The sequence below is a fragment of the Plecotus auritus genome, assembly GCF_963455305.1.
Source record: "Plecotus auritus genome assembly, chromosome: 4".
Classification (NCBI taxonomy): domain Eukaryota; kingdom Metazoa; phylum Chordata; class Mammalia; order Chiroptera; family Vespertilionidae; genus Plecotus; species Plecotus auritus.
This window is the reverse complement of record NC_137775.1, coordinates 102031358-102168609: the sequence shown is the minus strand read 5'-3', so window position 1 is coordinate 102168609 and position 137252 is coordinate 102031358. Positions and strand designations below refer to the sequence as shown.

Below are 137252 nucleotides of genomic sequence, written 5' to 3'. Positions count from 1 at the left end.
GGCTGATCCTCAGCCCTGCCCTAAGAGGCCCCTGGGTCTTAGTGTCCTGTGGTAATCACTGCAAGCACCTCTGAGAGAAAGCCGCCCTCGAGTTCCACCCGATGCCAGATAGTCCAGTTTCTCCCCGTATGAGTCTGGGTCCCCAGAGTCTCACCCGGAACTGGAGTTCAGAGCAGTCGGGAGCTTGTGTCTCCCTCCTGATTGAAAACGACAACAGCATACTCAGTTGCCAGCCCTTTCTGCATGTGCGCCTCCGTACCTCTGCACTTTACTTCCACAGCTCCTCTGAGTCTCAGTGTGCTTTTCTCTTTCCTTCTAGTTGTAGAATTTCCACTCAGCCAGCCTTCCTGTCGTTCTGGATGATGTCCGTTTCATCTTTTAGTTGTAGTTTTGAAGTGGATGTGCAAGGCAGCAATTTCAGGTGTTTACCTATGATTCCATCTTTGTTTTTTCTTTTTAAAGGCTAGATTTTTCTAGAACTAGAAGTTTCAGTTGACAGTGTTATTCTTTTGGCACTTTAAAGATGTTATCGCACTGCTTTCTTGCCTCAGTGGTTCCTTTCTTTGACATATAATTGACATATAATATCACATTAGTTTCAGTTGTACAATATAATAATTTGATATTTGTATATATTGAAAAATGATCACCACAATAATCCTAGTTACCATCACCACACATAGTTACAATTATTTTTCTCATGATGAGAACTTTTAAGATCTACTCTCTTAGTAAAATTTAAATATACAGTATAGTATTATTAACTATAGTCACTATTCTGCACGTTATATTCCCAGGACTTATTTCATAACTGGAATTTTGTGCCCTTTTACCAATTTACCAATTTTGCCCACCACCTCAATAGTTTCTGAAGAGAAATCAGCTATTAATCTTAAGGATAGTTTGATGTAGATGATGAGTTGTTTCCCACTTGCTGCTATCAAGATTCTGTCTTTCTCTTACAACAGTGTGAATATTATGTGTCTTGGTATAGATTTCTTTGAATGTATTCTTCTTGAAGTTTACTGTGCTTCCTCAATGTTTAGATTCATGTCTTTTATCAAATTTAGGAAGTTTGCACCCATTATTTCTCCAAATATTATTATTTCTCCTCTCCTTTGGTGATTCCTATTATACATATATTATTACTAGTGGCCCAGTGCACAAATTTGTGCACACTGAAAGTAATTAGAAGAAATATTTTAATATCGCTATTTGCCCTTTCTCTATAATAGAGGTGTCAACGAAATTCATGATCAACAATGACAGATGGAAACACACACGTGTGATTGGCACCAGTGAGAGCTTTATATATATAGATAAACTTGTTTAATTAGACCTGCTTTCTGATTTAGCTAAACTTTTTCCAGCCCAGTGAAGCACCCCAACTTCTCTTTCAGGTAATTGTCAGCAACAGAGCAGTAAATATCAACACAAAGCAGATTATTATTGTAGATCAGGCAGAGGGACAAAGGGTAAAATATTTAACTGCAGCAGTGTCTGACTATATTCTACGCAGTGAGAAAACCTGAAGTCATTTTCAAGGTCTACCATTTCTTACTTCTTTCAGTTGGATCAAATTTCTAAGCTTTCTAAATCTCCGTTTTCCAGCTAATGAAAAGAAAATAGGATTCCACTGAGTCTCCTATCTACCTACTCCAGGACTTCTGTGAGGATCAAATGAGATGAGGCACGGGGAGATGCTTCACAGACATTTGGTTAAAGTGTAAAATGTTTCCACCTGGCTATAAAGCAAATTGTGTTCCTGGGATGAAGAAACTCCAAGGAGGCTAGTTACTAGGGAGAGGAAGCCAAGCGTTGCTATGTGACATTATTACCTGGAGCCCACAGCAACCATTTCCAGGCTGGGCTGGGCTGTGGGCTGCATTTTGCACCATGGGGTCTCAGCAGCATCGGCTGTGATTTGATGGGGTGTCACTCTGGGGTGGTGGTGGGGCCTGTGTTCCACTTGGGGGAAGCCAAGTGTTGCTTTGTGGGCACCAGGTCTACGGTGCCATTTCTCAGTAAATGACCATTGAGCATCACGGCAGCTCCTGTGTTGAGCATTTGTCCCCTGGTGGTCAGTGCGCAACATAGTGACCGGTCAGATGGTTGGACACTTAGCATATTAGCCTTTTATATAGAGAGATATTTTATGGTGCCCAAAGGTTTCATAGGATTTGTCTCCATTCTTTTTTTTTAATTTATTTTTATTGTTGAAAGTATTACAGATGTTCCCCTCCCCCCCCCATTAATTCCCCCTCAATCCCATTGTCTCATCCCTTTTCATTTCTTATGCTCAGTGGAAAATTTTAATTGACCTATCTTTGATTCACTGATTCTTCTCCCTGATAAATTCTACCTATATGATGTGATGCCTTTGTGATGTCTCATATGTACCTTAGGTTTTGTTTACTACACCAGAGGATATTTTTTTCCATTGCTTTCAGAGAGAGTGGAAGGGAGAGAAGAGAGAAAAACATTAATGTGAGAAAGAAACATTGATCAGTTGCCTCCCGTATGCACCCCAACCTGGGATCAAAACCACAACCATTGGTGCACAGGATGACACTCCAACCAACTGAGCTATCAGAGAGGGCAGGTTCTGTTTACTTAAAATTTTTTCTTCTTTGCTTCTCAGACTTGGTAATTTAAATCACCCATCTTCTAGTTCACTGCATCTTTCTTCTGACTTTGAATATGTTGAACCCCTTTAGTGAGTTATAAATTTTATTTATTATACTTTTCAGCTCTAAAACTTCTATCAGTTTCCTACTGTAATTTGTATCTCGTTTGATAGTTTTTATTTGTTGAGATATTGCTCTCTTGGTTTCCTTTAGCTCTTTGAAATAGTTATGATTATTGATGTAAAGTCTTTGTCTAATACATCCAATGTCTTGACTTCCTCAGGGACAGAGTCTATTTTTTCCTGTTAAGAGATGCTCTCTTATTTCTTTGTAAACCTAATAATTTGTTGTTGTAAACTGGACACTTGGAATATTATAATGTGGTAACTGAAAATCTCATCGCTTCCTCTCCCAGAGTCTCTTCTTGCTGTTTGTTGTGGGTTATAGTTGTTTCTCTGCTTAGTGACCTATGTTAGCTAATATTTTAAAGACTGCTTTTGTCATGATTGGTAACTAAAATCTCTATTGCATTAGCTCAGTCGTTAGCTAGCAGTTTTACAGGTTTCCTTCAACAGCAGGTGCCAAAAAAATAAAGTGGCCCTCTCTGGAGTGGCTTCATTTGTTGGCGCATCATCCCGTTTGTTGGAGCATCTGTACATGGTTATGACATTTTTGCTATTAGTGGCTCTGTGGTAAAGCCCTGTGGTATAATAGAGAATATCGGGTCTTTGTCCGTTGCTGGCACAGAGCTCCTGAAACCCTGGGACTTCCCTGAGTGGAAGAGGGCCTTTGAGATGCTAATGAGATGGCTCTTGGCTGAGGGTCCTGGTTCCCTCTGGCTGGGGCTGGCACCAGAGGCCAAGCTTGACCAGAGGGCTGGAACCTTCAGCCTCATGCCCACCCTCCGGGAGAGCAGCAGAGTTCCTCCCCAATGGCCAGTGATTCATCAACCCTGCCTGCACCATGAACCTTCCATAGCAAACCCCCAGCAACCGGCTCAGAGGGCCTCTGAAGCAGAGCCCATACCCACACGCTGGGGGGTGGGACACACCCAACGCCACGCGACAGAGGCTCCTGCGCTCAGGGCCCTCCCCACCTCTCCCAGGTCCCTCTTCATCTGGCTGCGCAACTGCATCTTTTATGATAAACTGTAACAGAAAGTACAGCATTTTCCTGAGTTCTGCAAGTTGTTCCAGCAACTTAATGAACTTGGAAGAGGGGGAATCCCCAGCTCAGTACCAAAGTCAGATACAAGTGCTGGTACCATGGGGACCTGAAGCTGTGGCTTGTACCCTAAGTAGGATCCCTGACCCTGTGTTGCAGGACACCCAGCTGGTTGGGTGGTGGAAAGCATCCCTCACCATCCCACAGAGAAACTTGCTGGGGCTAACCAGCAGCCCCTGAACGACGGATGAACAGATTACTCAAACACAGTTTCACTGTGGGGGAGACAGCTAAGGGATGGCCTGGCTGATAGCAGCCAAGCAGCCTTGATTGCCTGCCTCGTTAGGCTTTTATTGGAATGTTTATCTTCAGATACAATCAGCAGGGTGAGTAATTTCGGGAGGACACGAGTTCACATTGTCCTCTAGACAAGGGCATCCAGGAATTGAGCATGAGGATTCCAGTAAACATGCAGGGGTCTGCACGTGCACAGACTTGTTTGGAAAGGTCCCCAACAGAAACCGAGAAAGAGTAAGCAAGTACTGCTCTACCTCATCTCATCCCAGAGCACAAGATCCAAATACAAGCATTTACACCATGTCCTTGGGTCTCCAAGCTGATCATGGTCCAGACGTTGAGTACAACTACGCTGAAACAAGGAACATGTTTTAGGTTTTGGTTTTTAGTCTTTGAGCCAGTCCAATAAGAAGTGATGTGAGAGATTCTCTCCCCAGAAACATTTACACATACTAGGAGATATAAATATGATGACATCGGTGCACACAGAGCCACTGCAGTCTCCCTGACCTGGGTGCTCTACCCCAGAAAGAGACAAAGGCAGGGAGAAGACGTTTGTGTAACCACTTCACGACCCCACCCTCTCACCTGAGAGTGGAAACTGGAGTAGAGAAAAGCTGGATTCAGGACACAGACGCAAGGAAATGAGCAGAAAGATGTCATTTATTACTCCGTTCTTCCCACCAAACCTGAGCGCCTGCCAAGTCCTGAGACAGCTCCACTCAGTCTGTTCTCCAAGAGCTGAAATTGGTCTTCTTTTCCATCCCTCACCACAGTACCCAACTCTCTTCCTACATGAGAATTCCATGTGTAGAGTCCTGGTGGGAGACCACGCCCCACCATAAAAGAGGGAAACCCACCTCCACCAACGTTCCTGCGTCTGCACACAGCATGCAGCTCCACCAGCCAGGAGACCACATGCCCAACTCTGGCTCAGGACGAGGTGACACAGAGGGGCTGGGGCCATGCAGAATGCACTGGCAGGGGAGACGGGAGTGGCAGGAACAGTGTCCAGGTGCCCAGAGTAGCAGAGGCACAGTCCTAGCCCCAGGCCCAGGTCAGAGGGCTCGGCAGTGTAGGCAGTGGCATCTGTGCCAGCATTCTAGTGGACCGGTGCATGAATTTGTGCACATTGAAAGGAAATTAGAAGGTGGCTGGTGGGGCAGGACTGGGAGAGATGGGAGGGACACACCCTGGAGCCAACCTCCCACAGTCCCTCCCAGGCCAGCCACACCTGGGATGGCACCGTGGCTCGAAAGGCAGCCGTGGAGTGAGTGAGGTCCCTCTGGCAGGTGAAATCCCTCGGCTTGCTCTGCGGGGATCAGGCTGAAACCAGCTCTCCAACATCCCCTGAGGAGTCCTGGATTGCAAGAGAGCACTCTGCAAAGTTGCGATCATATAGGGTGTGGAACGCAAACACAGTGTGCAGTAAACCAGATTCAGGCCGACAGTGCCCCAGCAACAACATAACCCACACCCCAAGGTGGAATCTCGCGGGCCCAGGAGGAATCTGGCTCCCTCCTCTCTGGTTTCAGGGTGCATCACCTGAGAACCGCCGCTGCCAAGTCACTGCAGCTCGGCAGCTCCTGCGTTGAGCGTCTGCTCCCTGGTGGTCAGTGCGCAGACAGTGGGAAGGACACTTAGCATATTAGCCTTTTATATATATATAGATTGATTTCAGACAGGAAGGGAGAGGGAGTTGAGATAGAAGCATCAATGATGAGAATCATTGATCTGCTGCCTCCTGCAGGCCCCCCACTGAGGATCGAGCCTGCAACCTGGGCATGTGCCCTGACCAGGAATCGAACCCTAACCTCCTGGTTCATAGGTTGATGCTCAACCACTGAGCCACACTGGCTGGGCCTAAGCAGAGGTTCTTTATATATCTACACTAATAAGAGAAAGATGCAAATTGACCGTACCTCCACCACACCCAACCAATCAGAAGTGAGTATGCAAATTAACCCAACAAAGATTGCGGGTTAATTTGCATATGCAGGTGCGGAGCAAAGACTGAAGGCTCCGGCCTGACTGAAGACCGAAGACAAATGAAGACTTAAGACTGAAGAGGCTTGGCTTCTCCGCTGTGGCCAGAGCGGAGAAGCCTCGAGGCTTGGCTTCTCCACCGTGGCCAGAGCGAAGGCCTGGGCCCCGGGTGCCAGAGAAAAACTGGTGCCGGCAGCCAGGGGAAGGAAGGCCTATTGCACAAATCTTATGCAATGGGCCTCTAATAAATATATATATATATATATATATATATATATATATATATATATACACACACACACATATACATATATATATATATATATATATATTTTTTTTTTTTTTTTTTTTTTTTTTTTAATTTCAGAGAGGAAGGAAAACGGGGGGGAGATAGAAACATCAATGATGAGAGAAAATCATTGACTGGCTGCCTCCTGCATGCCCCATACTGGGGATCGAGCCTGTAACCCAGGCATGTGCCCTTGACAGGAATGGAACCCAGAACTCTTCAGTTCGTAGGCCGACGCTCTATCCACTGAGCCAAACTGGCTAGGGCTAAGCAGAGGTTCTTTTTTTTTTAAATATATTTTATTGATTTTTTATATAGAGAGGAAGGGAGAGGGATAGAGTTAGAAACATCGATGAGCGAGAAACACTGATCAGCTGCTCCTTCATACACGCAACTGGGGATGTGCCCCCAACCAAGGCACATGCCCTTGATCAGAATGGAACCTGGGACCCTTCAGTCCACAGGCCAACAGTCTATCCACTGAGCCAAACCAGTTAGGGCTAAGCAGAGGTTCTTGAGGCAGGAAGTCAGGGCTTGAGCAAATCTTTCATCACTCAGTCCCCACAAGGCACATGCCTCAGGCTGTAGAAGAAAATAATCATGAACAAATTCAGGTCAGGCGCTGTAACTGGTGACATTCTCCAAAGTCTACTTCATGCTCAAAATGTCCCAGAGAAACTCCCATTACCCAGTCCCCCCCTCTGCCCAACCCCTCCCCACACCAGGGTCTCACCTTTAGAAGCCTTGAGAGACACATCAGAGTCCAGGGAACTGTCACTGCCTGGGGTAGAACAAGACAGGATGTGGTCAGAGCCCCCAGGACAGGAGACTAAAGGAGGAACTATGGGGTGAGGTCCCCCGCACCAGGCTCCCGTCTGCATTGTCACAGGGCCTCAGGGGTCACCCCTCCATACTCACTGGCAGCCTGAGCGTAGCTCCCTCCTTTTCCACCTGCAGGAAGCAAACACCTGTGAGACCAGGGAGGAGGCAGGGCCATGAGGTCCTAAAGGAAGCCCTAGTCCTGGGCCCCAGAAAAGTTTCCAGAACTGTGACCACAGACCCAGGGCAGGATCAGGAAAGTACACATGTGGGGACTGGACCAACTGCCCTCCTGGAGGTCTGTCCTCTGCAGGGACCTTCCACTCTGACCTGGTCTCCATCAATAGAATTACCAGGTGATAAATCTGTGCCTCATTTTCACACGTGCCTTACTAAGGAGTTAGTGTGAGCAAATAGGGCCCCACACTGGGCAAGCACAGTGTGGGGCTGGTGCTTCCCATGAATGAAGTGGGACACACTTCTTCCTGGGCTTGAACCCCTCACTGGGACAAGAGACTCAGACCCCACCCCTTCCCCACCTGAGCGCCTCCTCCCCCACTTCACAGCTCCAGCCACAGCTCCCAGCAGAACCAGGCCCCCAGTGATGCCCATGATGATGAAGATGAAGGTCTGAGAAGGCGGCTCTGGGAGGAGAAGGGAAGGGAGGGTGAGGGCCGTGACCCCAGGCCTCAGCCCCAACCCCACTGAAGTCCTCCAGGGCCCCTGCTCCCCTGAGAAGAGGCTCTGTGCCCACTCCCCTCCTCACCCCATCTCAGGGTCAGGGGCTCGGGCAGCCCCTCGTGCTGCACATGGCACGTGTATCTCTGCTCCTCTCCAGGGGGCACTACCAGGGCCGCCCACTTCTGGAAGGTCCCATCCCCTGCAGGCCTGGTCTCCACCAGTTCCATGTCCTGGGTCTGGTCCTCCCCGTCACGCTGCCAGGTCAGGGTGATGTCCGCAGGGTAGAAGCCCTGGGCCCAGCACCTCAGGGTGACCTCCCGGTCAGAGATGGGGTGATGGGTCACGTGTGTCTTTGGAGGGTCTGAGGGAAGGGTGAGGATATTCAGAAACTTGGCATCGATCATGGGCCACTCCAGCAGCGCCCGTGACCATCCTTGGACAGGACCCCTGTGGTAGGGGAGGGAGCACGCAGCCCACACACCAGCCTGGACTGAGGCAGCTGGAAGGACCTCCTAGTCTTCAGAAAGCTCTAGAATCAGAGTGACAGCCCAGGGCAGGAGGCAGGTCTCTGAGGGGAGAAAAGGGATTTCTGGTCCTGACCTGGGTGGAGGCCACATGACTCAGAAAAGCCGAGGTCAGATCTCAGACACAGTGGGCGAGAGGCAGAGAGCAAGGCCTGAGAGAGAAGGTCCCCGTGGGTCCCAGAACCACCGCAGGGCCCATACGAAGCCTGATCGATTATTTCAGGAGTGGTCCCCCCTCCGTTCCCGGAGAGACTGCACCCTAACTTTCCAGGAGAGAAAGCTGGGGTTCACTCTTTGCTACCGGATATTCGGTCTCCCCGCGCAAGGAGGGCCTTATTTTGAGGCTGACCCCATTTCCTCCTCTCCTCTTCGCAGGCCCCAGCCCGAGGGGAGATGGAGGCCCTTCGCCCCAGGTACCTGTGCGCTGCAGAATGTCCTTCCCTTTCTCCAGGTATCTGTGGAGCCACTCCATGCACACCCTCTCCAGGTAGTTCCTCTGCACCTCCGCCTCATCCACATCCTCATATCTGCGCCGGGAATGCTGAGCCGCCTCGTTGGCGGCGGTCCAGGAGCGCAGGTCCTCGTTCAGGGCGATGTAGTCGGCGCCGTCGTAAGCAAACTGGTCATAACCGCGGAGGAAGCTGCCGTCTGACCCCATTTCGCAGCCGTACATCCACTGGAAAGTGTGAGACTCTGGCCCCGCCCCCGCGGTCAGCACGCAGTCAGCCCCACCCCGCCTCCCCGCCTCCCCGCCTCCCCGCCCCGCCCCCGCAGTCAGCCCCGCCCAGCCGCCCCGCCCAGCCGCCCCGCCCCGCGAGGATTAAACCTAAACTGAAAGTGAAGTCGGGTCAAATTCCCCGCAGGCTCCTCCCGGGTGGGGGTGTGGGGAGGGGGGGGTAGGGAGTTGGGGGAGAGGGTCCCGCAGCCTCCGGGTGAAGCTCGGACCCGGATTCTCGGGGCGACCCCGGCCCGTCGGAGGGGATGGGTGGGGGCAGCCGCGTGGCTCACCGTCCTCGCTCTGGTTGTAGTAGCCGCGCAGGTTCTTCAGGTTCGCGCGGAAAGCCTGTGCGGTTTCCTTGATGTTCCCCGTCTCTACGTCCCAATACCGCGGGTCCTCCTGCTCCACCCACGGCTCCTGCATCCACGGCTCCCGCGGCTCCATCCTCGGGCTCGCTGCGTCGCTATCGAACCGCACGAACTGCGTGTCGTCCACGTAGCCGACGGCGATGAAGCGGGGCTCCCCGCGGCCGGGCCGGGACACAGCGGTGTAGAAATAGCTCAGGAAGTGCGGGCCTGCGGGCGGGGAATATCTCAGGGAGTGCGGGCCTGGGCTGGGGGCGAGGGGCCGGAGAGACGGAACGGGGCGGGGCAGAGAAGAGAGGGGGCGTGGGCGGGGCTCAAGTTGGGGCATCTGGGGTCTGGGCGGTGGCAGGGGGACAGGCGCCTTAGCCGGGGTCCTGCGTCCCAGCCGAGCCCCCTCGCTCCTCCCCGCAGAGGCGGCTTCCTCCCGACCCGCACTCACCGGCCCAGGTCTCTGTCAGGACGAGGGCCCCCGAGAGCAGCAGGAGGAGGGTTTGGGACCTCTGGATCCGCATTCTCCGGGTGCAGGGAGACTTGTCCGGGCGGGCCGGCGGGGCTCAGTAACCGGAATCGCGGTGAGGCTGCCTTCTTTAGAAACCGGACAGCCAATAGGAGTGAGAGCTGGGGACGCCTCATGAGTTTCCAGGAAGGAAGACGCGACACGGGTTGTGAGAGGAAGTGAAACACCAGGGACCTTTGGGGCCCCAGACTCCATCCTCGGACTGAGACGCCGAGAGCCAGGCCTGGGCACCTGGGACTGGGGCCTGACCCCTCTCCAGCACGGAGAGCTCTCTGTCGCCTTGTCTCCTGGAGTCGTGACCGCAGGGTTTGTCTGAGGAAGCCAGCCAGAGAGACTGCAGCTGGGCTCAACCCCTTTTCCTTCGCTTCCCCAGGTGGTTGGCGCACATTTAACACCAACAGGAAACCCCAATTTGGGGCACCGTGAAGAAAGAAACTTTCAGCACAAAACAGCTCAATTGTGACCATTCTACTCTGACCTGGGCAGTAGGCTTAGCTCTGCTCTAGTGAAACTTAGTCTCCATGGAGAGAGAACGTGAGCTGTCAGAGCTAAAGCAGAGCTGGCCTGTATGGACAAAAGTCCCCGTCCTTGGTCCCTGATTTGCATGAGGACTCCAAATCCTCCCATGTTGAATGATCAGGATAGAGCCACTCTGGTTGGTCGGAGTTGTGCACCTCCTATTGGATGAGGAAAGCTTCAGTCCTATTGGCTGAAAGGGGATTCCAGAGTTGGCTGGGTTGGCAGCAACAGTGCAAAATGAACTAACAAGCAAAAGAGAGATGGAGTCATAGATAGCTCCCTGACAGCTGTGGGTCAGGGGTTTGGGAGGGGGGTGATGTGGAGCGACTGAGCAAAAAAGGAAAAAGAGCGGGGTGGGGGGGGGGCAGAACTCGTGGACATGGACAACCATGTAGTGATTGCAGGTGGAGGAGGACGGGGGAAAGTGAAGGGTATAGCAGGGGTGGGCAAACTTTTTGACTCGAGGGCCACAATGGGTTCTTAAACTGGACCGGAGGGCCGGAACAAAAGCATGGATGGAGTGTTTGTGTGAACTAATATAAATTCAAAGTAAAGGAGCGGAGGGGAGAGCAAGAGAACCGGATAGAACAGCCGGATCCGGCCCGCGGGCCGTAGTTTGCCCAAGGCTGGTATAGGGGGATAAATGGTGATGGATGAGACTTGACTTGGGGCACTGAGGGAACTGGGCGGGGGGAGGGGCAGCCCCGATTGATCTCCCCGCAGATGGCAACCAGTGGCCAGCAGGCCCTGATCACCTGATTGGGGACAGACCCCAGGCTGGGATGGGGATCTGGGGGTGGGTGGCAGCGACTAACCTCCCCTGGCGCTCGGTCCAGGAGCTGCAACCTCTCACTGGCTACCTGGGGGCAGGGGTGACAGGGATGGAGGTGCGGTGAGAATGTGGGGTGTTTGCCGAGCTCGCTCTCACTCCCACTGCTACCCTCCCCCGGACACCAGGGCTCACGTGCTAGGGAAGCCCCCGCACTCAGGTGCCTGGCACCTGTGAGGAGCCCAACCTGCACCTGGGCGGCCTCTTCCAGGTGAGCCGGGCCACAGCCACTGGGACCACAGGGGCCGGCTGGGCTCCCCGTGGGTTCGCGCAGGAGCCAGTCTGTGAGGCCAGCCGGGTGAGAGCACAATGCACGCCCGGCTTCCGTGCGGTGCGGCTGGGTGGCCCAGAGGCCCACACTATGCCCCAGCCCATGGCGTCCAGCCGTGCTCACTGCATCTCTACGTGGGGACTCAGGCGCCATGACTCAGGCGGGGGTGGGGGGGCTGTGGGGGCCCGGGAGCCCAGGTGCTGCCCAGGGCCCAGAGGTCAGCTGGGACCTGCCCTTCCACACCAGACGATCCTGCTTCAATTGCCGGTCAGGCCCAGGGACTGCACTCGTGCACGAATTTTATGCACTGGGCCTCTAGTCTACATATATAAAAGCCAAGCAACCAGAATGATGGGATGACCAGAACGACCAGTCGCAATGACGCACACTGCAGTGGCCAACCAGCCTGATCAGGGCCCCGATAGCCCCCCACAACCTCCCCTGACCCCTCCCCCCCACTGCCCGACTTGATCGGCCCCCATTGGGGCAGGCCAGCCAGACCCCACCCATGCACAAATTCGTGCACCAGGCCTCCAGTAGATCTATAAAACACATATTTAAACCTGAGAGTGCCACTGTTTTAGAATGTCTACCTCTGCTGCTTTTCCTCACTGTCTGCTTCTCCAGTTCTCCATCGCTCAGGCCTCTTCTCCCCTTTGTCTCTATCACCCTCTCTGGTTATGGCACTAGTGCCACTACCTCACCTGTCACCCTGAGACTATTCTCCCCACAGGGGTCAGGAATCCTGCTAATTTGTCAGCTTGTGTCATTTATTCACTTATAAGACTCTAATGGCTCTCATGTCACTCATATAAAGGCTGAAGAATTCAAGACACATGACCACAGGGACTTCGGACTGTTTAGGTCAAAACTGTATCTCCAGCACATGAAGCTATTTCCTGGTACATTCTAGGGATTAAATTAATTATTATCAAATGAATGAATGAAAGATAATTGTGTTAAAATTTAATTACATTACATAAAAGCCATAAAAAAAAGTTAGGAAATATTTTATTACATGTAACTACTGTACATGTCAGTTCATAAATTTATTCCAGTGGGAAAAAATGTTGTGTGTGTGCTTGTTGCACAGTTGAGCCTGTGTATTAGTTTTCTATCCTATATAATAAAAGCCTAATATGCTAAGTGTCTGGTCAACCAGACGGCCATTTGATCAATCAAAGAGTAATATGCTAAGGCCACTCAACCACTCGCTATGATGTGAACTGATGACCAGGGGGCAGTCTACCAATAGCTATAACGTTCACTGACCACCAGGGGACAGACACTCCGACTGGTAGGTTAGCTTGCTGCTGGGGTCCAACCGATTGGGACTGAGCAAGATGGGCTGGACACACCCTGGAGCCCTCCTGCAGTCCCTCCCCAGCTGGCCAACCTCCTGCATCCCTCCCCGGCCCCAATCATGCACTGGTGGGGTCCCTTGGCCTGGCCTGCGCCCTCAGGGGATGTTGGAGAGCCGGTTTCAGCCCAATCCCACAGGCCAGACCGAGGGACCCCACTGGTGCATGAATTAGTGCACCAGGCCTCTAGTTACTATATAAAAATTACCGCAACTTAGTGGCTGAAAACAGCCCCCATTTATTTGCTCACAGTTGCTTAGTGAGAAATGCAGGTGCAGTGTGGTGGGTCCTCTGGTCAGGGCCACAAGCTGTGTCCTCATCCCAAGCTCAGGACCTCCTTGGAGCTTATAGAGAGACTAGAGGCCTGGTGCATGAAATTCGTGCACGGGGGCAGGTGTCCCTCAGCCCAGCCTGCACCCTCTCCAATGTGGGACCCCTCGAGGGATTCCCAACTGCCCGTTTAGGCCCTGGTAGGATCGGGCCTAAACAGGCAGCCAGACATCCCTCTCACAATCCAGGACTGCTGGCTCCCAACTGCTCACCTGCCTGCCTTCCTGATTGCCCCTAACCACTTCTGCCTGCCAGCCTGATAATTCCCTAACCACTCCCGTGCCAGCCTGATTGATGCCTAACTGCTCCCCTACCAGCCTAATTGCCCTAACTGCCCTCCCCTGCAGGCCTGGTACCCCCCAACTGCTCTCCCCTACAGACCTGGGTCCCTCCCAACTGCCCTTTCCTGCAGGCCTGGTTGCCCCCAACTTCCCTCCTCTGCCGGCCTGGTCACCCCTAACTGCCCTCCCCTGCAGGCTTGATCGCCCCCAACTGCCCTCCCTTGCAGGCCTGGTCCCTCCCAACTGCCCTCCCCTGCTGGCCATCTTGTGGCGCCCATCTTGTGTCCACATGGGGGCAGCCATCTTTGACCACATGGGGGCAGCCATCTTGTGTGTTGGAGTGATGGTCAATTTGCATATTACTTTTTTATTAGAAAGGATAGAGGCCTGGTGCACGGGTGGGGGCCAGCTGGTTTGCCCTGAAGGATGTCCTGGATCAGGGTGGGGGTTCCCTTGGGGCATGGGGTGGCCTGGGCGAAGGGCCTGTGGTGGTTTGCAGGCTGGCCACACCCCCCGGCGACCCAAGCGGAGGCCCTGGTATCTGGGATTTATTTATCTTCTATAATTGAAACTTTGTAGCCTTGAGCAGAGGCCTGGGCCAGCCAGAGTATGCAGGAAGCTTGTCTTCCTCCATTGCTGGGGAAACCCAAGCCTCCTGTTCGCTCTGTGGCTGCAGCCATCTTGGTTGGGTTAATTTGCATACTCGCTCCTGATTGGCTGGTGGGTGTGGCTGGTGGGTGTAGCGGAAGTGTGGTCAATTTGCATATTACTCTTTTATTAGATAGGATTGTTGGCAGAATTCAGCTTTATCCTGTTGTAGGTATGAGGTCCCTGTTTCCTTGACAAGTCAGCAAAGAAGAGCTGAAGGGTGGGAGAGCTGCTTCCAAGACCAAGTTCCCACCATAGTCTTTATGTGGCCCTCCATTCTCAAAGCCCTCAGTAGAGAAAATCCCTCACATTGAATTCCTCTCTCACTTGGAACCTCTTTGCCCAGGAGGAACCCCAGTCAGCACTAACCTGATTAGGACAGTCCCACCCAGAGTAGTCTTAAGGTCAACTGATTTGAGACTGTAGTAATGTCTATAAAATCCCTAACCTACATTAGTGTTTGCTTGAATAACTGGGGAAGATAAATAATTAGGGTGGTTATTTGGGGCCATCATAGAATCAGCCTAGTACCACCTGTTTTTCCTTTTATGTTTATTTGGGTCATGGTGTCAATTAAAATTCAAAGAAATAGATTTTTGTGAATGATAATAAAATACACATCCTGCCTATTAGCCCCCAAAATTCCTAAATCTCAAATTCAAATTACATGTTTAATACCATCAACAATTTAAAGCAAGTAAAAGTTAAATGCAATCATTCATTCTCTCTTTGGATACTGTATTAGTTATGTACTGCAGCCGAACAAATTACCCAAAACTTAGCAGCGCACAGCAGCAAACATGGGCTATCGCTTGCGGTTTCCCAGGGTCAGGAAGCCAGGGCAGGTTCCCGAGTGCTTCTGGCTCAGGCGTCTCTCAAGGTTGCAATCAAGTTGCCACCTGGGCTGCGTGGTCGGAAGGCTGGCTGGGCTGGAGGACTCGCATGAAACATGGCTCACCCACAGGGCTGTTGAAAGAGGCCCGATTTCCTTCCTGGCTGGTCCCAGGAGCCCTCAGTCCCTAACCATGTGGGCTTGCTATAAGGCAGTGAATACTAGAGCTTCTTCCCACAGAGCAAGTGATCAGAAAGAGAGCAACCAAGATAGAAGCTGCAGTGAATCTCTTGCCCTAGACTGAGTCACATATCATTACATCAGCCTTACTCTATCAACAGTGAGTCATCAAATCCAGCCCATACTCAAGAGGAGAAAATTACTCCATCTCTTAAAGGGAGGAGTATAAAATTTTACCTAAATGTAAAGACAAAAATGATAATTAAATATTGTTTCAGAATTTTGTAAATCAAATGCTTTTGTATCTGATTATTTTTCTTTAATGCTTTAAATTTCACCTTTGGGAAGAAATGAGTAAAGTTTGAGACAGGGCAAGAGGGGGCAGGGGTGGGCTGAAAGAGGTTAATGGGGAAAGGAGGACCTATGTAATACTTTCAACCATAAATATATATATTTTTATTGATTGCAGAGAAGAAGGGAGTGAGGGGAAAGATAGATAGAAATATCAATGATGAGAGAGAATCATTGATTGGCTGCCTCCTGCCTACTGGGGATCAAGCCCGCAACTCGGGCATGTGCCCTTGACTGGAATCGAACCCAGGACCCTTCCAACCACAGACCAATGCTCTATCCACTGAGCTAAACCATCTAGGGCAACAATAAATATTTTTTAAATAAAATAAAAATATATAAAGTATAGCTAAAAAAATTTTTTTAACATTTGAGACAGAACAAAAGACTCACCTCAGAATGAAAGGTACATACTGGCTGAAAGTAAAGGGATGGAAAAGATATTTCATGCAAATGGAAGCAGAAAAAAAAGCTGGGTAGCAATACTTATATCAGACAAAACTAGACTTTAAAACAGGGCTATAATAAGAGACAAAGGATGATATTATATGATGATAAAGGGATCAATCCAACAAGAGGATTGTAAACATTTATGCACCCAACATAGGAGCTCCTAAATATATAAAGCAAATTCTGTTGGACATAAAAGGAGAGATCAACAGTAATACAGCCCTATTAGGGAATTTTATCACCCCACTGACATCAATGTATAGATCTTCCAGACAGAAAATCAACAAGGAAATCATGGCCTTAAATGACACACTAGACAAGATGGATTTTATTGATATTTTCAGAGCATTTTACCCCAAAGCAGCAGAAATGCATTCTTTTTAAGTGTACATGTTAGGACACAAAACATTAGTGTCAATAAATTATAAAATACTAGAGGCTCAGTGCACAAATTCATGCATGGGTGGAGTCTGGCCGGCCTGCCTCAGTGGGGGCCCATTGGGCCAGGCCGGTGCGGGGAGAAGGGCCATAGGCAGTTGGCTGGCTGGCCCTGCCCCCAATTGGTGTTTTGGGGTCTGATCGGGGACTGGGCCAGCCAGGGGCAGTGGGGCCAATGGGGGCCCGGATCAGGCTGGTTGGCTGCTGCAGTGCGTGTTCTGGTCGTTCCACCGTTCTGGTCGCTGGGCTTTTATATATATATAGATTGAAATCATATCAAGCATCTTCTCTGACCACAGTGGTATGACACTAGAAATGAATTTTTAAAAAAATCAAGAAAACACAAACACATCAAGGCTAAATAACTTGTTACTGAACAAAAAATGGGTTAACAATGAGATCAAGGAAGAAATCAAAAGATACCTTGAGACAAATGAAAATAAACACAAAATCTATGGGCCAAGTTAGAGCAGTACATACCACCTCAAAAAACAAGAAAATTCTCAAATAAACAATTTAAACTTACACCTAAAGGAACTAGAAGAACAACAACAAACAAAGCCCAAAGTGAGTAGAAGGAAGGAAATAATAAAGATCAAAGATCAAAGCAACAATAAACACAATAGAGTCTTAAAAAATACAAAAGAGCAATGAAACCAGGAGCTGGTTCTTAATAAAGATAAACAAGATTGACAAACCTTTAATCAGACACATAAAAAAAAAACACAAATAAAATCAGAAATGAAAGGGGAAAAGTAACAACTAACACCACAGAAATACAAAGAATTATACGAATTTGTGCACAGGTGGGGTCCGGCTGGCCCGCCCCGATGGGGGCCAATCAGGGGCAGGGCCAGCCAGAGGGAAGGGCTGTGGGAGGCTGCAGGGGGCTGATCGGGGCCAATTGGGCCGGTTGGCCACCGCAGTGTGCATCATAATGACCGGTCATCCAGTCGTTCTCTTGTTCCGGTCGCTTGGCTTTTATATATATAGATATTATGGACATCTATATGCTAACAAATTGGATAATCTGGAAGTAATGGATATACTCCTAGAAACATACTATCTTCCAAAACTGAGTCAAGAAGAAAGAGAAAATCTGAACAGACCAATTACAACTAATGAAATCAAAGCAGTAATCAAAAACCTCCCATAGGTGGGCATAGTGCCAAGCGGGACAGCATGGAGCCCCGTGGCAGACCTGCAGCAGCTCCGGTGCAGGAGGCAGTGGACTCCGTGAAGAGTCTGGAGAGAGAGAGAGGACATCGGCAGGGCCCGTGTCCCAGTGCAGTGCGGCTGTTGTGAGGACAAACGGTGTACTGAACGCTGCCGCGCTCCTGGCTCAAGCCCAGGCCCTGGTGACTGGCGAGCTGGAGAAGTGGCAGGACCTCCCGACCTGGTGCATGGTGCACCGTGCGGCATCGACAAAGCCAAAGGTTCAATAGATGCCGGGAGTAGAGCCAGGGGAGGCAGCTGTGTGAACAAGTGTGTGGATGACCACATGACCAGAGATGAAGGTGGCTCCCCCTTCCTTTCAGAAACAGAAGCCTTTGCCATTGGCCATTGGGACTGCGGTCAGGAAACTTTAAAAAGAAGAATGAGAATTTTGGTCTTTTAAGTGGGGTTTATGAACGAGAAATAGAGGATGGCAGCACGTTTAAAGATGTCATTTGCCTCTGGACACTGGTTCCTGTGTTTTAATCCTAGGAAGTGAAACAGAAAAATATTGGTGCTAAAATTTGGATCAGAGACTTTTGAGAGCCTACATGTTATGTGGCAAGAGCTTGTTTTGGCAGCTGGCAGCTCCCTCAAACCCAGCCAGAGCCCTCTGAGGTCCTGGCAGGCTGGCTGGCTCCAACCCTGCCCGTGCCCTGGGGAGGGGGGAGAGAGGTTTGCATGTGCTGCCAGCTCCTGCTCACCAGAGGCAGAGTCACACCGGTTCCCATACGCTGTACAACAAAACCCACAAGGTCACTACTTAGAAGGGAAACCGGTTCCGGGTGTTTGTTTTGCTGGTTTTGTTCTACATGCAAGAGCGTGAATATGATTTAAGATGTGGAGTGGGGAGAGGTCGTTTGGGTAAGAACTTTGACAGTTTCCATTGGGGCGGGGATGTGCATTTCTTGAGTCTCACACATTACATCATTAAGCCCTGAGACCCTCCATCACAGGACAGGTGATGCCACACCAGGTACAGGAAGCAGGTGTCCTCGTGGCTGCACTGAGCCTGTGCACAGCAGAGTGACAGGACAGCCTTGCCTGGCGCCCTCCCTGAGCTCTGTGTGCCAGTATCCAGGAGTGAGCAGTGAAAAAGGAACTGGTGGCTGCATAACTGAGAGAGTGGGAAGCACCACGTTGGGGAAAACCTGGTTTTCAGGAATGAAACCTAAACCCAGTGCCACTCACTCAGCCCCTGAAATCACAGAGCCCTATGGAGACCATCCCATGGCAACAGAGGACGAGGGGGAAGTAAGCAACCTGGGGGAGCTCTGGCTTTTTTAGAGCAAAAGAGAGGCAGCCCAGGAGCAAATACCACTTTGCCTGAGGCCTTAGCAGCAGGCAGTGCCCGCCGCAGCTCTGGCTCCTCTGCTATTTATAAGACTTTGTCCTTTACCCACTTATTACTTGAATGACAAGATGGCCTGTCTGGCTGCTGTTCAGGACTGTCATGTATGTCCCTAATGGTCTGGTTTAAAAAAATAAGGTTTAATTTTTCCTTCAAAAAACTCCCAACAAACAAGAGTCCTGGACCAAATGACTTCACAAATGAATCTTACCAAACATTCAAAAAAGAACAAAACAAATACTTCTCAAACAGTTCCAAAAAATTCAAGCAGAGGGAAGACTCCCAAGCTCTTTTGAAGAGGCCAGCGTTAAACTAATTTCAAAACCACATAAAGATACTACAAAGAACATTATAAGCTAATATTCCTAATGAACATGGATGTAAAAATCCTCAACAAAATATTAGCACAGTGGCCCAGCCGTCGTGGCTCAGTGGTTGAGCATTGACCCATGAACCAGGAGGTCACAGTTCAATTCCTGATCATGGCACATGCCCCAGTTATGGGATTGATCCCCAGTGGGGGTCCTGCAGGAGGCAGCTGATCCATGATTCTCTTTCATCATTGATGTTTCTCACTCTCCCTCTCCCTTCCTCTCTGAAATCAATAAAAATATATTTTAAAAACAAATAAAATAAAAGAATCCTAAAGATTCCACCAGAAAACTACTAACACTGATAAGTAAATTCAGTAAAGTAGCAAGATACAAAATATTCAAAAATCAATTGCTTTTTTTTTTTTTAATCCTCACCCGAGGGTATTTTTCCATTGATTTTAAAGAGAGTGGAAGAGAGAGGGAAAGACAGAGAGAAATATCGATGTGAGAGAAACACATTGATTTGTTGCCTCCTGCACGAGCCCTGACCAGGGCTCGAGCCAGGGAGGAGCCTGCAACCGAGGTACATGCCCTCAATTGGAATCAAACCTGGGACCCTTCGGTCCACAGGCCGACGCTCTATCCACTGAGTCAAACTGGCTAGGGCATCAATTGCATTTTATACACCAATAAAGAACTATCACAAAGGGCAATTGAGAAAACATCCCATTTACAAAGGCATAAAAAAAATTACTTAGGAAAAAATTTAACCAAGAAGGTAAAAGACCCATAAAAAAAGTATAAGATACAAAAGAAAGAAATTGAAGATACAAATAAATGGAAGCATATAGTGTGCTCACAAATAGAATTAACATTATTAAGATATCCACACTACCTAAAGCAATGTGTGATTCAATGCAATTTCTTTCCAAATAAACAATGGTGTATTTCACAGAACTAGATAATCCAAAAATAATCCAAAATTTTATATGCAACCACAAAAGGCCTCAAACAACCACAGCCATCCTGAGAAAGAACAAAGTTGGAGGAATCATGCTACCTCATATCAAACTGTTATAGGCACCACACACCGACACCAGGGAGGTGTTATGGGACAGGACAGCCCACTGAGGCCGTGGGAGAGGCTGTCCCCAAACTGATCCTTGTGTTCTCATGTAGATGAATTCATACGGGAGACCTTGCCTGTGCTGTGAAAAGCCAATGTATTAAAGCAAGTAAAGCGTGCACCTATGCATCTGGCTTAGAAAGGCGGCCGGCACTCAGCTGATCTGAAGAGCGAGTTGGGTGGGGGCCCGGGGCGTTATACACCCTCCTGTCTATAGGTCTCAAAATTCCTCTACTGACTATACTGGTGCAGAGTAATTCTCAAGGTCCCTTTCTCTTTGTTGTGGCCTTCCCAGAATTCATGAGTAACACCTGGCAACTTTATCCTGACAAACCTGAGACTGCCGGCTTCTCTGAGTAGGGCTTCCCTCCCCTCCCTTTCCACACTCTCTCCACTCCGCAGGGAGCTTCTTAGCCATTTGCTTCTCGGCTGGTTAGTCACAAGGTGACTGCAAACTGCCCACACTGGTTGGCCTTAGTTTTTGGGGGGTTTTGTTTTTGCTTTTTTTAGTTTACATTTTTATTTATTTTATTTTATTTTTAAATATATTTTTTTATTGATTTCAGAGAGGAAGGGAGAGGGAGAGAGAGAAACATCAATGATGAGAGAGAATCATTGATCAGCTGCCTCTTGCAAGCCCCCTACTGGGGATCAAGCCCGCAACCCGGGCATGTGGCCTTGACCAGAATTGAACCTGGGACCCTTCAGTCCGCAGGCCTACGATCTATCCACTGAGCCAAACTGGCTAGGGCCCCGCTGGATTTTACAGTGCTTGGCTATGGGGACTTCTCTTCCCAGCTCTGGAACCCTGGGCTGGGGGTCTGGTGTGAGTCTGGGACCCCTTGCTCCTCCAGGTGGCCTCCACAGAGATGATCTCCCTCCTGATTAAAAAAGCGACACACGTGCGTGTTGGTATAGTCTGTTCCGTACTTTTGCCCCTCCTACCAGTCTCAGTGTGCTTTCTTCTTTACTTCTCTAATTGTAGGACTTCCATTCAGCCAGCTTTCAGGCATTTCTGAATGATAGTTGTTCTGTATTTTAGTTGTTCTGAAATTTTGATGTGGTTGTGGGAGGCGGCGAGTACAGGCATTTACCTATGCCACCATCTTGGTTCTCCCTCATTATAGTTTTAATTACACCTCTCTTATGATTAGCATTATTTACACCTCTCTTATGATGAGCATTATTTCATACTAGAAGCCTGATGCACAAAGATTCGTTCTAGAATGGGCTTTCCTTTCCCTGGCTGCCCGCACGCCTTTCCACTCCGGCCCAGCCCCTTTCTGCCCCAGAACCTCCTCTTTCCGCTCCGGCCCGCCTTCCCACGCTGCCAGAGGCCCTGAGAGACTGGGGTGGGGCAGAACGCCCGCGTCCTCCCCCAGCACTGCAGGTCCTCATGGTTGTTCTAGCCCAGCCGTGGGCAAACTACAGCCCGCGGGCCGGATCTGGCCCGTTTGGCTGTTCTATCCGGCCCGCGGAGCCGAAAGAGTAGAGGGTTCTCTTGCTCTCCCCTCCGCTCCTTCACCAGTAGCAGTGTTAACATGGCAACGTTGGGAAACACGGCTGCAGCTCCTTCTTCTGAGTGGGCGGATTTATATCCGCCCATTCAGTAGAAGGAACAACCTCTCAGTCTTCCAGAGGCTCCTTGTAATGCCCGCGGACACGTCCCCCGACATCACCCTGGGAATGCGTAGACACATTATCGTGGTGATGTAGGGAGACACGCCCCTGGAGAGCACAGTATCAGAGCATTAGCTAAAAAGGAGACCAACAACACTGTTCCCACTGAAGTTGATGTTTTAAAGACCAAAAACCTTTCAACCCAGTCTACATTGCCATCTACATCTACGTCCCGGGCATAATTTGGAAGTTGCACTAAGAAAATGTTTAATTTACTGTTTACACATTTTGTTCTTTTCTATTTGTTTTAGTTTTAAATTATTTTATTATATTTAAGTTTAATTTGAAAGGCTTTTGTACCTTTCCTTTGTTAGGCAATTTTATTTTGCCTTTGCCATCCTCAATATAAGGTATGTTATTGTGCTATGATTCCTCCATTTTTTGAAGTTTCAAATTATAATAATTAGTGTTTACATTCTTCTTGTTAAAATGTTTGAAATGAATAAAACTATTGAAATAAAAAAAAAAAAGACCGTACCCTTTTATGTAATGATGTTTACTTTGAATTTATATTAGTTCACACAAACACTCCATCCATGCTTCTGTTCCGGCCCTCCGGTCCAGTTTAAGAACCCATTGTGGCCCTCGAGTCAAAAAGTTTGCCCACCCCTGTTCTAGCCAGCCAGGGAGAGAAACTCAGCAGGTAAAAGGAGTGGAGATGACAGCGGCTCACCTTGACCCACTACATCAAACCCTCAGCTCTCCTGCCTCTGGAGCAGGGCCAAGAGAACATAAACGTAGCTCACCAGCCAGCTGTCAGTCTGCACCTCTCTGCCCTCCTTGGCTCTGTTTACATTTGCACCCCCTTGTGGAAAACGCACACAGGGAGAGTGTGGCATCTGTGGGGTGGCAAGAGAAGAATCAAGGGGGACCCCTCAAGTCTCGGAGCTATTATTTACAACCCAGAGGAAGTTTCTCCCTTAGGTTGCCTTACAGACATGGTCAGAAAAGGGCCCGGGGCAGCAGCTGTCCAGGGAGACGCTAATATGTGACGAAAGCGTTGATGAGCCGCTCTAGTTAGAAACATGGAGGCTAAGATCCTAAAACTGTTCAACAGGCTGATGAGGGCTCTTCACTAATTAGGGACTAGTTCCATGCCAGCTGTGGGCTGTGGAATAAAGGGACCTTCCTCACGCGTGCACTCTGGGCTTTGAGGCTCAAAACCAGTTTGTGATGCATCTTGAAAAAGCTGACAGACACAGCAGGGAATGCGATGCCAGTCAACTACCTGCTTAGACACAGACAAAGAAGGTATTCCCACGCTGATCAGCCCCTGTTCCGAATAGCTCCACAGGACCCACGAGGTAGGGGGTGTGGACAAGAGGAGCTGGTTTTTCCAGACACCCCGGAAGACAGATATGCTAAATAGCAAACTTTCCTAGGGAATGAAAACAGTACAGGAAGTTGGAGGAGTGCTATCTTTACGATGGCTGGCAGGGCTAGCGATACTGCAATTCTTACTCCAGCAGGGCCTCTGGCAGGAGAGCAGCGTCGGTAACTGGTGGCATTGCCGCCTGCATGGAATCGGAGTGCGCCCAGAGGTCTGAGGCCTCCCCCGGCACAGAAGGAGCGGTGGAGGCAGAGGAGGCTTTAGATCAATGAGAATACAGACACCAGGGCATACTACACCAGAAGCACTAGTTAAGCCTGGAAACCAAGGGGGGTACACAGTGGGGACTGGTTAAGCCTGGAAGACCAGGGGTTACACAGTGGGGACTGGTTAAGCCTGGAAGACCAGGGGGTTACACAGTGGGGACTGGTTAAGCCTGGAAGACCAGGGGTTACACAGTGGGGACTGGTTAAGCCTGGAAGACCAGGGGGTTACACAGTGGGGACTGGTTAAGCCTGGAAGAGCAGGGGGTTACACAGTGGGGACTGGTTAAGCCTGGAAGACCAGGGGGTTACACAGTGGGGACTGGTTAAGCCTGGAAGACCAGGGCGTTACACAGTGGGAACTGGTTAAGCCTGGAAGACCAGGGCGTTACACAGTGGGAACTGGTTAAGCCTGGAAGACCAGGGGGTTACACAGTGGGAACTGGTTAAGCCTGGAAGAGCAGGGGGTTACACAGTGGGGACTGGTTAAGCCTGGAAGACCAAGGGGTTACACAGTGGGGAATGGTTAAGCCTGGAAGAGCAGGTGGTTACACAGTGGGGACTGGTTAAGCCTGGAAGACCAAGGGGTTACACAGTGGGGAATGGGTAAGCCTGGAAGACCAGGTGGTTACACAGTGGGGACTGGTTAAGCCTGGAAGACCAGGGGGTACATAGTAAGGAATGGTTAAGCCTGGAAGACAAAGGGGTTAAACAGTGGGGACTGGTTAAGCCTGGAAGAGCAGGGGGTACATAGTAAGGACTGGTTAAGCCTGGAAGACCAAGGAGTTACACAGTGGGGACTGGTTAAGCCTGGAAGAGCAGGGGGTTACACAGTGGGAACTGGTTAAGCCTGGAAGACCAGGGCGTTACACAGTGAGGACTGGTTAAGCCTGGAAGACCAGGAGGGTACACAGTGGGGACTGGTTAAGCCTGGAAGACCAGGGGGTACATAGTAAGGACTGGTTAAGCCTAGAAGACCAAGGGGTTACACAGTGGGGACTGGTTAAGCCTGGAAGACCAGGGGGTACATAGTAAGGACTGGTTAAGCCTGGAAGACCAGGGGGTACATAGTAAGGACTGGTTAAGCCTGGAAGACCAGGGGGTACATAGTAAGGACTGGTTAAGCCTAGAAGACCAAGGGGTTACACAGTGGGGACTGGTTAAGCCTGGAAGACCAGGGGGTACATAGTAAGGACTGGTTAAGCCTGGAAGACCAGGGGGTTACACAGTGGGGACTGGTTAAGCCTGGAAGAGCAGGGGGTACATAGTAAGGACTGGTTAAGCCTAGAAGACCAAGGGGTTACACAGTGGGGACTGGTTAAGCCTGGAAGACCAAGGGGTTACACAGTGGGGACTGGTTAAGCCTGAAAGACCAGTGGGTTACACAGTGGGGACTGGTTAAGCCTGGAAGACCAGGGGGTTACACAGTGGGGACTGGTTAAGCCTGGAAGACCAGGGCGTTACACAGTGGGGACTGGTTAAGCCTGGAAGACCAGGGCGTTACACAGTGGGGACTTCTTAAGCCTGGAAGACCAGGGTGTACATAGTAAGGACGGGTTAAGGCTAGAAACTTGCACCTGAGAAGGGCCGCCTTCTCCAGGGTAACACCGGAGATGGAGCAGGGACGCCCTTCTCTCCTATGATCTCTTCCATTCTCTTCAGATGGGAAACAGCATTCAGCACCACAAGCCCCTCCTGTGGGTGCGGCCTAAAGAGCCAGGACAGCTTTGACCCTCAGACCTTAAGGAGAAGAAAAGTGATTTTCTTTTCAATACAGCATGGCCCCGGTATAAACGAGGAGATGAGGAAGTGTGGCCTGGGGATGGGAGCGTACATTATAACACAATCTTGCAATTAGATTTGCTCTGTCGAAGGCAGGGCAAGGGGACTGAAATACCTTATGTCCCGGTCCTTATGGCCCTGAGAAATAACTCCAACTTATACCAGAGCTGCAAGGTGTTAGAGAGTAGAAATTTTTGAGCATGCTTCCTCCTAGTCAACTTAGCCTTGAATTTCAGCTGCACCTCACAAAACAGCCTTGCAAGAGAGAACACTGTCAGCTTTCTGAAGAACAGGATGACCCTGTAAATAACATGGTCATCAATAATATGACCCTGACATTAAAAACTGTTTTGACCCTCGAGGATATGAAAAAGGACCAACTAGAAATTAAACATACACTGACTGAAATAAAAAATATTATACAGAGACCTAACAGCAGACTAGAGGAACTCAAGAATCAAGTCAAAGATTTGAAATACAAAGAAGCAAAAAACACTCAGCAGGAAAAGCAAAAAGAAAAAAGAATCCAAAAATTTGAAGATAGTATAAGAAACCTCTGGGACAACTTCAAGCGTACCAACATCAGAATTATGGGGGTGCCAGAAGAAGAGAGAAAGCAAGATACTGAAAACCTATTTGAAGAAATAATGACTGAAAACTTCCCCAACCTGGTGAAAGAAATAGACTTACAAGTCCAGGAAGCACACAGAACCCCAAACAAGAGGAATTCAAAGAGGACCACACCAAGACACATCATAATTAAAATGCCAAGGGCAAAAGACAAAGAGAGAATATTAAAAGCAGCAAGAGAAAAACAGTTAATTACCTACAAGGGAGCACCCATACGATTGTCAACTGATTTCTCAACAGAAACTATGCAGGCCACACGGGAGTGGCAAGAAATATTCAAAGTGATGAATAGCAAGAACCTACAACCAAGATTACTCTACCCAGCAAAGTTATCATTCAGAATGGAAGGTCAGATAAAGAGCTTCACAGACAAGAAAAAGCTAAAGGAGTTCATCACCACCAAACCAGTATTATATGAAATGCTGAAAGGTATTCTTTAAGAAGAGGAAGAAGAAGAAAAAAGTAAAGATAAAAATGATGAACAACAAATACATATCTATCAACAAGTGAATCTAAAATTCAAGTGAATTAAAAATCTGAGGAACAGAATAAACTGGTGAATATAATAAAATCAGGGGCATAGAATGGGAGTGGATTGATAATTCTCAGGGGGAAAGGGGTGTGGGGGGTACGGGAAGAGACTGGACAAAAATCATACACCTATGGATGAGGACAGTGGGAGGGAGGTAAGGGCAGAGTGTGGGGTGGGAACCAGGTGGAGGGGAGCTATGGGGGGGAAAGGAGAAACAATTGTAATAATCTGAACAATAAAGATTTATTAAATTAAAAAAAAATAAAATAAAAACAAATAAAAACTGTTTTGTCTCAAATTGCTTGCTCTGCAAAAATAAGATGTGGTAAATGTGCTTAAAAGCAGTCCCACACAAAGGGTGGGGGCTGCTCTCTGGACTCCCTGCTTGGAGAAAGGCAGAGCAGTCGCTAGCCGGCTAATAAAGGCTCCCTAAATTTTAATTTGGTCTGGACTCCAGTGGTCGTTCACTCACATTCGCTCCACAACATTTGGAGGCCCCAGCAAGATAACCAGCCTTTGACTGGTCCTGTGACTGGAGCCCACTGGGGTCCCCAGACTCTCAGACCCAGGGGGAGATCTCTGAGAGACGTTCCTCAGCCCCGGGGACTGGTAGAGGTCGGTGACCCCGCCTGCTAAATTTCCTGATTGACTGTGATCAGAGCCGCCTGGATCTGGTTCTTACCAGTAAGAAACTTATTTCTGGTTCTGTGGGCGCCCATCTAGGGTCTCTGGAAGGATGGACGCAGCGCTACTTCCGAGACCAGATTCCGGCGCATGACAGTGCCCAGCATCCTCAGTTGGTTGTCATTGTCTTTGTTATTCTGTGTTATTGTGGTCTAATTGTCTCTATCATTAGAATGGGTCAGTCTGCTTCATGTTCTGTCTGTACTGCCCTGCAATGTTTTTTGAAAAATTTTCAGGAATTCAAGCAGCAAGTGGATGACTATGGAGCCTCCGTTAACGCTTTTGATTTACAGAAATTTTGTGAGCGGGAATGGTCAACTTTCCCATATCCCAGTGAGTGGCCCCCGGAGCGATCCACCAATCTAGGGCTGGCATATAACGTCCAACATGCCATTTTTGACAATCCCAGCCACCCGGACCAAATTCCTTCTATCCAAATTTGAATAGACATCTTGACTGACAATCCCAAGTGGCTCCAGGACTGCCAAAAACCTCCCCAGAAATCAAGGACTTCCTCAGGCAATTAATCAGGAATCAGGTGAACTGTTTAAACTCTGAGTAAATATCTGGTAGAGATCAAAAACTCAGACTGTCTGGTGTATAAATGTAAGTGTGAGAGTCTGTGTGAAAGATAGTGCAAACCCTGCTTTAGGGGGAAGACAGTAGAGAACTTTTAATTGCTTTTCCTTGATTTATAATTTGCTGTTAGTTTAAAATTTTGGAATTCTAGGGTTAATTTGGGAAGGTTGCCAATCCAGAGAGGTTTAAACAAAGGCTTGTTGGGTTAAGATTAGTCATAATTAACTGCTTTGTAGACTCCCTTTTTCAGTCCTCCTAGCAAACAGAGAATCATGTGGTCCCAAGAACTGCGACCTGCCTGCCCTTCCTGATAGATTTACAGTGGGTCTCTCTCTGGGGGAGAAGGAAAGAGCCAAAAACTGCTCTGGAACAGGTGTGAGAAAGGGTAGAGGTGGTGGAATTCACTCTCAGCCTGCTGAGATAGAGAAGCCCTAGGCTGGGGGACAGGGGATGGTTGGAGATATCAGAAGTGGTGAAGGTTGAGATCTTTTGGGGGCCTTGGAATAAAGAAGGAAAATCTGGGAGGGAGAGCAGCTGTTTCTTAAGTGTAAAAAGCCTGATTATACAGGATCTCAGATCGCTTGCCTTATTTCCCCTGCTAAGGACAGAGTAAATGGTTAATGCAGAAAAGGGGGGACGTCGGTGGGGAGAGCAGGGAGAGATAGGTTTTTGTTGATTTTTCTGGCTACAACCCGCTCTGCTGGCATCCTTGGTTTCTTGCTTATCTGAATTATGCTGGCAGAACACAGTGGATCTTCTTTTTAACCCTTCCAATACACATAAAGAAAATCTCATTGTCCGAGCCTGGCAGGGTGGGGTTACTGGGTACTTCTTGGGTGGTGGTGGAATATTCAGCAGAAGAACTTGAAGATATAATATATTTAATGTTACAACTAGTTTAAGTTTTAAAAATCTCTGTCTCTCAAAAAGAAATATTTTTACCTACTCTTAGTTTTATCACAGAAGGTCTAAGTCATAAATGTTAATCTAAGAAATTCTATCTGTTTACTTTTTAGGAATCATTAAAGAATTGAGGTTTCAAAGAATAAGGAATACTGAGTAGAAGGTCTGAGGCATGGTTATGCATTTTTAAAGGACATAGAAAGAAGGTTTGAAGGCTAATTTGGAAGTGTAAAATTTATAAAGGTTGTGTATGTAATAAGAAGGAGAAGAGAAATGTTGAAAGGAAATCAAATAATACAGGCCAGTAAGCCAGGAAGAGTAAATAATTTACATTCTGCCTCCCTAAACAGAGGATAAATAGCTATGCCAAAATACTTGGGCGGGGGGACTGATAAAAGAAATCTAACAGTTACTGTTTGTTCAGAAAATATTACTTTGGAAAGTGTCCATAAAAAGGATTGGCAAGGAAAATTCTATCTTAAAGCAGGTCAGTATATTTTTCTCCTTATACAATTCCTCCGAAATTTGGCAATACTTAATAAATCATGGCAATACATTTCTTTGCATAAATTCAATAAGACCGGTTTCCAATAGTAGTTTTATTAACCAGAAACTTTGACTGGAATATCATGTTTTAAAGAGCCCTGCTCGAACTCTGAAGACTTGAAGCCAGTAAGAGTGCCATGGAGAAAGCCTGGTATCCTGCTTGGTAGCCCTGAAAATAGCTGGTTCTGGAGCATCAGGCCCATACCCTACCATCACTGGCAGTTGGTCAGAGTACAAGGGGAGCAATAAGGACACCTCTGTGTCCCTGCGGGACCCCCACACACTCTGAGCCACAACGAGTAGAAGGGCTGAGATGGGCCTTGAAGCCTAGGGCATGGGCCCGGGTAGAGCCACTACAGGTGAGGACTTCACCTAACTCAGCAGATACTACAGGCAGGCCTGATGGCAGCTGGATGGCTTGCCTTCCTGGCCCTACGGGGACATTAAGATTCAATCATGAAATTCCGGCAAAGGTAGTCAGTTACCATTCTTGTTATGTTTATGCAAAACATCAGGCCAAATTAAATACAATAGATAAATTAGTCTTGATTTGGCTCTTTTGATAAACATGGGGCTAATTTTGAGGAGAAAAATTCTATTTCAATAGAAGTTATTAAAACTGAAAGGTTTTCTTTCCCTTTCACCAGACCATTTGTTACAGTTTGTCTCCGCCAGGTCACAAGCCCACCTCCTTCTGTGCCCAGGCCTCATTGTCCCTCTGACAGACAGCAAGGATCTCTTGACTCTGAGAGAAACCTCTGACCCACTTCAGCAGGAAGTAGCTAGAAGAGCCCACTGACGTCCATTTTCCCTAAAAGAATTCAGAGCCAGGATCCTTGAGGTAATATATTAGGCAGTTAGACAGATATGAGCAGAGCAAGGATGATGGGCCAACTAGCACTACCAGATGTAATTAAGTCTTTCCATCTCTACCTATGTGAGATAAGGGGACTTCCCAGAAGCAAGAGGAAACGAGGCTGCAAATGAAGCAGCCCGGGAGGCTGCCCTAAAACCAGTGGGGCCTCTACAGATTCTAGTGACTCTTCCAGACCCTGATCTACCCACCTCACCAGCTTACATGGAAACCCAATCTAGAAAAGCTGAAATCCATAACCAATCTTTACTCAAGTTCTTATAGGCTTTACAGTCTGCCCAGAAAGCAGTCCAGAAGCATGTCCAAGGTACTCTGCCTATACCAACTTCTGATCCAGTCTATCCTTCCACCCTGGTGACTCTGTTTGGGTAAAGAAATTTGCCACACAAGGATTGACTCCTACCTGGAAAGGACCACCTCCACAGCAGTCAAGGTCAACAGGATCCCGATGTGGCTTCATCACACCTGGCTTAAGACAGCCCAGACAAAACAGAGACTCTTCGGACCCTCTAAAGATTAGTCCTGGCCCTCATTCCGGGCCCTTATCTTATAAACAGGCCCACTGACTTTATTCAGCAGAGAATTAATTCTATCAAGCTTATAATCCTCATGGGTCAATATAACTCCCTCACCAACAATGACCCAAAAGAGTCAATGATTTGACTCGTACATAAAACCAGTGGGGAATGTTAGAGAGTAGAAATTTTTGAGCATGCTTCCTCCTAGTCAACTTAGCCTTGAATCCCAGCTGCACCTCACAAAATAGCCTTGCAAGAGAGAACACTGTCAGCTTTCTGAAGAACAGGATGACCCTGTAAATAACATGGTCATCAATAATATGACCCTGACATTAAAAACTGTTTTATCTCAAATTGCTTGCTCTGCAAAAACAAGATGTGGTAAATGTGCTTAAAAGCGGTCCCGCACAAAGGGTCGGGGCTGCTCTCTGGACTCCCTGCGTGGAGAAAGGCAGAGCAGTCACTGGCTGGCTAATAAAGGCTCCCTAAATTTTAATTTGGTCTGGGCTCCGGTGGTCGTTCACTCGCGTTTGCTCCACAACACAAGGCAGATCCTGACTCCAGCAGCCATCGCGAAGAAGGACTACATCTTGAGAGTGAATGCCCGATTCCACCCATGGAGCCCCAACAACCAGCCACCCAAGAACTAGCGCCACCCTATACTGAACCAACTGATTGGGAGGAGGATAAAGCAGGAAATACAAAATGAAAACAAAAATACCACTTTGACTTTTCCCTTGAGGGCAGCCCCAGGACAGGGGGGATAACAAGAATTCAGGTTCCATTTAGCATAGAAGACTTCATGGGCACACAGGACAGGCTGGGAGTTTCACAGATGACCCTGGCACATTTGCCCAGGAATGGAGGAAGCTCACCATAAGGTGTGACTTGTCTCGGAGGGGTATTCATCTAATCCTCCAAGAAGCCCTGGCCACCTCAGGAAGCGGTAGTATTCAGGGGAGGCATTAGCCAATGCAAATGAACCCCACAAGCAGAATGGTAACTACCCACGGGGAGCAGAGGCCGCCCCCTCTGATCCTAATTGGGACTACGACTCAGACGGTGGAGATGGGGCTGGATCACATGCTTTTCGTCTCCTGCAGGGAGTGAACCCTCCCGGGAGATCTGCTAGTTGCAAGAGGCTAGCAGCCATTGACCAAGGTCCCCAAGAAAACCCCACTCCTTCATGGAAAAACTAAGCTCAATTAGATCCCATCTAGACCCTGATGACCCCGCTGGCGCGATGGTCCTGAGAGGTAAGTGCATGGCCCAGTGGCCCCAGGTATGAGGAGGAAGCTACAGAAATCAGGGGCGGGGAGCGCTGCCCCGTGGGAGAGATGCTAAGAGCAGCATCGTCAGTACCTTACCGCAAGGATGGAGAGGAGGAGGAAGAGGAGAACCGTGGAGCAGAGGCAGGCCCAGCTCACTGCTGCTGGCGGGGGCAGAAGCCACGAGCCACAGAGAGGGAGCCTCCAAGCGCTCCTCCCCCACGGGCGATAGTGCGGGCAGCCGGACCCTGGAAGAATGACCGCCCAGGAGGGGCCGCCTCGGGACCCAAAAACCGAAAACCGTGCCTTCTGCAACAGGCCTGAACCTGCGCACAGTGGCTCCAGCCGGTCGCTCAGAGCTCAGAACACCGTCACTGAGGGGATGGAGCCCAGGGTGACCCCTCAAGTGGCAGGAAGGCCCGTGACTTTCTTTCAGACACGGAGCCGCCTGCTCGGTGCTAACCTCCCAACCTCCGCCCAGGACCTCTCTTCCGCCAGCAGCTTCGCACAAGGGGGGAGGGAAACCCCAGGCACAGCGTTACCCCACCTTTCCCTTCCTGTGGGGGGCGGGCACTGGCCCCCCATCGTCAGGGAGAGATATTCTAAGCAAAGTCAAACCTCATGGAGTTTTTCTTTTTTTCTTTTTTTTTTAAATATATTTTATTGATATTTTACAGAGAGGAAGGGAAAGCGATAGAGAGTTAGAAACATCGATGAGAGAAACATCGCTCAGCTGCCTCCTGCACACCCCCTACTGGGAATGTGCCCACAACCAAGGTACGTGCCCTTGACCGGAATCGAACCTGGGACCCTTCAGTCCGCAGGCGGATGCTCTATCCACTGAGCCAAACCAGTCAGGGCCTCACAGAGTTTTTCAATAGACACCGAGCGTCCCATCCCAGTGATGACTTGACTTGTAGCAAGAGGGCAGCTGAGATAGATGGAGACAGAAGCCAGGGCTCAGCCTCCGGGTCTGGGCGCGGGAACGCCAGGACGAGCCCACAGAGCACACCAGCCACGATCCAACTACAGGACCCAAACCCTGTCCAGCAAGCGCCATGCCCTAGGGCTCCAGAGGCCGGGGGGCCTGCAGCGGTTATGGCATGGTTCCTTGGTCATGGCTGCTGGTTCCTTGATTCCCCTGGAACACCCGCTTACCCGCCAGGAAAAAGGACGGAACATATAGATCAGTCCAAGATTTACAGGCCATCAGCGAGGATGTAAATCCTATACACCCTGTTGTACCAAATCCATGTACAATTTTAGGGGAAACTCCATCTCAGACTCCATGGTTTTCAGTATTAGACTTGAAAGATGCTTTCTTTTGTATCCGATTAGACCCAGAGGGGTCCCAGATTGCAAAAGGGCCCAGGCCAGGCCGAGGGACCCCACCTGTGCATGATCAGGGCCGGGGAGGGATACAGGAGGTTGGCCAGCTGGGGTGGAACCACAGGAGGGCTTTAGGGCGCGTCAGGCTGTCTTGCCCAGTCCTGATAGACCAGACCCCAGCAGCAAGCTAACCTACCAGTTGGAGCATCTGCCCCCTGGTGGTCAGTGCATGTCATAGCCAGCCGTTGAGTAGCCTTAGCATATCATTAGTATATCACGCTTTGATTGGTTGAACAGCTGACCAGATGACCAGACGACCAGACACTTACCTTATTAGGCTTTTATTATATAGGATACACACACAGAGAGAACTTAAAAACTCAACAGTAAGGGGAAAAAACCTGATTAAAAATGGGCCAAGCCCTGGTCAGTGTGGCTCAGTTGATTGGAGCATCATCCTGTACACAAGGGTGTGGTGGGTTCCATTCCTGGTCAGGGTACATGCCTGGGTTGCGGGTTCAATTTCCAGTTGAGCTGTGTGGGGGAGGCATCTGATGTTTATATGTTTCTCTCTCACATCCATATTTCTCTCTCTCTCTACCTCTCTCTAAAATCAGTGGGGGATGGGGGGGATGGGCCAAAGACCTTAACAGACACCTCAGTAAAGATGATATACAGATGGCAAATAAGCATATGAGAGGATGCTCCACCTCCGGTGTCAGGAGAGAAAAGCAAATTAAAACAACAAGGAGCTACCACAGCTTCCCTATCAGAATGGCCAAAACCCAGAACACTGACACACTGAGCCCCATGAGGCTGTGGGGCGGGCGGCAGGCCTCTCACTCACTGTGGGGGAGGGGGGTGCCACGTGGTGCAGCCACCCGGAGGACACCATAGTGGTTTCTTGCAAAACGAAACATACTCGTACCATTCAATCCAGCCGTTGTGCTCCTTGCTCTTTGCCTAAAGGAGTTGAAAACTTACTTTCACACAAAAATCTGCACACGGATCGCATTCGTTCCTCCATAGCTCATTCAACACAAGAGGACTAGAAGATTGTTATGGTTTGTAGAACTTCCTTTTAGCTTGTAATTTAGGAGTTCAAGATTGGCATTTACTTTTTATTGATAGTCTCTAAGATTCATTGTGCACGGCTTCTGGCAGACAGGTTACACATAATTGAGTGTTCAACTGCTCACATTAATATTTGAACATTATATTTTATCAGAAACTAGAGTGAATCATTTAAAAAATAAAACAAAAATTACAAGAACTTTGTCAATCTAACATATGATCTCAAATTGTAATACTTAAATTAGAAACCAGTCGGCCACTTTCAAAACGTGTTTTTTTGGGAGGTGGGGGGGCGGGGGTCTGCCAGCCCATGACCTCCGGGGCCGACTTTCCCTGGAGCTGTGGTCCCCAAGAGGGACTCGGAGGAGGACCAAGGGCGGACCGGCCTTGGACGCCCGGGGCCTCTGGGCAGGAAGCACCGGGCGGGCCTCCTCAGGAGGGCCAGCGACGGCTGCAGTGGACGCGGACTGCACACTCAGGCCTGCAGGGCTGCTGAGGGCTGTCGGTCTCCTCCACCACCATGGACAAGCGGAGGCGTTTGCTGTCCCACCTCTGCATGGGCGCGGCCACCCTGGTGTGGACAGAAACGCTGTTTAAGGACAAGAGTCCTTGAGTGAGTTCTTGCAATGTTGCCTTACAGTGAGCTCCAAATCGATGTGGTTGCCTGCCAGCCTGTACATGAGGAAGCCACCCCCAGCTAGACCACAGTCCTCGTTGTGGTCTGTGGAGCAGTGACGTTTGAAGGCAACGAACAGCGGGACCTCAACCAGAATTTCCTTCTGACTGTCCAGGCCTCGACTAGCAACACAGTGTGGAAGATAGCAAGCGAGTGCTCGGTTCCGGTTCGGGCCTGGGCCGGCTAGCAGAGCAGGGGAGGGAAACACAGATCTCAAAATGTGGGGACACAAGTTCCTTTCCGTGATGGGCTACGCTGCCCAGAGTGGACTCTGCATTTGCTCGAGGCCAAGGAGCCCCTCTGTGAGTACATGTGTCTGTCATAGTTGCCTTTTCATAGGAGTACAATTTTCTGTTTCTACTTGTCCAGTAGAGAACCTGGTTCTGGAAATTCTGACGAATAAAACAACACTACAAATGTTTTTTAAAACTGTGTTTTTCTAAATATAATCATTTTTTAAACAACTTTATTGAGGTTTCAAAAACTGCATGTGTTGAATGTGTACAGTGTGCACAATGTTGTGGGCAGGACACGTGGGCAGGGCTGGGCCAGCCTCCTCACTCCTCAGTTATGCTGATAGGAACGCAGACACGCCATGCCCTTTGCAGAAAGGGGAGTCGGGAGATCCTCGTCACAAAGCAGGGCGCCAGCACATCTTGTATCGCTCAGTTCCACATCAGGCAGGTCTCACTGGGAAAGAATGCCAAGAACAAATTTAGGCCAGTCGCTGTAAGTGGTGACATTCTGAACGGCCCTTCACTAACTCAAAACATCCAAATCCAGAGAAACTCCATTACCCAGTCCCCCCCTCTGCCCAACCCCTCCCCACACCAGGGTCTCACCTTTAGAAGCTTGAGAGACATATCAGAGCCCAGGGAACTGTCATTGCCTGGGGTAGAACAAGACAGGATGTGGTCAGAGCCCCCAGGACAGGAGACTAAAGGAGGAACTATGGGGTGAGGTCCCCCTCCCCCCCCCCCCCCGCACCGGGGCTCCCGTCTGCATTGTCACAGGGCCTCAGGGGTCACCCCTCCATACTCACTGGCAGCCTGAGCGTAGCTCCCTCCTTTTCCACCTGCAGGAAGCAAACACCTGTGAGACCAGGGAGGAGGCAGGGCCATGAGGTCCTAAAGGAAGCCCTAGTCCTGGGCCCCAGAGAAGTTTCCAGAACTGTGACCACAGACCCAGGGCAGCATCAGGAAACCTGAGGAAAGTACACATGTGGGGACTGGGCCAACTGCCCTCCTGGAGGTCTGTCTTCCGCAGGGACCTTCCACTCTGACCTCCTGGGAATCACCAGATGAGGAACCACCAGATTCACCAAGGTGACAAAGTTTCCTTTTTCAAAGGAGTATTAGCAAAAAGGACCCCAGACTGGTAAGCACATGTGCATGGGTGGTAGCTCTCAGCATCATAGAAAGAGATTGGAAAATTTCTACCTATGACTTGAAAATCCCAAATTGGAACAAGAAAACTCAGACCCCACCCCCTTCCTACCTGAGCCCTTTCTCCCCCACTCACAGCTCCAGTGACCACAGCTCCAAGGAGAACCAAGACAGCTATGATGCCCTTGATGGGGATGGAGGCCTGAAGACGTGGCTCTGGGAAGAAGAGGGGCGGGCAGGGCAGGGCAGGGCAGGGGAGGGCAGGGGAGGGCCCTGACCCCAGGCCTGAGCCCCGACCCCACTGAAGTCCTCCAGGGCCCCTGCTGCCCTGAAAAGAGGCTCTGTGCCCACAGCCCCTCCTCACCCCATCTCAGGGTCAGGGGCTCGGGCAGCCCCTCGTGCTGCACATGGCACGTGTATCTCTGCTCCTCTTCAGGGGGCACCCCACAGCCACCCACTTCTGGAAGGTCCCGTCCCCTGCCGGCCTAGTCTCTACCAGCTCCATGTCCTGGGTCTGGTCCTCCCCATCATGCTGCCAGGTCAGGGTGATGTCCGCAGGGTAGAAGCCCCGGGCCTCAGGGTGACCTCCCCGTCAGAGAGGGGGTGGTAGGTCACGTGTGCCTTCTGGGGATCTGAGGAGGGTGTGAAAAGTTAGGAACTCTGAATTATCCCCCCCCCCCCCCGGGCCACTGAGGCAGCACTGCTGGGACCATCCCGAGGACGGACAGGACAGCAGGGGTGAAGGCAGGGAAGGGCAAAGCTCCAGCCTGACCCGGATGTCTGAGACCCTCCTGTTCCCTGGAAAGTCATAGAATGAGGGTAAGAACCCCGGGGGGGGGGGGGGGGGAGGCCCCAGGCCTCTGCATGGGACACAGGGGCCTCTGGCCCCGCCTAGGTGTAGACTGGTACTGCAAACACGGAGTGAGGTCCCCAGGGAAGCTGGCATGGAGCAGACAACAGGCCTGAAAGTGTAAGTCACTCAGTGCTGCCAGGGTCCAAAAAATCCATTAAGCGATTTCAGAGATTTTCCTTTCCATCTCTAGAAAGACTGAATCTCTTAAATGTCTTGAGAGGAAATTGGGCCCTTTGGGTGAGTCATTCGAGGTACAGGATCTGAAACCAACCGAAATGCGCACCCTCGGGACCTAGGGGATGAGGGAAGAATTCCGGTGTCAATTCGATGTTTCTCCCCTTGTCTCTGGGCCGCTGGAGCCACCGTCCCGGCCCCAGGGGAGATTCGGATCCCCCGGTGGTCCCTGCGCGCTGCAGCGTGTCCTTCCCCGTCTCCGGTGAATGCGGAGCCACCCACGCACCGCCCTCCGGGTAGTCCCGGTGGCGCTCCGCTGCCTCGGCCGCCTCCCACTGGCGCCGGGTGATCCGGGCCACCTGGCCGCGGCGGTCCCGGAGCGCAGGCCTCGTTCGGCGCCGTCGTAGGCGAACTGCTCAGAACCGCGGAGGACGCGCGGGTCTGGTCCAGGTCGCAGCCAGACGCCCCCTGGAAAGTGTAGGGCCTGGCCCCGCCGCCGCGGTCAGCCCCGCCCCCGCGGTCAGCCCTACCTACGTGGTCTAACTCTGCGCGATCGACGGACGGTGATTGGTCAGAGCCCGCCCAAATAGAAAACAAAACCCAGTGATTCCGAGCGGGCTCTCGGGTTTCGGCTGCGACGGTCTCCTGACCTGGGGGCACCTCGGGGCCGCCCTGTCGTAGCTACCGCGGCTGCTCCAGGGGACGCGGTCGCTCACCGGAGTCGCTCTGGTTGCCGTAGCCGAGGGCCGGCTGCGGGCTCACCCGGGAAGTCTGGGCATGGACCCGGGCGATCTCAGTTTGCGCTTCCCAAAACTGCGGCCCTTCCTGCTGCATGCACCGCGCCCGCGGCTCCACCCTCGGGCTCGCGGCGTCGCTGTTGAACCGCAGGAACTGCGTGTACTCGACGTAACCCACCGAGATGTAGAGAGCCTCCCCGCGGCTGGGCCGGGACACCGCGGTGTGGGAATATCTCAGGGAGTGCGGGCCTGCGGGGGGGATATCTCAGGGAGTGCGGGCCTGGGGGGTGGGAATATCTCGGGGAGTGCGGGCCTGGGGGGAGGAGGGCCTGAGACCTGGTGGAAGGGATGGGGGGAGGGGCGGGAGACGGAAAGGCCCCGTGGTGGTGGGGGGGCAGGGGGGCAGGGGCGTCTTCTGTGGTCTGGACCCAGGGAGAGGCACCTTCCCGGGGTCCCGCGCCCCCACCCCCAGGTTCCCTCCCGACCCTGCACTTACCTGCCTAGGGTCAGTTAGGACCAGGGCCCCCCACAGCAGCAGGAGGGCTGGGGGTCCCATGACCCAGGTCCTGAGGGTCTAGGGAGAATGAGTTCCAGTACTTGGTGAGGACTTGACCACACGGAACCTGGCCTTGGAAAAGTCAGTGAAGTAACAGTAAAGTGTGTGGGGGGGGAGGGGGCGGGGGGGCACCACTAGAAACTCCTGTTGGGACCAGTCTCCTTGTCTGTGGACTGCAGTGGGGAGCACAAGCTCGAAACCCCTGAACATCAGGAAGCTAATCTGTAAAGCTGTGGTTTTACCCTTCGCATATAAACGTGTCTAAATAGCCCTGCAATAACTAAACAAAGCTCTTAAGTTTCACTTTCCCAAACCAAGACTCCAGGTTTTTGTATTTTAAAACTATTCATTCGGAGCCCTGAGTTTGTGTGAGTCTTAGACACCTTCAGTCCAAAGAAGCACATACGAGTATAATTTGTTACCATGTATGATCTGTGCAGGGCCTTTATTTATAAAGCTGATTGAGTGATGCTGGGAGAGGTGAATGCTATGGGCAGAAGATTGTCTTACCACATTTCCCGAGAGGAGGGGGCCAGCACACCACACAGGGCCACATGGGGAGGCACCAAGGTTGGTCGGAAGGCAGAAGGAGAGGAAGACAGCATGGCTCTCACGGTGTCCCACAGGTCCCTTAGGCTCTGTTCATCTGTCTTTAATTTTTTTTCTCTTTCTCAGACTTGATCATTTCAATTGTGCTATCTTCAAGTTCACCAATTCTTTCTTCTATTCAAAGCTGATTTTAAAACTCTCTAATGAATTTTTCATTTCAGCACCAGAATTTCTTTTTGTTTTTGATTTCTTTGTATGTTTTATCTCTTTATTGATATTTTAATTTAATTTTGTTCATATATTATTTTCTTGATTTTCTCCATTTGTTTTTTAACTCTTTGAGCATCTCTTGGAGAGTTGTTTTAAATGTCACCTAGTAAGTCAATCACCTGCTCTTTCACAGGAAGAGTTTCTATTTTCCCCCCTATGAATGGGCCATATATTCCTGTTCCTCTGTACATCTTGTAATTTTTATTGAAAACTGGACATTTGCATTTTTATTGTTGTAGGCTATGTGCTAGGAATCAGCCTGAAGTATAAACCTGCTCCTTCTCATATCTTTGCTGAACTTAGGCCTTCCCCTACGTTCTGAATGTGGGTGATGACTTTCCATATTCCGCCATGTATGCATTTGCTTTTTAATGTTCCAGTCCTTAAATGTCTGGCTCCCAAAGGGGACAATTTCTGACCTTTTCATTTTCCTGAAAATTGCTAGAGAGGATGGACTTGAACAACATCAGTGAGGGTTGCAATAGTAGTAGCCCACCTCAGTGTCTACACCTCTGCAATCAAATCAGTAATCATATGGCAGCACATAGAGCCCTCATTTTGGAAGATAGGGTCCTTATGGCCTCCCTTAGCTCCTGCATCTGCAAGCTGCTCCAAGAACTTGAGCATGGCTGCCTGCCATAGGCTGGTGGATGGTGGTTGGTGGGTGGTACCTTCTGCCACACAAAGAGCTGGAATTGACCATGAGATATTGTTCAAACCTTTCCATGGAAGTTACATGCTTTCTCATAGACTCCACAGTCCCAAAATAGTTACACCAGGCCTAGCCGGTTTGGCTCAGTGGATAGAGCAGGGGTGGGCAAACTTTTTGACTCGAGGGCCACAATGGGTTCTTAAACTGGACCGGAGGGCCGGAACAAAAGCATGGATGGAGTGTTTGTGTGAACTAATGTAAATTCAAAGTAAAGGAGCGGAGGGGAGAGCAAGAGAACCCTCCGCTCTTTCGGCTCCGTGGGCTGGATAGAACAGCCGAACAGGCCGGATCCGGCCCGCGGGCCGTAGTTTGCCCACGGCTGGACTAGCTCCTACTTGATGTCCACTCGCTCCTTCCTTTCTTAATACGCCAGCCAAGTTCAGGAGGAGCAGATTGAGGTGGAGGAGACCATTAAGGCTGCAAAAGCCGAGGAAGCTAAGGATGAACCCCCCCTCTGAAGGAGAAGCTGAAGAGGAGGAGAAGGAGAAGGAAGTGGCTGAGGAAGAGGAAGGAGAGGAAGAGGAAGAAGGTGCCAAGGAAGTATTTGAGGACGCAAAGGAGGAAGAAGGAGGTGAAGGTGAAAGAGAAGATGCCCAAGAAGCTGAGGATGAGAAGAAAGATGAAGGTGCTGGGGAGGAGCAAGCAACCAAGAAGAAAGATTGAGCCCCCCTTTCCTTAATTATTTCAGGAATAATCCTCCTGAAACCAGGTCAACCCCATCACCAACCAAGCAGCTGAGTTCCCGATACTATATGAATTAAGAAGTCAATATATATAACATTCTGAGGTGACTCAGGTTGGACATTAAATGTTGTGCTATGACTTTTCTCCTTATGTAGAGTATCTGTTTGCTTGCAGAGTGGCTTCCTAGCTTGCTGCCAGCCTGTGCATGGTCCATGCTTATGAGTTCAGGATCTATGACAATGTGAATAATTCAGATGTTTACAATAAAAACACATGAATACATGAATTCACTAATGTTAATGTTAAACTTCATGGAAAAAATAGTCCTTTTGAATCTTCGGTGGTTAGAAATTAAAGACCTCAAATCATGTGCAATAAACAGTAAATAAAGTTACACTGAATGACAAAAAAAAAAAATACATTAGGGGCCAGGAAACGTTCAAAGAACTGGGGAACCATTCCCAAATCAGGAAGGGAAGTCACAGTGTGTATATTATTGCTACAAATACAGTATTTCCTACTACTTACAACATATACAATGTAATGTATTAGATACCTTCCTATCACATGAAGTACATACTCTCATAGAGTAATACTGGTAGATATGTTACAGTTATGGCAGTATGTCATATCTATATAAATAAAAGGTTAATATGCTAATTAGACGATGAGACCTTCCAGACGTCCTTCCGAACAAAGCCATGGTGGCGGGCCGAGGCAGAGGCGGTTAGGGGTGATCAGGCCAGGAGGGGAGGGCAGTTGGGGGTGATCAGGCTGGCGGGGGGTGGGCATGGGGGCGAGCAGGCCAGCAGAGGGGACCAGTTGGGGATGAGCAGGCCAGCAGGGGTTGCAGTTGGGGGCAAGCAGGTCAGCAGGCAGAGTGGTTAGGGGCGATCAAGCAGGCAGGCAGGTGAGCGGTTAGGAGCCAGCAGTCCCGGATTACAAGGGTGTTGTCTGACTGCCAGTTTAGGCCTGAATCCACAGGGGTCCCAGATTGGAAAGGATGCAGGCTGGGATGAGGGAAACCCCCCCCCACCATGCACTAATTTCGTGCACCAGGCCACTAGTAAAATATATTTTTTTAAAAAGTTATACCAGACAAATTCTGCCAGTACAATTGCTGTCTAGATGTGTAGACAGGATTCCTGGTATACCCTACTCTGCCATCTTCCAAAACTCCTCTCCTGCACCCTGAATCTTTGCCAGCTTTACATTCCACTGGAGGCCCAGTGCACGAAATTTGTGCACGGGGGGCAGGGGTGTCCCTCAACCCAGCCTGAACCATCTCCAATATGGGACCCCTCAAGGGATGTCTGACTGCCCATTTAGGCCCGATCCCACCTGGCAGTCAGACATCCCTCTCACAGTTCAGGACTGCTGGCTCCCAACTGCTCTACTGCCTGCCTGCCTAATTGCCCCTAACTGCTTCTGCCTGCCAGCCTGATCACCCACTAACCACTCCCTGCCAGCCTGATCGATGCCTAACTGCTCCCCTACCAGCCCAACTGCCCTCCCCTGCCAGCCTGTTCACCCCTAACTGCCCTCCCCTGCAATCCTGATTGCCCCCAACTGCCCTCCCCTGCAGGCCTGGGTCCCCCCCCAACTGTCCTCCCCTGCAGGCCTGGTCACTTTAACTGCCCTCCCCTGCTGGATTGGTAACCCCCAACTGCCCTTCCCTGCTGGCCCAGTAACCCCCAACTTCCCTCCCCTGCAGACCTGGTCCCCCCCCAACTGCCCTCCCCTGCAGGCCTGATCGCCCCCAACTGCCCTCCCTTGCAGGCCTGGTCCCTCCCAACTGCCGTCCCCTGCAGGCCATCTTGTGGCGGCCATCTTGTGTCCACATGGGGGCAACCATCTTGTGTGTTGGAGTGATGGTTAATTTGCATATTACTCTTTTATTAGATAGGATGTTCTGGCAAGAGTGTTTTGTTTATCGGGGCCTCCACCATACTTTCCACCTCTTGCTCACCCAATTCAATCAATGTGATGTTGTCAATGTAATGAACTGATGTAATATTCTGCAGGTTTTCAGTGGACCCATTCTCCAGGGACTGTGTTTTAGAAGTAAGGAGAGTTAAATGACACTGAGATAAACTATAAATAAATACTGTGGTTTGTCCCACATGAATATAATCACCCCACATCCACTTTGCTAATTGGAATGTAAAAGAATATATTCACCAACTGTAAAGCTGCTCACTGCATGCCATGGCCTTCTCAATCTGCTCCAGCTTGTGGTAACACACCCAGCACAGCAGCTATAATCGGTACCTCTGCTTGGTTAAGTCTAAAGTGATCTCATTAATTGTTAGGATCCACCAGGATTCTACAGAGACAGATTGCTTAATGAAATGGCGATAACTGTCAAACCAACACCACCCTGCATCATGTCTCCAACGTTGAGCCTAGTTTTCATAAGATCCACCTCCTGAAACACTGTTGTTTCTGAGTTGAACAGGGTGAGGCCAGTTTCAAAGCTTCCCCTTAGCCCTTCCATTTGTTAGAGTCCTTACTCCACAGACCAGGAACCCAATATGAAGGTTGCTCAAACTGCCAAGTATATCAATGCAATTATCTACTCAGGAAATGGAGAGATGACTCGGGGTATTTAATATACCTAATTATGTACTAGGACAGTGGTCAGAAAACTCATTAGTCAACAGAGCCAAATATCAACAGTACAACTATTGAAATTTCTTTTGAGAGCCAAATTTTTTAAACTTATATAGGTAGGTACATTGTTATTAACTTAATTAGGGTACGTGGTATTTTGTGGAAGAGCCACACTCAAGGGGCCAAAGAGCCGCATGTGGCTTGTGAGCTGCGGTTTGCCAACCACTGTACTAGGAGGTTCTGAAACATGGTCCGTTTTTGAGCTGGACTTTGATCGGGACTCCATTATTACTTGACCTCTGAAGTCCCCCATTATAATAGTGGGACTTGATTGATGCTATGGATGTCAATGTCAACTTAAACATAACGTCTTATAGGCCTTGAAGTTTATGGTTATTCTTTCACCTGAGTAAATGATATTAGGCTCTTTCCCACAAGGACTGGGGAAACTGTCATAATATATACTTTCATGGTGCTCCAATTCCTTCCCCTTGGGAATATGAATATCTCTTCAATCAATGGACTTTGAATATGAAATTTGGCTCAGTTCTGGCAACTGAGAAAGGGATCATGATATTTTATGGATGCAACAATCTGCAGCCTCCTTTTCCTCAATTCTTGATTTTTAAAATCATAGCTGTTAAGCAGCAACCATGTTGACTATCCCTCAACATCAGCTCTCCTAGGGTTTGGGCCCTTGAGACACCATGCTCAACAAGCCTCCTCCACAAGTGCGTGCAAGCCAAGCTCTCGAGGCTACTCCTCCAGAATTATTATACTGACTGTGGCCTCCTGAATTCTAGGGATTAATGGAGATAATAGGCAAAACCAACCCACCACTCAGCCTTGAATTCTTCAGGGTCATACCTTTCCCACAAATAATGAGTCCAACTCTATGACCACTTTCCTACCATCACCCCTGGCCTTCAGAGCACAACACTACCAACCTTCCTGGTGATGCCAGTGCCTCTCACCAGCACATTCCTGATACCTTTAGTGAAAAGGTGCCCTCTGGGTCCTCTTGTGGAGCATGACCCGATGGCCCACTTCATATGCAAGCTTCCCTCAGGCTCTGTCCTCTTCTCTACCAGCTATCAGGGCAATTAAGTCATGTCTACACTATTGAGAGCTGGACATTGTTTTTTCTAGTCTACATAGAGCACCCCAGCCTCATACCCTGCAGTACTTGATAAACCCATGCCTTGAGAAAGCCAATCAAATTTTGCTTCTCTACCTGGCATACTGGCCTTTCAAAATCCAACCTCGAAGTGTTCCTTGGGCTCTTACATGTACATGCTGGCTAAGTTCTTGCAATTAGTTGTAGGTAAATCCTCTCCCCTCTCCCTTACTTACCCTACTATGTCTCCCCTGCTGGATGATGCTGGGGTTTTAGCCCTAGTTATTGAGCTAAGGAGAGGAGGTGCGGGCAACTAGTGAGTGGGCTATCCATAGAAGGGAGGCTGCTGCAGCATCTGCCTGCAGAGTGGAAGAGCTAAGCATTCCTAGAGAAGGGCAAGCCTCCTCAAAAAGCCCAGAAGGTCCAGAAAGCATCCATCAGAATCACCTGTTCCAATTTGCAGAATCTAAGGCCCTGACTTTTACCTGACGGACCTGACTTGGCTGAGTGTCCAAACATCTAGAGTGCTATGAATTATGTATTCAGTTGCCATTCAACTCTATCTGCTGCCTTGTACATGCGATAAAGACCTCTCTATAAACTGCTGCAGAGGCTCTCACACTCACCAGTGATGGTTTGTTAACAATTTTCAGATTCTCATCATCCTTCCTAGGGCATCAACACAGCTCGCAGTAACCAGCCAACTCTGCTGTCTTTGCAGGCATGCCCCTGCCTCACTCTCATGATTGACAAACCCTTCTATCATCACACTTTCCAGAGCATTCCCCTGAACCAAGACATTTTCTCAGCTCACCACCAGTGACATCTAGCTGTTCAGCTGCCATCATGTGCCCCACCTATCAACCTGGACGACGCCTTCTTGGTCTGCAGGCAGTGGGAGAAATAAGCCCAAATCCCCGTCTTTGGCCTGTGTTATTGGACCACTCCTGACACCACTGTGTTAGTACTAAGAGCAGACACTAATACAGTATTAAATATGCAAGATATTATTAGAGAAAACACCTGCAAGAGAAAATGTGGAGAGCCAGAAAGCTTGGGGGAACCATCAGATCTCAATACAAGTCTGCATCCGAGTGGAGGAGAGAAAGGAGGAAGCTGGGCTGGAGGCGTCCCAGACCCAGGGCAGAGTAAGGAGAGTTCAGGGAGCCTGGAGCCCAACTCAACCTTCAGAGGAGCAATGGTCCTGCCTTAGCTTCCCTGCTGTTCTCAGTCACTGGCCAGATCAGCCAACGGAAGTGTGGCCTCAGCACAAATATGGCAATAGAATTCAGATGGTCCCAGCTGGAACCATCAGTCAATTATGCTTCCTCCTCCTAAGGACTGAGGTGTGCATTCTCATGGTGTCCACATGCATATAGTTGAGAACAAAAAAATAATGATAGCCCTGGCCGGTGTGGCTCAGTGGATAGAGCATCGGCCTGCCGACCAAAGGGTCCCGGGTTCGATTCTGGTCAAGGGCACATACCTTGGTTGCAGGCTCTTCCCCGGCCCAGACTCTGGTCCGGGCCTATGCAGGTGTGTTTCTCTCACATTGATGCTTCTCTCTGTCTTTCCCTCTCTCTTCCACTCTCCCTAAAAATCAATGGGAAAATATCCTCAGGTGAGGATTAACAAAACGAACAAAAAGTAATGATAAAGGACAGCAAAGAGGACGAACTGCTGGACCAACACCTCTAAGTATACCAGAGGGATGAGGCCTGAGCACCAGCAGGGACTGGCTCGGGCTAGGACTGTGGACAGCTGGCCTGTGGGGAAGGTTCCCAAATAGACGGTGTTGGAGATTTCTGTAATAACTGTCTTCTAATGTGCTTAGTTTTGCCAGTGAAGCAGGAAACAAGGGCACCAGCAGTAAGAGATGGGGAAGGAGGGTGGATGTCTAGCAGAGGATGGGGGAGACTGAGGGAGCCGTGCAGGGCCAGGATGACTGTGGGCAGCGGTGTGGCCCCCGGGTGGTCTGGGTCATGATGTTAATATGGCAGCATCGCGTGGCTGTGTGGTTCTCCGCCTCCTGTAGCTTGTGGGGCAGGTGCAGGCCAGGCAGAGGTAGAAGTCACCGGCTGTGTAGTTTTCCAAGCAGGTGACAAAACACGGGAGAGCCAAGGGAGGGACTGAAATGGTACATCATGGAATTTAAGGAATGAAGAGAGGACATCGAGGGGTGCGGGCAGAGAATGGATGGCAGGATAATAAATAGGGATCCCTGTGGGGTCAAAGGATTGTTGGGGTTGGTGTAGCACATGATGGACTCTGGCCTGGGAAGCAGGCACATTTGTGATGAATGGGTTGCTGATGCTACATTACAAGACCCGATCCAGTAATCACACCAGTTTCCAGAGCTTAGGCCACCCTGCCCTGCGGGGATGATGGGGAGGTGGTGGCAGAGCGTGGGAGCAGGAAATGCCGCTGTGGAAGGACGGGGCTGTTGACAATGACAAGGTCGAGGGGACGACAAGGGAGTGGGGGCCCGGGAGAGCCGAGTGGGAGGTCAGGGAGGAGAGGAGCTCAGGGGCGTGAGCAGCAGGCTGAGAACCCCCTTTCCGCGGGGCGTGGTCTGTCCCTGTTGTACAATCACCACAAACCAGTGGCTTTACACACGGCCCTTCATTATCTCACGGCTGTGTAGGCTGCACAGCCCATGTCCTCACAGGGCCAGAAACAGGCGTGGGCAGGTCTCTGCTCCTCACGGGGGCTCTGGAGGCACCCACTGCCCAGCCCGTCCGCTTGGTTGTCTGAATGCAGATTCCTGCGGAGTAGGACTGAGGTCCCCATTTCCTAGCTGGCTGTCAGCTGGAGCCCCCCTGAGCTCCTAGAGTTCGACTTGGGCCCTGGAACGTGGCCCCTGCAGCACCGATCCTCCCCCCCGCCTCCCCCATGGAACCTCTCTGACCTGCGCCTCATCTCTCCTGCAGCATCTCCTACTCCAGCCGGAGAAACTGCTCCGCTTCCCGGTTTCCAGTGGTGATTGGCCGGCCCACTAACCCAGTGTCTCCCTGTCCAAGGTCCTGAACCGCAATGCAGCACCCAAGTCTCTGCATGTAAGGACACTGCCCACAGGCTCTAAGGATTGGCCTAGACATCTTTGGGGACCGCTGTTCAGCCTTCCACGTCTGATTGTGCTGAAAGCATCGAGCATCAAGGAGGGAGCACTCTGGGGAGAGCGACAGCGAGCTGGGAGTTAAAAGGAATGGGGGTACCTGCAATGAGGGGGTGGGGGCTCTGACAATGGATTAGGGGGTGTTAGGGAAGCGGGAGGGTCAAAGTAGCTGAGGAGCAAGGACCCCACCCACCACAGGCCCCGAGGCACAAGGTCAGAGGGAGAGGAGACCCCATGGGAGGACCTCAGAGGAAGGGTGCCCTCAGGGAGGCTCGGTCTGTCAGAGCTGCGAGTTCAGGGACCTCCTGGGGAGGGCTGCGCAGGTTTGGCTGATCCTGGGCTGAGAAGTCTGGGGGTGCAGTGTGAGGGGGCAGGAGAGAAGACAGAGGAGGGGTGTGCGGGCCTGTGGAGAGAAGCGTGCAGGGTGTTTAGGGGCCAGGGATGACAGACAAACAGGGAAAAGGACAGAATGAGGTTAGTCCTGCTGGATTCAGAGCAGATCGTGGTGTGTGAGGGAGATGGGAGGAGCAGGGGGCTGGGGCTCTCACTAGGCTCTGGCAATGGGAATGAGGTTTGGGGTGGTTATCTTAGTTCCTGTGTGTGGAGCCTTTCTTGACCTCTGGTTATGGGGTGCAGTGCCTGGGGCGGAGGGGTCTTAGCGGATGTGCATGGCCCTCTCTTACCCCCGAGGTGGGGGACTGTGCTCACACCAGGTCAGTGTGGCATCTGCTGTGGGAGGTTTGACCTTGGGGCACCAGGCGTGACCCTTCACCAGTCCCTCTTGTCCTGCTGCGGGGCCAGAGGTCGGGGAGCCCAGTGCCTGCCCACACTGTGGGAGATTGTGTGCACAGGGAGATGCTGTTTCCAAATAAGAGGATTTTATTTCAAAGCCTGAGTTAAGTCACAGAAATAGGGAGCGGAAGAAAGTGTTTCTACTCTTCAGTTCCCCGTGGTGTTGCCATGAGGGGATAGAGGGAGGGCTTGCCGGGAGGGCTGGGACCCTGAGCGGAAAGGGCTCCTGAGTGCTGCTCTGCTGCAAACGAATGGCGTCGCAGGATGACACAGACAGTCTATGTCACTGGAATTTCATAACACTAGGGAATTGCCGCTATCTTCTTCACTCTAATAATAATAGTGTTTGAAGAAAAAAGGTTATTTTAAAAGAGACAAATACTGAAATGTGTAGGGGTGAGGGTCATGAAGTTGGCAGGCGATTTTCAAATATTTTAGCCAAAATTATAGAAATCCTATATAATAAAAACCCCCAAACACCCTGCACGCTCCTCTCCACAGGCCTGCACACCCCTCCTCTGTCTTCTCTCCTGCTAAGTGCCTGGTTGTCCGTTCAACCAAAGGGTAATATGCTAATGATATGCTAAGGCCGCTCAACCACTTGCTATGATGTGCACTGACCACCAAGGGGCAGACGCTCCAACCGGTAGGTTAGCTTGCTGCTGGGGTCCAGCTTATCGGGACTGAGATGGACTGGACACACCCTGGAGCCCTCCAGCAGCGGTCCCTCCCCAGCTGGCCAAACTCCCACATCCCTCCCCAGCCCCCTTCATGCACTGGTGGGGTCCCTCGGCCTGGCCTGTGCCCTCTCACAATCCAGGACCCCTTGGGAGATGTTAGAGAGCCAGTTTTGGCACAATCCCACAGGCCAGACTGAGGAACCCCACTGGTGCATGAATTTGTGCACCGGGCCTCTAATAATTACATAAAGAAAATATGGCAAAATATTAAAATGATTAAACCTGGGTGACCATTGTGTTCTTCTTTCAAACTTTCAGTATCTTTGAAATTTTTCACGATAATTTGGAGAAAAATTTTTAAATAATAATGCATAATGACATGGGAAACATTCACAACATAATGTTCAATGAAAAGTAGGCTTTAATTATGCGTGTGTGTGTGTGTGTGTGTGTATCTAAATATGTGTCAGTGTGAGAATGTGTATTAGTGTGAGTGTATGAGAATGTAAGTGTCAGAATGTGTATTAGTGTGAGCGTATGAGAATGTGTGTGTGAGAATGTCAGTGTGTGTACGTATGTGTCCCCATGGGTATGGTATCTGTGTATTGGTGTGTAACAGTGTGTGTGTGAGAATGTGTGTCAGTATGTCAGTGTGTATACATGGATGTGTCCCTGTGGGCACAGTGTCTGTGTTGGTGGGGCAGTCTGAGGATGCCTTCACTCATTCATTCACTCAACAGATGCTTTAAAATCAACAACCAGGCCCTTTGGGGGCAATGGAAATGCAGCTGTGAAAATCAAGTCCCTGTCCTTGGCCACAAAGCTTATAATCTCAAGGAGGGACCGACAGTAAACACAGAAATATATTAAAAATGTGTTAGTAACCCAGCTGGTGTGGCTCAGGGGTTGAGTGTCAACCTATGAACCAGGTCACGGTTCGATTCCCAATCAGGGCACATGCCTGGGTTGTGGGCTCAATCCACAGTAGGGGGCATGCAGTAGGCAGCCGATCAACGATTCCCATCATTGATGTTTCTATCTCTCCCTCTCCCTTCCTCTCTCTGAAATCAATAAAAACTTTTTTTTTTAAGTGGTAACCACAGTGCCGAGACCTACCAAAGGCAAACCCCCACAACATCATATGCAACAGGGACAGGAAAGGTCATGCTGGGCCAGCAAGAGGAAAGGGAAATTAAGACTAGAGCCAAGCCGAAACCGGTTTGGCTCAGTGGATAGACCGTCAGCCTGTGGACTGAAGGGTCCCAGGTTCGATTCCGGTCAAGGGCATGTACCTTGGTTGTGGGCACATCCCCAGTGGGAGGTGTGCGGGAGGCGGCTGATTGATGTTTCTCTCTCATCGATGTTTCTAACTCTCTATCCCTCTCCCTTCCTCTCTGTAAAAAATCAATAAAATATATTTAAAAAAAAAAAGACTAGAGCCAGGCCAATGGGTAGTTTTCAAGTCAAGTAGACCTGGGTATGAACCCTCCAGCTGTGGGGCCTGGAGCACACCACAGACACCTGCCGGATGCATGAGTGCTGAATGAAACTCTTGAAGCCAGCTTCCTCCTCTGCAAAACCAGACACAGTGGAACCTCGGTTCTCCAACTTAATTCGTTCCGGAAGGCTGTTCAAGAAGTGATCTGTTTGAAAACTATTTCCTTTAGAAATAATGTAAAATGAATTCATTCCAGACCCCCAAATGATTCCATGTTAATCTTTCTTGTGTATAGTGCTGCCAAATGTGCTGTCTAATCTATAAACAAACACTTCTTAAATGTACCAATCCACCCCTACTAGCCTCAAGAGCAGGGGTGGGCAAACTTTTTGACTCAAGGGCCACAATGGGTTCTTAAACTGGACCGGAGGGCCGGAACAAAAGCATGGATGGAGTGTTTGTGTGAACTAATATAAATTCAAAGTAAAGGAGCGGAGGGGAGAGCAAGAGAACCCTCTGCTCTTTCGGCTCCGCGGGCCAGATAAAACAGCCGAACAGGCCGGATCCGGCCCACGGGCCGTAGTTTGCCCACGGCTGCTCAAGAGTCACTTTCAGCATTTGGTCCAGGGTGTCTTTCTGCTCAGCGTGGGGCATCTTCACTTGCTGTCACCAGCTAACCAAACCGCCTATGATCAGTTTCTTTCACAGGTTAGCAACATTAGCACTCTTGATGGCCTCTTTGTTTTAAAATTGTGCTAACCATCCATTTTGCCAGCAATAAACGCAAAAAATATATATATATATCCACAGCACAATTTCCTGAGATGTTAGCACAGTAAACTGACTCACACTGGTATATTTTCTGTGGCCTGAGATTTTTGTCATCCTGACATCCTATATAATAAAAGCCTAGGTGGCATCGCGTGACACCTTCACACGACGTCATCACAATATGGCCACCACAAGATGGCCGGCAGGGGAGGGCAGTTGGGGATGACCAGGCCTGCAGGGGAGGGCAGTTGGGGGCCATCAGGCCGGCAGGGGAGGGCAGTTGGCTGCAACCGGGCTGGCAGGAGAGGGCAGTTGGGGGCCATCAGGCTGGCAGGAGAGGCCAATTAGGGGCCATCAGGCCAGCAGGGAAGGGCAGTTGGGAGCCATCAGGCTGGCAGGGGAGGGCAGTTGGGGGCAACCAGGCTGGCAGGGGAGGGCAGTTGGGGTCGACCAGGCCGGCAGGGGAGGGCAGTTGGGGGGCCATCAGGGGAGAGCAGTTGGGGGGGACCAGGCTGGCAGGGGAGGGCAGTTGGGGGCCATCAGGCTGTCAGGGGACAGCAGTTGGGGGCCATCAGGCCGGCAAGGGAGGGCAGTTGGGGGCTATCGGGCCGGCAAGGGAACAGTTAGGTGTCAATTGGGCTGGCAGCAGAGCAGTTAGGGGGTGATCAGGCTGGCAGGCAGGTGAGCAATTAGGAGCCAGCAGTCCCAGATTGAGTTGGACATCCCCCAAGGGTCCCAGATTGGAGAGAGTGCAGGCTGGGCTGAGGGACACTTCCCCCACTCCCACACTCCCACCCCTGTGCACGAATTCCATGCACCAGGCCTCTAGTATCAGTATAAAAGGGTTGTCAGGTTGAAAACCAAAGTTTGTTCCGTGACCTGGTCTAGATGGGTGACAGAGAACCGAGGTTGGTCTGTACTTCCTTACTTAGGGAATGGAGAGGAATAAGAAAAGCCAGAGCTAAGGAAACAGGCACGAGATGTGGTGGGCTGGGCATGTGCTCTAAAGCCAGCTCTGCCTAAGCTGGCAGTATTTTCACATCAGCAACAGGAGTCTCTCTAGGGCCAGGTTGGGAGGGGAGTGCAGGGGCAGGGCCAGGCACTGAAGCAAGACGAAGGCCAAGGCCCGGTAGAAGCCAGTTCCTGGTGGCAGTTGGGCAGCTAACAGCTCCCTGCCTCACCCGCCATGGTCCTCTTTCTGCCCTGGCTCTCGCGGTGTTGCAGCCATCGCCTCCTCCTGCCTTCCAGGCCACTGGCCCCTGGTGGCTCACAGAGATGCTGCTCCCAGAGCCCCAAGACAAGCACAAAGGAGCAGGCCAGCTCCACGGGCAGCGGGAAGATGAGGTCCCCCACCCAGGTAAGTGGCACCAAGAGAGAGGGTAGGTGTGAGGGGAGATTCGTGCTGGGGGCGGGGATCCCCAATCTCATCCTGTACCACAGGCCTAGAGCAGATATCAACCCAGACCCCTGGAGTCTGTTACCTAGTTCCAATTCTCAGCTTCCTAGCCGGTTCCCCACCTCCACCCCTCCAAACCTCAGGGCTTACTCCCTGCTTGCAGTCCACTGTCCTTGAGCAGACATTTCCCCTCATTAAGTTAATGATTTCTGGGGGATGGGGGAGGGGGCAGGCAGTCCTTCCTCCGGAGTCCTTACAGCCCCTGAACCAGTGATCTCTTATCTGCCCTAGCCAGTGCTTCCCAAAAGGCCTGTGCCCTAAGAGAGGGAAGCTACCCTTAAACAAATGGTGTCAAAAACTGGAGGCAGAATTTCTGACACCTAGACAGCCTCAGCCCCCTGCTGTGGCTGATGCTCCCTCCTCACACCTCTCCCCCAGGGTCCTGGGCTCCCTGCTGAGCTAGCCCAGGCAGAGGAGCTGCTGGAGCAGCAGCTGGAGCTAGCCCAGGCCCTGCAGGAAGGGCAGGAGGGGGCCTGGGAGGCCCAGGCCCTGGTGCTCAAGACCCAGAAGCTGAAGGAGCAGATGAGGAGACTCCGAGAGAGCCTGGGAGGAGGAACCTAGGCTGCTCTGGTGCCCACTTCACCTCCAACATGGGAAACACGGCACACCACCTGCCGAGACGTCAGGAACACAGCAGCCTCTCTCAGGCCACTAAGAAAAACAGAAGACACCTCCAGAGAGCCTGATTGGAAAGCAGCGGGAACCATGACCTCTGCAGTCTTCTTAGCCACGTGCCCCACTGTGACCCCTCTCGCTGACAACCTTGGCCTCACATAAATAACCTAGAACCACCTCACCCCAAATCCAATAAAAGGAGCACTTAGACACCACAGACGCATGTTTTTTGTTTTGTTAAAAAAAAGTTCTCACAAATAAGGAAGCGGGGATTTAGAAGTGGTGATGCAAAAGAGGGAAGGCCTGGGGTGGGGCTGGGCTGTCAGGGGTAGGGGCAGTAGTGTCTCCTTCACCCCCACGCCTGGTGTCATCTCCTGAAGAGGGACAGACGGTCACATTCCAGAACAGGCGATGTGTCCTCTACCGTGTCTGTTCAACTGAAAAGAAAATGTGGCGGTTAGAATAAGACATGAGAGCCCGGCCGGTGTGGCTCAATGGTTGAGCATAGACATATGAACCAGGAGATCACGGTTCGATTTCCAGTCAGGGCAATGGGATTGCAGGATCGATCCCCAGTGTGTGTGTGTGTGTGGGGGGGGGGGGGGGTGGTGCAGGAGGCAGCCGATGAATGATTCTCTCTTATCACTGATGTTTCTCTCTCTCTCCCTCCCTCCCTTCCTTTCTGAAATCAATACATATTTTAAAAAAAGAAAAGAAAAAGAGTAAGACAATGGAAAGAAAAGGTGCGGTTGGCAGAAACACATGCTCTTGCATGCAGATGTCTATGTAGTGTCTGGTCTAAAGAGCAGACTTGGGGGAGTGAAGAGATCCCAAGTAGACGTGAACTAAACATTACAACAGGGTGTCGAGTTCAGGGGGCATGAGCTAGTCAGGTGCCCATTATGTACTAGGGGCTTTACCCACATAATGAGATTTAAGCCAAACACAGTAAGAAACAAGAATTTCACGAGGTGGGGCAGCTGGTTCACGTGATCAATACTCACTGTAGGAGGAGATGTCTATCTCATCAGGCAGCTCACTAATATTGACCTCAAAGCGATCCTGCACATCATTGAGGATCTTGGCATCATTCTCATCTGACACAAACGTGATGGCCAAACCCTTGGTACCAAACCGGCCTGCTCTGGCCACCTGGAAGGAGACAGAAGGTAGGACAGGAAGACCCAAAAGAAGACAACACCCAAAAGGAGGAATGAAGATGTATGCTATGAAGACATAGAAAATAAGGGGCAGGCGAGGTCACTGAATGGCCCGTGGGTGCGGGGCTTACCCGATGCAGGTAGGTGTCAGAGTCCTCAGGCATGTCGTAATTAAAGGCAATGTTCACCCTCTCGATGTCCATGCCTCGGCCAAACAGGTTGGTAGCCACAAGAATTCGTCGTTGAAAATCTTTAAATTGCTGATACCGAGAAAGCCTTTGTGAGAAAGGAAATTAGAAAATGATGAGTCCTTTCTCTTAAGTCTCTTCCTCCCAAGAACACAAAATATCTTGCCCATTTCCAACTCACCTCTCCTCCTGGGGCATCCCGCGGTGGATGGCGATGGCTGGGAAGTTCTGCTCCACTAGGAGCTGGGCCAGGGCGATGCAGCGCTGCACAGACTTCACAAAGATCACCACCTGTGTATATGTGTGTGTGGTGATGTGGGTCCATGTAATTGTGAGGTTATATGAAAAAGGAGTTTTTAGTAATTACTCTTTAAAAGCAGTGGTCGGCAAACTCATTAGTCGGCAGAGCGAAATATCAACAGTACAACGATTGAAATTTCTTTGGAGAGCCAAATTTTTTAAACTTAAACTTCTTCTAACACCACTTCTTCAAAATAGACTCGCCCAGGCCGTGGTATTTTGTGCAAGAGCCACACTCAAGGGGCCAAAGAGCCGCATATGGCTCGCGAGCCGCAGTTTGCCGACCACTGTTCTAAAGGAATTCCTCAGTCCCTATCACGTTTCCTCTTCTGCTCTAAATGTAACCTTACCCCAAGTCTAGATAAATTTTATTACAAATAAACTAATAGCCCTGGCTGGTTTGGCTCAGTGGATAGAGCATCGGCCTGTGGACTGAAGGGTCTTGGGTTCGATCCCGGTCAAGGGCACATGCCTGGGTTGCAGGCTCGATCCCCAGTGTGGGGTGTGCAGGAGGCAGCCAATCAATGATTCTCTCTCATCATTGATTTATCTATCTCCCTCTCCAAAAAAAACACACACACAAAAATCCTACCTAACAGGTAAAGTGATTAAACACATCTCCTCAGTAAACAGTACATGAGAACCAAATTTAAAAACCTAAACGGATGATCAACACATTTCAGAACCGTTACAACCTTATTAAAACGCTTTTAAGGATTTTATTTTGAGGTTTGCTTTTATTTACTGAGTACCTGTCTGTGCCAGCAACGGAACAGAACAGCAGTTCCCACCTTGCTCATGCTCAGCTCCAAGACATTTATATTCTTCTTTAAAAGAATTTCATGGCCCTCACTGGTTTGGCTCAGTGGATAGAGCGTCGGTCTGCGGACTGAAGGGCCCCAGGTTCGCTTCCAGTCAAGGGCATGTACCTTGGTTGCGGGTACATCCCCAGTAAGGGGTGTGCAGGAGGCAGCTGATCGATGTTTCTCTCTCATTGATGTTTCTAACTCTCCATCCCTCTCCCTTCCTCTCTGTAAAAAATCAATTAAAAAAAAAAAAAAAAAATTTCATGTCCTGCCAGCGTGGTTCAGTGGTTGAGCATTGACCTATGAACCAGGAGGTCATGGTTTGATTCCTGGTCAGGGCACATGCCCAGGTTGCGGGCTCAATCCTCAGTGTTGGGGGTGCAGGAGACAGCCCATCCATGATTCTCTCATGATGTTTCTCTCTCCCCCTTCCTCTCTGAAATCAATAAAAACATATTTTAAAAAAATTTTTTTCACTTAAGCCCTGGCCTGGAGGCTCAGTCGGGTGGAGCATTGTCCAGTACACCAAAAGTTGTGATTCGATTCCCAGAGTACATGGGGAGGTTACAGGTACGATCCCTGGTTGCAGCGCACACAGCGAGGCAACAAATTGATGTCTCTCTAAAGTCAACAAAAATATTCTCAGGTAAAGATTTAAAGAAAAGAAAAACATTTCACGCCCTGACTGGTTTGGCTCAGTGGATAAAGCTTCGGCCTGCGGACCGAGGGGTCCCGGGTTCGATTCCGGTCAAGGGCATGTACCTTGGTTGAGGGCACATCGCCAGAGGGTGTTGCAGGAGGCAGCTGATCGATGATTCCTTCTCATTGATGTTTCTAACTATCCCTCTCCCTTCCTCTCTGTAAAAAATCAATGAAATATATTTTAAAAAAAAGAAAAAAATTTCACTTGAGAGACTTGTCTCCACCATCCTCTCACATCACCTATGTGGTGTCCTCTACAACAGGGTATTGAACACAGATCTCTGCTACAGTTGGAGACGTGCTCATTCTCCCACTGGACCTGGAACAACTGACCTGGTTGAACTCAAGGACATCCAAAAGGTCAAAGAGCTTCCGGTTCTTCTCGTTGTCCTTCAGTTTCACGTAGTACTGCTGCAACCCATGCAGCGTCAGCTTCGTCTCATCATCCACGAAGATCTCCATTGGCTGAGGGGGAGGGGGGAAGTAGGGGTGGGGAACGGGAGGAGGGCAGAGTGGGGGGGTTAAACCTGGGGGGGTGGAGGAAGTTGATCTCCAATACACCCCATGGGGGGAATGGGGAGAAGAGAAGACTGAAAACTTCACCCCACTCCCAAAAGCATGCCCATTTTCACATGGTCTCTTCCACCTTTGACCTAATTTCCTATCAATGGAGTTCTAAGAATGCCCAACTGAAAACTGTCAGAGGAAGGAACTTGCAGGGAGGGACAGGAGCAGAGAAACCACCCCATGGCAAGATGCCATTACCTCAAATGGAGGCGGGGAAAGAACGTCAGTAGAAGATTCTCAAAGGGAAACACGATTCAAACACCTGGGAAAGCATGGAAAATACTGCCTGGACGTCAGAATAATTCCATCCAAGCAAGTGTAAGAATGTGGGGAGGACGAGGACTGCTCCATCTGAGTGCTCTCTCCGCTGGGAGCCACATTCCTCGTAAAGAGGATGGGAACCCCTCGATGGACATGATCAACATGCCATGAAAGGAGAAGCAAAAACAATTCAAAATGAGAAACAACTTGCCCTCAACCACAAGGGCATAGCTCTAGATGACACTGGTCTCTGAGCTAAGACTCAAGCCACGGCAGTGTCACGTGGAAGGCATCAGTAAGTGGTGCTAAGAAATCAGAGTTGCCTGGCTCAGGGGTTGAGTGTCGACCTACAAAGAGGAGGTCGCGGTTCGATTCCCAGTCAGGGCACGTGCCTGGGGTTGCAGGCTCAATCCCCAGACAGCTGATCAATGATTCTCTCTCATCATTAATGTTTCTATCTCTCTTTCTCTCTGAAATCAGTAAAATATTTTTTAAAAGAAATTCAGAGCTGCAGATATGCACTTATGTTTTTACCCTTGAAGGGGAGGAAGGTAGCATCAAAAAAGACAAATTACATTTTTTTAATAAAATAAAAAAATTTTAAAGATAGAAATTGAGACAAAACCCAACTCCAGAGCCCAAATTTCCTAGCACTCTTCACTACCTTGGGAGCATAGTTAACATTAAGACCCAGGGGAAAGGCTGTGTGTTACACGAGACAGCCAGAAGCCGGGCGCAGAGGCAGGCTTTCCAAAAAGAAGTTCTGTGGCCTCCAAAACTCACGGCAGCCCAAGTCCAGCTACAGACAAGGAGCTATCAACCCATGGGAGGAGCAGAGCAGGGAGGCAAAGGACACTCCACTGCTTACACAGGGGCGCCTAGCCCAATCCTAACCCACCTGGTCACAGCAAGTGGAGCGCTTCCCTTTCCCTGTCCCCTCTCCCGAGCATTACATAGAAAGGGAAAATCTACCATCCCGTTCAGGACACTCCTCCCCACCCCACACATATGGTGGAAACAAGGAGCACGGCACGCCTTGGTTCAGGAAAAAAACCGGGAACAGAAAAAGAGGCTGGTTTGGTCCTCATCTTCCTGGTCAGGTTTCCCCGCGGCCTCCGCTGCCGCCATCCACGCCGGTGCCGTCTGAATTCCCCCGCTGCGCCACAGTGCTTCTCTCTGCTGCTGGCTCATGGCTCACATCAACCGAGGTTCCACGTGGGTGCAAGGAGGTTCGGGTGGGAAGGCGTAGGGGATCGGGGATTGAGGTGCCAAAGGCCCCTACCCCTGGAGGTGGGGAGGGAGCGGATTCATTTGTGCTGTTTGCTCTTCGTTTGCACATGCCTTGCCATCTGTCTGTCCCTCTCTTGCTCTCCTGCCACCGGGAGGTTACGAGTTTTGGGGAGCAGAAGGCTCCAGTTGTATGCTTGATGCCACCTTGAGGGTGCGTGGCTGTAGGGGATGTGTAGGAGACGACGGGTGGGTGGTAGGGCAGAAAACCATGCCCTCCCCCAAAAGGGAGAAGAGGTTCAAAAATGCTGTGATTAAAAAAAAAAAAGTCGAACACTACCCGCTCTCACGTTAACCCGACCAAGTCTTCCGGAATTTCCCTGGCACCCGCGCAGACCCTAACGCTAGCTGTCTCTGCCTCTGTGGTCTCTTCAAGGAGTCATCACTCCCAGATGGGCTCGTGCCCTTCTTGGTGCTTGAAGGACAGGGAGTCTGGAGGGAGCGGGCCCGCAGGGGAGGAGGCAGTGGGCGGGAGTGGAGGGAGAGAAGGGAGAAGGTATTTACGTCTTGCATGAACTTGCGGCAGACGGGGCGGATCTCTTTGCTCAAGGTGGCACTGAACATCATGACCTGCTTCTCGTGGGGGGTCATGCGAAAAATTTCCTGGACATCCCGACGCATGTCTACAAGGAAAGGGAAAAAGCAGCATGTCATAAAGACCTCCCAATGAGGTCGAGACCATTGGAAACGGGCAAGCAGAGTCCATTCAAGGCAAGATTTGCCTCAGGTCTCTCTCTACTCTATTTCCTCTAACCCTCACGAAATCACAACCATAGTAATACTAGTACGTTAAAAAAAGCAATGAATTTGGAATCAGAATCCAGTTGTGTGTTTTAAACAGGCAAGAAATATGAGGAAGCCCCAAAGCCTATAACAACGAAACAGGGAGAGAGCCCACCACGGAGGCCCCAAGAATAAGACCTTTGAAAACACTTTACAAGACCCTTCTCCCTACCCTCCCCAAGCCCCGGCTACCTACAAGTACGGCACACCTGTGATATTCCAGCTGCCAGAGTCTGCTCCCTGCTTCCTCTGGATCACTTCCCTACCAGCCAGGAAATATGACATCTATACCTGAAGCCCACCTCATAGCTTGCCATCTAGAACAGCCAAAGATCATTTGGAATGACTTACCCCTAAGGCTACATCCACCCCTATTCTCTCCTTCACCAAATTTGAGTTCTTAGAGAATATTTTCTGTGACCCCACTTAGCACACTAGAATACCAAGCCACACAAACGCCCAGCAACACTCTCATTAATCCTAGAACTTAAGTCTACAGATCTATTCAGCTAGAAATTCTCATGATATATGCTGTGCGAGGATGTCAGAGGGTAGACCGTCCCCTCCTCCAGTTTGGCATCTCCCCTAAGACATCCAGTAGAGGGATCTGTAAAGGAAAAGGTGATGTGACGGAGGTCACCGCCAGCGAAGTCCCTCCTCTTGAAGATAAACACCCAGCACAGAATGGAAGAACAGAACGCCCTTCTCCCTGAGCACGACAGCTGCTTAAAGAGCACGATCAAGACCAACCAAGGGAGCCAGAGCCCTTGTGAGGGTGGCAAATGAAGGGTCGTCCTGCACGACAGTGCTCCTGTATCAACCGAACAGCACTTGGTTCCAAAGGCCCAGTCCCAGCACTGCCACTCACCGAGTTGTTCAAGCATCTTATCACATTCATCCAAGATAAAGTGTTTAATGTGTTTGAGGTTGAGGCTCTTATTTCGAGCTAAGGCTAGGATGCGGCCAGGGGTCCCCACGACGATATGCGGGCAGTTCTTCTTCAGCACCTCTTCATCCTTCTTGATAGACAGACCTCCAAAAAACACTGCCACCTGCCAGCAGGGAGAAGAGTGTCTCACAATGAAACGACGATTCCAGTCTCTCCACAGTCCCCAATCTTCCAGTTTCATCTAAACCACTTCTTGAACATTTCAGAGCTGAAAGGAACATTAAGGGCCATCTAACCTAAAATTACTATATCCCCAACACTGAGGGAGAAACCAGTGACTTGCCTGAGGCTACAGGGCTGACCTGAGCACTCAGGACAAGCCTCCAGGCCCTCCGCCTTAACCTAACCACTTCCTTCCCAGGACTCTTAAGACCAGGCTTTGCTCTAAGAACGAGAACAGCAGGAATCACCAGGTCAAGGACCACCACAAAGCTCAGGGAACATCAAGTTTTCCTAACTCAACCCGGATTTTTAAACTCCTTTGTACAAGCCCTATGAAATTACTGATTCAGGCTAACCATATTACTCCATATTAAAACCATTAGGGGAATGGTTGTTGAGGATCTGGGCCTTAGTACAATATAACACCAAAAACTGCTTTCTAGTTTCAAGAGGGGAAGATCAAGGAATCAGGCTATCATAACCCTCGTCCTATAGTAAATCTAAAAATCACTAAATGTGGGATACCTAGGTTTACAGCAAAACAGGAGATACACAGGATACCCATGAAGAATTCTTGCCAAAAAATTTGTTTACAGGAAGTATTGGGAGGAAAGTACAAGCTAACTACCATAAAGGAGTAACGAGACAAGCCCTGGCAGAGTGGCTCAGTTGGTTGGAGCATCGTCCTATACACCAAAAAGGTTGCAGGCTCAATTACAGCCAGGGTCAGGGCGCCTACAGGAGACAACGGATGGCTCTCTCCCCACTTCCTCTCAAAAAAATAAAACTAAAAACATCAATGAAAAACATAACCTCGGGTAAGGATTTCAAAGAGTTAACTAGAGGAATCCAGAGGTAGGGCATTCTGTAGAACGGGCCCAGCCTCTTCAAGTCACTGTAGCATAATTTTGGGCAAAAGAAAGTATCATGACAATTTGTATTTGATCTTGACACCAAGAATATAGGCACAAAGGTGATGAGTTGGACCTATACACCTAGTCAAATGGCTAGGAGGAAGTGCAATCCTAGCTCATCACAGAGCTCAACGATAAATGTTTCCATAGATTTAACAATGGAAGCTTGTTCCTGGTTTCCAAGTTTTAGAATCAACCCAGACAAGACTGCTTGGAGAAAGGACAGAAGTCAATGCTATTGACACAGACAGTGTAAAAACAGAGGTGTACACAATGTGGACACCTACATATATATACAGCATTCAGAACATACTTAGAGAATTAGAATTAATGTTGCAAAAAAATGTAAATGAGCTGAGTAAAAAAGGCCTGTAACTGGTCAACTGAGGAAATAGTGCCTAATACTTCCATTTTACAGAACCAGCAGAATTTTCAAAGAAGGGTAACAGTGACTCGCTTCTGTGAAGCAGGGCTAGAGATGGGAGAACACGAACCCTTTCACTGTGAGGCCTTGCAGAGTTCTGAGGCCTTCTTACCAGGCAGCTACCACCAGCACCACACTTAAGTTGTTAACATTATTTCTAAATCACAGTAACAGGGTTGCAGGCTCTATCCCTGGTAAAGGGCATGTAAGAGGCAGCTGATCAATGTTTCATCCTCACATCCATGTTTCTCTCTCTAAAAAAAATCAATTAAAAACGTGAATATATAACAGGAAAAATTATAACAATCTGAGCAAAAGTTTTCTTTTTTGTTTGTTTTGTGTTTTGTTTTTGTTGATTTCAAAGAGAGGAAGGGAGAGGGGGAGAGAGATAGGAAGATCAATGAGACAGAATCGTTCATCAGCTGCCTCCTGCACACCCCCTACTGGGGATCCAGCCTGCAACCCAGACCAGGAATCAAACTGTGACCTCCACAGGTTGATGCTCAACCACTGGGCCACACCGGCAGGGTTGTGTTTTGTTTTGAAATAAAGCTTTGGTTAGTAAAGCCATAACCTGGAGGTAGCTTTCATTTTCAACCATAAAGAGTTTTTTCTCTTTTTAAGCTTCACTCAGTATGTTATTAGTACTGATACAATTTTTAAAATAATTCTTTATTGTTACATACGTCCCCCTCCCCCCACACCCCCCACCCCAGTCTTTCATCACCCTATTGTCTGCCCCTTCCCCCCCGAGATTCCGCACTCTGTTCCATGCTTCCATGTCTCTGGATCCACTCCGTTCATCAGTTTATTTTGTTACTTAGATTCCACATATGAGTGTGATCATGTGAGACTGGTCTTTCTCTTACTGACTTCTTCCTTTTTTCTTTTTAAAAAAATATATTTTGTTGATTTTCACAGAGAGGAAGGGAGAGGGATAAAGAGACAGAAACATCGATGAGAGAGAAACATTGATCAGCTGCCTCCTGCACGCCCCTACCTGGGGATGTGCCCGCAACCAAGGTACATGCCCTTGACCGGAATCGAACCCGGAACCCTTCAGTCCCCAGGCCGACGCTCTATCCACTGAGCCAAACAGGCCAGGGCTTACTGACTTCTTTCACTTAGCATGATACTCTCCAGGTCCCTCCATGCTGTCTCACAGGGTAAGAGATTCTTTTTTACTGCTGCATAGTATTCCATGGTATAAATGTACCACAGATTTTATCCACTCATCTACTGATGGGCACTTGGGCTGTTTCCAGATCTTAGCTATTGTAAATTGTGCTGCTGTGAACATAAGAGTGCATACATTCTTTCAGATTGGTGTTTCGGGTTTCTTAGGATATATTCCTAGAAGGGGGATCACTGGGTAAATGGCAGATCCATATTTAATTTTTTGAGGAAAATATACTATTCTTCACACCATCCTAACCAGGAAGATTGGAAGTTATAAATATCAAGGTTATACCATGGAGAACAACTTAAGCCAACTTTGTTATGGCTCCCAGACATTTTTAATCTTCTGCCACTTTTAAATAATTCTCAAAATTCACATCAAACTAGAGCAATTTTGGAGTTTCAGCATTCTCTTGCCATACACCCCCAAATTCTCAAACTGTCACCCAAAGCACACTGAAATGATTCTAAGTGTCAGCTTAAGAAAGCAGTAAGCAAAAGGGTGGTCCTGCGGAAACTTCCTCCACAGTCCAACCACCCAGTCTCCTAATGCACAAGCATATTTACACACTGTGTTAAAAAATAAGACAGGAGGAACCCAGCTGGTGTTGCTCAGTGATTGAAAGTTGACCCATAAACTAGGAGGTCACAGTTCAATTCATCAGGGCACATGCCTGGGTTGAGAGCTCGATCCCCAGTACGGGGTGTGCAGGGGGCAGCCGATCAATGATTCTCTCTCCCCCCTTCCTTCCTCTCTGAAATCAATAAAAATAAAAGTTTGAAGGAACTTACTATTAGATGTAATTGAGGTTCACATACAGGTATTGGAATTTAACATCTGTGGGACATGAAGACTGCTGGTCTGTAAGTCCCAAATGCCTCCAATTATCCACACCCTCATTCTCCCCGGGCTCCTTACCCTGGCTTACCTTGACATTGGGCATGTACTTAGAGAAGCGCTCATACTCCTTGCTAATCTGAAAAGCCAGCTCCCGGGTGTGACACATCACCAGCACAGACACCTTGAGGGGTAAGTAGAAAGAAAGTGTCTCCCTTCACTATCCCTCTGGGGAAGTGACTATCACAAAAACATACCTGGCAGATCATAAATGACTTCAATTCTGAGATCTAAATCATTAACCCCATGACTACTACAAAATATTCCCCAGGGCCTCAAGGGCGACAGAGGTCATCTGAGCAACAAGCACCCATGGTTGTGAATACATCACGTAGCTGAGCTAAAAACACTCTGCCCCAACATTTCTAACCCAAACGCCCTCCCCAATACTTTCCCCAACTGTACCTGCCCAGTAACTGGCTCCAGCTGCTGCAGTGTGGCCAGCACAAACACTGCCGTCTTTCCCATGCCCGACTTGGCCTGGCATAAGACGTCCATTCCCAGAATGGCCTGAGGGATGCACTCATGCTGAACTAAATATAGAAAAAAGATAAATTGGGCTTCAGTCTCCAGATAACATTTTTCACCAGCCACACCCATTTCATGCCGCCGAATTAAGTGGTTTTTGTCACTTTCTACCTCTGTGCTCCTTCAAATTCATCTCCAAATCAGACTCTCCTAGTCCTTTCTAGCTTTAGCTTCCTCCAGCACCCACCAAACCCCCTCCCATGCCACCCCCCAACCACCCATTTGCATCTACCAACAGCCCACCTTTGGTGCTTCTGGCTGCCCTTATTTTCCTTCATCTTAACCCATGGCATTTGCACGCCTGCTACAGGCCATATCTCCTGCTTAGACTGCCATCCTTTGGATCATGGGACCCTGCAACCTTGCACTAAATGAAGGACTTGGTACCTGACCCAGAAGCCAACCACCTTTAGAACAGCCATAAAGGTTTCCAGAGACCAGAGTTGGCCTGGCCCAAAAGAGAACTAAAAGTGCAACCAACTCCTCTCTGGAATTTAAAATTACAAGTTAAAGTGACAAAATTCAAAACGAGAAGACAAGGGGAAAAACCAGTCACAAAAATGAACAGCAGACCTGTAAGTTGCTTTTGTTTCATGCTACCCTGTCCTATATAATAAAAGGGCAATATGCAAATTGACCAAATGGTGGAACAACCAGTCGCTATGATGTGCACTGACTACCAGAGGGAGCGCTGCTCAGCCAGAAGCCGGGCTCCACCAGTGAACGAATTTCGTGCACCATGAATAAAGGACAACCTATATAAACCTCTTCTAATGCTAAAACAGTTTCTGGGACTCCTGGTACTTCCTTACTTCCTGGTCTATCCTAAATGCAGGTCTGTATCACTGAGGGACCATGAACACATCTGTTTCAGGATCATTAAAGTGCCTTACAAGTACTCTATGCCCAAGAGAAAATTTACCTTCTGATGGATGCTCAAAACCACAGTCAACAATGGCCCGGAGCAACTCTGGCTTGAGCAGGAAGTCCCGAAAGCCAGAGCTATGGATGGAGACGTAGGAGCCCTTCACATCCTTCTTGGCAGGGGCCTCAGCCCCATCTCCCCCAGCTGCGGTCTCCACCTCGTCATCTTCATAGTCCAAGAGCTCATTGTCCACATCGTTCTCCGCCATAACTGGGCCGGCAGGGGGAGGAGGGAGGGTCTCTGAATGGGTTCACGCAGATTAAGTGAAAACAAAGGAGGAAAGTGGGGCTTAAGGAATAGAAGATACACTAGTTTCTGACAGAAGAGCTAGGGAAGAAAAAAAAAAAAAAAACAGGAAAAAAAGGACATCAGTCATGAGCAGAACCTTCGCCACTTCTTTTCCATCTCCACGCCCTTCCCACTTTCCCTAAACTATGAAACCTTTACCTGGGTGAAACAGTAACAAAGAAACACAAAACACAAAGGGCAAGAGTAATAGGGACTGGGAAAGGGGTTCCAGGGGAGGTGGTCAGGTCACAGGCTCCAGCAAGACTAGGATCAGATGGTGGGAGAGCAGCTTAGGAACTCGTCCCTAACGGCGGGGAAAACGAACAGGTGAGGAAAAGCAGATGGCAGGAGTGGAGAGGAGAGAAGGGAGGCAGTTCCGAAACCCTCCACGGAAGACCCGCGCTTCCCTGGCCTCAAGCTGTCAAGCCCCCGCGTAGCAGCCATCAGTCCAGGGTGATAGATGAAGGTCATCACTGCGCAGAGCGCTCACCTCTCAACATGAAAACATCATGTGGCTGCCGTTCACCCCCACAGCCCACCAACCTCCCACTCAGTAACCCCACCTGCGGCTTAAAACTCCGTGTAATTAGTCAATGGCGGGGGTGGCTCCGCCGAAAGCAATATCCACCTCTCCATCACACAATGTGTCAGAGGCAGAGAGGACGGCCTCGGCCTGCAGGCGAGCCTTTACCGAGCGCCTCCACCACCGCTGCGTCACTCCTCAGCTGAGACTCTCCGAAAACACACATCTCCCGAAAGCACTTGCAAAGCGCTCCCAATAAACGTGGGCCAGTCGAGGTAGGAAGTCCAACTAGGCCTAGAAGCGGGCTCCTCCGAGTCCCACGCCGGCCGAGAGAACCCAGAAACCAGCGGAGGGGAGGAGAGCCCCGCCCAGCGCCGCCTCTCCCCGTCGCTAGGGCCTTTAGGAAACGAGGCCGCCGGAGGAGCGGAGAGCTAAGGGGACACAATGGCGCGAGGCCACCATCTTGGATTGAGCCTTTTTAGCTTCCCTACCTCCCCCCAGGTGCTCTTTGCTCTCGAAAGGGATGCAAGTGATGAAAATAACGACCCAACGAGGCCCCAGCGACCAGGCCATCGCCTGTGGAAGGGGTATCAGGACTCCATACGGTAGGATGGCTGCAGGGAAACGCAGATGGAAATGGATGGTACCGAAGGCCAAATCTTACCTGAGCAAGGCGAACGCGTATGGCGGCAGCAACAGCGACGAAGGAGGCAATCTGCTTCCACTTCCGGTTCCCAGTTTCCCTCTACCCCGGCCTCCCGCCTTCTCGGCTGCTAGCGTCAGGCTCAAGGGACCGGAAGAAGGACCTTCCGTGGTTCTGTAGTTCCGGGGGCTCTGGGGTTGCCTTTAGAAACTGCCTGTCTGAAGTTTTTTTAAAAAGCCACTTCTAACTCCTTCGCTATTGCCCGTAACAAAAGACATAAAGGAAACTAGCATCCCCTTTCTCTTGTTCCACTTTTCTCCACGCCCCTCGCTTCCTCGTTTAGGTTCTTGCCACGCAGGTCTTCTCTCTGGGCACCCCTCTGTGGCGAGCGAGGCTGGCGAGGCTGGCGAGGCTGCGGGTTCCCACGGGGTCCTCGGCCCGGTAGTCAAGGTGACCTGGGGCGTCCGCGTTGGAGATAGGCAGCCGTGGGGACCATGGCCTGACATTTGCCCAAAAGTAGTGTTGGCCCATATAGCACATGTCCCAAGGGCCCTAAGCTGGTGGGCAGGGGCTGCGAGTCAAGGCGTTCTGAACTCAGAGTGGGAAGGGGGTCTAGACTGGGCCCCAAGTTAAATGATAGGGCTTGAGGGTTATGCAACATTCCCTAAGTACTGTTAATGCCACTAGAATGTTCTTAGCCCCACCCCAATAGCCCCATTGTTCAGCCTGGATTTTTTCGTGAATGAAGCATCTGATACCCTGTCTTTGATATGCTATAGAAACCGGACTTGATGTCTGCTGCTTGACAAAAATGACAAACGTTTGGCCCTGTCATTGTTATTAAACAATCATTTAACAGTGAGGAGTGGAGACCATTATTCCCATTCCATTAACAAGCACAGACTGGCTGAAACCGGTTTGGCTCAGTGGATAGAGCGTCGGCCTGCGGACTGAAGGGTCCCGGGTTCGATTCCAGTCAAGGGCATGTACCTTGGTTGCAGGCACATCCCCACTGGGGGGTGTGCAGGAGGCAGCTGATCGATGTTTCTAACTCTCTCTCTCTCTTCCTCTCTGTAAAAAATCAATAAAATATATTTTTTTAAAAATAGAAGAAATGACTATGTTCCCAAATAGATAAAAAAATATATAAAATAAAATAAAAAAACAACAAGCACAGACTGAAGAGAATAAAGCAACATGTGGGAAGTAATGCAGCTAGTAAGGTGACAGAGCCAGGATATAAACAAACACCTCTTATTCTCTACTGGAGGCCTTGTGCATGAAATTCCTGCTCTTGCGGGGGGGGGGGGGGGGGGGTGTCCCTCAGCCCATCCTGCGCCCTCTGGCAGTTGGGGAGCCCTCGGGGGGATAAGGTGGCAGTCTGACATCCTTAGTGCTCCCCGCCATCACTGCTGCGCTCGCCAGCTGTGAGCCTGGCTCAGGGCTTCTGGCTGAGCAGCGCTCCCACTATGGGAGCGCACTGACCACCAGGGAGCAGCTTTTGCATTGAGCGTCTGCCCCCTGGTGGTCAGTGCGCATCATAGTGACCAGTCGTTCCACCATTCAGTCCATTTGCATATTAGCCTTTTATTATATAGGAGGATGTATCCTGCCTCCCTGCTTAGAGTCTGGTTAAGAGGCTTGTTTTCTGTGGCCAAGAAAAATGCAGTAAGTGATCCATTCAAGGATCCCAGGATGGTGTCATAGAAGGGCAGTTTTTCCAACCCTATGTATCAATTTATTCAACAGTATTTATCTTGCGTACTCTGTCCCAAGTTCTATTCTAGGATCTGGGGACATAGCAGTGAATGGCCCTCTCATTACAGAGTTCACCAACAGGACAACACACAAACATAAATATGTCAAGTAGTAGTAAGTGCTATGAAGAAAAATAAAGCCAGGTGATAATGGAAAAAATAAAATGGAACAGGCACTGCTAAGAGAGTCACCTAACATAGAGTCAGAGGCCACTGAGGAAGCAGCAGTTCTCAGAGCTGCTATGAAGTTGCTAACAACTCAGTTCAAGTCTGAGTCATAAACATTTTGGAACAACTGCTTCAGGGACACATGGACTTTACCTGCTCCTCATAGTTTTTGCCTCCCTCATTTGCATGTTAGAACCAACCAATCCCTAGCCAGCAATCCTTCATTTACATGAAAGAATTGTACTTTGTGGTTTTTGCTTTTATAAATCCTGCCTTTCTTTGTTCTCTCAGAGAGCAGTTTGAGTAGTTACCTGGATCTGCATCATGGTAGTGCAGTGTTTTTGTTCAAATAAATGCCTTTTGTTCTCATTGCAGCCTGAGCCTCTTTGGTTACTGAAGGGGCAAAATGCTTGTTCCTACACCCCAGCTTTTCTCTACAGTCGCCATCTAAAGCCTTCAATTTCCCAAACTAGGAATCACTTATGTTTCTCACTTTAGAGAAATATGATTTTTAAGATTTTCTTTTTAAAAAATGTTTATTGATTTCAGGGAGAGGAAGGGAGGAGAGAAATAGAAATATCGGTGATGAGAGAGAATCATTGATCAGCTGCCTCCTGCTTGCCCCCTATTTGGGAACAAGCCAGCAACTCAGGCATGTGCCCTGATAGGGAATCAAACTGTGACCTCAACACTCAACCACTGAGCCACATCGGCCAGGCAATAATAATATATTATTTGCTATGTTTCTACAACAAGTTTCAAAGGGCAGCTCTTTTGGGTGTTTGGAGAATACAGAAACAAGACACAAGAGAGGGGCTAACTGAGAAATGATGAAACAAAAGGATTTTTCCCATAATAATTTTATTGACAGTTTTTATTGTTACAAAGGAAGTCCATGCATACACGGTGACAAGCTTCACTTCATATCTCAGGAAGCAGCGATCATCTGCTAGGTCTTTGGGGTAATAAGAAATGGGAGAAAACCAGTAAAGAGAAAGACCAACTTAAGAGAGATGAAGGGCCCTCAGTGGATAGAGCATCAGCCTGCGGACTCAAGGGTCCCAGGTTCGGTTCCGGTCAAGGGCATGTACCTTGGTTGCGGGCACATCCCCAGTAGGAGGTGTGCAGGAGGCAGCTGATTGATGTTTCTCTCTCATCAATGTTTCTAACTTTCTCTACCTATCCCTTCTTCTCTGTAAAAAATCAATAAAAAATATATTTTTTTTTAAAAGAGATGAAGGAGAGGCTAAAAAATGCACCTTCTGGAACTACAGTAAAGGGGCTAAATGAAATCATCATTTTATCCTTTCAGGGATCATAAGGCCTGGGAAAAGAGAGGTGGAAAGAACCAATTCTTCAGAGAATTACTAGGGTCACAGAATGAATGAGTAGAGTTAGAGTCACAGACAGAAGGGAGGAAACAGCTGTGTTTAGGTTTTGGTAGGTGGACATGGGGTGGTAATAATATCACGGGGTTGCCATTAATCGAATCATAACTACTACATGCCAGAAACCATGCTAGGCTCTGTACAGAATGATTCCTAATTACTGCAGCAACACTGAAAGGTGGGCATTGTTGTTCCGGGGGAGGCACTGAGGCTACAGGTTAAGTAGGTTGTTCTGGTTGCCTGTCAACTAGTAGCAGGGTCAGGAGAGGGATCCAAGCCTGCCGGGCTCTGGAGTTAGGATGTTTTCTACATCCCTGCTTTTTCATGCTACAAATTTCAAAGGGGGATTGGGTGACGGTGACTTGGGAGTTTATAAGGTCTCAGTGAAGGTTAAAAAACAATAAGGAGATTCAGGTCTGAGCAGGATATCTATATTTCACAGGAGAATTATTGGGTCTTGCCTCCTAGAATTTCTAGGGAATGGAAAATAGAGTAGGATTAGGATGAGAGGTGATTCTGATTTGGGGATTTCTTTTGAAGAGGAGTCAGGTACTAGGGTTTGTCCTAGGCAGCAATCCGGTAGTTGGGGTGGACCTGGGGCCTGACATCGCAGACCATGCCAAGGAGCTGGGCCAGGACGCGTTCTCGATTTTTCTGCTGGGAGCTCTGCATGCCCTGCACCTGGCGCCTGGTAGCCTGCTCCACTTCTGCAGACAGGTTTCCCTGGGAGCCCATGGCCTGGAAGATGAGGAAGGGGTAGAAGAGAAAAAGGAAGAGACAGAGAAAGAGGGTCCAGGCATGTGGAGGAAAAGATCCTAGAGCAAGGCCAGAGAGAAAGGCCCTCTCCAAACCGCCCATCCCACGGAAACAGCCAGACACCAGGACAGCAACACAACCCCTTTCCTCCAAGACCTGGCATGCAACGTCAGACTGTACAATCCCCACCCTCACCACCCATGACCACTGCACTCTGCCCCCACCCAAATGTCATCATACTCCCCACAGACTGTGGCAATTCCCCCACAAGCTGCTCAAGTCCTTCAGATGCCCAGGCTCTTAAATATCACAAAGCTTGACCAATGTCACATGGTCCCCACCAGGATCCCCTTCTGTTCTTGACCATCTTATTTTATCGTAGAATCACCCTCACCAGATGCATCCACCAACTTGCACTCTGGGGTGCCATCCCCAATTCTCCCCAGACTCACCGCCTGCTGTTTGCTCTGGAATTCCAGCTCTCGCTCCCGCCGGTATTGTTCCACTTCCATCTGTGCCTCTTCCTTTGCCTGTTTCAGACGCCGGGCCTTCCCTGGAAGCAAAGGATGGGGGTGGGTGAACCCGACATAAAATGTGATAGTGGGGGTCAGTCCTTCCCAGAAAGTTATTCTGCGCTCAGCCAACCAGGTGCTAGATTCTAACACTCCCCCATTTCTTCCCTTCTAACCAGCCCCCCAGCCCTCAGCTCTCTCCCCATCAGGCTTGGGTATTCCTCAGGACTCAAATGTTTGCTGTCCTCCCACCCCCAATTTTCTTTCCAGACTTCTAATGGAGGAAAGGGGAGACTCACTCTTTCTGGCATCTGCCACCTTCTCAGCCGCTCGTTTCTCTGCTTGCAGGAGCTGCTGGATACCCTGGGATTGACTGGCCATTTCTGTCGTTATGGCAGATTCTGTTTCGGATGCTACCAAGGTACCAAATGGCTCCCAGCCCCCCACCCCACCGCCTACGTCTCCTCTTCCAGCTCGTTGCTGCAGTCCTCCACTATCCCTGGGTCTTAGTGCTCCCCTTTTCGCTTAGCCTGCACCGGGTGTCTCCCCCAAACTGATCCTCCCGATGGTAGCTGGTCCTCCTCGCCCACCTCTCACTCTGGCAGTACCGAGAAGGACCTCTCGGGGGCAGCGGAGACCAGGCCCAAAGCTGCCCGCTAGAGTTGGGCGCAAGGCTGGCCCAGTCCGGAGATCTAGGAATGGGGGCCGGGGCTGAAAGGAGCGTATTTGGGAGAGAAGGAGGCATGGAGGGGTTGAGACTGGGTGAGAAAGTAAGGAAGTCACCATCCGTGGTGCGTTGTGAAGAGGTCGTTGGACTTCTGAATTCGGCCAACATCTCCTCCCTTTTCTCTCCCACCCGTTTCCATTTCTTCTCTATCTTTCCCAAGTCCAAACTTCGGCATCCATCTCACTTGCCTTTTTCTCTTTTCATGCCTGTTTTTCTCTTTTTGATCTGCCTCTGTTCTTGGCCTCAATGTGGTTTTTTTTCTTTTTCACTATGATTTTTTTCCCCTTATCTCTCCTGTTTTCTCTCTTTTCTCATCTTTTCATCCATCTCGGAACCACTACTCTCTCTTCCCAGCTGGGGAGTTGGGGGTAAACCTCCAGGCCGCCCTCTTTTTTCTGCGCCTACCCTCCACTTTCCCGGTTCCAGGTAGACCTTTTATCTTATGTTCCCTTGTTTCCCCCCCGGAGGCCACACCGCGGAAACACACCTCCCCACCCCCACCACCGCGCGTCCTCGGGGAGGAACGACATCCGGTAATGCTCCTTAGGTCATTTCCGCCCTTTACCTGCGTCTCAGTTGCGCCGTTTCCGCCAGCCTAGAGTGTCTCCGCCTTCCGGCCTCGCTCCGAGCAACTGAACCCCGGCCTTGGGCCGGCAGCTCTGAGGGTACTTCGGGGGGCGGGGGCAGGTCTGATGAATAACCCCACCCACTCAGGTCCAGTGGGAGAAGCCTTTATTTTACATCATTCGACCGGGTGCATTCAATTTCTAGATCATTATTTGAAATTGTCCATGACTTTAAAATTCTAACTTGTTGATAAAAATTTCCCCTATCAGTCCCTATTCCCCCTTTCCAAAGTTCTTTATTTAAAATTTAGCTCGGCTTATGGGCCGAAAAGTGATAATTTGTCCTTTTCTCAATTTTACATTAAAAATTAAATGTGTGACGCCAGCTCCCCCCCCCCCCCTTAAAATGTTTTCAAACCGATCATCTGGTAAGGGGGAGGGGGAGAACAGGCCTCATCTCTTGCTGAGGATGTGAGAACCCAGGCCGAAGGGAGGGACGGAATGGCCGGGGTGGCGGGGAGGGGCTGGCCAAGGCTGGGTCCCCTCTGATGCCTCTTTTTCTTCTTCAGCCCAGGAGTTCCATGGCCTCCACTTCCCGCCGCCAGCGCCGAGAGCGTCGCTTCCGGCGGTACTTGTCTGCAGGTCGGCTGGCCCGGGCCCAGGCCCTCCTCCAGCGACACCCCGGCCTTGATGTAGATGCTGGGCAGCCCCCGCCACTGCACCGGGCCTGTGCCCGCCACGATGCCCCTGCCCTGTGCCTGCTTCTTCGGCTCGGGGCTGACCCTGCCCACCAGGACCGCCACGGAAACACGGCGCTGCACGCTGCCGCCCACCAGGGTCCTGACGGTGAGTGTGCCTGCGGGGACAGGTCCTGAGCTACTGACCGGGTCTGAGATGGAGGCCAGCATCCTGGGACCTAGGGAGTAGATGCCCAAGTTGGCATTGGCTATCACTTGTGCCATTACAATACTAAACTACCATTGTCTGAAGAACCCAACACTCAGATTTCACGTCTTTCTAGATTAGTAGCTACTTTGTCTCGAGTGGTGGTTTGCCTATAGTGCAAAAAGTAGCATAGAGGGTAGGCTTAGAGATAGGTTGCCTGGGTTCATATCTCAGCTGCACTATTAATAGCTGGAACTTCTTGGGCAAGGTACCAAACTTCCCTGAGGCTTAGTTTACCCACGTGCAAAATTACATAATAACAACCCTTGCTATGTGCCAGGCACTTCTCACAACAACCATGTAAGTACTAACAGAGAAGTAATTTGCCAAAATGGTGCAGCAGTGACTGTAACCAGGCAGCCCAGCGAGGGCGCTGTCCTGTGATTCGGTACAGAGTTGTTATGGAAATATACAGTGATGGTGCCTGTGCTCCACCCCATGCTGGGGTGAGTGCTAAGAATCTACGGAAACAGTACACATGGTAAGCACTCAGTAGGTACTAACCGTTGTTCTGCCTGTTATCAGCACATCCGTACTCCCTTACCAATGATTCTGAAACAAAAACGCTCTGAGAGGCAAGCATTTATATCAGCCTGCCACCAAACTCAGGGCAAAACCTAACCTGACTAGAGTGAGGCCATCTACGATGTGTTTTTGTCATGCTGATGTCAACATTCAGAAGCATTTGTGTGTCTGGCCCCGGGGCTGCCCAGGTCCTCCCGGGCTACCCAGTACACAGTGTGTACTTTCAGGTCAGCTCTCAGATCCCAGAACATTTGCAAAGCCTCCGCCCCTGTGCTTCCCAGGTCCAGATTTGCCCTCAGGAGGTTTTCCTTAGAGAGTAAGAACATCTGAGGAGAACCTCTAGGTTGGGATGAGCAACCTTCACTCAGTTTGATTGCTCCCCCGGCATCCCAAGCATAGGAACCCATCTCCACCCCCACACCTTCCCCTAATAGTAAAGAAAAATTCCCCCTTTCTTTAATGTTTCCTAACATAAGTGAGATAGGCCAGCACATGGGGAGGTTTTAAACTTAAAAACAAAGGAGGTTTGCAAAGTGCAGGTGGCTGACTGAACAACCGGCATTGCAGGTGGCAAAAGCTGAGTCCTCACCCAGGTTCCAGCCTGGGCCCTGGGATCCTGCGCTGGGCTGAGTGAGGGACCCGCAGCTCACCCTCTGTGAGCCTGATTTGCCTCCAAAATGCAGGTTGTGAGAGTAAGAGGCAGGCGCTTGGTACAGTTTAGCACTAACTAAATGAGAAGTAGTGTTATATTCTGATATCCCAAGAAGCCTGCAAGATTGATATTATTATCTCACAGGTGAGGAAAGCAGGGCCTAGAAAGTTCAGGAACTTTCTTTTTTTTAAATATATTTTTATTGATTTCAGAGAGGGGGAGAGAGATAGAAACATCAATGATGAGAAAGAATCATTGATCTACTGCCTCCTGCACACCCCTCACGGGATCGAGCCCACAACCTGGACATGTGTCCTGACTGGGAATTGAACCGGGACGTCCTGGTTCATAGGTGGACCCTTAATCGCTGAAACGCATCTGCCCCGCGGTTCAGGAACTTTCTTCCCAAGGGGGATTCACACTCAGGTCACACCCAAGCCCTTCCTTCCCCCCAGTCCCTGCCAGTCCTGCCACCAGGGGGCCTTCTAACTCCTAGGTAGAAAGGCCTGTCTCCTTCCCTTTCCAGCTGCTTAGAAACCACTGTTGGTTAAATGCAAGTGTTCTCTTTGAACACATGAAATGACCTTGGATCTCTGAGGAGGGGCATTCCCCTCAGCTCCCAGGCAGGCCCAGGCCGGATGGACTTGCCTGTTCTGCTGGGTTGGCTGGGCTGGGTTGTCACACCAGTGAGATGCTGGTAAATGGCCCCCACCTTGGGCTTTTGGTAACTTCTCTTTGGACCCATCACCTAATGGGGAAGTTATCTCAGCTGTCAGAGACCCCTGTGTACACAAACCTTAGTCTGATAATAACCATTCTCTGCATTCAGCAAGAATTATCGAACACAGAAATAGGGTTGTTTTTCTCACAATCCTTGCAAAAAGAATAAAATCCAGAGCCAACCTGATTTTTTTTCCGGATGTATTATTTTTAATATGGCATTCACTGCACTTCTGCTGTGTGCCAGATATTCACTGTCCATTACCACTCGATCTGCACAGCAGAAGTAGCCTGTGGCCCTGTGTACAGGTGGCTGAGTCATCAGTCCACGTTTCATTTGCCTTTCCAGCCTGACTTCCCACAGCACGCCTGAAAGCTGCAGCTCCCCTGCATGGCTCTGTCTTCAGGACCCCCAGCATGTTTTTCACGAGCCTGCCTCTCTCTTACCTGTGGCTTTCCCGTCTGCCTGATTTCTGCTTTGCTCAATTACTCTCCCTTTCCAGACCAACGTAAGCCACCTCCGCCGGGAGGCCCTCTTGGAGCACCCTGCCCACGACTACCTTTTCTTCCTCTGTGCCTCCCTTAGTCAGCTGTCCTCATGATAAGCTTCTGATATTGGGTGTTTTTTTTTTTTTTTGAGTGAGTTGTACCAGTTAGTGTGAACTTTGCTTTAAGGTAGATATCATCTTATGGGGAGGAGAAAAGCAGTGCTGTCATCACTAAGACAAAGTCTATTTTTACTCCAAATGTTTTTTTCATATATATTCTTCCCAATAGAAAAGCACACTGGGAAAAGTTGATCTGTACTGCTAAACTGATGATAAAGCTGGCATTGCAAGTCACCGGAGGAAGGTGAGCTATTTAACAAATGATATTGGAGCATTTGCTTCATCCAGGAAAAATAGAGTCCTCCCTCATTCCTGACTTAAAAGTAAGTTATTGAGGGACCCGCAGCTCACCTAAATATGACAGGAAGGGCACATACCAAATTTATGGGAGGGGTTCCCTTGGGGGAATAAAACTTAGAAGGTAACATCGAAGAAAATTTTACTTTATCCATGGTGGAGTTGTACCAGTAAAATGAAATGATGTTGCAAAAATGACAATATATTAACATACCCTGTGATAGGAATAGAGGTGTTTATTGTACTATACTTTCTACTTATTTTGAATTTTTTAGGTTTCTAAAAATAAAAGTAAGTATAGTAGAAAAACACAGCGGAATTGTTTTATAATCTTGGAGTGAAGAAAATCTTCCTAAGAATGAAATAAAGTCAAAAGCTATTGATACAGATTTAACTACATCAAACTTTTTTTACAAATATATTTTTATTGATTTCAGAGAGAAGGGAGAGGGAAAGAGAGATAGAAACATCAATAATGAGAATCATCTATCAGCTGCCTCCTGCACATCTCCCCCTACCCCTTGCCACTGGAGATCAAGCCCACAACCCAGGCATGTGCCCTGACCAGGAATCGAACCTTGACCTCCTGGTTCATAGGTCAATGATGAGAGAGAATCGGCACCCAACCACTGAGCACTCTGGCATAAACTTGTGGGAATGGGAGAAAATACCTACAATGCATGTAGCACAGACACAGGGTTGATCTCTACCACATAAAGGCTGCATCTCTACATTATCGTTTCCAAGGGAAAGGCAGATGAATAAGAGCAGGTCATTCACAACAGAAACACAAAGAGCCAAAAAGCATATGAAAAAGAAAATTTCATAATTAAAATCTTTTTTTAATCTGTCAGATGGGCCAAATGAAAAGGTTGATGAGATGCAATTTTGGTAAGGGACGACACAGATTTCCATAGGGGTGTGTGTTGGCGCGAACGAGAGCTGTTTGTCAAAACCTCACATGTTCTTGACTCAGAAATTCCACTTCTGAGAAACAGCCCCGCAGAAACACCACAGGAGCCCGCAGAGACATGCAGGAAGCCAGACAGTTTGGAAACAAAGTCTGTTGCCTGGGGGCGGGGGGGTGGTTTGTTCCGTGCACAGTGAAACACCACGCAGTCATGAAAAAGGAGGCCAGCCACGTGTACTCCTGTGGAAAACATAAACGAGATGCTAAGCGAAAAGAGCAAGTTGCCAAATAAAACATATAGTGAGGTCATGTATCGCTGACAGAAATTGTCAGCTGTGTGATTTATGTCACCCAGATAGGACTGGGAAAGACAGCAGCCAAGTGGGCAGAGTGATTACATGTATTCTTCATTCTTTACGAGGAAAGGGCATTTAACATTCGTTATATCAGTTCACTTCAAAATGTTGAGTAAGAGTGGGGAAGCCACCCACTGTCCTACCACCAGAGACCAGAGCCTTATCTATTGCTATGCCTTTTTTCAGCCAGAGCACTTGCTCTTTTTTTACACAGTTGCAGTCAGATCCCATGAACAGTTTTGTAGCCAGCTTTTTCCATACACACACATAATTTTTAGTTACTATTTAATATCCTGTGTCATATTTTACTTATATTTTATGGTTGGAAGCCTTACTCCTTAAAACCTATGAACTTAAAACCTTCCCGTCCTAGCCTAAGCACCTACCACCCTCACCCCTGCCATGAACCCTGGTCAGGAGAGCATTGCCCCTCCCTCGTCCTGATGGGGTCTGGATCCGGTGCTACTCAAGTATGCCAGGAGATGCGTGGGGGCCGTGGGCCTTGGCCGGCCAAGGCTGGGCCCGTTCTGTCCCCCTGCCTCCCCGGCAATGGGAACACCCCTTCTGTCCCGTGCTTTTCCTAGATAGCCAGTGCCACAGAGTAAAGATGGAAGGGCCGCCAGCCCCCCTCCTCCTGCCCTGGTGAGAGGAAGCAGGCCCACAGCAAGAGAGCCTCACGCACCCTCCTGGTCCCAGGAGTGAGGTGCTGGGTGGCCTGGGTAGCCAGTGAAGTGAGCACACATGGTCACTTGGGAGCCAATGCAGGGAAGTCAGGACTCGGAGGGGAGTTCCTGGGCGGAACCCCCTCTCCATCCCTCTCCCCTCCCCTGGGCCAGCAGTTGTTGGAAAGAGCTTGCTGGTTGCTTGGAGCATTTCTCTGCTTCAAACTCTGCTGATCTGGCCCTCTACCTCCACCCTCCCAGCATGCCCTGGGGAAGGCTGGCTGAGGGAAATTCCCCTAAAAACATTTATTTTATGCAGTTTATTGAAAAGTAAAAAGATACCTATTCGATATTTGCATATTTATAATGGTAGAGTAGAATGTTCAAATATTTTTCCAATCTGAAGTATAATGTGGGGTGAGAGGTATAAGGTGACAATATTGTCTTTTCTCTTTTTTTTTTTAATCTCAGAGAGAGAGAGAAACATCAATGATGAGAGAGAATCGTTGATTGGCTGCCTCCTGCATGCCTCACACTGCGAATGGAGCCCATAACCTGGGCATGTGCCCTGACTGGGAATCAAACTTACTGGTTCATAGGTCGACGCTCAACCACTGAACCACGCTGGCTGGGCTAAAGTGGCCAGATTATTATGATCTCTGAACGCATAATAATCTGGCCACTCAGTGTGTGTGTGGCCTCTAATATATATATAATATATATATATATATTAGAGGCCCGGTGCATGAATTCATGCATGGGTGGGGTCTGGCCAGGGAGAGGGGACATGGGCAGTTGGCCAGCCTGCCTGCTGGTTGAACTCCTGGTCGAGGGGACAATTTGCATATTAGCCTTTTATTATATAGCATATACACTGAGGGGCCAGATTATTATGCGTTCAGAGATCATAACAATTTGGCCACTCAGTGTATTTTCCAGCCAAAACTGGAATACAGAGTCAGAGGTTTCTGACATTGCCCTGGGTGGCTAGAGGCAGACCGGAAAACATAAAATAGTTGATGGGGACACAGGCCAGAATAGTTAAACTGTGATAAACTGTCAGTGACTATGTGTCAGGTCCAGGTGGGCAGACAAGGGCGTGCGTGGCCGGCAGGACCCCAGAGGCGCCCTGCCAAGGAGGCCCAGCTAACTCCCCACTGCTCTCCCACCAACAGCCTACACGAACTTCTTCCTGCCGCTGCTGCGTCGCTGTCCCTCTGCCATGGGAATAAAGAATAAGGATGGGGAGACCCCAGGGCAAATTCTGGGCTGGGGACCCCCCTGGGATTCTGCTGAAGAGGAGGAGGAAGACGAGGCATCCAAGGAGCACCAGTGGAGGCAGAAGCTGCAGGGAGAGCTGGAGGACGAGTGGCAGGAGGTCACTGGGTGGCTTGAAGGTGAGGAGTCCGTTCCCACCCACAGCTGCCCTTCCCAGCTGCCGCTTTGCCTGCACCCCCTCCTGCACCCTTCCCCTGTGCCGCCCACTTCTCTTGCCCTGTGACCTTCTCATGGCCTCTCCCTGACCACCCCTGTCCCACCCTCCCAAACAGACTATGCTTCCCATGAGGCCCAGGAACCTGAGTCCTTCTCAGCCTGGTCAGATCGCCTGGCCCGGGAGCATGCCCAGAAGTGCCAGCAGCAGCATGAGGCAAAGGGAGCCTGCCGGCCCACCCGGGTTGAGGACTCCAGTCTCAGCTGGCGGCGGCAGGAGGAGGAGCGGAGGCTCTTCCAAGAGCGGGCCAGGGCCAAGGAGGAGGAACTGCAGGAGAGCAGAGCCAGGTGGGCGCAGGAGCAGGCGCAGGAGGCTCACAGGGACCCGGGGCCCAGGGCCCAGCAACCCAGGGGAGTTGGGAGGGGTAATCTCTGGCGCTTCAGTGATGTGCCCTGGCCCTTCCCTGGGGGAGGGGACCCAGAGGCCATGGCAGCAGCCCTGGTGGCCAGGGGTCCCCCCTTGGAGGAGCAAGAGGCTCTGAGGAGGTACTTGAGGGTCCAGCAGGTTCGCTGGCACCCGGACCGCTTCCTACAGCGATTCCGGAGCCAGATTGAGGCCTGGGAGCTGGGCCGCGTGATGGGAGCTGTGACAGCCCTTTCTCAGGCCCTGAATCGCCGTGCAGAGGCCCTCAAGTGACCTCCGGGAGACCAGGCGGGACTGCAGGGAACGCAGCCTTGGAGACAGGCCAGCAGGAAGGGCATGATCAGAGGTGGGGTGACGAGGACGAGGCAGGACCGCACTGTGCAGCAGAGGATGTGGGGTGGGAGTGAAACTTGTGACGAGCGGGGGTGGGAGGGCAGCCACCAGCACTGCTCCTCAACTCCGCCACTTCCTAATAAGACCTGGTTCCACGTCTCACTCCCAGGGCTCTGCCTTTTTCCACTGCGGTGGTTTTATTTGCCCATGACATCTTTCCCGCCGTCTGCCGAACTCACAGCTCTACACACCTGTGACCCGCACGCACATGGCTGCCTGCACTGGACGCTAGAGGCCCGCCGCCGGCCCACTCGCAGGCGGCCCTGAGCAGGCCAGTGTGCCCTCCAGCCTCTCTCCTCACCCTCTGCCGTGCTCCCCTCGGTAATCCGGGGCCCAAGAGATGAATGTGAACACTGGCCAAAAAAGGAAACAAAACTAGTTTCTCTCCCTCCCCAGCCCCCCACCAGAACCACATCCTCCTCCCCACTCACTGCCTCCCCAGCAGACAGGGCTTTCCCTTTGCTGAGTCACTGAATGGTCCAAGTGGGGGGCAGCAGAGTTGGGGACCATGAGGAGGTTGTGAGAGGTCGGGACAGGAGCAGGATGGAGGAGGAGCCCTGTGGGGGAGTGGAATTTCGGTTGCTAAAATTAGGACCAGGGGAAGTAGGCGGAAAGAGCCAAATTATGTAACCTGGGTTGTCTGTTCTTGGGCAACCAGGGACCCACACCCGTGGAGAGTGAGGAGTAACATGGACTCAGTCACTAAAGCCAGGTCGGTTGAGGCCTGAGGAAACGACTCTGTGCTCGTTTTAACCAGCCTGGGAACTTAAACTTCTCCATTTTCCCGGCCCATGTCAGTGCCTGGGCGTACACAGGCCTTCTAATAGCCCCTCATTACCCCTGAAGGCCTCACTAAGCCTTGACCTGGTATCCATTACCCAGACACTGGGTGTGACCAGACCTGGTGTGCATCTTCCAGACCTCCTGGGTCTGACTGGCCGCCACCCTGGACGGGTGGTCCTGGCTAAGCCTGCAGGACCGACGTTCTCGAGATGCACTCACACCAGGAGAGCTCAGCTTTTCCTCTTATTCGGAAACACTGCTGCGTTTTCACCTCGTGCTTCCAGTTTGCAAACCTGCGAATAAATCATTATCATTATTTCTAGCCAAAGCCTCCAAACACGTTGAGTTTGTTCAACAGCTCAATCCTCAGCTCCCTCCATAGCTTCTGCCCCCATGAAGCCTGGATTTCATCTCTGGCAGCCAGGCCTGGCCCTCCAGATAAATGTCCTGAGGGTGGAGGGAGAAGGCCTGGGGTTCCGTGGAAGACGGGGCACCATCCCTCCTGCTGTTCATGCTCAGCTCTCAGCACCCTGGACTGGTGTAGGACTAGACAGCACCAGACCCCAGGGCACAGCAGTGGAATGAAAAGAAAGGCAGGCCTGGCAGCACCGGCAGGAGTGGTGAGTGCGGTGGGCGCTTGTCTGCTTCAAGACGCTCATGAATCAAGCTAATCTTTCAGGTTGGGAGCCCCAGTCTCCGCGGACAGGAGAAGCCGGGAGTGGAAGGGGAGGCCTTGGAGGAGGGAAGGGGCAGCCTCAGAACGTGGCATGGCGATGTGGGGTGAGCAGGAGACCCCGGGGAGACAGCCAAGAGGCCCAAGGCCTGGAGGCATCACCAGATGTTGGGGCAGGAGAAGGAAGGGCTGAGAGGAAGCTGCTGTGATTCAGAGAAGAGACGGGCTGTGAGCAACCCAGGCATCCGGTTCCGCTCACAGCTGGGGGTTTCGGAAGTGGCATGCAAAGAGCTCAGGTTTGGGGGGACAGGGCGGGGTGGGGGGTGGTTAGGGTCCGACTGGGAGTTGACAGGTAAGTATCAGAAAACTTTGGTGTCCAAATTTGCTCCTCCATCCAGATTTTTCTCTGGTTTTTTATGCACATCGCTTGCCCTTTGCAAGAGTTACATAAACCACAGCACAATAAGGCCTGTTCCTGGCCCCCAGACCTCCCTCTTTCCAGTGTCCCTCCCTGGTGTCTGGCCCCCAGCCCTGTTGGGGGTTCCCCTGAGATGAGGGCTGTTCACTTTCTCTGACCACATGGTTTCCGCTTCAATGTCTTTTTTTCCTAGGCTGATAAAAATACTGAGCCTCAGAGGCCCTGGCTTCCTCTGACCCCTTGGGCCAGGCAGCAGGCTTCCTGTCCACCACGGTGGGGGCAGGGAGGGGCCCAGGGATCCTGGGGTGACCCTGCTTCCCATGAGCGAGAGAGCGCATGTCCTCCGGAGATGGGGCCAGGAATCGGTTCTTGGGGGAGGGGTCTGGGTTTGAGTTAGAGAAACAGGGTTGGGAACGAGACTGGTGAGGTGGAAGAAGGTCTGTTTGGGGTTTGGGGTAGAGTCAGGTCTGGGTTGGTTAGGAAAAGGGCCAGAAGGCACTCTACCCAGCCACGCAGCAAGTGGCCTAAGAGAGCCCCAGTGGGTCAGTGTGCAGCCCGGGAGCAGCTCCTTGGAGGAAGGAGGTGGTGGGTGCAGAAGAGCGCCCTGAGCAGGCGAGGGCATTTGAGCTTGGCTGGCCAATGGGTAGCATTTCTGTGTGCATTGGGGGGGGCGGGGGCAGAGGTCACGGAATGGCTTGAGCAGAGGCAGGGAGTCCAAAGCAGAGTATGTTGAGGAAAAGAGCGTGTGGGTTAGGAAGCCCAGGAGCAAGTGAGCAGGTGTTGGCGGCGGGCGTGGCTCTGGCATGCTGAGATGCCAGCAGAGGGCTCGGGCTGCGCCCAGTGCAGTGGCACTGCGGCTATGGGGCAGGAGCGCTGCCGGGCACACGCCATGGGAAGAAGAAAGTGGTGTTTTGAACACCTACTATGTATGACCTGGTCCCTTTCCTAACTCCAGTAACCCTGCCAACGGCCATCCAGGAGGGGGTCCATTGTACAGATGAGGAGACCGAGGCTCATAAACGTCCTGTGTCTTGCTTGAGGCCACACAGCTAAAGAATAAGGGAATCATCATAGACTCGCTTGCGGTAATAAGACTCGTATACTTACTCCGTAGGTCCCAATAACTGCAGATGGTATTAAAAGAGGGAGCAGAGTTTATATACTTCAAGAGGCTGTCAAGGCAAGACAACTGATGGGGTGGTACCAGTGAGGGAAGAGGAGTCTTAGATGACTCCAAGTTTTAAGCCTAGGGGATCGGAAAGGTGATGATGCTCTGAACAAAGGAGATGCGTGGCCGCGGGGAAAGGTGAGTCCGTTTCAGACACAATCAGTACCTTTTCCAGCTGCCGACAGGAGCCAGGTGCTCAGCCAGACAGTGGGCATAGAGAGAGGAAGCCACTGCCCTCAGCGCTTGCCATCTACCGAAACACACTACCCCGTGTGCACGTAACAACCACACAATAATGGGAGGTGCCCCTGCGGGGACTGGGGAGTGCTGGGAGGAGGTCCTGGGAGCTGGAGGTGCTGGCCCAGCAGGTGGGGGTTTCCAGCCAGCAGGGATGCAGCCCCAGGGGTGTTGGGCCGGAGGGGTCAATTTGGGTGTCACTCCTTTCCCGTGGAGGTTGAACCTGAGTGGACAGGATCCCCAAAAGAGGGCGCACGGCAGAGCATGAGGACTACCAGAGAGGCACCGAGGAGAGAGCACCTCTGATGCTTCAAAGAGGTCGGGTTGGGAGGGTTGGAAAGAGTGTTGAGGTTCAGGAACTGGGTGATTACAAATTTTGAGAAGATAGTTTCCACTTACCAGAGGGCAGAAGTCACCTTACACAGACCGAGGAGCGAGTAGGAGGTAGGGAAAGGGAGGTGGTGAGTACAAAGTCAGAGAATGGTGAATACGGAAGAAACTAAGAATTGTCTCTAGTTCAACCCACAGATTTTACAGAGGAGGAAATTCTACCAGTTCCCGAAAAAGTGGTTGGTTAGGGTGGTTAGATGTCTCTTGAGACATCACACAGAAAAGGAAAGTGAGAGATGGAAGGGAGAAAGAGAGTCGGGGAAGGATTTTTTTATTTTCAAGAAAAAAAACTTGAATTTGTAAAATGAAGAGGAGCAAGAAAAGAGAAAACATAAGAGGGAGAAAGGGTCCAGTGAGAGGAAGTGGGAGACAGAGGACAAAGGGTCCGCCTGCCAGGAGGCGTGCTTCCCTGAGTAGGAAGAAAGGGAAGGTCAAACACAGTGAAGGGAAAAGAAGCCAGGAGCCCCGCCCTGGGTGGCCTTCGCTCAGCAAAATGGATGACAGCACGCCCTAGCCGCTCTGGCTCAGTGGATAGAGCGTCAGCCTCCGGACCAAAGGGTCCCAGGTTCGATCCCATCAAGGGCACGTACTCGGTTGCAGGCTCCTCCCCTGCCCAGGCCCTGGTTGGGGCTCATGCAGGAGGCAGCCAATCAATGCGTCCCTCTCACACAGATGTTTATCTCTGTCTCTCCCTCTCTCTTCCACTCTCTCTAAACATAAATGGGAAAACATCCTCAGGCGAGGATTAAAAACAAAAACAGGTGACGGCATCACAAGTGAGAGCAAAGCAGCGGTGGGGAGCACGGGGACCACATCCCTGCAGCGGACGGGACCAACCGACCAACCGAGACGGCGAGAAGGGCCTCTGGGGGCAGTGGGCAGGTGGCACAACTCCTGCATGCTTGGCTGCACGGGAGAAAGACGGGAGGGAGACCGTTACATTTCCCAAATGACGTCAGGGTCTTCTTAGAGCATCAGGGAGGGAGGGATTCCAGAGCTGAAGCACTGAGGCTGAGTGCAAGCCTCCTCTTTGTGGCTTTAAAGTCTAGAGATGGTGGGGGGGGGTGAGATGGAGGAAAACAGCTAGGCATACCAGTTGTTAGGAGCATGGTGGAGATGTTGGTGAGGAAGACTGGTGTGTGGACAGGAAGAGTGTGGCAAAGGCAAAGGCCTCCGGAGGAGGAGGAGGTTCCCAGGCCCCAACCCCTGATCCTGCCCCTGCCCCAGACCCTGCCCCTGCCCCGGACCCTGCCCTGGCCCCTGCCCCTGAACCTGCCCAGACCCTGACCTGGCCCCTGCCCCTGGTGACGGGGTAGAAGAAAGGGCAGGCTTCACCAATGAGAGAAGGAGCATTGGTAAGAGAAGTCCAGGTTTCAGGTGCCAAAGAAGGATGCTTTCAGAAATGAAATAGAGGGTTGGAATAGGAGGCGTCCACAGAACACCATGAAATGGGGCGGTGGACGTGTCCTTGTGGAGTAGGATGGCTTTGTCTCTGGAAGCAGGAGGTGCTGCTTGTGAAAGTGAGCGTGGAGCCCTGACCGGTTTGGCTCAGTGGATAGAGCATCGGCCTGTGGACTGAAGGGTCCCAGGTTCGATTCCGGTCAAGGGCATGTACCTTGGTTGCGGGCACATCCCCAGTAGGGGCTGTGCAGGAGGCAGCTGATCAATGTTTCTCTCTCATCGATATTTCTAGCTCTCTATCCCGCTCCCTTCCTCTCTGTAAAAAAATCATTAAAATATATTAAAAAGAAAGTGAGCGTGGAAGGCACACAGCTGTCGTGGTGAGAAACACCTCCGATGGGCCTCGGGATGCACAGGCGGCACACCTGCTAATGCTGACAGTGTCCAGGGTTGCCTCCAACCTCTGACCTGGCCTGTGCACCCAGACTCATCCAACTGCCAAGTGACATCTCCATTTGGACGTCTGTCCAATAGAGTCAGACAGCAAATCCAACCTCAAACTTCCAGTTCTCCCACCTCAGGACCCTGCAGCTCTCCCAGTCTCCCCATCTTCACCCCCACCTGGCCATCCATCTGATCCATCATCTAGTCCTGTCAATTCTACCCCTTCATGGCTGCCCCCATCTTCTCTCCAGGATTACAGCAACTGCCTCCTAACCAGTGTTCCTGCTCTCAGTGCTGCCTCCTGTAAGCCAGTCTAAACGGAGGAGCCCCAGGGATCTTTTAAAAACAAGTCTAATCACCTCCACCTCACATCTCTCTCTGCTCCTTTCTCTCTGTCTCACACACGCACACGCAAACGCTCACTAAATCCTCCAAAGCGTCCCACGGTTGATGAAACCCAGACGCTTTACCCTGCTCGCCTGGCCCCGTGCGTGCGTGGTCTGGGCCCGCTCTCCCCTCTCCCTCCGACTGCATCTCCCACCCTCCCCTTCCTCTGCTCTAGCCACACCAGCTCCCTTCTGCTCCCCTGCACCCCTGGGGCGCCCACCTCCTGGACTTTGCAGAAGCTGGCCCTTTGCCTGGAATGCTTTTCCTCCAAACTTCACCTGGTCACTCTTGTCATTTGGGCCTCAGCCTAATGCCACCTACTCAGAGAGGCCCTTCCCAACCCTGCCCCTCTTATCAGGCCGGTCCCTCCTCGGCCCTGATCCTCCTGGGCGCGCTGCCTCCGCCTCGCCTTGCCTGACCTCACTGGGCTGTGCGCTCCAGGAGCCCAGCCCTGGCTGACTGGCCGCCACTGCGCCCCTCTGCCCACAGCAGCACCCGGACTCCATGGAGGGAGGGAGGAGCACCAGGCAAAGCGGGCTAGATCTCGCTCCAGCTTGGTGGCGCAGGCTGGGTCTGCACTTAGGGTCAGGCTTAACCATAGGGTTGGGCATGGTGATAGTTGGTTTCAAGATTAGCTCTAGAGACAAGTTGGGTTAGTTTAGAGAATCAGTTTGTTTGGGGTTCATTTATTGAGATGTGTTTAGATGTGACATTAGGGTTGGGTTTGAGCTGTGATTTGGGTTGAGGTTAAATTTGGGTTAGAGTCAAAGTCGGTATTAAATCCCAATTTCGATTTTGAGGCCAAGCTTAGGTTTGAGGCAAGTGCTGTCTCAGCCAGGTTGGAAGCCTCGGAGAGTCCCCTGGCCTCTGCCGAGACCACAGTGAGACCAGCCCCCAGCTGGGGCGCAGGCTCCAGGCACCAGCACTCCCCTCGGGAAAGCCCCGAGCCAGCTGCTGGCCACCCCAAGAAAGAAACCAAATTTCACACAACCTCCTTCGAAACTGAGATCGAAACCAAGATTGGCCCATCTGAAGAGGCGCCCTCAGCACAGCGCCCCCATGACGGCCTCGCAGCAGCCCTCGCCTCCTCCTTTCAGCCTCCCTCGCCTCCCCACCACGCCTCACCTTCCCCTTTCTGTCCATCAGTGCTCCGTCCTTCTCTCTGACCTCACGGTTTCTCTTTCTCGCTGTAATTGCAAGGCCCTTTTATACTTTTCTAGAGCGGCGGTCTCTGTCCATCAGTCCCTACCTTAGGGAGGCAGAGAGAGACAACAGGAAGAAGAAAGGACCCCGGAGAAAAAGGGGCACAGAGAAAAGGAAAGGGCAGGAACCCGAGGGAACCAACGGCAACTGAGACAGTGAGGTTCAAAGAGCAGAACCCGAGAGGCAGACCACGATATTTAAAGACGCATCTGTGACCACGGTTCTTCCTCCGTCACACCTGCTCGGTCACTGGGGCCTGTAGTCTCTGCCTAGAAACTCTTCTCCTTTCCATTCTCCTGCTGCGGCTCCCGTGGAAATGCAGGCTCCTGTCACCTACTTGCTGGGTCACTGCGAACCCTCCTGACTGGTCTGCACACTTCTGGGTTCCCCTCCAGCCCTCCAGCTCCCTCACCCAATCCACTTCCTAGTAGCTGCCAGACTCATTTTTCTAACACCAATCTGGGCGGGCCCTGCTCACTTAACAGTTTTGGTGGCTCCCCATCACAATCAGTGAAGTGCAGGCTCCTTTCGGTGGTCTCAGACCTTCAGGAGGAGTTCTTAGCCACATGCCAAGCCCCTTTCCCCTGCGCCGGCACCCAATCGCACCGCTCAACACACGCCTGCCATCTGTGCACACAGGACTCCCTCCGTCTGAACTCCTCACCATCCTTGCCTCGATGCCTAGTGCCTGAAGCACCTCTCCCCAAGCACCATGCTTTTCCGCGGGCTGCCGTGAACATCCCATCATGGATCTTGTCACACTTACTGTCATGTCCCGGTAACTTCCCTGTCTCCTACTCTGGGTTTGAGGTCCAGGAGGTCAGGAGCCTGTCCTTCGCCATCTGCATTCTCAAGGTCTTGTACAAGGTGCTCAATAAATGTTAGTGGAACAGAGAAAACACTAAGGATATGGAATGAGAATGAAAAGAAATCATAGATAAGACTATAAGGCAGGAAAGGCAGCGCTGCAGGGCTGAGGCGGGAGCGGAGAGCACCCGTGCACACCCTGGAGGTCACTGTGAGCACAGGACACCCACCCCGGGGCTTGCTGCCAGAGGAGAGGGCCCAGCGCCCAGGGAGGAGGGTTGGGCCACCATCACCACCACCCTCAGCACCAGCCCCTCCAAAACTCTGAGAATGGAAGCTTACGACATTAGTGAGAGTAATGATTATGTTCTCAGTCTCATGAAACATAAATAAAATCATCTTTAGAAACCTCGCTTTGTTTTTAACCTGCAACTTACAAGCTAAGTGAAAACTGGCTCGTGTTCAAGAATGTTCACGTCAATGTTTTTCAAACTGGCCCAATTCCAGGAAGAGCCCAAAGGCCCCTCAGCAGAAGAATGGATAAATCAATTAGAGTCTCTTCACACAATAGAAATCTCATCACAGCCGTCCTGGCGGCTCTCACGCAGCTGTGCCGGAAGAAGTCACCTGCCAATGAGTGCGCTCTGTGTGGTTTCATGTATCTGCCGCTCACAAGCAGGAAGAGCTCATCGATGTGAGAGGCCAGAGTGGCTGGCTGGCCTTGAGGGTACTAACTGGGAGGGACCTGAGAATATGCTGCCGTGGCGGCTGCGTGGCTGCCACCAGGCGGGAAACCTGCCAGGCTGCTGTCTGAGAGGGGGAACCCCTCACATAGCTAACATCAAGCCGGGGCCTTCACGCTGAAACCGCGCTGGCTCCAAATGCGGCGCCAGGCCAGCGGCGCGCTGCCACCCCTCCTCCAGGGAGGTGCTTGTGTGGGGCTATGGAACCTGATCTGTGGGGGCCATGAAGGGAAGGCCAGGTGAGGAGGGCACCCTCCAGCGTGCCGGCGTGCGATGCAGCTTCACAGTAGTGAGCCCCGGCATCGTGTCTGGGTCGGGACCATGCATGTCTCCCAGGACAGCAGCCATAACGAAGGGCCCCAGGCAAGGCGCGCGTCCCAGGCTCCTTGATGTGAACCTTGACATGAAGGTGCGCACTGGGCACCGAGGCTGGGCCGCTGGGACAGGACAGGGTGCCAGAGCAGGGTGGGCCCAGAGAGAAGCCTGCAGTCGGAGGGATGCCGAGCTGTTCCACATAACCGCCCTCCAGGGAGCCAGGCCTCCAGCCCACACCCAGCTGCTGCCCTGGGCTCCCCGAATTCACCGTCCTTCTCTGGAACTCCTAAGCCTGACCCCACTCCCTGGCCCTCCCGGCCCACAATTCCCCTGACCCCCCACCCTTTCCCAGAACCCAGTCGTCCGCGCAGCCTGCGGTTGGTTCTCTCGGGGCCTCAGCCTTCCTGCCTTCGGCTGAAAGGCAGCACCTCCTAAGCCCTGGGGGCTTCCCCAGCCAGCCAGCCTAGAACCGCCTGCCGCTGCCGCTTCCTCTATAAAGGGCCCCGGGGCGACAGCAGGTGAGCCTCTGCCACCCCATCTCCCCGCGCCCCTCGGTGGCTCTCCCCAGCGCCTCCTGCGCCTCCTGCCTGGGCCTGGGCCTGGGCGGCTTGGCTTTGGTTTGTTCCTCTCTCTCACTCCCCGGCTTGGGTGGGCCTCTTTCTCTCTGTCTCTGTCACACAGCCTCTGTGTCTGCCTCCATCCCGCTCTGCTCCCCTCCCCTCCGTGTCTCTCTGTCTCCCCTGCTCGCTCACCTCGGTTCCTCTTCCCCGACTGCATCTTGTCCCGTCTCTGCCTGTCACCCTGTCTCTGTCTCGTGGTGGCTGTCGCCTGGGGAGGAGGACGGCTTGGCAGTGCGCCTGCCCCGCCCGCTCACGTCTCCCCCCTGCAGGTCTCCCATGCCACCACCTGGACACCTCTGCCTGCGGAGGGGGTGTGGCGCCCCCCTCCTCCTCCTGGGGCTGCTGCTGGCCCTGCCACCGGCGGCCCAGGTGAGACAGCAGGAGAAGGGGGTGCAGGGGTGGCCCAGCCGAACCTTGGGCCCCAGAGCCCCCAACTCTGCTCTCCCCTAGGGGCTCCCCAATGTTGGCCTCTCAGCCGCGCAGACTGCCCATCAGCACCCCCAGAAGCACTTCGCACAAGGCACCTTCAAACCTGCCGCTCACCTTGTTGGTAAACACCCTCCTGTCTCCCCAGACACAACCCCTCGCCCTCCTGCTACCCCCTTCAGGGCCCAAACAGCTGTCTACTCCACCTCCCCCAACCCCCCCAAACAGGCTCCCACTCCTGTCCTCCCAACCACCCCCGGAACTTGGGCCAGCACCTGCTTCTTCAGGGATTGAGACCTCTGAGGCTAGGGCCCAGACACCCACCTCTGGCTCTTCCTAGGAGATCCCAGCGCCCGGGATGCGCTGCGCTGGAGAGCGAGCACCGACCACGCCTTCCTCCGCCACGGCTTCTCCCTGCGCAACAACTCGCTGCTGGTGCCCGCCAGTGGCCTCTACTTCATCTACTCGCAGGTGGTCTTCTCCGGGCAGGGCTGCTGCCCCGCGGCCGCGCCGGCCCCCATCCACCTGGCGCACGAGGTGCAGCTCTCCTCCGCCCAGTACCCCTCCCATGTGTCGCTGCTCAGTGCTCAGAAGTCCGTGTGCCCCGGGCCGCAGGGGCCCTGGGTGCGCTCGGTGTACCAGGGGGCGGTGTTCCTGCTCACCCAGGGTGACCAGCTCTCCACCAGCACGGACGGCATTGACCACCTGCTCCTCGGGCCCAGTACTGTCTTCTTTGGAGCTTTCGCTCTGTAGAAAATTCCAGAAAGAAAAAAAAATTGGTTTCAAGGCCTTCTCCCCATCTTGCCTCCACCCTGACCATTTCAAAGGCCGCCTTGCCTGTGACCTTTCCAGCAGCCTCAAGTCTCCCCGCGCACGTCACCTGGGGCTTCCAGGAGGCTCTCTGGGCACCCAGGGTTCGCGCCGAGCTTGCCTGGACCGCCCCCCCCCCCCCCCCACCTGCCACCTCTGCTCTGTGCTGCCGCGGCCCACGGGGCAGGGAGGGCCAGGACACGCTGGGAGCAGGTGGCTGTCTGGAGGCAGGGAGGGGGGTTATTTATGAGGAGAAGAAAATAAGTTATTTATTTATGGAGGATGGAGCGAAGGGAGAAATAGGGGACAGAGATAAGTGTGCCCACCCGATGGGCTGGGGAACATCTTGGCCGCCCTGGAGGGGCCAGTGCTGGTGGCCAGGCCCCAGGAGAAGAGCCCCCGCCGACACCTCACCAGCCCACACCTCACCAGGAGACATCGGCACCTCCCTGAGGCCAATAAAGCTTTTTCTGTGAGATGCGCCTGGCTCTGTCCGTCTGTCTGGGAGGGAAGAATGTCTCGGGGCTGTTTAAGGAATGGAGGGAGGATAGAGGCCTTGGAGGGGGAGCTGGGGGCACACAGATGTGCAGGGGCCTGCTGTGGGGAAGGGGCAGCGAGGCCCTGCAGGGAACCGAAGGGTTAGCTAAGAAGGCGAAGGAAGAGTGTGGATTCAGGTCTGGAGCGGGTAGGTCAGGGGAGCCCTGGCAGATATGGCCACAGGTAAAGGCTGTGGGGAGTGGGGTTACAGGAAGCTTCCAGAGAGAAGTGACCCCACCGAAGGGTCTTCAGGACTATGGGGTGGAGCATGTGGATCCCCTGAAAGCCTCCAAGATGAGGGACTGGGAAACACAGGGGACACTTGAGGGAGCGTGGTCACGCCCAGGGGCTCTGGGACTAGGCCCTTTCCAGGGATCTGAGGGAGCAGAAGTTCTTTAGGGTCACGGGGCCACACACGGGGCTTCATACAAAAATCAGAGCCTCGGGTGCCTTTGCAGCCAAGACTGAAACAGCACTGTTGAGTCGTCAGAAAAAAAGGGAAGGCCTGCCCCGTGGGGTTCGGGATTCCCAGGCTGCCTCGCTCCCTCTGGGTTGTCCCAGGCTTGTCCCTGCTCTTGCCCCAGGCCTCCAGGGGCCCCATCCCCTTCTCTCCCAGGGACCCCAGCCCCAGCTCAGGACCCAGCAGGTTTCCCCCTTTTTCTTCCCGTCAAGGACTCAGCTCTCTGAAACCCCTCCCATTTCCAGTGCTGCCCCTATGTGAATCCTGCCTGGAAATTCGAGGGAAACAGGCCACAGCCCTGGTCCCCAAAAGGAATGGAGACAATGGGAATTGGAGGGCAGAGGGGAACAGGGGTCCAGCCTTTAAGGTCCTACATTCACAACACTGACTGGCCCAGCAAGGCCACCTCCAAATCCAGATGGGGAGGGTGGCCAGTATCCTTGATGCCTGGGTGTCCCCAACTTTCCAAATCCCCACCCCCGCAATGGAGAAGAAACCAAACCGAGACAGAAGGTGCAGGGCCCACTACCGCTTCCTCCAGATGAGCTCATGGGTTTCTCCACCAAGGAAGTTTTCCGCTGGCTGAATGAGAGCTCTCCCCGCCCTCCTCTCCCCAGGCTATAAAGGCAGCTGCTTGCACAGCCAGCCAGCAGAAGCTCCTCAGCAAGGACGCAGGAGAGAGACCAGCTCAGACCCCTGGAAGTGATCTCTCAGCCACTCAGCCCCCAGAGAAGCAGCAGGCAGCGCTCTCCCGCCGACACCCTCCCGCAGCCGCCCTGAGCCTCTGGGAGACACAGCATGAGCACTGAAAGCATGATCCGCGACGTGGAGCTGGCGGAGGAGGCGATCCCCAAGAAGGCAGGGGGCCCCCAGGGCTCCAGACGGTGCTTGTGCCTCAGCCTCTTCTCCTTCCTCCTCGTGGCAGGAGCCACCACACTCTTCTGCCTGCTGCACTTGGGGGTGATCGGCCCCCAGAGGGAAGAGGTGAGTGCCTCACCAGCCTCGGCCCCCTCCCCCACTGCCACCAGGAGAGAAATGGGGGAGAAATAGGGGGAGAGGTGGAGAGGGAACACTGGAGAAAGACGGGGAGGCAGAAAGAGAAGTGGAGAGATCAGTGCTAGAGAAGGTTGGAGAGAGAGGACCTGTTCCCTAGAAGGTGCTCACTAAACACGTGCTGAGTGAATGGATGAGCAAGCAGACCAACACATATCAAGAGGGATGTGTAGAGGGATGTGGGGCATGAGTAGAGAGCAAGGGAGCAAACAAGTGATAAGAATAAAGATGCGGAGATCAACAGAGATGGAAGGCATGAAAGAGATGAGGTGAAGGAAGGAGAAATAAGGAAAGATGAAGATAGGGTGTCTGCCTCATGGAAAGCACTCAACAAAAGATTGTCGAATGGATGGGTGAGTGAATGAATAGATGGATGAGAGAAAACTAGACACATCAGGCAGGGAGTACACACTAGCTAAGCAGCCACTGTTTCTCCCTGGGAGTGGCCTACTCTGATGCTAATCCTCCTCCTTCTCCCCAGCAGTTCCCCATGGGCGGCCTCCCGCTGGCCCAGACCCTCGGTGAGTGTCGCCTAGCCTCTCTCCTACTTCTGGGTTTGGGTGGAGTTGGTGTTAGTCCTCGGATGGTAGCAGCGGGAAAATTTACACCTGGGGGTGGAGGGATGAGGAATGGAAGTCAAAGTAGCAGGCTATTTTTGGGGAAACTTAAGGGTTTCACCTTTTTCTTTCCTCTTTCCTCCTCAGGATTATCTTCTCGAACCCCAGGTGACAAGCCTGTGGCCCATGTTGTAGGTAAGAGTTCTGAGGATGGTCTGGGGGATGTAGAAGCAGGTGGGCTGTGGAGGGCTAGGGTTTGAGAGCTGAGCCCAGGCTGAGGGTAAACAGTCCTTGGAGACCCTGTGAGAAGAACTCACTGAATTCAATGTGTGGGAGGAGAAGCACCACAGGCTTCAGGGGAATACTCAGAACCTCATGGGCAGATGGGATAAGGGAAGACAGAGGGGACAGGAACAGGATGTGGGGGGTGGGCAGGACTCGAGGGCCAGGATGTGGGAGTGGAACTGACAGGGTCACCCTGACTCCCCTCTCCCTCCCTCCAGCAAACCAGCAAACTGTGGGGCAGCTGCAGTGGCAGAGCAAGGTGGCCAATGCACTCTTGGCCAATGGTGTCAACCTGACAGACAACCAGCTGGTGGTGCCATTGAATGGGCTGTACCTGATCTACTCCCAAGTCCTCTTCAAGGGCAAAGGCTGCCCTCACACCCCCCTCCTGCTCACCCACACCGTCAGCCGCTTTGCCGTCTCCTACAAGGTGAAGATCAACCTCCTCTATGCCATCAAGAGCCCCTGCCAGCGGGAGACCCCAGAGGGGACTGAGGCCATGCCCTGGTACGAGCCCATCTACCTGGGAGGGGTCTTCCAGCTGGACAAGGGTGATCGGCTCAGTGCCGAGATCAACCTGCCTGACTATCTCGATTTTTCAGAGTCCGGGCAGGTCTACTTTGGGATCGCTGCCCTGTGAAGGAGCAGGCTGTCCATTCTTGTCCACCTCAATCCCTGTGTTACCCACTCCTTCAGACCACTCCATCCCCTTCTGGGTTAGAAAGGGGATTAGGGGCTCAGGGCTGGGCTCCGAGCTTAAAACTTTAAACTACACTCAGAAACCTAGGATGCACTGTGGTGTGGCCTGGACAATGGGGCACCGGCCACTTCCAAGCATTCAAAATGCAAGTTTGGATGCCTGAATGCAGCCTGGGACACCTGGGCTGGGGTCTGGGAAGCTTTCATTCTGGCCAGACACTTCAGAGCACGCTTGAGAAGATCTTACCTACAAATTGACGTAAGGGCCTCAGGCCCTCCTTTCTTCAAATGTTCCTGGAAGCTTCCCTGAGACAGAGCGCCCAGAGGGCCAGCTCCTCTATTTATGTTTGCACTTGTGATTATTTATTATTTATTTATTATTTATTTATTTGCTAATAAAAGTATTTATTCGGGAGGTCAGGTGTCCAGGGAGACCCAATGCAAGGGCTGCCTGGGCTCAGACATGTTTTCCGTGAAAATGGAGCTGAACTCTAGGCTCTTCATACTTGGCCTCCTGGTCTCGGTGTCTCCCTTAGCTTGTGTTTTTAAAAAAGATTGATCTGATCAAGGTGTCTAAATAATGTTGATTTAGTGACTGAATGTCGCTACATCGCCGAACCTCTGCTCCCCAGGGGAGCTGTGCCTGTAACCGCCCTACTGGTCAGTGGCGAGAAATAAAGTGTGCTTAGAAAAGCTACTCGGTCTCTTTCTTGGAATTAACTCTGCATTGGGCGTGCAGCCTGCTCCCTGAAGTCCTTTCTGCACAGGGCTTGGGGTACCTGGACCCAGTCCTAATTCCCTGGTCTGCTGGGGCTCAGGAGACCCCACATAACACAGAGCTCAGCCAGACAGCCCCACCCATAGGAACCTGCAGCCCAACCTAATCGCCTCCGCCTCAGGCCTGGGAATTTCCAGCCCTGGGAATTCCAGTGGGAGAGGGGAAGTCCTGAGCTCAGGTGCTCAGGAGAGGCTTCTGGCTGTTGTGAGAGAACCGGGAGGAGCCACACTCTCAGGCACCTGAGTCACAGCCAAGGGCTTCCAGCCATTCAGGCATCAGGACTCCACATCCCCCTGGGGGCTCCAGCCCACCTGGCCCACCTGGCCACCTGAACCAGTCACTGACCTCATCCGTCAAATGGAGAGAGGAATGCCCACCACGGACGCAGCCACCGGAGAATAGCTGCCTCGATGCCCAGCACAGCACTTGACCAGGAGCACACGGTGAATCCTGGCTTTTCCCTTTTATTCAGCCCCAGCCATTCTATCCCCTCCACCTCTCAGTGGATAGGACTGAAGAGAAAAAAGAAAGTAAAAAGCTAGCAATAAGATGTGGGTGACGGGTCCACACGCCAGCTTAGTCTCCCTGATTTTTTTTGGCAAATGATGAGGGGACAGCTGTGAGGTGGGGTACTTGGAAATAGAAAAGCACCTTCCACCCCCAGGAGGCTCTTCTGGACCCAGAGTCACAAACACATGTGAAGTCAGAAATGGAGGCCCAGAGAACAGGAGCTCTCACTGGGCTCTGAAGTTGGGTTTCCTCCCTGCCACTGAGGAATAGCACAAATAAATAAAATGTCACTATAGTCAAGCAGCTAAATTATTAAAATCAAGTAGGTTGAGGCCGGAGGAAACAATTTTATTCTTGCTTTAACCAGTCTTGGAACTTAAACTTTTGAATTTCCCAGTCCTGTGTCAATATCTAGATGTACATCAGACCATCTGTTGAGCCCCTGAAGGACGAAGGAGCGAATGTCCATGTAGCCAGACCACCTGGCATCCAGCGGACAGACTGCCGGTCATCTTGAGAATTACTATCTGGGACCAATCCTGAGGCTGAGCATGCGGAGCTGTTTCTTCTCAAGAAAGTACTGTTTCCGATAAAAGCCCTCAGCTTGCTTTCTTCCTCTGAACACTCTGCGTCTTGCCTGCGGTGTTTCCAGTTTGTAAGCCTAGGACCTTCTGATAAACCTTCACTGGTTATTACCAGCCAAAGCCTCGTGATGCAACTGCGCTCAGTCTGCGTTTGTGGTGGCAGCCGGGGACCCGAAGAACGCTTTGCTTTAACCTGTGCTGCCCTGGGTTGAACAAGGCGTGTGCTTGCCCTTTGTGCTGTGTCATCTCCATGTCAGCTCTGGGAGTCCAGTGGTGAGTCCTCGAGGTTGTGACTCTCCTTCTGTTACCAGAGAGTCAAATTCCTTCCGCACGGTGGTAGTGGGGTTCTTACAATGTCTCTAGAACTTTCTAAGATTTGCATGGGAGAATGAGTGTTTTTACTGGCGTGGAGTTACATTCCTCAGGTTGTGAAGTCCCCTGCCCTTAACCCAGTCCTGAAAGAGGTGCGCTGGGGATCCAGCAGAGCCGAGAGGAGGGCCAGTGTCCAGAGCTTCCGCCCATGTTGGGTCCAGTTCAGCCTCAAGCTAATTAAAGTCCGTTCCTCAGTTCCTCCGTTGTGCAGAGTCCACACGGCTGTAGGCCATGCGGGTGAATGCAGGCGTCCCAAGAGGGCCTGAGGGCCAAAGACCAAGAGCCATGAGGGAGAATGCCCTTTGTTCAGAAGTTTAAATATTCAGACTTCTCACCCTTGCAGTGGCCATGCCTGTTCTGGCCAATTACCTGTTCCCTGGTGTGGCTGACAGACAAGTCAGCACCTTCCCACAACACTCAGGCCTTACTGGGCACGTGTCCAGTTCCTTCCCCCATCATCAGTGGGAACACACTTGGAGAGCGTTAAACTACAGCTTCCTGGCAAAACTGTCTACATGGATGTCTGGTCTTCCCTTTCCTCCGTTCAGGTTAAATAATAACCAGATTGTTGTAACAGTGTCACGCCCTCTGGTTGAGGTTCAGAACTTTTAATCTTGGGTCCCCTGACACTGGTGTTTGTGATGGGATGTCCTCTGTCTCAATCTGCAAAAGAAGGACAACCCCATCTGGAACACCAGCTATATACATGTTCAAAACTTAGGATTTATTCTCTATTAAATCATTATCCCAATGGACCTCAAATACAACTTAGAACTGCAGTGGCCACTTTAGAGATCTTTTGAAATTCCAAAATTAATTACATCTTAGGAATGTTAAACAACCTGAATGAGAAGCATTTTTCAGTCGGAATTTAGAGGCCTCTAAGAAATGAAATGATGCAAGGATAGACAACATCTCCTTGTCTTCTTGTCCAACCGCGACAGCTTTCAGGGGAACTTACCTTTAACATGGGACCTCTAAAATATTCCCAAAGCTTCTCCCTCAGGAACTCTAGCTAGCCAGTTATATATACAAACATTTTTGTCCCTTCTCATGTGCTTTTTGACACAAAATAGACCAACTTAGCCAAAATGACTTAAAACTCTAATAGCCATTAAGAGAAAACTTTAAGCCACCTCAAGGGCCTCCCTTAGAGAGAGAATTTCAAACCTCTTGGGGATACTGGAATGAATTCTTTGATTGATATGCAGAAGCTTCTAATCTAAAAGACAAATTGATTTTGTCCTGGATGGTACTGTTCAGTGGTTAGAGAGTCAGCCCACGCACTGAAGGGTCACGGGTTCGATTCCTGGTCAAGGGCACATACCTGGGTTGGTCCAGGTACGTGCAGGAGGCAATCAATTAAGTCTCTCTCTCTCTCTCTCTCTCTCTCTCTCTCTCTCTCTCTCTCTCTCTCTCTCTCCCCTCTCCCTCCCTCCTTCCCTTCCAGTCTCTCTAAAAATCAATGGAAAAAATATCCTCAGGTGAGGATTAACAAACAAACAAAAAAAAAGACAAATTGATTTTAAAAGCAGTTCTAAAAGGATCCTAAAGAAGCTTGACCATCTAAGCGGGTACTTTAGCTTTTCTTCCTGATTCTACCCACTGCTCCCCCACCCCCCCACCCCCCCGCAAGAAACCTGATATTTCAAAGAACTTAATGACTCTATGGTCAGAAATTTGGCAAAATTGGAAGCTAAAGATTCAAACCTTGTTGGGAATTTTTTAAAAGCCTCCTCCTCTAAACAAAAATAAAACTATGTACCCAGAGGGAAAGAAGCAAATTGGGAATGATGTATTTGGATGGGTAGATCAACCTCTGATGTAACATAACTTAAAACCCAACTCTTTGGGTATTGAGAGCAACTGTCCTTATCTTACAAATCTTTGGGAAACCAGAGATGCAGCTCTGGAAGCAGCTCAGTGCCCACCTGTCTCTACCTCCGATTCCTAAGGCTGAAGGATAAAAAGGGAAATGAGCATTTCTTTAAAAAGCACAAACTGATGCTCTGACTCCAAGATTCCTTGCCAAGGACAAATACAAGTCTTAACTGTCTTATTCACAAATATAATAAGAAAAGTTCTTAGCCATCTGAATAAACTTATCAATTAGTGGGGTTTTGCCTTATTTTACTAACTCATGGCTGAAATTTTAAAAACAAAAGTATCAGGCCTCCGTTTGCATCTGTCTGTGTGTTCATGTATGGCGTGTGGAAGTTTCTACCCCGAGATAATATTGCTAATTTGGAAAAGTCTGCTTAATTGGCTGAAAGAAATTAAGCACTTACATACAATTTCTCAAAAATATAATAGAAACTAATCCACATGCTTCCTCAGGACAGAGGGCTGTGGGAGCATACTTTGTGGGAGAGCTGGTTTCGGTTTGGTTTGGTGACACCGGCAGACCCTTAGGGCTATAGGTAACACTCATCTACCTGGGCTCCCTAGTCAGCAGGTTCGCCAGGCCAGGGTAGGTCCCCGCTGTCTCTGTTGCAGAATCTGTCAGCAAGAAAAGCAACTTGGTACAATGAAATGTCCGTGAGGACCCACAGTCACTGAGAACAGTGGATACACGAGTAAGGGAGCTTTTCAGCGACACTTACGTTTTATGGTATGTTTACTGAGATAGTTCATCAGAATCTTTGGGCCTGGCTGGTGTAGCTCAGAGGTTCAGCATTGAGCCAGGAACCAAGAGGCCACAGGTCCAATTACTGGTCAGGGCCCATGCCCAGCTTTTGGGCTCGATCCCCTGTGGGGGGCATGCAGGAGGCAGCAGATCGATGATGTTTCTCTCTAATCAATGTTTCTATCTCTCCATCTCTCTACCTTCCTCTCCCTCTAAAAATTCAATAAAAAGTATATTTTAAAAAAATCTTTTAGTAACTTGTATCCCAGAGTTTTGCCAACTTAAGTTAAATGATGAGTCAAGTTAAATTCATTGAGTATCTAGATCATTTCCCAAAAAAATAAAATACTAAAACATCAATTGTTAAACAAGTCTAAGTTTATCTACTTTTGACTTCTTATTACAGATAAACTAAAACATAAATTTGGATCTGTTAATGGACATGTTTCATACTTGAGGAAGCATATGTACCTAAAACTTATGAACTATCGCCCTGGCCAGTGTGGCTCAGTTGGTTGGAGCATTGTCCGTACACCAAAAGGTGGTGGGTTTGATCCCTGGTCAGGCCGCATGTGGGAGACAACCCATCAATGTTTCTGATGTGGGTGTTTCTCTCTCTCTACCTCCCTCCCTCCCTCCCTTCCTCTTTCTAAAAATCAATTAAAAAAAAAAAACACTAAAAATTATGAAATATATTTGCCAGTAAAAGAAACTGTTTCTAGAGGTTATGAAATATATTCACAAATTTGCCAATCTAAAGCATACTAATTGCTTAGTTTTCAGTTGTCATTAGAAATTAAGGTTTCTAAGGGTTAAGAATTCAAATTAATATGAAGTCAATGGGGGGTGAAAGGAGACATATGTAATAGTTTCAACAATAAAGATTTTTTTACAGAAAATAAAAGGATTATAATTAATATGGAAGGAAATAATATGTGTTTTCAGGAAAAGAAACTATAAGGTATGGAAATGCACTTTTTTCCTTAAACCTCTCCCAAGGATATTTTTCCCATTGATTTTTTTTAAAAAAATATATTTTATTGATTTTTTACAGAGAAGGGAGAGGGACAGAGAGCCAGAAACATCCATGAGAGAGAAACATCGATCAGCTGCCTTCTGCACACCCCCCACTGGGGATGTGCCTGCAACCAAGGTACATGCCCTTGACCGGAATCGAACCCGGGACCTCTCAGTCCGCAGGCCGACGCTCTATCCACTGAGCCAAACCGGTTAGGGCTTTCCCATTGATTTTTAAAGAGAGTGGGAGGGAGGGAGGGAAGAAAGAGAGAAACATCAATTGGTTGCCTCCTGCACGCACCCCAACTGCCCGGGATGGAACCTGGAACGTGCCCTTGACCTGGAATCAAAGGGAGATTCTTGGGTCCGAGGGCCAACGCTCTAACCACTGAGAAACCCAGCCAGGGCTGGAAATGCATTTTTGAGAGAATTAAAAGAAAATGGTTTGTCCTAAAATAAGTTGGTTAGCCCTAGTCAGTTTGGCTTGGTGGATAGAGAGTCGGCCTACAGACTGAAGGGTCCTGGGTTCGATTCTGATCAAGGGCACATGCCCGGTTGGGGACTCAGTCCCCAGAAGGGTGCATGCTAGAGACAGCCGATCTATCTCTCTCTCTCCCTTCTTCTCTAAAATCAATAAAAATATATTTTTTAAAAGTTTAAAAAATAAAGTTAGTTATTTCGGAATGAGTGAGAAGTGACAAGTTAAGAGGGACAGGAAAGTTGTGAAAGGTTTGTGGAAAAGGAATCTTGAGAAAAGAATTTTATGTGTGGTCAAGCTAAATAAGATTAAAACTAGGTTAATTGAGCCCTAGCCGGTTTGCTCAGTGGTTAAAATATTGACCCATGGACTGAAGAGTCGTGGGTTTGATTCTGGTCAAGGGCACATACTTCAGCTGCAGGCTCAGGGCGCGGGAGGGAGGCAACCTATTGATGTGTCTCTCTCACGTGGTTGTTTCTCTGACTCTCCCCATGCCTCCCTCCCTTGCCACTCTCTTTAAAAATCAATGGAAAAATATCCTCGGGTGAGGATTAACAATAACAAAAAAGGGTTTAATTAAGTAAATAAATTTAAATATCAAAAATTAGAATTTAGTTTTCTCTGTTAAAAGGACAAAGTTTTTCTATACTATTGGTAAACTCTTTTTTAAATTTTATTTTTATTGATTTCAGAGAGGAAGGGTGAGGGAGAGAGATAGAAACATCAATGATGAGAGAGAATGTTGATTGACTGCCTCCTGCACGCCCCCCACAACCCCGGCATGTGCCCTGACCGGAACTGAACTGTGACCTCCTGGTTCATAGGTCGATGCTCAACCACTGAGTCAGGATATTGGTATATTCTTAATAAATTATAAAAAGAAAACAAATATTCTGTGTTTCATTAAAATTATTTCACATCAGGTCTTTAATTGCTTGGGTAAATAGTCTTCTTAATATTAAAAGAGCTAAATTTTGTTAACAAATATTTAACTTTCTGTATTTGCCTGTGAAGTCTTTAATCGTCACAATGATTAAACATAACCGGGTGTTGTTTGACGGGGACCTATGATCCTATTTGACCATTATTTTTATTATTTATTTATTACTTTGAAAGAATCATTTTAATATTTTTTGTCGTTTTAAATTAACAACCAAAGCTATGACAGATTGGCATGTGCCGGTTAGCCAGTGTTACTCAACACAGGAGCTGCGGGCTAGCCAGCCAGTGCGGCTCTCCTGCGGGAACAGCTTCAGCGGGGCTTTGTAAACCATGAGAACAGGCCCGGCCGCACCATTAGGGGTCCACACGGGCCCGGAGACCTGGGGTGCCAACCAAAGGCCTGTTGGAGACCAGGCACCGCGGCAGCCAGAGCCTGCTCCCTGAGGAGTCAGCCGCCCGCCCCGCAGCGCCGGCTGCCGCGCTCGCTCCCCCTCCGGTGCTCAGCGGGCTGCGCATTGGGCAGGAGCGGATGAGCCATTCCCTGGCCGGGCTTTCTCTCTCCTGCCTGCGTGGCCTGCTGGGCTCCACCACCGCCGTCCTCTGGGCCAGTGCCATGCCCGCGAGCGGAGGCAGCGCCGCTTCTCCCGGGGCGCCCGGCGGAGCTGGGGGGCCGCGGTGGCGAGCACGAAGGAGGCCCAGGACACATCACGGTTTGGGTAAAACGGCGCCGCTGCAGTGACGCTGAGGGACCGGACGACACCGGCTCCACCAGAGCCGCCCCGTCCGTCCGTCCGTTTGTCGGGCGGAGAAGTGTCCCTCTGTCTTCAGCCTTGGCCCTCCCGGGGAGTCCCGAGTCGATGGCGGCCAACACCAGCAGCGAGCGCGGGACCCAGCGCCCGCCCCGCGACTCCCTCAGAAAGTTGACCAATTACTTCTAAACTTTTGAAATGTTTGACCAACTTCCCAAAATTAAAAAATTGGTATCCTTTCTTTCTTAACCTAAAGATAACTTTTGAGATTTTTAAGGAAAATCCATGACGCCTTCTAAAGGATGCCCCCCTCTCCCTTTATAGAAGGAGGAAAGCAGCCCGGCCGGTGGCTCAGTGCTTGAGTGTCCACGCGTGAACCAGGAGGTCTGGGTTCGGTTCCCCGTCAGGGCGCATGCCCAGGTTGGGGGCTCGGTCCCCAGTGGGGGAATGCAGGAGGCAGCAGATTAATGATTCTCATCTTTGATGTTTCTCTCTCTCCCTTCTTCTCTCTGAAGTCAATTAACATAATTAAAAACAAAAGGAGGAGGAAAATAAACAAATTAGGTCTATTTGAGTTGCTAAAATTATATGGGAAGCATTGTCAAATAAGAAACAATAATAATGTTATACTTGTATGTAATATCATTATTAAAATAAATGTTATAGAAATTGTATTAAAATTCTAGGAATCTACAATATCCTGATATAATGTTTTCACTTGTAATTCTAGTGATCTCAAAATGTGTTGCAGAGAAAAGCAAATTTCTTTGTCAATTGCATTGTGATCAGATCTTTAACCACATCATTCTAACTCTGTCATTTACAGAGTCACCATCTTACTCTGATTTTTTTTGCAAATATGTTTCATCTTCAGAGAGATTCATGTAGAGGACTCTGACACTTCCTCTAAAATACATATTTCTGTTTAACTGTTAGATTATACCTTAGGACTGGATGAGGATTTGCAGAACTCTAAAGAAAAACTGGAGCCCTAGCCAATTTGGCTCAGTGGACAGAATGTCAGCCTGCGGACTGAAGGGTCCAAGGTTTGATTCCGTCAAGGGCACATACCTGGGACTTGGGCTCGGTCCCCAATGGGGGTCCTGCAGGAGGCAGCCGATCAATGATTCTCTGTCATCATTGATGTTTCTATCTCTCTCTCCCTTTCCCTTCCTCTCTGAAATCAATAAAAATATATTTTAAAAAATCTGTATTCTTCAAAGTTAACAAAAAGAGCAAGACCAACAAGAATTAATAACCTGGGAGTGAATGATTACAATTTTTATGACTTTTTATTTGAAATATTGCTGCTTTACTATTTTGTTTTTCTAGACATAAACATTTTTTCTTTAGCAACCTACGAATTAGAGCAATTATACCTTTGTAAGCAGAATTGAAACATTGACCCTTTTCTACCTACTTGATTCCTCCAGGATTCAGAAATCAGTGAGTATTCTTATTTTCATGGCAACATTGTTATTTGCATACGTTAATAAGAATCTGTTCTTGTCAGAGGACACATTTGGAAAGTGGTTATGTTACCAAGGCTTTCAGTGGAATGTCCTTTGAGAGAGACGTACATAGATTAAGATATGAGCAGACAGCTTCAAGGGATTAGGAGTGACTTATGGAAGCCAATGAAACCGTTGGCACCACCAGCCAGACCCTGCTTGCAGCGTCTCGGAAGCCTTATCAGATGAGTGACGAAGGCCACTTCCTGGCAGGTGCAGGGCCTCAGTTACTCTTGGGACCTCAAGAAGAGAGGAACTCGCCAAACCTATAGGTTTGTCTGATGACAAGTCCTTGCCTTGGCTTTTCTGGCCTCAGGGGCCTTTAAAGTTCCTTATGAAGATTCCTTATGACAAATTCTAGAGAAGCAGATATTTAAAAAAAATTTTTTTATTTATTTTAGAGAGAAAGAGAGAGGGAGAGATGGAAACATCAATGATGAGAGAGAATCATTGATTGGCTGCCTCCTGCATGTCCCCCATGGGGATCGAGCCCATAACCAGAAATTGAACCGTGACCACTGAGCAACACCGGCCGGGTAAAGCAGATTTTTAAAAGCCTATATGGTTACTTACCATTCTTGCTATTTCTATGTAAATAACAAGCCAACTTGATTGAAACTAGATTTATTTCACAAACAAATTGGTCTTGGCTATATTTGGTAAAAATGAGGGTTATTTTAGAGAGCATAATTGTTTAATACACCTTTCTGGATATTAGATTCTAGTGCTGTTCATTATCTTTTTTTGGCGTTACTGTTAATCCTCACCTGTGCCCTTGACCACAATCGGACCCGGGACCCTTCAGTCCTCAGGGCAACGCTCTCACCACTGAGTTAAACCGGTTCTTTGGAGGTTTTGTTCATACAGCTAAACTGGACCAGATCTTGAATTCTTCTAGTTTCCTCTAACATCTGGCTATGCGTCTCCAAACTAACACTTCCCGTCTTTCTCGCATCCTTTGATTTGTCACCCTTGAGAACTAAAACTACCCTTTCCCAAAGTCATACCCGCTAAAGCGGACGATGTGATGTAACCGTCAGAGAAATTCCAGCAGCTCATCCACAGACAGCCTTGTGCCTGTGGAGGCAAGACCACCAGAGACATTCAAACTGCAGAGCAGGATGGTCAACCTCCGCAGCTCTGTCCAAACTCAGCAGCTCTGTCCAACCTCCGCAGCTCTGTCCAACCTCCGCAGCTCTGTCGGAAGGCGACTCGGGCCAGACATCTAGAAACCTTCTCGCTGGCTGCCTTCAGAGCTCAGGGATGGGCTGACAGACAGCGCCAATCTTTACACATTGTTTTCTTTTGTTTCCATGGAGAGGCGTTTGTAAATACCTGGTTATTTGCACCAGAGGCCTACCAGTAATTTTGGGAGCCACTGCATCATGGCCTCCTAAAATGAGAGACAACTGTTTAACTGAACTGACCTAATCCCTGAAACTCGTATATGTTAGTAATATCTCAACTGGTCCTTTCCTAATGCTTCGACCTGAAAATCGGCACAAATACTGAGCTGACTATAAACTCGTATAGGAAAGCATGTCTCCAGCCGTACCCCCATTCTGAGGGGCATGCTAGGTCCAAGGAAGACACTGACACCTTGACATCAAGGGACTTTAAAATGTTTTGTTTGATCTACGATATTTTCTAAGAGAAAAAATCCTGTTCAAAAGGGGAAATGAGTAGTAGAGTGAAGAAATGAAATACAGGCGACAGCAGGCAGGGAAAACCTTGTGCGGTGTGCGCAGGGTCGGGCGACCCACTGGGGTGACCTAGATAGGGCCTTGAGTCCCCCTCCGCCTCCCCACTCTGGGGCTGAAAGTCAGTCATGGGGTGAGAGGGCTGCTGTTACTCACCCCAGGCCCCCACACTTGCCCACTCCGGGAAGGGGACCTGAAGTGCGATAGAGAAGTGAGAACTTTCCATCCCCCGCAGAAGGCATCATCCTTTCCTCCTCTCCTCCTCCTCGGGTTCTCCATGGCATCCCCAGACACCATCCCAAGCCATCTCTCTCTCTCAACACCCTCCCAGCTCTCTCCTCAGCCTCCTCCCTGCAGCCCAGGAGCTGTTGGAGGCGAGCGGCCCTGGGGCAGTCCTGCCGGGGCCTCTCCGGCTGCTCCCCAGGATCAGCTGCTCCCCAGCATCGGCTGCTCCTCTGCTCTTCAGCATTGGCAGGGCTGCCCTTGCGCGGGGCCTTTCTGCGTGTGCTCGCCTTTTCCAGCAATGACCCCGCTCTCACTGCTGGGAGGGACCCAAGAGAAGAAAGCTGTGTGTGTGTGGCGGGGGGGGGGGGGGGGGGGGTTGGGAGGGAGGACATGCGGCTCTGAGAATCAGGGTGCTTGGAGATGCTTTGGGGTTTGAGGAGATCCCCTTCCTTCTACCCTCCAACCGGGCCAATGCTGGGGCAAGGCCATTCAGGCAGAGAGTGGGGGGACCCGCAGACCCAGGCCGCGGATGGGCCCGGCCGCCGGGGGAGTCCCGACTGGTTGCGAGCGTCCAGAGAAACGCAGAGGCTCCCTAAGCAACCGCGCGCGGACCAGACACGTGGGCTCGCCTTGCCGGCGGCGCTCTTTATTGTCCGCTCACAGCAGCCGCCCGTCCCCGCTCCTCTCCCATCCTCGGGGGGCCGGCACCTGGTCCCCCTGGGCCGGCAGCCCCTCCCTCCGGCGGCGGCGTCAGCCCACCATCACCGCCCCGAAGAAGGTCTTCCCGCGGCGGGAGTCCACCAGGTCGGGGTGGCTGATGTTGACGAACACGCGCTCGCCCCGCCGCAGCCGCGCCAGACCGCCGAAGCCCACGCTCGCGTACCAGAGCCTCCCGGCCGCGTCCAGCGCGGGGCGCACGGTCTCCGCGCCCTCCAGCAGCAGCTCGGGGGCCCCGCGGCCGTAGGCACCGCCCGCCCGGTACAGCCGGCTCTGCAGCGTGAGCCCGCGGGCGAGGGGGTCGCGGTCCGCGGGGGGCGTCCGGCCGCGGAAGCCCACGTGGCAGTAGAGGTAGTAGAGGCCGTCCCGCGGCAGCGTCAGCCCCGCGGCGCCGAACTGCGCGCCGCTCCGCACAAACGCCTCCTCCTTCGCCGCCTCCCAGCCCAGCCCGCGGCCCTGCGTCCAGGCGCCTGCGGAGAGAGGGCGGCTCTCGGGTCGCGTCCCCCATCCCCGGGGGGCGCCGCCGCCCGGGACTCCCGGAGGGCGGGCAGGGGCCGGGCCGGGGCCATGGCCCGGCCTCTGCGACGGGTGCGGATGGGGGCGCGGGGCGCGGGCGGAAGGGGACTCTTTAGGAGCGAGGGCGCTGAGGCCGTGGGAACTGGCGCACCGCCCGGCGGAACACTGGGCTCTCCCCGCCGCAAGCAGGTGCCGGGCTGGGCAGGTTTATGAGGTCCTTACCTATGAGGTGGGCCGCCGGGGGCCCGGAGTTGGGGTCGGTTTCTGCGTCCTGCTCCGGCAGCTCCTGGGACCCTGGAAAGGGCGAAGAGCCCAGGATTGGGGCAGGGTGGCCACCACGCCTGGTCCCCCGAGAGGGCTGGGCGCCAGGGCCAGGGACGAGGCCCTGGATTCCCGGAGGAAGAGCAGAGTGTATCTGGGGGTGCAGATGGTTGGGGGCGAGGAGTCCCTGGGGAGCTGGAGCGGGAGGGGAGACATCTGCTCTTACCCAGTCGCTGCTGGGCCTGTGCTTGTGCCCCAGGGTCAGGGGGCTCTGCCACCTGGACGGGAAGGGAGGGTCACAGTGCCCAGAGGTCAGTCGTAGCAGATACCGACCCCACCCTCCCAATGTAGACCCAGCCTCCCAGCCAACACCCATCTCCCTGGAGGGGAGAGCAAGCCAGGCAGATAAACTTGGGCAGAGCGACAGGAGCTGAGTATGTGTTGTGAAGAGGAAGGAGACAGACAGACAACTAGGAAGGGGCTTGGAGACATCAGGAGGCAGCAGCATCAAGGAACATGGGAAAGAACCAGCACAGAGGAGGGCCAGACAGACCAGCTGAGCAGGTGACACAGGGACCCGGCATAGCCAGCAGTACGTGAGTATGAGCAGCACAACGCCCTCGGCACTGGCTGCAGCCACTCACCAGCCCTGGCTTCGGGGGCGCCACGACCTGCACGGCCAGCACAGTGATGGGCACAGCCAGTAGCAGGGTCACCAGGGAGGCGGCTCCTGCCACAGCCAGCAGGAGGCAGCCCTTCCCCTGGGGCCTCCTCCCCCAGCCCTCCAGCCCCAGGGGCCCCATTGAGACTAAGCCAGGGCCAGGGCAGGGGGGCTTTCATATCTCAGGGGTGGGGCTACCCCCTCCCCATAGACCCACACACCTGGCTGGGACTTTCCACACACCCCTGTTCCCCTCACCCAGCTTCCTGTTTACCCAGAGCTGGGGTGGGGCAGCTGGATGCCTGGGTTCCTTGAACTGGGGAAGGAGTGGAGGCGAGGAGGCAGGCTTTCAGGGTAGATCTGGATGGTGTCTTAGAGGTCTCCTGGCTCAGTAGGGAGGGAAGCGCGGCCCGAGCAGGGCAGGTGGCTTGCCGAAAGCCTGGCAGCAAAGCTGCAACGAGAACACAAAACTCGCGATACCCAGCACAGCCTGCAGCCCTCTGCACCCCAGAAGCGGGTGCTGCACAGAGGGCTGCACCCCAACCCTGAGGTCCAGAACGGGGGTCTTGAGGGATAGATGTCCCTGAGAAGAGCTATCCCTGCATTGGGCTGACCTCCATTCCCATGTTCCCCCCCAGCTCCCAGAACTGGCTGCATGGCAGGACGGCGGCTGAGGGGGGCTGCCTCACCACCGACTCCTGCCTCGCTGAGGAGGGAAGGGGAGCATCACCTCCCTGGCTCCAGAGTGCACAGAAGAGCCGAAAGGCACCTCCCAAAGAGCTTGGCACCCAGAAGGAGTCCTAGCCATTGAGCAGGTGCTGACTAAATGTTATGAAGAAATGACAAACGAATGAGTAAGCAAAACCAAGCAGCACTGATCAAATGAATGCTATGGTAGACAGTGCGGTAAGGGTTGAGGGAAAGGCCGGGCCCGAGGAAGTTAGAGGTGGTTGCACATCATCTCCCCTTCTCAAGGGCATGTGTGTGTGTTTGGATAATAACAGTAATATAGCTAATAGGGCCCTAGCCGGTTTGGCTCAGTGGATAGAGCGTCGGCCTGCGGACAGAAGGGTCCCAGGTTCAATTCCAGTCAAGGGTTGTGGGCTCGGTACAACATTCAGGAGGCAGCCAATCAAGGATTCTCTCTCATCATTGATGTTTCTACCTCTCTCTTCCTCTCTGAAATCAATAAAAATAGATTTAAATATATATACAGGCAAATAGCACTTAGCATGTGCCTGCCACAGATCTATACACTTTATATATAATAATTATTTTAATCCTGACAAAAATCCTGTCAGAGGCACAGAGAGGAAGGTCACACAGTAACGGCAGAGTCAGGATTTGAAACCCAGGTAGTCTGGCTTCAGAGCCTTGAGCACGAGACAGTTGAAAAGCTAAGTGCTGGCTTCAGATTTGTATACTTCACTGCATGCGAACGTCGCCTCCCTGGCCCTCCAAAAAAGAAATGGAGAAACAGACACTGAACTCCAGTCAATGATAAACATGGCAAAGAGGTTAGAGATGAAATGTACTGATGTTTGCAACTTTGAAAGGTATCCAATAATGAGATGAATAATAAGTGATAAAGCAAATGTAGAAAAACGCTAATTGTAGAATCTAGGTGGTAGGGATATGTTCACTGTTCAATTCTTCCCATTTTTCTCTATTTAAACTTTTTAATAATAAATATTTTTTAAAATGAAACTGAATATTGTCCTACTGTCCTGCAGTGGGGAGCACTGTGGAGGGGGAGAGGGAGAAGTAGCAGAAAGTTTCTGAATTTGCATATGGACCCAGGCACCAGATCTCCTGAGCCCTGGCCTACACATGAGCTCCCCAGTCTCCGCCTCCTCAGGCCTGGGGTGCAGTCCTCCAGCACGCCTCCCACTCCACCCAGGGCGCCAGGAGGCCTTCTTCCACTGCCTTGCTTATCTTCGTGCCCCACCTGAGAATGCTGCCGCCCCCAGGAAGTCCACCCGGTCGGCCATCCCTCCCTTCTGAACACTAGCCAGTCAGCAACCCTAGATCTAACAGCAGTGCCGATTAGACTTAGTCTGGCTGCCTTTGACTTTGCAGTTTGTAAATCAGTCAGCCACACACCCTGCGAGAGAGAGAGAGAGAGAGAGAGAGAGAGAGAGAGAGAGAGAGAGAGAGCCCCAGACACCAGTGAGTCACCCTGCAACCACCAGAGCCCTCTAAGTGATGCAGGAGCCAGGTGTGTCCACACCACCCACAGTCACGCTTCAGCGGAGGCAGGTGGGAAGGCATTGGGAAAGTTGGTGAGGGCAGCCCCAGAGAAGGCGAAGTCGCTGGCTCCTTGCAGGGTCAATAGGACTGCTGGAGCCGAGCAGGTGCTCCGCCCCAGGGTCTGAAAGGAAGGATGTCCTAACCCTAACCCTCAAAGCCCAACTTCTCTCTAGCGATGCTGGGGAGACACCAAGGCTGAGGGAGAAGCTGAAGCCAGAGGGGAGTGGGAGTGCCTGCGGTGAGCACTTGCTTCCCCAGGCCGCTAGGCTGTCCTGACGTCTAGAGTCACCCTCCTCTGCCCCCACCCCCGCCTGCAGGCCATGGGCTCCGGGTGAGCTGGGAGAGAGCAGGGATCCTTGGCAGGGAGAGTGGACAGACACCCCAGAGTGAGATGAGGCTGTGAGGAGCGGGAGAGCATGGCTTTGAGGCTCCCTGGGCCCCAGAGGAGTCCTGCCCGGCCTCCATCTCGGATCCCTCCCAAGTGAAAAACAGCCCACTCCTCCCCTCATGGCCCCTCGGGCCTCCTGCCACCTGGACCTCTGCTCCACCACCCCACCCCCACACAGCAGTTCCTCTTGGGCCCAGGAGGCTGTTTCCACGCCTTGGTCAGTGCATCCGGCTGGGGTAAAGGCCAAGGCCTCCTTTCTGCCCTCAAACAGGAACCAGTGGTTGCCGGGCAGGAAGCCTGAAGGAAAGTTAGGGGCCCCAGAGGCTCCTGCCCTCGCCAGCAGGATCTGCCCGCCCTGCTGAGCTGCCAGGGCTGGACGCTGCCCGCTGCCCTTCCACCGGTCCCACACACCTTTCCACGGGTCCCCACACGCACGCCACACCCTGCTCCTCCCCGCCATCGCTCTTCCTGAACTGAACCCAGAACTGTGCCGGGCTGGAGAGGCCCAGGCACCACCGTCAGCAGGGCAGGGGGCGGGGGGTGGGGGGAGCGGTCCTCACAGAAAGGGCACCACAGCCCCATGCTGTGCTGATGAGCGGGTGATGGGAAGTGCCAGGTCGGGGCTGGGCAGGAGCGAGGCTGCTGGGCCTGGGGAGACTGAGACAGAGGCGGACTTGACAGATGAGGAACTTGAGGCACGTGACTCGCCCAGGCCACCTGGGCCGCTGGGCAGGGGCCAGTTTGCCTCCCTCGGACCAGTCTCCCGTACCCGCCTCATGGCAGCTGGTGATACTGTCACATCAGGTGAGGTAGCCTCGCCCACCCGGGGCCCAGGCACAGCAGGTGCAGAGTGGGGTGTGCAGGCCAGGGCCAGCGGGAAGCGGGCCAGGGACTGGGGGGGGGGGTCGCAGTGGGGGTGGCAGTGGGAGCCTCCGAGGGTGAGCGGTCTCAGGGGTCAGGGATTAGAGGGATGGTGGGCGGTGCCTCTGCCGGAGGCCAGGTTACCGGGCGGCGAAGGGCCTGAGGGCCTGCTTTTCTGCCTCTAAAACTGCTGGAGGAGCCGCTGAGGTCCTCGCCAACCAGGCGGTGGGGTAAGCTGGAGAGGGAAGGGGTGCTCACACTCACCCCTTTTCCCCAGATGCCTTTTACCTCTATGCGGGCTTGGGGCTGGGGGGGCTCCTGGCTGTGGCTGTGGCTGTTCTGTTCGCCTGTCTGTGTCGGCTCCATCGGAGAGGTGAGCCTGCCCTGACCCCCCTCATTGCCCCACAGCAATGCCCCGTGTGGCCCCCACCCACACCCTTCCTACAGCTTTCCCAGGGTGCCCCTCAACCCTGACACCCCCTGGGGAGGAAGGTGAGAAGCTGTGGCGGGGGAGACTGTCTGAATGGAGAGGCCAGGCTTTGGCTGTGGGAACCCCAGGAAAGGCAGCAGTGAGGAGCCACCGCTGCAGCGGGGGGGGGGGGGGGGGGGGGGGGCACTCAGGGGGCAGGGCTCCAGGGTTGGGTCACGCTGAGCTGCTTCCTTTCTTCCAGTGAGGAAGCTGGAGAGGAGCTGGGTGAGTCTGGGGCCAGGGTCATGGGTGAGGGGCAACAAGAGGGGCTGAGACAGAGATGGGGGAGGCGAGAGAAGAGAGAGCAAGCAGGGGTGTGAGTGAGTGAGAAAATAAGAGAGGCAAAAAGAGAGAAATAAGAGAATGAGTAGAAAAGAGGAAAGAAATGGTACAGATATAGGAAGAGGAAATAGGAGAAAAGAGAGAGAGAGAGAGAGAGAGAGAGAGAGAGAGGGCAGAAATGAGAGAGACAAAAAGTGAAAGAGAAAGTCAGAGAGAAGGAAGGAAATGGACACCAAGACAGAGTAAGAGCGGGGGAGAGTGAGACACACATGAGGAAGGGCAATGAGGGGAAGGACCCGAGCTGAGGGCTGCGGGGCGGGGGGGGGGGGCAGGGAGGGAGAAGAGGAGAGAGGGAGAGGAGGAGGGAGAGGGGAGGAGGATGGAGGGGAGGAAGAGAGTGGGGGAGGAGGAGGGAGGGGGAGGGGGAGGGAGAGGGAGGGGGAAGAGGAGGGAGGGAGGGGGAGGAGGAGGGAGGGAGGAAGAGAGTGGGGGAGGAGGAGGGAGGGGGAGGGGGAGGGAGAGGGACGGGGAAGAGGAGGGAGGGAGGGGGAGGAGGAGGGAGGGAGGAAGAGGGTGGGGGAGGAGGAGGGAGGGGGAGGAGGAGGGAGAGGGGTGGGGGAGGAGGAGGGTGGGGGAGGAGGGGGAGGAGGAGGGAGAGGGGAGGAGGAAGGTGGGGGAGGAGGAGGGAGGGGGAGGAGGAAGGAGGGGGAGGAGGAGGGAGAGGGGTGGGGGAGAAAGAGGGTGGGGAGGAGGAGAGGGGGGGAGGAGGAGGGAGGGGGAGGAGGAGGGAGAGGGGAGGAGGGAGGGAGAGGGGAGGAGGAGGGAGGGGGAGGAGGAAGGAGGGGGAGGAGGAGGGAGAGGGGTGGGGGAGGAGGAGGGAGGGGGAGGAGGAAGGAGGGGGAGGAGGAGGGAGAGGGGTGGGGGAGGAGGAGGGAGGGGGAGGAGGAAGGAGGGGGAGGAGGAGGGAGAGGGGTGGGGGAGGAGGAGGGAGGGGGAGGAGGAAGGAGAGGGAGGAGGAGGGAGAGGGGTGGGGGAGGAGGAGGGAGGGGGAGGAGGAGGGAGGAAGAAGGAGGCTGAGGAAGTAATGAAGTAAGAAAGTCGGGGTGGGCCGAGAGCTCACAGGGAACGATGGGAGAGGCCTTGTGACCCCTGCCAGCCTGTGTGCCCGGCCCAGGCCCAGGCCCAGCTCCCAGAGCAGGAGCTCCACTACGCATCTCTGCAGCGGCTGCCCTACAGGGAGCTGCCTGGCCATGGCCACCGGGAAAGGGAAGACCCCCCGCAGGACCTCAGCACCGACTACACCTTCATTGCTGACAAGAAGCCCACCTGAGCACCCGCCCCCAGCCCCGGTGCATCCTGTGGCTCACCCAGTAAATACCTTGGTCTCAAACTTCCTGTGTCTCAGGCTTCTCAATCCATCTCAAGCCCCTCAACACTGCCACCATCAAACTTAAGTGACTTCCCTTCCCACCCACTCTGGGGTCAAGTAGTGATTTCTTGGCTAAAGAAAGGTGTCTAGGGACCCAAGCTCCCCTGAAGGCTTGAAAAGAATACAGTAGTCCCCCCTTTATCCACGGTTTGGCTTTCAAACAGTGGAAACACTGGTCCAGTTGCCCGCAGTCAGAAAATAGTAAATGGAAAATTCCAGAAATAAATAATTCCTAAGTTTTAAATTGCGCACCATTCTGAGTAGCATGATGAAATCTCTATCCCGCTCCATCCTGCCGGGGCATGGCTTATCTGTTTGTCCAGCGAACCCACCCTAGATATGCTTCCTGGCCTAGTCACTTAGTAGCCAGCCAGGTTGCAAGATCAGCAGTTGAGGTATCACTGTGCTTGTGTTCAAGTCACCCTATCGCAGTCCAGTGCCCACGTCATTCACCTCACTTCCTCCAACACATAGGCAGGCACTGTATCCTCTCACATCACAGGAAGCAGGGTGAGTATAGGGCAATAAGATATCTTGAGAGAGAGAGAAACCACAGTCACATCATTTATATTACAGTACTAGAGGCCCGGTGCACGATATTCGTGCACAGGTGGGGTCCCTAGGCCTGGCCAACAATTGAAGCATCAGTCTGGCGTGGAAGGGCAGGTCCCAGCTGACTTCTGGGCCCTGGGCAGCACCTGGGCCCCCGGGGCCCCACGCACTCCCCTCTGCCTGAGTCATTGGACCCCCACCTGACCCTCTCAGCATCTGGGAGCCAGACAGTGACCCCACCCACTGCCACTGCCGCTGGTCGCCATCTGTGGGGCAATCAGGCCCACTCACACCTGCCTTGGCCTGGCACCGCCCGCTCACCTGCTCCACCATCCTGCTGCGGTCCCGCTCTTGTCTGAGCTCACTGGGGCCAGCAGCACCTCCACTGCCGCCTGCTGCCAGCGCCGTGTCACATACGCCCACTATGTTCCACGCTGCCACCTGGTGGTCAGCACACATCATAGCGAGCAGTAGAACTGGTCAAACTCCCGGTCAAGGGGATAATTTGCATATTAGGCTTTTATTATATAGGATATTGTTATAATCGTCCTATTTTATCATCATTGTTGTTAATCTCTTACCATGCCTAATTTATAAATTAAACTCCATCATAGGCATGTATGTACAGGAAAAAACCACAGTATATAGAGGGCTCAGTTCCGACCATGGTCTCAGGCATCCATGAGGAGTCTTGGAAGATACCCCCATGGGGGAGACTATTGTATTTGTCTGTGGGCAGTTGACAACTGGACCAATCAGATTTGATAGCCCTCATTTCTCAGGAGAACCAGCCTCTGCCTCCTGGGCTGGGAGAGCTGGGTCACTTCCTGTCGAGCCCCAGGCTGGGGGTGGGGGGCGGGTGGTCCTTGGACATTCCTAGGCCAGGCTTAGCAGAAGGGAGAACCCAGAGAGGGGCACACTGGGGTATTGGGGGATGGGGAAGGAAACACAGAGACCCATTGGAAGTTAGTGGTGGGCCGATTTATTGGGGTCCCCTGAAAAGTGTTGGGGTCACTGGGGTCTGGAATCACTCATCAGAGGCATTCAAGAAGCGGCAGTGTCCCCAGGCGGCAGTGGCCTGGCTGTGAGGTGGCCGAGTTCCTGGTGCTGCGATGCTTCTCTCACCTTGGCCTCTGTCTCCCCCCTCTCCAGCTCGCTCGCTGCTCCGCCTTCTCTTCGGCCATTATCACGGCTCCATGACTCACACTTGCCTTGGTAATAGATGGTGCTGCCCATGGCCACAGAGAGAAAACTGAAGGCATAGAATCCAGCCCGAAGGAGGAGGGCTGTGAGGGCCCCTGGCCCAGGAGGTCCTGCATGTGGGTGGTGGAGAAGGGCTTGGTAAGGGGACTGGGGAAAAGGTATGCATCGTGGGAGAGACAGCAGCGGGAGCCTCGGGAAGGACTCTCAACTTCAGGGAGAGTGGAGCCTCCAGCCAAGGGGCAGGGGGGCTCACCTTTCTCCACCACCAGCAGAGTCCCATTCCCTGTCCCGACACCCAGGCCCAGCACCTCCACCCTGCACACATAGACGCCAGCGTCTCGGCCTCGGGTATCCCAGATGTGCAGCTCCGCCTGGTGGTCACAGAGGAAGCGGGAAGAGGCAAGAGGGGCCAGGCGGCCCCTAAACTCTGGGGTCCCATTCCTCACTTCCTTCCCCGGGGCCACCTTATCCCGGTACCATGTGACAGAGCCAATGGCCAGTGTCCCTTGGCTGGCATTGAAGGAGCAGGGCACGAGGACAGCGGCACCCTCCTGGGCATGGATCTCAGAGGGCTGGGACACCCAGAGAGCACAGGATGCTGGAGGCAGAGAGAAGACCCAGGTAAATGCCTCCCCAGATAACCCAGGAGAAAGGCAAGAGAGCTCACCGTGGAATGTCCCAGCTTGTGGGAGCCTCATTAATCCCTTTCTCTTCACCAAGCTAATATTTAATATTGCTCATTAAACCCATTTCTAATTCTTCCCTGTACCAGCTCTCCCCTGCCTTTCATTGTGTTCCAGCTGCACTCAGCAGCAGTGTCCTGCTGAAGCTTCCCCTGCGACAGTGATATTGGAGCTCCCTGGTGAATGGGCTGCCAGTTAACTGGTGTCATTGATCACATCTCTGCAGGCACCACTGCCCGCTGGTGACGGCTGCCACGCACCACCTTGCTGCTTTGTGTGTTGTTAAAGAGCATCAAGTACTTAAATCTCCAGGTGAATACCTGGCTGTCATTGATTGAGATCCCCACTTAACTGATCCAAATTGATGAATTAAACCAATTCTTAAAATCCCTGATTAAATTCTCGAGTTAGTGAAATTTACTAGGCATTCTTCTATTTCAGTGGTTCTCAAACTTGATAGCACCTAGCATCTTTGTTGAACAGGGCCCTGGGCCCCACCCCAGAGACTTTTATTTGGTGGGTCTGGAGGGATGTGGAGGGGCCTGGGCTTGCCCCAGGAACCAGCTCATCTGAAGCTACAGGTCTGCGTCCAGGAATAGGTCTGACAGGGAAGGTCTCTCAGTGAATTAAAGTCTGTTTCACTAGGAAACTTAGATTTAATGAGGTCTCCCGAACTCCTAATTATCTCTACACCGAGATATAAACTCATCAAATTAAAACTGACCCCTTTAAAGAAATTGACCACTTCAAGCCAATTTTTGCTGGTTCTTTCAACTTTATCTTATTAGGAGGGTGGCTGGGAAGAAAGGAGCTCCGGGTAGAAGCTGGGTGTGACTGTGACCGTGACCATGACTGTGCCAGCAGGCAGCCTGGAGGGAACCGAGCGGGGAGTTCTGGGTGTCAGCTCCCATCAGGGCTCAAGATGCAGCCCCCACCAAGCCTGCTCTCCAGACATCTCTAGCCAGCCTCCCCGGCCCCGCCCCCAGCCCACACCCCTCAGGGTCCGGGAGGAAGCCATCACCTGGATGGAGCATGGTGAAGGTGAGCAGCAGCATCCAGGCCACGTGGGAGGGCATTCCAGCGGTCGAGGCGCCCTAAGCAGCAAGGCTGGCCGAGGAGGAGCGACCCTCACTGAGCAGGCCTTGGTCACCAAATGCCGGTGGAGCTTTCTATGACACACAGGACTCACACATCACTTGCCAAGGACCTCGCCTCCTGGCACCTTGGGCAGGAAATGCATGGCGGAGGAGAGAGGCTCCTGCGGAGGCGAGATCTGGGTCTCAGGAGGTGGGGGCAGCCTGTGGGCAGGTGGCTTAAGGGTTTGAGAGGGAGTGGAGGCCTAGGTGTCTGGCAAGTGAGACCAGGATGTGGTTCCCCCAACTTCCGATGTTCAAGAAGACCAGCCATTAACCTAGAAGACCTCCGGGAGCCCTCCTGGGCCCAGAGCGAATCCGCTTTCCCACCCGTTGGCTCATCAGTGCCCAGGCCCACCCCATCCATTTCTTTCCCTGGAATCCGACCCTCCCCCGGGGCAGCTCTAGAGATTCTATCATCGAGGGGGTTAGAAGAAGTGACCTGATATTTAATATTGCTTATTAAACCCTTTCTAATTCTTCCGTAAACCAGGATAAGGTGGCTCCTGGTTCCACTACTGACGCATCTGTGAAGTGGGAGTAGCATCTGTTACTTCCAGACCCTGCTGTGCTGGGCACAGTGTAGCCCCTAACTCCTCCCAGGCCTGGGCTAGGATGACCCATGTTACAGCTGGCCTGAACTGAAGGGGGTCTTGCTCTCTTCCTCTTTCCTCTACCTACGATTTTCAAGGTTTGCTCGGGGCTTGCTTCCTGTTTAACTTAGACCTGCGAGGTTTGGCGGGGTGAGTGCAGCTGATGGAGAAGTTTGAACCCTTCATATTCAAGTCTCCATGGAAGGAGTTCAGCTCGCTTTCCGGGCCGCTTTACCAGGGCGTTCTGTGTGGACTGCCCACCACTGGTAAATTCACTCATTTACTGCTGCATCACTATTTAACCAACACCCACTGAGAACACAATTTTGGAATGTGTTTGTACAGACACAAACGAAGGGCACATTGTGTTACATGCAGCTCATGGTTGTAGAGGGGTTAATGCAGGGATATGGCACACACGTGCATGGCAGAGCCGGGTGAAGGGCACAGCACACAACAACAGGGTTACCTGTAATGTGCCTGGTGAAACACGGGCCAGCCCTCACCACACACTTCTCTCTGGCTCCTTTTATGTTATGTATGTATGTATGTTTTTATTTATTTATTTTTACAATACTTACCTTAGGATATGTTTATTGACGAGAGAGAGAGAGAGAGAGAGAGAGAGAGAGAGAGAGAGAGAGAGAGAGAGAGAGAGAGAGAGAGAAATACCAGCGCACCCCGGGGTTTTTTGCTTTTTATTGTTTTGGAAAAGCAGTCATCTCATGGTTGAGACCACCGGCTTGGAGTCTGGCTGGGTGCAAATGCCAGCTCCCTGCAAACTATAAGCTCGAACAAATGTAACTTCTCAGAACCACCTCGACAAGCAGGCGTGCCACACAGCCTGGGAGGACCGCTTCAGCCCTTCCCCATCCGCCTGGGGCTGCTACGAGCCATCCGGCCAGCGGTGGGACGGAGCTGCCAGGCTGTGCAAGGTCTGCCCCCTGGTGGTCATGGAGCATGAGGAAGCCGGAGGCACTAAGAGGTGGCTTTTCTCACCTGGCTTCCGCCCTGTCCCTTACCTTGCCTTGTCCTATCGACGACACCTGTCACCACCCAGAGTCAATGTAGAGAAAATTGTGTCTTTTACTCAACTGTGAGAAGCCCACGGTCTGGACAGGGAGGGGCAGTCACCACTCAGTGACTGGGGTGGGGCTGGAGTGGGCCACCTGCGGAGTGCACACTCCAGAGCACTATCCCACCGCCCAGGCAGCCGGCTGGGAGGTAGCCTCACTGGAGTCCTGGTTCCACTACTGACGCATCTGTGAGGTGGGAGTAGCATCTGTTACTTCCAGACCCTGCTGTGCTGGGCACAGTGTAGCCCCTAACTCCTCCCAGGCCTGGGCTAGGATGACCATGTTACAGCTGGCCTGAACTGAAGGGGGTCTTGCTCTCTTCCTCTTTCCTCTACCTACGATTTTCAATACCCAAAACTGTTGTAGATTCCAAAGACAACATGTAGATTTAATCGTCTAGAATAAATCTGGGACGTGTGTGGGCCTTTTTCAGTAACTCTGAGACGCTCTGGGGAACTTCAACTTGCAGGATGGGAACTGTCGTGCAAATTAACTCAGTAGACACAAGGATGGAATCTTGCAAAAGAACGGTTTACCAGGGACTCAAGACTCAACGAAGAGAAAAAGCTGTAGAGTTGCCTGGCCAGCGTGGCATCGACTTAGGAACCAGGTCACGGTTCGATTCCGAGGTCCCAGTTCAATTCCCTGTCAGGCACATGCCTGGGTTTCGGGCTCCATCCCCAGTGGGGGAGGGGGCATGCAGGAGGCAGCTGATCAATGATTCTCTCATCATTGATGTTTGTATCTCTCTCTCCCTCTCCCTTCCTCTCTGAAATCAAGAAAAATATCTTTTAAAAGAAAAGCTGTAGGAGAAACCAAGATGGCAGCATAGGTAAGCACCTAAACTGCTGCCTCGCACAACAATTTCAAAACTACAACTAAAAGACAGAACGGACATCATCCAGAACCACAGGAAGGCTGGCTGAGTGGAAATTCTACAACTAGAAGGAAAGAGGAAAGCTCACGGAGAATCAGAGGAGCAGCAAAGGAGGGCTGAGGTACAGAGATGTGCGCAGAGAGGAAGGGCGACTGAGTGCCTGGCTGACTTTCTCTGGCGGGAGGGGGAAGGAAGCTCCTGACTGCACTGAACCCCAGTTCCGGGTGAAACTCCGTGGACCCAGGCTCATACAGGGGGAGTCTGGACTGTCAGGTAGAGAGAAAGGCACACGGAGACTCGGAGACCCGGGGGAGCTGCAGCGGGTCTGGAGGTGCGCGCGTGCACGTGAGTGCTCGCAGAGAAAGCTGAATGCGGAGGTTGCCGCAGGCATTCCCTAGCAGAAGGGAGTCGGAAGCTCCTGACTGCTCTGAACCCCAGTTCCGGGTGAGCCCCTGGGGACCCACGCTCTTACAGGGAGAATCTGAACTGTCAGGCAGAAACTCAGGGGAGTCGCAGAAGGCAGAGGTCTGGAGGCGTGTGTGCAAGGGCAGGGCTGACAGGAAGCCAAGATTGTCTGCTCCGCCCTGAGACTCCGCCCCATCCAAGCTGAGCACAGAGGCTTTTGCAATTTATTGATTTCAGAGAGGAAGGGAGAGGGAGAGAGAGACAGAAACATCAAAGATGAGAGATAATCATTGATCGGCTGCCTCCTGCACGCCCCACACTGGGGGTCGAGCCCGCAACCCAGGCATGTGCCCTTGACCAGAATCAAAACCCAGGAACTTTCAGTCTGCAGGCCAATGCTCTATCCACTGAGCCAAGCCGGCTAGGGCAGGGTAGATGACATTTTAAACACTTAGATATATTATATACAGTAACATTCACAGATATTAAGCATACAGTTTGATGAACTCTGGCAAATATATGTCAACAATGCTGCAACTGAGATGTAGCTCATTCTCATCACCCCAAAATTTTTCCCATGCTCATTTTTGGTCAACCCCTCCCCATTCCCAGAAGCAACCACTGATTTTTGCCCCAATAGATTAGTTTAATTTATTTTTGAACCTCATGTAAATGGAATTCCTATGGTATGCACTCTTGTACCTGGCTTCTTTCACTCTGCATAATGTCTGTGACACTTATCTATGTTGTTGCACATATCAGTAGCTTGTTCCTTCATTGTTGAGTAGTATTAGATTATACTAGTTTATCTGTTCATTTCATTATGTACAATTGGGTTGTTTCTTATTTTGGGGCTATTATAAATCAATCTCCTATGAACATTCTTGTACGCATCTTGCAAATGACTTTTCAATACACAATTTCTTTTTAAAAAATATTTTTATTGATTTCAGAGAGGAAGGGAAAGGGAGAGATAGAAACATCAATGATGAGAGAGAATCATTGATTGGCTGCCTCCTCCACGCCCCCTACTGGGGATCGAGCCCACAACCCAGCATGTGCCCTGACCAGGAATCTAACCATGAACTCCTGGTTCATTGGTGGACGCTCAACCACTGAGCCACACGGGCTGGGCTCAATACTTAGTTTCCCAGTTGCTTCACCTTGTCCACTCCAACCATAACCTTGACTCTACATGACCTACACCTTGGATCTTATCACCGTGGAAGCTGTTCCACTTTAGAGTCTTACCGCCTCTTTCACAGAAACATAAGGGCATTACTGTCATAGCCACAGTTTTTTTGTTTTGTTTTTGTAAAATGTATTTTTATTGTTGAAAGTAATACAGATGTCTCCCTTTTCCCCCATTGACATCTCCCTGGCCACTCCCACCCCCCAGCACATGCCCTCACCACCCTATAGTCTGTGTCCATTAGTTATGCTTATATGCATGCATACAAGTCCTTTGGTTGATCTCTTATCCCACCCCCCCGCCCTCCTCTGCCTTCCCTCTGAGGTTTGATGGTCTGTTCGATGCTTCTATGTCTCTGGATCTATTTTTGTTCATCAGCTTATGTTGTTCATTATATTTCACAAATGAGTGAGATCATGTGATATTTATCTTTCTCTGACTGGCTTATTTCACTTAGCATAATGCTCTCCAGGTCCATCCATGCTGTTGCAAATGGTAGGAGTTCCTTCCATTTTATAGCAGCGTAATATTCCATTGTGTAGGTGTACCACAGTTTTCTAATCCACTCATCTGCTGATGGGCACTCAGGCTGTTTCCAAATCTTAGCTATTGTAAATTGTGCTGCTATGAACATAGGGGTGCATATATCCTTTCTGATTGGCGTTTCTGATTTCTTGGGATATATTCCTAGAAGTGGGATTACTGGGTCAAATGGCAGTTCCATTATTAATTTTTTAAGGAAATTCCATACTGTTTTCCATAATGGCTGTACCAGTCTGCATTCCCACCAGCAGTGCACAAGGGTTCCTTTTTCTCCACATCCTCGAAAGCAATTGTTTTTTTGTTTGTTTTTGTTTTTGTTTTAAAATATATTGTATTGATTTTTTACAGAGAGGAAGGGAGAGAGATAGAGAGCCAGAAACATCGATCAGCTGCCTCCTACACACCCCCCACCAGGGAAGTGCCCACAACCAAGGTACATGCCCTTGACTGGAATCGAACCTGGGACCCTTCAGTCCACAGGCCGACATTCTATCCACTGAGCCAAACTGGTCAGGGCTCAAAAGCACTTGTTGTTTGTTGATTTGTTGATGATAGCCATTCTGACAGGTGTGAGATGGTACCTCATTGTTGTTTTGATTTGCATCTCGGATGATTAGTGACTTTGAGCATGTTTTCATATGTATCCTGGCCTTCTGTATGTCCTTTTGTTAAGTTGTATGAGTTCCTTGTAAACGTTGAAGATTAGGCCCTTATCGGAGATAACATTGGCAAATACGTTCTCCCATGCAGTGGGCTCTCTTGTTGTTTTGTTGATGGTTTCTTTTGCTGTGCAGAAGCCTTTTATTTTGATGTTGTTCCATTTGTTTATTTTCTCCTTAGTTTCCATTGCCCTAGGACAGTGGTTCTCAACCTTTCTAATGCCATGACCCTTTAATACAGATCCTCATGTTGGATATATGTTTAATACAGATCCTCATGTTCCGATGGCCTTAGGCGACCCTGCTAACGGTTCTCAACCTGTGGGTCACGACCCACAGGTTGAGAACCGTTGTTGTAGAGCCTAAGACCATCGGAAAACATAGATATTTACATTACAATTCATTAACAGTAGCAAAATTACAGTTATGAAGTAGCAACAAAAGTAATTTTATGGTTGGGGGTCACCACAACATGGGGAACTGTATTAAAGAATGGCGGCATTGGAAAGGTTGAGAACCACTGCCCTAGGAGCTGTATCAGTAAAGATATTGCTACGACATATGTCTGTTATTTTGCTGCCTATGGATTTTTCTAAGATTTTTATGGCTTCCCGTCTTACATTTAAGTCCTTTATCCATTTTGAGTTTATTTTTGTATATGGTGTAAGTTGGTGGTCTGGTTTCATTTTTTTGCATGTATCTGTCCAATTTTCCCAACACCATTTATTGAAGAGACTGTCGTGACTCCATTGTATGCTCTTGCTTCCTTTGTCAAATATTAATTGAGCATAATGGCTGGGGTCAATTTCTGGGTTCTCTGTTCTGTTCCATTGGTCTATATGTCTGTTCTTGTGTCAGTACCAGGCAGTTTTGAGAGCCGTGGCTTGGTAATATAGCTTGATATCTGGTATTGTGATCCCTCCAACATTGTTCTTCTTTCTCAGGATTGCTGGGGATATTCAGGATCTTTTTTATTCCAGATGAATTTTTGGAGGGTTTGTTCTAGGTCTGTGAAATATTCTGTTGGTATCTTGAAGGGGATTGCATTGAATCTATAGATTGCTTTGAGTAGTATGGACATTTTAATGAAGTTGATTCTACCAATCCATGAAGACGGTATGTTCTTCCATTTGTTTATGTCTTCCTCCATCTCTTTTTTCAATGTCCTGTAGTTTTCTGAGTACAGATCTTTACCTCCTTAGTTAGGTTTATTCCTAGGTATCTTAGTTTTTTGTTGCAATGGTAAATGAGATTGTTTTTAAAAAATTTTTTTCTGTGAGTTCATTATTGGTGTGTAAAAAAGCCATTGATTTCTGGGTGTTTGTATCCTGCTACACTGCCGAATTCATTTATTAAGTCTAGTAGTTTTTTGATGGAGTCTTTAAGGTTTTCTATGTATAATATCATGTCATCTGGGAATAATGACAGTTTTACTTCTTCTTTTCCAATTTGGATGCCCTTTATTTCTTCTTCTTGTCTGATCGTTAGGGCTAGCACTTCCAGTACTATGTCAAACAGGAGTGGTGAGAGTGGGCATCCCTGTCTTGTTCCTGTTCTTAGGGGAAACGGTTTTAGTTTTTGCCCATTGAGTATGATGTTAGCTGTGGGTTTGTCATATATGGCTTTTATTATGTTGAGGTATGATCCTTCTATTCCCACCTTGCTGAAAGTTTTTATCAAAAATGGGTGTTGGATTTTTGTCAAATGCTTTTTCTGCATCAATTGATATGACTATGTGGTTTTTATCTCTCAATTTGTTATGTGATGTATCACGTTTATTGATTTGCAAATATTGTACCATCCTTGCATCCCCAGGATAAATCCTACTTGGTCATGGTGTATGTACTGCTGGATCCGATTTGCTAGAATTTTATAGAGGATTTTGGCATCTATGTTCATGAGGGATATTGGCCTATAATTCTCTTTTATTGTGTTGTCTTTATCTGGTTTTGGTATTAGGGTGATGCTAGCTTCATAGAATGAGCTTGGAAGTGTTCCTTCCTCTTGAATTTTTTGGAATAGTCTGAGGAGGATAGGTTTTAGTTCTTCCTTGAATGTTTGGTAAAACTCCCCTGTGAAGCCATCTGGCCCCAGGGTTTTGTTTGCTGGAAGCTTTTTTTTTTTTTTTTTAAATATATTTTATTAATTTTTTACAGAGAGGAAGAGAGAGGAGAGGGATAGAGAGCTAGAAACATCGATGAGAGAGAAACATCGATCAGCTGCCTCCTGCACACCCCCTACTGGGGATGTGCCCGCAACCAAGGTACGTGCCCCTGACCGGAATCGAACCTGGGACCCTTCAGTCCGCAGGCCAACGCTCTATCCACTGAGCCAAACCGGTTTCGGCTGCTGGAAGCTTTTTGATGACTGCTTCAATTTCTTCCATAGTTATTGGCCTATTGAGATTTTTAGATTCTTCCTGATTGAGTTTTGGAAGGTTGTATTTTTCTAGGAATATGTCCATTTCCTCCAGGTTGTCCAGTTTGTTGGAATAGAGTTGTTCATAGTATTTTTTAACAATCCTTTGTATTTCTGTGGGATCTGTTGTAATTTCTCCTCTTTCATTTCTGATTTTGTTTATTTGGGTCCTCTCTCTTTGCTTCTTGGTGAGTCTGGCTAGAGGTTCATCAATCTTGTTTATCCTTTCAAAGAACCAGCTCTTGGTTTTGTTGATCTTTTGTATTGTTTTCTTGGTCTCTATGTTGTTTATCTCCACTCTGATCTTTATTATTTCCTTCCTTCTGCTTACACTGGGTTTTTCTTGTTGCTCTTTGAGTTGTAGGGTTAGGTAATTTATTACCATTGTTTCTTGTTTTTTTGCAGTAGGCTTGTAGAGCTATGAACTTCCCTCTCAAGACTGCTTTCGCTGTGTCCCATAGATTTTGGATTGTTGTGTTTTCATTGTTTTTTGTTGCCATGATGTTTTTTATTTCTTCTCTGATCTCTCTGGTAACCCAGTCATTGTTTAATAGCATGCTATTTAGTCTCCATGTGTTTGATTTTTTTAGATTGTTTTTATTGTAGTTGATTTCCAGTTTTATGCCATTGTGATCTGAGTAGATGCTTGATATGATTTCTATCTTCTTGAATTTGAAGAGACTTTGCCTGTGACCCAATATATGGTCTATCTTTGAAAATGACCCATGTGTACTTGAGAAGAATATATATTCTGTGGCTTTGGGGTGAAATGTTCTGAAGATGTCAATTAATTCCATCTGGTCTAGTGCGTCATTTAGGATTGATGTTTCTTTGCTGATTTTTTTGTTTAGAGGATTTGTCCAGTGATGTTAGTGGAGTTAAGTCCCCTAATATGACTGTATTGCTGTCAATCTCTCCCTTGATATCCTCCAGAAGTTTTTTTATGTATTTGTGTGCTCCTGTATTGGGTGCATATATACTTACCAGAGTTATTTCTTCTTGTTGGATTGCTCCCTTTAGTATTATGAAGTGGCCTTCCTTATCTCTTGTTATGTCCTTCACTTTGAGATCTAATTTGTCAGATATAAGTATTGCTACCCCAACTTTTTTTTCATTTCCATTCGCCTGAAAAACCTTTTTCCATCCCTTCACCATCAGTCTGTGTGCGTCTTTTTTTCTGAGGTGGGTTTCCTGTAGACAGCAGATATATGGGTCATGTTTTCTTATCCACTCAGCTATCCTATGTCTTTTGATTGGGGCATTTAATCCATTTACATTTAAAGTTATTATTGATAGGTACTTGTTTGTCGCCATTTTTATTCTTTACTTGTGTTCCTTCTTTGCTTCCTATTTCTTCTTTTTATAGCAGACCCTTTAGCATTTCTTGCATTGCTGGTTTGGTGGTAATAAACTCCCTTAGTCCTTTTTTATCTGTGAAGCTCCTGATTTCACCCTCAATTTTGATTGATAGCCTTGCTGGGTACAGTATTCTTGGATTCAGACCCTTCCTTTGCATGACTTTGTATATTTCATTTCATTCCCTTCTTACCTGATGTGTTTCTGTTGAGAAATCAGTTGCTAGTCTGATGGGGGATCCTTTGTAGGTAACTTTCTGTCTCTCTCTGGCCGCTTTTAAGATTATTACTTTGTTGTTGGTGTTTGCCAATTTAATTATAATGTGACTTGGAGTCAGTCTTTTGGGATTCATTTTGTTTGGGACTCTGTGAGCTTCTTGGATTTGTGTGGGTTTTTTCTTCCCTATATCAGGGAAGTTTTCTGTCATTATTTCTTCAAACAGGTTTTCTATTCCTTTCTCACTTTCATCTCCTTCTGGAACCTCTATTATGAGATGTTGTTTTGTTTTGTCTTGTCCCAAAGTTCCCTTAGGCTCTCTTCCTGCTTTTTAATTTTTTTTTTCTAGAAGCTGCTCTGCTTGGGTAGTTTTTCCTACCTTGTCTTCTAGCTCACTGATGCGGTCCTCTGCTTCTTCTAGTCTACTGTTGATGCTTTCTATTGAGTTTTTTATAGCAGCGATGTCATTTTTCATTTCTTCTTGGTTCTTCTTCATTTCCTCTTGGTTCTTACACATATTGTTGAATTTGTCTTCCATTCTTTTCAGCCACCTTATGACCATTTCTCTGAATTCTTTCTCTGACAGGTTGCTTGCCTCCATTTCGTTTACTTCCTTTTCTTGTGATGCCTGCTTTTCTTTCATATGCAGGCTGTTTCTTTGTCTCCCCATGGTCTCTCTTCTCTGGATGTCTGGTTATGTAGTTCTCTCTCTCCTGCGTTGATTTAAAGGCACAAAATACAACACAACAAGGCACAACGCACAAGGCACTGAACACAAATGTATTCACTATACTAATAACCACAAATAAAGGTGACCACCAGAGAAGAGAGATTTAGGGGATAAGAAAGAAAGAAGAGGGGGAAAAAGAGTGCAAAAAATGAATTTGGGAAAAGGAAAAAGTAAGAGAGAAAAGAAAGAGAATAAAAAAGAAGAGGGGAAAGAACTATTTATATGGGGAGAAAACTCCAATAGAATAGCCACTAATCCAAACAAATGCCAGCAACAAATACCTAGAGATGAATGCAAACTACGAACAACAACTAATATCAAGCGAGGCAATGGAAAACAGAAGCAAGAAACAAACAAAAACAAAACAACAAAAAACAAAAAGAAAAAGTGAAACAATCTCACAAACAAGCATAAAAAACAATATAATCAATAATCAAGCAAACAACAACAAAAGGACAGAGAGAAAAAAAATTTGGATAGTGAAGAAAGAGAAGAGAGAGGTGTGTATGGACTTGGAGCAGGGGATTGGAAATGAGATATATAAGTAGGGTGAAATTTTAACAGGGGGTAAAAAGAAGGAACAGAGAAAATCTAAAGCAGGAATATGGTAAGAGAAACAGGACAACAAAATGTGGAAAAGTGAGGAAGAGTGTTGGCATAAAGGTAAAGTTGAGATAGAGTAAAATGATGCTAAAGGAAAGATGAAAATAGAATGTAGAACACTAATCCCAAAATAAAATAGAGAGACAATAAAATGACACTTAAAAAAAAAAGGTAAAATAGTAGTCGTAATAATACTGATTAAAAATAAAAATGTAATAATTAAAAAGGTACAATGGACGCAAGGCACTGGGGGGTGAGGGCATGTATGGGAGTGGGGTGGGAGGGCAATGGGGAGATATGGACACATGTAATACCTTAATCAATAAAAAATTTGAAAAAATAATTAAAAAGGTAAAATCAAGAGAGAAAAAAAGAAAAAAAAGTTTCTTAAGTAAAAGATGAAATAAAAATAAAAATGTTCAGTAGTGAAGGTCATTCACTTCCTCTACTGTTCTGTTTGGCTTGCCTGTTTCCTAGTAAGGACAGTATTGAAGTTCCCTGCGTTCCACTGCTCCTCAGTGTTGTAGGCCATAGTCCTGATTTTCTTTTTTTTTTTTTTTTAAATAAATCTTTATTCAGATTATTACAATTATTTCTCCTTTTTCCCCCCATAGCTCCCCTCCACCCCTTTCCCACCCCACCTTCTGCCCTTACCTCCCCCCCACTGTCCTCATCCATAGGTGTATGATTTTTGTCCATTCTCTTCATGAACCCCCCATACCCCTTTCCCCCTGAGAATTAACAGTCCCCTCCCTTTCTATGCCCCTGATTCTATTATATTCACCAGATTATTCTGCTCCTCAGGTTTTTAATTCACTTTATTTTTAGGTTCGCTTGTTGATAGATATGTATTTGTTGTTCATAATTTTTATCTTTACTTTTTTCTTCTTCCTCTTCTTTAAGAATACCTTTCAGCATTTCATATAATACTGGTTTGGTGGTGATGAACTCCTTCAGCTTTTTCTTATCTGTGAAGCTCTTTATCTGACCTTCAATTCTGAATGATAGCTTTGCTGGGTAATCTTGGTTGTAGGTTCTTGCTATTCATCACATTGAAAATTTCTTGCCACTCCCGTCTGGCCTGCATAGTTTCTGTTGAGAAGTCAGCTGACAGTCGTATGGGTGCTCCCTTGTAGGTAATTAACTGTTTTTCTCTTGCTGCTTTTAATATTCTCTCTTTGTCTTTTGCCCTTGGCATTTTAATTATGATGTGTCTTGGTGTGGTCCTCTTTGGATTCCTTTTGTTTGGGGTTCTGTGGGCTTCCTGGACTTGTAAGTCTATTTCTTTCACCAGGTGGGGGAAGTTTTCGGTCATTATTTCTTCAAATAGGTTTTCAGTATCTTGCTCTCTCTCTTCTTCTGGCACCCCCATAATTCTGATGTTGGTACGCTTGAAGTTGTCCCAGAGTCTTCTTACATTATCTTCAACTTTTTGGATTTTTTTTTTTGCTTTTTGCTTTTTCGGTTGAGTGTTTTTTGCTTCTTTGTATTTCAATTCTTTGACTTGATTCTTGTGTTCCTCTATTCTGTTTCTGGGTCTCTGTATAATATTTTTTATTTCAGTCAGTGTATGCTTAATTTCTAGTTGGTCCTTTTTCATATCTTCGAGAGTCTCGTTATATTTATCGGCCTTTTCTAGGATATTCTTAAAAAGTCTTATAACGGTGGTTTTGAATTCTATATCCAGTCGTTTGTTTTCCTCCATTTCTTTCGTTTGTGATCTGATTCTTTGACCCCGCATTTTCACTGATTCCCTGAGTTGGTAAGGTAGATATTTGTGCTAGGTTTCCAATATGGCCCAGTGGGTCTGCTTCCCCAGTTAACCTGAGGTGGACACTCTTGGTGCACCCCTTTGTGGACTGTGTGTACAGCCTTGTTGTAATTAAGTCTTTATTGTTGTTGGTATCACTGGGAAGAATTGACCTCCGGGTCAGTTGGCTGTAAGGATCAGCTGTGTCTATGCTGGGAGAAGCCCAGTGCTGGAGACAGCCCTATAGGATTAGACTTGCCAAATTGCAATAGCCTCTGTGCTCAGCTTGGATGGGGTGGAGCCTCAGTCTTGGCTTCCTGTCAGCCCCGCCCTTGCGCGCACGTGCGCTTTCAGTCCTCCGCCTTCCCCAGCTCGAGTCTCCGCCTGAGAGTCCAGACTCCCCCCACAAGAGCGTGGGTCCCCAGGGGCTCGCCTGGAACCGGGGTTCACTGCAGTCAGAACTGGGGCACAGTGCCGTCAGGAGCCTCTGACTCCCCTCCACCAGGGAAAGCCCGCGGCAACCTCCGCAGCCCTTGTGCGCACCGGCGCGGGCGCACTTTCAGTCCTCCGCCTTCCCCGGCTCCCGAGTCTCCGCCCGAGAGTCCAGACTCCCCCCACAAGAGCGTGGGTCCCCAGGGGCTCGCCTGGAACCGGGGTTCACTGCAGTCAGAACTGGGGCTCAGTGAAGTCAGGATCCTCTGACTCCCTTCCACTAGGGAAAGCCTATGGCAACCTCCGCAGCCTTTGTGCGCACTGGCCCGCGTGCGCCTTCAGACTTCTGCCTTTCCCAGCTCGAGTCTCCGCCCGAGAGTCCAGACTCCCCCCGTAAGAGCGTGGGTCCCCAGGGGTTCGTCCGGAACTGGGGTTCAGTGCAGTCAGAACTGGGGTTCAGTGCGGTCGGAGGCTTCCTTCCCCCTTCCGCCAGAGGAAGTCAGCCAGGCTCTCAGCCGCCCTTCCTCTCTGCGCGCACAAAGCCCCTTTGCTGTACCTCCAATTCTCTGTGAGCTTTTCTCCTTCCTTCTAGTTGTAGAATTTTCACTCAGCCTGCTTTCCTATGGTTCTGGATGGTGTCCGTTCTGTCTTTTAGTTGTAGTTTTGAAATTGTTGTGCGAGGCAGCAGTTTAGGTGTTTACCTATGCCGCCATCTTGGTTTTTTTCACAGTCCTGATTTTCAAGCAGGCAGTATGTCTTTATTTCTTATGCTCCTTTATTTGTGTTTATCCAAGACTCAATTTGTGATTCAACCCCTGGGTGGCAGTGTTTCTGGATTGACCTCCGGGTCTATAGGTCCTCTCTAGCTAGCGTTTAGATTTTGTTTTTCCTGTGGCGTTTAATACCGGTTTGGGGGAATGGGCTGCCCCTGAGCTGGTTCTCTGATCGTTATTCCCCGCTCTGATCCCCAGGTTCCACAAAAACAACTTTCCCCTGCAGTCTCTTACAGTGTCCCCAATAGGGTGATCCTATGTATTGGGCTTAGTAATCAACATCTAGGATTTAAAGAGGAAAAAATAAAGAAAAAAGAGCCAGAGTAAGTGTGCGAACTCCAGGGCTGCGCGCAAGTCTGTGCAGTCTTTTTTCCCCTTGGGTCTAAGCAGCTGGCACACTGTTACAATTTTTAGGCTGGCCTTTTACACCCATTTCAGTTATGGTTTGCTTTTTAGAGTTCCCTTCTGTTAGCAGCCTTGCGGATCCCCTTCCACATTCACGGATCACGTCAGCCCCAATAGCCGCAGACTTTTCTGGGCAGAGACTTCCCCAGGTCCTCCAGCTCCCTTGTGCATTTCCCTCTCCTGCCGGACCACAGACATCACCTTATCCCAGGTGAAATCTGACCTTTCCGTGAGGGGGTGCAGAGCTCCTCTGAATCTGCATGCTCACACCACTTGGGACCAGTGTTCCCGGGTTCACAGCTGTTCGCTGGGTGCAGTTGTTGTATATTCCTGGGAATTTCAGGCTCTGTCCCTGAAGACTTTACATTTGTTTGGTTCACTGGTCTAAGAAGCATGCCTGGCATATAGTAAGTATTCAATAAATACTGTGAATGAATGTATGAATGAAGAAATTAATTCTCCCCCCCTCCTCCCCAAGGCAATGAGACCATTGGAAGTACCGGGTTGCAGCTTTCTTCCAAGGAGAGAGGCAGCTGCGATGAAGGGAAGTCAAGAAGTCAGAGTCCCTCCAGATCTCCCCGCCTGCGGGGTCAGGAGCGAACGAGAAGCAAGAACTCCCAGCAGCAGAAGGGGACAGGTGATGGGAGGAGAGGGAAAGGTGTCTTCAGTGCTGGGGCCGGGGACATGGAGTCTGGGTAGGGAGTCTGGGCAAAAGGGTCTCAGTGAGGGGGACACACTGTCCCCCCACCCCCCATCCCCTAGCAGTGGCCAGCCAAACAGAGCAGCAAGAGAGATGAAGGGTTTGCCTAGGGAGGGCATTTATCAGGGCTACTCACCCTCTGTTGAACCCGCGGCAGTGACCAGCACAGACACACACACACACACACACCCCTAATGTCTGCCTCTCAGCCTGGCTCGTGTTCATAAATGCTGTCTCTCTCAACACCACTTTCAGTTCCTCCAAAGAATCTACTCAAATTCCTGAGTTCTGTAGACTTTACTAAAAAATTCAAAGGGGATAAAATGAGGTTATATTGTACATTCTAAAGCAAACACATTAAAATGCCTTTGTTAGACATTTCTGTATTTCCAAGTGCCTCTCAAGCTGCTGAGCTGAGAATGAAGTTTTGCTCCCTTTCCAGACCCTGCACCCATGTGGCCACCCTCCTGGCCCTCCCATAGCACAGACAGATCCAGCCTCCTCGTGGCTCCCTGCATGGGACCCTGAAACCCACCAGATGCTGGCCTCAGTCACCTGAACCTCCAACCAGGTTTAAAGACCATTTGTTCCTGAGAATAGATGTCCCAAGGGTCTTCCTGCTTTCCTACACACACCCCGTGGGCTTATCAAGATACTCCTTTCATGCACACACAGGGCTCTCCTTAAGAGGAATTTGAAAGAATGTCATTTTCTCATCTCCAATCTACACTCAGCTCCCCCTTCCTCCTGGGGTGCCAGTGGAAGGAATTCTAAGGACCAAATAGGCAGGTTTAGGGAATAAAGAGGGTCCATGGGGGAGGAATGCGTATGTGAAGGACGAGGTATCTCTATCCTGAGCAGCTTGGAGACGCCAAAATGCTTATCTTACTTGTACAAATAACAGAAAAAGGCTACAGAATAAGGGGGGAGGAAGACATACATTCACAGAGGGTAAAGAAAAGTCACGCCCTAATTGTTTTGGCTCAGTGGATAGAGCATCGGCCTGCGGACTGAAAGGTCCCAGGTTCGATTCCAGTCAAAGGCATGTGCCTTGGTTGCGGGCACATCCCCAGTAGGAGGTGTGCAAGAGGCAGCTGATTGATGTTTCTCTCCCATCAGTGTTTCTAACTCTCTATCCCTCTCCCTTCCTTTCTGTAAAAAATCAATAAAATATATTTTTTTTAAAAAAAGAAAAGTCACAGGATAATGGAAAGAAGGAAACATATTTTCACAGAGAATAGAGGAATGTTGCAAGATAAGGGGAGAGGAAGAAGAGTCACCACTGGGCTTTGGCCTTTGAAACTGATACTGTGCAACAAAATAACCAAGAGGAAAGCATGGGGGTCCTAAATTAATGAAAGGTCCAATTAGAAGGGGTCAGGTTCAAACAAAGAACTGCAGCATATATAAACCAGAAGAAAAAGGGCAGCAGGCAAGATTTTTTTATTTTTCCCATTAGAGAGAGCAGGCTTTTCCCATTTGGGGGCCCCTCCTCAGGGGGTCTCCTTTGGGGACACCTCTGCCCAGATGGAGTTTGTATATGCTTCCAATAAACTTCTACATTTTTATTAAAGAAATCTGTTAGGCCACAAATTTATTCTTCATCTTCATCAGATAAGAACCCATGAGAAGAAGTCTGTACCCCAAATCCCATGTTTCACCAGTGTCAGCACAAGCTGATGAGGAAGTGAGGCCTGGACCTAGAGGAGGAGGAAATGAGGGAAAGGGGAAGTTTAGGTGGGGCAGCCTCCCAGGAGGCTGTGGGAGAGGAGAGCCATCAGAGACACAGCCAGCTTGTCTGTCTCCACCAGCATCTGCTGAGCCATGAACCAAGCCCGGAATTTACAGGGTAGGCAGGTGGGATAGGCAGAAGCCTCAAAAGTGAGCAGAAGCACCCTGCTGGCGTGGCTCAGTGGCTGAGCATCGACCTATGGACCAGGAGGTCACGGTTCAATTCCAGTCAGGGCACATGCCCAGGTTACAGGCTTGATCCTCATTGAGGGGGAAGGGGCGGGGGAGGCAGCCAATCAATGATACTCTCTCATCATTGATGTTTCTATCTTTCCCTTTCCTTTCCTCTCTGAAATCAATTTTTAAAAAAATATATTTTTTAAAGTGAGCAAGAGTGACAGACGTGGGCCAGGGGACCAGGAGGGCAGTTACTGGCCTAAGACGGCATAACTGCAATGCCTGGGGCCGGTGGGCCAGCGGCGGGGATACATTAACTTTTGTGCCCCCTCAGGAGGAAAGGCCTTTGGGCTGCTGAAGGCCCAGCAGGAAGAGAGACTGGATGAAATCAATAAGGTAAAAGGGGGAACTAAGGGGTTGGGGTTGGGGCTGGGGCTGGGGCTGGAGCTGGGGCTGGGGCTGGGGCTGGGGGAAGGGGCCCGGACAGAGGGCCTACCCTGGCTCTGGCTTACCCCACAGCAATTCCTGGATGACCCCAAATACAACAGTGACGAGGATCTGCTCTCCAAATTGGAAGCCTTCAAGAGTGAGGGGAAAACTGTAGGGGTGGATGGGAGGCGAGGGGGTAGGATTTTCCCAAAAACAGAGGGGGGAGAGCAGAGACACAGTGCTGTTGTGGTTGGAAGAAGGAAGACTGCCTCCATTGTCCTAGTTGCATCCCCTTCCCTGGCCAGCCCCTTGCACCAGCCCCCTCAGTTCAGGATGCCTTCACAGGGCACTTTATTTTTATTATTATTTTTTTAATATATTTTATTGATATTTTACAGAGAGGAAGGGAGAGGGATAGAGAGCTAGAAACATCGATGAGAGAGAAACATCGATCAGCTGCCTCCTGCACACCTCCCACTGGGGATGTGCCCGCAACCAAGGTACATGCCCTTGACCGGAATCGAACTCGGGACCCTTCAGTCCGCAGGCCGACGCTCTATCCATTGAGCCAAACCGGTTTCGGCCACAGGGCACTTTAACCCAACCCCTACTTCCTCTGCCTGACCCTCCTTCTCCCATGCCTCCTTACCTAGCATTCGTAGCAACCCCCTTCTCAGTTCTCTGCCCTGCCCCTGCCCTTCCAGCCAGAGCTTACCTCTGCTTTCTCCCCTCACCCAGAGAAATACATGGAGTTTGACCAGAATGGAAACGGAGATATTGGTGAGAAAAGGGTGATTTGGGGGAGTGTGCAGACCTAGGGAGAGGTCCCTCCTACCGTGCTCCATTGGATGGGGATAAGATGGTTTGGGAGAGAGCCCAGCTACCAGGATTAGAGGAAGGGACTGGGAATGTGGCGGCACAGGAGAGAGAGAGAGAGAGAGAGAGAGAGAGAGAGAGAGAGAGAGAGAGAGATCCCCTCTTCTCACCCCCATCCTTTATCTCCAGATATCATGTCTCTGAAGCGAATGTTGGAGAAACTTGGGGTACCCAAGACCCACCTGGAGCTAAAGAAATTAATCAAGGAGGTTTCCAACGGCTCTGGGGAGACTTTCAACTACTCCGACTTTCTCAGGATGATGTTGGGCAAGAGATCTGCCATCCTAAAAATGTGAGGGAACTGCTGTGGGGGGAGCCAGAGCCAGGGTGGCCCACCGGTCCAGTTCCAAGCCCCCTGTCCTGACCGGTTTCCTCCCCACCCTGCTCCAGTCCCTAGGCTCACCTTACACAACACTCAGCATCCACTTCTTCCGTCCTTTGAGGAACCCTTTCAAGGTCTTATCCCCATCCATGGTTCTGGTCCCACAGCCCCCAGCACTCCCACCTCAAAACCCTCATCTTCTTCTGGACTTTCATAGCTGCCTAAGATTTATTCTCTTGAGAGGACTGTTCCCTGTGTCTCTTCCCATCTCAACCAGGATCCTGATGTATGAAGAGAAAGCAAAGGAGCAGGAGAAGCCAACACGTCCTCCAGCCAAGAAAGCTATCTCTGAGTTGCCCTGATTTGTGGTCGGATTAAAGGGGCTTCTGGTGACCCCAACACGAGAAAAGAAGACAAAATTGTGAGCCAGAGTCGAACTAAAATAAATTCTTCTCCTTCTCTAGATGAAGTCAGCTTGGTCTCTGTCTGGGGGATTTTCCTGGGGTTGGGAAAAAGTGAAGCATCTTTGAGGGAAGGGCAGCAAGCATTTGCTGAAATGAGCAATGTATCTACTATAGCAGATGGTTTTTTGTTTTGTTTTGTTTTAATCCTCAGCAGAGGATATGTTTATTGGTTTTTAATTATTTTTTAGAGAGAGAAACATCAATGTGAGAAAGAAACATCAATCAGTTTCCTCTCCTATGCACTCCGACCGGGATTGAAC

At 50.5% G+C, this 137252-nt stretch overlaps 11 protein-coding genes and 1 pseudogene across 26 annotated transcripts; 6 read left to right on the top strand and 6 right to left on the bottom strand.

The window, feature by feature from the left end:
* Positions 1-6652: 6652 nt before the first annotated feature.
* Positions 6653-10074, bottom strand: LOC308245675 (patr class I histocompatibility antigen, A-126 alpha chain-like). Of its 4 annotated transcripts, none has more exons than XM_080663321.1 (8): positions 9910-10074; positions 9396-9680; positions 8805-9080; positions 7949-8224; positions 7722-7826; positions 7282-7331; positions 7097-7144; positions 6653-6945 (listed from the first exon to the last, which is right to left on the bottom strand). In XM_080663321.1, exons 1-8 carry the CDS (start codon positions 9980-9982, stop codon positions 6817-6819), a joined length of 1242 nt encoding a protein of 413 aa, XP_080519447.1. In that variant the 5' UTR covers positions 9983-10074; the 3' UTR covers positions 6653-6816. The 4 variants fall into 4 exon arrangements, with proteins under 4 accessions (XP_080519447.1, XP_080519450.1, XP_080519448.1 ...); XM_080663322.1 differs by having other exon boundaries at positions 6654-6945; positions 7282-7314; positions 9910-10059; XM_080663324.1 differs by lacking the exon at positions 7949-8224 and having other exon boundaries at positions 7282-7314; positions 9910-10059.
* Positions 10075-35576: 25502 nt separating this feature from the next.
* Positions 35577-52785, bottom strand: LOC308246754 (class I histocompatibility antigen, Gogo-B*0101 alpha chain-like; annotated as a pseudogene). Its single transcript has 7 exons — positions 52779-52785; positions 38280-38549; positions 37850-37975; positions 36673-37121; positions 36194-36226; positions 35994-36040; positions 35577-35841 (listed from the first exon to the last, which is right to left on the bottom strand). The product of its transcript is annotated as a class I histocompatibility antigen, Gogo-B*0101 alpha chain-like (transcript).
* On the top strand, positions 52736-53882 carry MCCD1 (mitochondrial coiled-coil domain 1). The gene is made up of 2 exons (XM_080666258.1): positions 52736-52954; positions 53432-53882. The coding sequence occupies exons 1-2, from the start codon at positions 52784-52786 to the stop codon at positions 53612-53614; spliced, it is 354 nt and encodes a 117-aa protein (XP_080522384.1). The 5' UTR covers positions 52736-52783; the 3' UTR covers positions 53615-53882.
* A 7-nt stretch (positions 53883-53889) lies between these two features.
* DDX39B (DExD-box helicase 39B) lies at positions 53890-67315 on the bottom strand. Of its 5 annotated transcripts, none has more exons than XM_080666255.1 (11): positions 67177-67315; positions 65699-66028; positions 64654-64781; positions 64280-64372; positions 60591-60774; positions 59444-59562; positions 57158-57289; positions 55198-55307; positions 54960-55104; positions 54673-54820; positions 53890-54105 (listed from the first exon to the last, which is right to left on the bottom strand). In XM_080666255.1, the coding sequence occupies exons 2-11, from the start codon at positions 65907-65909 to the stop codon at positions 54089-54091; spliced, it is 1287 nt and encodes a 428-aa protein (XP_080522381.1). In that variant the 5' UTR covers positions 65910-66028; positions 67177-67315; the 3' UTR covers positions 53890-54088. The 5 variants fall into 5 exon arrangements, with proteins under 5 accessions (XP_080522381.1, XP_080522383.1, XP_080522380.1 ...); XM_080666257.1 differs by having other exon boundaries at positions 65699-65941; positions 67177-67299; XM_080666254.1 differs by having other exon boundaries at positions 66553-67182.
* Positions 67316-69913: 2598 nt separating this feature from the next.
* Positions 69914-73311, bottom strand: ATP6V1G2 (ATPase H+ transporting V1 subunit G2). 4 transcript variants are annotated; one of them, XM_080666474.1, is made up of 4 exons: positions 73029-73311; positions 72036-72119; positions 71677-71777; positions 69914-71206 (listed from the first exon to the last, which is right to left on the bottom strand). In XM_080666474.1, exons 2-4 carry the CDS (start codon positions 72115-72117, stop codon positions 71033-71035), a joined length of 357 nt encoding a protein of 118 aa, XP_080522600.1. In that variant the 5' UTR covers positions 72118-72119; positions 73029-73311; the 3' UTR covers positions 69914-71032. The 4 variants fall into 4 exon arrangements, with proteins under 4 accessions (XP_080522600.1, XP_080522599.1, XP_080522598.1 ...); XM_080666473.1 differs by lacking the exon at positions 73029-73311 and adding an exon at positions 72951-72992; XM_080666472.1 differs by lacking the exon at positions 73029-73311 and adding an exon at positions 72869-72972.
* Positions 72988-82057, top strand: NFKBIL1 (NFKB inhibitor like 1). The gene is made up of 4 exons (XM_080666470.1): positions 72988-73128; positions 73599-73875; positions 79880-80101; positions 80255-82057. The coding sequence occupies exons 2-4, from the start codon at positions 73611-73613 to the stop codon at positions 80830-80832; spliced, it is 1065 nt and encodes a 354-aa protein (XP_080522596.1). The 5' UTR covers positions 72988-73128; positions 73599-73610; the 3' UTR covers positions 80833-82057.
* An 8760-nt stretch (positions 82058-90817) lies between these two features.
* LTA (lymphotoxin alpha) lies at positions 90818-91720 on the top strand (the record flags this gene model as incomplete). The annotated part of the gene is made up of 3 exons (XM_080665544.1): positions 90818-90910; positions 90992-91091; positions 91308-91720. 3 exons carry the CDS (start codon positions 90818-90820, stop codon positions 91718-91720), a joined length of 606 nt encoding a protein of 201 aa, XP_080521670.1.
* A 1852-nt stretch (positions 91721-93572) lies between these two features.
* On the top strand, positions 93573-95309 carry TNF (tumor necrosis factor; the record flags this gene model as incomplete). Of its 4 annotated transcripts, none has more annotated exons than XM_080665487.1 (4): positions 93573-93758; positions 94321-94348; positions 94532-94579; positions 94888-95309. In XM_080665487.1, 4 exons carry the CDS (start codon positions 93573-93575, stop codon positions 95307-95309), a joined length of 684 nt encoding a protein of 227 aa, XP_080521613.1. The 4 variants fall into 4 exon arrangements, with proteins under 4 accessions (XP_080521613.1, XP_080521612.1, XP_080521611.1 ...); XM_080665486.1 differs by having other exon boundaries at positions 94312-94348; XM_080665485.1 differs by having other exon boundaries at positions 94309-94348.
* A 12171-nt stretch (positions 95310-107480) lies between these two features.
* On the bottom strand, positions 107481-109269 carry LTB (lymphotoxin beta). The gene is made up of 4 exons (XM_080663799.1): positions 108999-109269; positions 108581-108632; positions 108316-108387; positions 107481-108047 (listed from the first exon to the last, which is right to left on the bottom strand). Exons 1-4 carry the CDS (start codon positions 109155-109157, stop codon positions 107611-107613), a joined length of 720 nt encoding a protein of 239 aa, XP_080519925.1. The 5' UTR covers positions 109158-109269; the 3' UTR covers positions 107481-107610.
* A 2972-nt stretch (positions 109270-112241) lies between these two features.
* On the top strand, positions 112242-114652 carry LST1 (leukocyte specific transcript 1). Its single transcript, XM_080663798.1, has 4 exons — positions 112242-112457; positions 112792-112887; positions 113186-113208; positions 114440-114652. Exons 1-4 carry the CDS (start codon positions 112256-112258, stop codon positions 114593-114595), a joined length of 477 nt encoding a protein of 158 aa, XP_080519924.1. The 5' UTR covers positions 112242-112255; the 3' UTR covers positions 114596-114652.
* Positions 114653-116273: 1621 nt separating this feature from the next.
* Positions 116274-118208, bottom strand: NCR3 (natural cytotoxicity triggering receptor 3; the record flags this gene model as incomplete). Its single annotated transcript, XM_080665134.1, is given in 4 exon segments — positions 116274-116387; positions 116390-116559; positions 116703-117047; positions 118154-118208. Coding segments are annotated over 4 exon segments (684 nt in total).
* Positions 118209-134722: 16514 nt separating this feature from the next.
* Positions 134723-136991, top strand: AIF1 (allograft inflammatory factor 1). Of its 2 annotated transcripts, XM_080664607.1 has the most exons (6): positions 134723-134842; positions 135236-135297; positions 135421-135487; positions 136069-136110; positions 136336-136498; positions 136806-136991. In XM_080664607.1, exons 1-6 carry the CDS (start codon positions 134818-134820, stop codon positions 136888-136890), a joined length of 444 nt encoding a protein of 147 aa, XP_080520733.1. In that variant the 5' UTR covers positions 134723-134817; the 3' UTR covers positions 136891-136991. The 2 variants fall into 2 exon arrangements, with proteins under 2 accessions (XP_080520733.1, XP_080520734.1); XM_080664608.1 differs by lacking the exon at positions 136069-136110 and having other exon boundaries at positions 136806-136990.
* Positions 136992-137252: the final 261 nt, after the last annotated feature.

Coding starts and splice junctions, on each gene's coding strand:
- LOC308245675 (XM_080663321.1), bottom strand. CDS start 9,982: ATGCGGATCCAGAGGTCCCAAACCCTCCTCCTGCTGCTCTCGGGGGCC. Junction 9,081..9,395: donor CTACAACCAGAGCGAGGACG/GTGAGCCACGCG, acceptor GGGCGGGGCCAG/AGTCTCACACTTTCCAGTGG. Junction 6,946..7,096: donor GTCTCTCAAGGCTTCTAAAG/GTGAGACCCTGG, acceptor TTTCTTCTACAG/CCTGAGGCATGTGCCTTGTG.
- MCCD1 (XM_080666258.1), top strand. CDS start 52,784: ATGGTCCTCTTTCTGCCCTGGCTCTCGCGGTGTTGCAGCCATCGCCTC. Junction 52,955..53,431: donor AGATGAGGTCCCCCACCCAG/GTAAGTGGCACC, acceptor CCTCTCCCCCAG/GGTCCTGGGCTCCCTGCTGA.
- DDX39B (XM_080666253.1), bottom strand. CDS start 67,085: ATGGCCTGGTCGCTGGGGCCTCGTTGGGTCGTTATTTTCATCACTTGC. Junction 64,373..64,653: donor TGGAGCCAGTTACTGGGCAG/GTACAGTTGGGG, acceptor TTACCCCTCAAG/GTGTCTGTGCTGGTGATGTG. Junction 55,308..57,157: donor ATGTCCTTGAGTTCAACCAG/GTCAGTTGTTCC, acceptor ACATATACACAG/GTGGTGATCTTTGTGAAGTC.
- ATP6V1G2 (XM_080666471.1), bottom strand. Junction 71,778..72,035: donor GGTGGCAGATGCCAGAAAGA/GTGAGTCTCCCC, acceptor CTTTGCTTCCAG/GGAAGGCCCGGCGTCTGAAA. Junction 71,207..71,676: donor TCCAGAGCAAACAGCAGGCG/GTGAGTCTGGGG, acceptor CTCATCTTCCAG/GCCATGGGCTCCCAGGGAAA.
- NFKBIL1 (XM_080666470.1), top strand. CDS start 73,611: ATGGCCTCCACTTCCCGCCGCCAGCGCCGAGAGCGTCGCTTCCGGCGG. Junction 73,876..79,879: donor CGCCCACCAGGGTCCTGACG/GTGAGTGTGCCT, acceptor TCCCACCAACAG/CCTACACGAACTTCTTCCTG. Junction 80,102..80,254: donor GGTCACTGGGTGGCTTGAAG/GTGAGGAGTCCG, acceptor CCTCCCAAACAG/ACTATGCTTCCCATGAGGCC.
- LTB (XM_080663799.1), bottom strand. CDS start 109,157: ATGGGGCCCCTGGGGCTGGAGGGCTGGGGGAGGAGGCCCCAGGGGAAG. Junction 108,633..108,998: donor CGCCCCCGAAGCCAGGGCTG/GTGAGTGGCTGC, acceptor CTTCCCGTCCAG/GTGGCAGAGCCCCCTGACCC. Junction 108,388..108,580: donor ACAGGCCCAGCAGCGACTGG/GTAAGAGCAGAT, acceptor CGCCCTTTCCAG/GGTCCCAGGAGCTGCCGGAG.
- LST1 (XM_080663798.1), top strand. CDS start 112,256: ATGGGAAGTGCCAGGTCGGGGCTGGGCAGGAGCGAGGCTGCTGGGCCT. Junction 112,458..112,791: donor TGGTGATACTGTCACATCAG/GTGAGGTAGCCT, acceptor CCTTTTCCCCAG/ATGCCTTTTACCTCTATGCG. Junction 113,209..114,439: donor GGAAGCTGGAGAGGAGCTGG/GTGAGTCTGGGG, acceptor TGCCCGGCCCAG/GCCCAGGCCCAGCTCCCAGA.
- AIF1 (XM_080664607.1), top strand. CDS start 134,818: ATGAACCAAGCCCGGAATTTACAGG. Junction 134,843..135,235: donor CCAAGCCCGGAATTTACAGG/GTAGGCAGGTGG, acceptor GTGCCCCCTCAG/GAGGAAAGGCCTTTGGGCTG. Junction 136,111..136,335: donor GAATGGAAACGGAGATATTG/GTGAGAAAAGGG, acceptor CTTTATCTCCAG/ATATCATGTCTCTGAAGCGA.